Source organism: Pararge aegeria, chromosome 14, assembly GCF_905163445.1.
Source record: "Pararge aegeria chromosome 14, ilParAegt1.1, whole genome shotgun sequence".
Taxonomy (NCBI): Eukaryota; Metazoa; Arthropoda; class Insecta; order Lepidoptera; family Nymphalidae; genus Pararge; species Pararge aegeria.
Window position 1 is genome coordinate 14,377,690 of NC_053193.1, and position 144,179 is coordinate 14,521,868.

The 144,179-nt window shown below is 36.0% G+C and overlaps 3 protein-coding genes across 5 annotated transcripts; 1 reads left to right on the plus strand and 2 right to left on the minus strand.

The window, feature by feature from the left end:
• Window positions 1-16,864: 16,864 nt before the first annotated feature.
• On the plus strand, window positions 16,865-39,755 carry LOC120629282. 2 transcript variants are annotated; one of them, XM_039898179.1, is made up of 16 exons: window positions 16,865-17,007; window positions 17,088-17,208; window positions 19,384-19,513; window positions 20,780-21,088; window positions 22,222-22,369; window positions 23,481-23,622; window positions 24,372-24,506; window positions 26,580-26,665; window positions 28,254-28,342; window positions 29,406-29,527; window positions 32,027-32,138; window positions 33,474-33,617; window positions 34,496-34,605; window positions 35,519-35,623; window positions 36,389-36,597; window positions 37,683-39,755. In XM_039898179.1, coding segments are annotated over exons 1-16 (2,115 nt in total). In that variant the 5' UTR covers window positions 16,865-17,005; the 3' UTR covers window positions 37,834-39,755. The 2 variants fall into 2 exon arrangements, with proteins under 2 accessions (XP_039754113.1, XP_039754112.1); XM_039898178.1 differs by having other exon boundaries at window positions 16,866-17,007; window positions 29,403-29,527.
• A 4,088-nt stretch (window positions 39,756-43,843) lies between these two features.
• LOC120629196 (protein FAM234A) lies at window positions 43,844-45,467 on the minus strand. Its single transcript, XM_039898046.1, has one exon. The coding sequence runs from the start codon at window positions 45,313-45,315 to the stop codon at window positions 43,978-43,980; it is 1,338 nt and encodes a 445-aa protein (XP_039753980.1). The 5' UTR covers window positions 45,316-45,467; the 3' UTR covers window positions 43,844-43,977.
• A 3,631-nt stretch (window positions 45,468-49,098) lies between these two features.
• LOC120629216 (suppressor of cytokine signaling 2-like) lies at window positions 49,099-108,906 on the minus strand. 2 transcript variants are annotated; one of them, XM_039898083.1, is made up of 4 exons: window positions 108,558-108,906; window positions 56,548-56,843; window positions 55,765-55,910; window positions 49,099-51,313 (listed from the first exon to the last, which is right to left on the minus strand). In XM_039898083.1, exons 1-4 carry the CDS (start codon window positions 108,574-108,576, stop codon window positions 50,986-50,988), a joined length of 789 nt encoding a protein of 262 aa, XP_039754017.1. In that variant the 5' UTR covers window positions 108,577-108,906; the 3' UTR covers window positions 49,099-50,985. The 2 variants fall into 2 exon arrangements, with proteins under 2 accessions (XP_039754017.1, XP_039754016.1); XM_039898082.1 differs by lacking the exon at window positions 108,558-108,906 and adding an exon at window positions 59,543-60,214.
• Window positions 108,907-144,179: the final 35,273 nt, after the last annotated feature.

Sequence of the window (144,179 nt, forward strand, 5' to 3'; positions counted from 1 at the left end):
GTTAGTACCTAGTGCATAGACTAAAGGAATGGAATAGACATTCAAATTAGTCGAAAATGATGCCAGTTTTTATTCCACATTAAGTTAGCCCTTGACTGCAATCTCTTGTGATGGTAAGCGTTGATGCAGTATAAGATGGTAGCGGGCTAACTTAATATACCTAACTATGGCACGCTTCGCGGCACGTCTTTGTCGGAAGGGTGGTAACTAGCCCAGCCAAAGCCTCCCACCAGACAATGTTGAGTGTAGTATATGTAAGAATGTTATTATTATTATTATTAAACCACAACAAAAAGCAATGCACAGCAAGAGATCGCAATGGATCGCTTAACGCTTATTAGCGAAATGTGTAATAAAAATGACAGTATTTTATCATAATAGATATTCATTTGCGTTTAAGCAAATAACCCTTAAAACACAGAATTAAGAACATACAGAACCCTCATTCAGCCATTATTGTATACAGTGCATGTATACCCAAAAACAATGAAAACGCCCCGATGCCTCAATTTTTGTGGGGTACACGGTTTATAAACCAGTTATCGTTATCATAGGCTGATTACTTATTTAGGAAAACTTTATATTTTAGCAAGTAGTGGAAGAGTATTGACCGTTTTAATTATCTGTGATTGGTACCTTCCTGACAAAGCATGTGAGGGGTAATTCTGAAGTGAAACTCGCTGCCATTTCCATACTTCTGTCAAATTCATAAATTGAACATTTCGATACCCAAGTAGATTTCCTGTCTATTTTAAACAAAAATCCTTTTCTCAAAAATTCTAACTGTTAATTTTGTACACAGCCCATTATCTGTCTATCTTTTTCTTATAGTCTGTGACCTAATGATGCTAATAAAGCAATAAGCATAAATAAGATGAGGTGTCATCAGCATCTTATATAGAGTCATTTATACCTGGAGAGTCAAAACAGACGTCAAATCAATTTCATTCACGCGACCGACTCATTAAAGTTGAATTAAAGCTGAATTCGTGAGAACATCCACTCGGTCTTTCGTTCACTCACGATTTGGTAAAGGCACGTGTATATTAATAGCTTAGGATTTGGGCCAACACTAATTGTGTTGTATTTATAACATTACCCGCGATTTCATCCACGAAGAGTGAATCTTTTTCTGTTTGGCACAGTAAAGTACAATTTAGAACATTCCTAGCAAAGTTCTCTCCTTGCATAAGTATTTGAAAGTTATCTCAAAAAAGGTACCACCTTTACTGTGGTAAAGAGAAGGCGCTAGGAAAAAATCATGGGAGGGAAATTATACGATGTAAAGAAATACGCGTGCACAAGGTTACACGATTTTAACAGGATGGAGGTAGTTGCGAAACCGCTCATTCCGGTGATTTAATATATTCGGTAAAATTTTAATGTTCAGTGAAACTTGGTGGTCCGTTAATGAGATAACTAGGTAATGCATTATAATAAAACTCTCAATGTATTAAAAACCTTTTTTAAATTTTTTAGTGTCGCTTAATCTTGTTACGCCAAAGAAGTATAACTTCTAACGCGTGTACATAAGTACACACGCGTTTTTATTTGAGTAAAAACATTTTATTATATTTTATAGACTGCGCGATTTGTGTAGTTACACGAAAATAATAGTTTCAAGAATCGCTTGGCTTTATGTTTTGAAGTTCTGTCACTATCCCTCATGGTGACCACGTATCTGATGCGGAAAAATAAAATAAAAACTTCATATCAAAGATCAAATCAAGTCCATACTAATTTACCTTTATCACTATTCCCTAAATATGGCCCAAATTTGCCCTAAATTGACTTTCGTTAGACAATGTGTGTTTAGATCGATTATATGAATGTTGAAAAAGTCCTTTTGAAATGTTTTAAGCACATAGTATTTTACGAGATTCAAAACATCTCAAATCGGCGTCAGTCTTTATAATAGGGTGTACAAAAATTCATCTTTATTTAGGACTAAGAGCCTTTGCCTCTTCTCTTGCCGTGTCGCGCCTGACGACATAATGACTATTAATTTATTGCAGCGATTTGCACGTAAGTGGCCCACGGGCCCGTTGAATGACCTATAAAATATAGTTTAGCGCTAATAATACGCACAGTGGCAATTTGCATATTTGTATCAAATTAACTTGTTGATTGTGAGTCCTCTTTTTAGTTTTCTATTAATGATAATGTTGCTATTTTTGTTGGACACTTTTTTTTTAAATATATAGAGCTACTAGAGCTTCATTGCAGTCTAGTATGATGTTATCAGGATGCCAACGCTCAGCCGGAAACTCATTGACAGCACCTCCACGCGACGATGAACTTGTTCTGTCTAATAATATATTAGTATTTAGAGAAAATGCCTTATGGTGACGGCATTTTTTTTAGTTTGTGTTAAATGTTAAGCTATTAACTTTATTTTTATTTATTTGATTCATTAATTTGTATAATGTATAAAATTGGGAATAATGAATGTCTCTCAAAGTCATGGCTGCCCTACAACTATTCTTCCGAATGTCAATCGGTACCAAGTTCCCATATTAATTTCGTGTTCCTGACACAACTGACAGCCTGTAATGGGCCGACAATTTGTTTGTCACTCGAAATTGATGAATGAATGAAATTGAGTCGCTTTACAGCCGTTTTACAACTCTATTACGATATGACGCTGAAGTCGTGATGTTTAAGTGATATTATAGAAATATTAATATTACATAATCATTTGCTATTTGGTCTAATGGTAGGCATGTTCGTGTGTTTGTTAGTAGTGTTTTAGTATATTCATTTATTATACCATCTACAGATTTTTCTTATTACGCCTTTGGTTGCCTGGAAGAGATCGCTATGAAGCGATAAGGCCGCCAAATTGTACCTTTTTTCTTTTCTATTTGCATTTTTTTAATGTTTTCTGCGTTGTGTACATTAGAAGTATATCCATTCATTCATTCATGTTCGACTATTGGATTTGACCATCTGATGAAAAAATCTGGCGTGTATGCCCTGCCTAAGAGTACTTACTGCAGGCCGTTCTGTGCCCACGTTCCTGTGACGCGTCAATAAGAAACCGCAAACAGGAGAGCAGACGGGGCGTGGCTTTCACAGCGTTTATTAACATGTCATTGGAGGGCATAAACATGACACGGGTGGACCGGTCCCAGGTTCTAACAAAGGAGGTCTTGGTTATCGCTTTTGTTTCGCGCCTCTTTGCGCTCGTTGTCTATGACCACATTTCACATGAGTTACAGATTTATAGTACGCTTGAGAAAAGGGTGTTAGGATGAAACTCTACATTCCGTGACTGTTCGAATGCAGTTTATTCCGTGATAGGATGTAGAGTTAGTTTATACCGAAATAAAAATAACTACTGCTAACGATTAGAAGCGGTGATAACTCTTTGGGTAGGAGCTCGACTTCACTTTCGGGGGCCCGAGTTCGAAACCCAACAACTCTAACTTTTCTAAGTTATGTGCGTTTTAAATAATACAAATAACACTTGCTTGAGAGTCCTACATAATGTTCTCAAAGGTTTGTGGAGTCCCCCAATCCGCACTGGGCCAGCGTGGTGGCCGTATCCTTAACTCCTTCTCATTGTGGGAGGAACCCCGTGCTCTGTAGTAGCCCGTTCATGGGTTTATGTGATGATGATGATGATGGAGGATTATGAAAATGTTTTATGTAGGGATAACATAAAAATCTTCAATCAGTTTACTTATTAGGCCCATATAAAAAACTCGGACATTACGATACAAAAATTAAAGAATATAACAATTAGACTATATAAATAACTAAACGTTTCTTACGTTTTGACCTCGCTTCCCTAAAGCGATGGTAGACTATATTCTAAGGCAAAAAGTTTATGCCATTAAGGTTAGTTTTACCTTCTAATTTTTTTTTTCTAATGACGCAGTCTAATATAGTAGCGAGATAAACTATTAGGCAGGTATGGTAAACATACCCCTAATCGGAATCGCGTAGAAAACGCGACATCGCAGCGGAACACTTAATCTGCGTCTTTAAATATTAGATCGAAGCGGCATTACTTTGCGGAACTAATTTGCTATAGGTACTTCGCGAAAAACAGGAGAATCTATGGATGAGGAGTGTGGTGTAATTTATAATTTCGTCAATCTTTATACTCCACACCAGACAAATCTTCGGCAATGTACCCTCTACGCACGATTCGCCCCGACACTGGAGCATCATCAGGAGATGTTGACTTTACATTGAATAATTGTTTAACATCTACCCCTACACGACTTTGGGATTCCAGCTCTTGGGATCTCAACGTCGTAAATAGCCTGATGAACGTATTTGTTTACAAAGCCACGAAAGTCTAGCTTTTCTAATAAAATATTTTTTTAGTGATATTTTTTTTTACCTTTTTGTGGAAGCGCCATGTTTATTTCTGCCGCTAAGCAGCATTATTGCAATGCTGTGTTTCGTTCTGAAGTTCCTGATTGCCGGTGTTATTACATGACTATGAATTTAAAATCTACGCGAGCGGCACGTTGCTGGATGTGCTCCTGGCATGTCCCGCGAAGTGTAGCTCTGTTTAAAGACGATGGATTTCCACTTACCATCAGGTGGGATATCTGCTTTGTTCGTCAATTAAAACTATGAGACAGACAGACATATTTAAACACATCCTAACACATTTCTGATTGATTACTAGATTACGATTAATTTTAAACCGTTATACAATGCACCATTGAATACAGGGCGAGTAATCAAAAGATTCTCTCAGTAATAGGGTGACTATACTTGAATGCTAATTAGAGAAAGATTGATACTATTTCTTTTTTTATACTTTTTAACAGTGTTTTTTTATATAGCATATTACGTTGTGAAAAAAAAACAGTTTTCGAACAGTGCGTGTTGCCAGTGATGACTTACGGAAGTGAGACATGGTCGCTAACTATGGGCCTCATAAGAAGGCGCAGAGTCACTCAGCGGGCGATGGAGAGAGCTATGCTAGGAGTGTCTCTACGTGATTAAATCAGAAATGAGGAGATCCATAGAAGAACTAGAGCTACCGACAGCGAGTCGCGTAGCTGCAATGGCGACCCCGCACCGGTAAACGCAGCGTAGGTCTGCCCCCAAAGAGGTGGACAGATGACATCAGGCGAGTCGCTGGGAGCCCCTGGAGGCATGGCCCAGGACCGTGTATTGTGGAACTCCCTACAATAAACCTATGTCCAGCAGGGGACGTCGATTGATTGAGATGATGAATCTACTAATTTGTTTGCATAGATTAGTAGCATAGGCTACTTCATATCCCAGGAAAGCAAACGGTTCCCACGGGATTAGGAACAAAACTTAAAAACGTTGGCAAAGAAAGCGGGCAACAGCTAGTAACTAACAACTAAGTATGGGTGTAAAGACGACCTTATCACTTATATAATGAAGCTATACTTCATTATATAAGTGCACATAGGCTCAGAGTGTACTTAGGAACTATTCGATTCGGTTCCACCCTCACTTTTTTATATCGTATCGTGAAATCAAAAGTCTATGTCCCGTTACACAGTTGATATCCTGGCGATGAGTACGAAGCGTTTCTAAAACGTACAGCAATTTTTTTATTCCACGTTATCTTTTTACTGCAATTTCCCCTATGTGGTCAATTCTGATGCAGTCTAAGATGGAAGCCGGCTAACCTGAGTGTCGGCAGTTATATTAAACCCAAAACCCTAATGTGGCAACGTACCCAAAGGGTAAATCACTTAGCAGCACGTCTTTATCGGTAGTGTGGTAATTAGCCACGGCTGAAGCCTCCCAAAGAAAACTCAGAAATTATCCCTGTATTCATAAACCTCATACGTAGATGCTAAACCTCAAGCGATTATAATAACACTGGCAACGTGCATGTAGAAAACCTTCCTCGAATAAGTTGTCACACACTCTACTACTGTTATTAATACCTCCCATCTTCCTATATTGTGTGCTTTCAAGAAATAAAAAAAAAAGGTAAATATGATCACTCTACAGAGAAGCAACTCTGTCCAGCGGGTAGTTTAAAAACACGATAATGCGTCGTTCCCACCAGAGCAAATAAAATTCATAAATTATCCCTGTGTTCATAAACCTGAGGTGTAGACGATACGTCTCATGCGATTGTAATCACACCGGCAACGTGCATGTAGAAATACTTCCCCGGATAAGTTGTCACACACTCTACTACTGTTATTAAAACCTCCCCAACTTCCTATATTGTGTGCTTTAAAGAAATAAAAACAAAAGGTAAATATCATGACACCGGCAACGAATACACCCCCGGCTGCTGTCATACAAAGCTCTAATGCTACTACTAAAACCTCCCAACTTCCCGTAGTGTGTGCTTTGAAGAAATGAAAACAAAAGGTAAATATGGTCACTCTACAGAGAAACGCCTCGATCCATCAAGCGGGTAGTTTAAAAACGCGATAATGCGTTGTTCTTTATTAATGTAATCAAGTGTTACATTTCTATTAAGGCATTACTCTCGGCGCGCGGTCTAACTATGTTTTAATTACAGGCCCAAGGCAGAACAGCTGAGTGTGACAATAATTACAGGCTCTGGCCCGACTGTGCTGGGTTCTACTTACAAGTAAGTGGCTTGCCTGAATTAAAATTCCCGCTTCATATTGTTCCAGTCACTGGAACATTATTTCCGTTACAAGTCAATATATGTGTGTTTATAAACATTTTATTACTCATAACATTAAATAAAGATAAAATAAGGAAGTGAGTTACAAACTCTGTGGATTAATGTAATCAGGCCCAAGGCAGAACAGCTGAGTTTGGTTTGGATAATTACAGACTCTGGCCCGACTGTGCCCGGTTTATATTGCTCCAGTTGCTAACCCTAGCCAATTAATTTCTGCATTGGCTCTTACATTATTAGTAATAGTAATTTATTTTGCCTTGCATTTGAAAGAGTATCGATGGTGTACGTTTGAAAAAATAAAGAAAATATGAATGAATGAATAAACTTTTATTGCACACCACAAAAAGCACATAAATAAGAAAAGTATAATAAAATAACGTATACAATTTGGCAGCCTTATCGTTTCATAGCGATTTCTTCCAGGCAATCAATGGCGAAGAAAACAAATACAGAAAATAGTTTGGTGGTGCATATATACATATACCCATAAAATAAATAATTCGTTACTTAAATAAATATATATAAAACAATATAAAATATGTAAACATTTTTTTTTTGTAGTCCATATCGTACTTATAAAAGAGCAAGTAAAGTTATTAGGCTTATTTAACAAGTGTTGTGCAAAACAGGCGCATGTTTTCGCACAGCTCTCCCGCTTATGCTTTCTTTCTCGAAAAAGGTGTCTTTGAAACGAAACAACGCCTCCTTATTAACGTAATCAAGTGTAACATTTCTATTAAGACATCAATCTAAGGCGTCTGAGCTCTAACTATATTTTAATTATAAGCCACGGGCGGACCAGGTTAATGTGGTCAGTAATTACTGTTCAAAACCGACTGTGCTGCGTTTAGCGTACTGGTAACTTGTAGATGTGTATGTTTGAAAATAAATATGTAGCTAACTTTGGCCTTCACGTTATCTTTTTAACATTTCTAATTATTCTGTTACGTTTGTTTGTCTTCTAATTCTTCCTAAACGTCGGGGCAGATTCTGATGAAATTAGTGTTTCTATTTCAATCAAATTCAATCAAAGCATTCCCGGATGGTTTGAAAGTCTTTGAGTATTCCCTATATTCCCTGCTAGTCTTTTGTATGTTGTTAGCGGATACGCGTGACTTTGCTTGCGAAAATTTTCTGTTTTCCTGTTATTTAAAAAAAATTCTATCTGTCTATGCCCACTCCCTATTCAATAATATAAAATATATAAAATAATAATATAAAGATGAGAGGGACAAAAAGGATATTTATTTCAGCATAATTCATGCAATCATTGTGACGAAAAGGCATAACAAACATTTTCTTTTCCATTCCATCCATACAAGTTAGCCCTTGACTGCAATCTGGTAGTTAGTGTTGTCGCATTCTTAGATGATAGTGAGCTAATCTGTTAGGGCATGGCAGGTTTTCTAAACCCGGTAAATATGGTTTCTACACAGCATCGTACAGGAACGCTCAATCGTATTTGTTGTAGAGCCAAAATTTAATCTCGAAATCTATTTTAATTCTTTGAAATTATAATCTCGTAAAATAAACAAATAATAAAACTACTATATGAACCGTAATATGTAAAAAGTTTAAAATTTTACAGATTTTGTACTTTTAACGCCGCTATAAAAGCCAATATTATTTTAGGGAACTTTCCCTGAAATAACCAGAAACGTGTTTTATTGGTGTTTTTAATATTAATATTGTTAATGGCATATTGCACATTGGTATGGCACCCTTCGTTTTCAAGTCCAACACGCACTTAGCTTGGTTTTTACTTTTACATTTGGAAAATTAGAACAGCAAAATGCAAGTACACTAGCTCGTGCAAATGCTACATAAAGGTGGATTGACGCCTCTGTTCTATCCCATACGATTTTGAGTCCGTTATAACAGTGATTATAGCTGAAGAATTAGTTTTCTTGTAATGATTAAATAAATAAATAAATATACTACGACAATAAACACATCGCCACCTAGCCCCAAAGTAAGCGTAGCTTGTGTTATGGGTACTAGAAAACGATGCTGGTGTACAAGCACATGAGTATTAAAACCTACGTTGATGGACATCGGGCGGCTCTTTGTGAGATGTGTTGCTCCGTTTATAGGCGATAGTTTTCCACTTAGACGGCCGATTGGCGCAGTTTGCAGCGAACCTGCTTTCTGAGTCCAAGGCCGTGGGTTCGATTCTCACAACTGGAAAATGTTTGTGTGATGAGCATGAATGTTTTTCAGTGTCTGGGTATTTATATGTATATTCTAAGTATTTATGTATATTATTCATAAAGATATTCATCAGTCATCTTAGTACCTATAACACAACCTACGCTTACTTTGGGTCTAGGTGGCGTTGTGTGTATTGTCGTAGTATATTCATATTTATTTATTATTTACTTACCATAAAGTGCCAGCTGATTGGTCCGTCAATTATGGCCTTTAAAAAAGAATTAAAACCCAAGCACACAGAGACTGCAGACTATCAAAATATTGATTTGAGAATGAAACGGATTTATTACGAATTCTATGGGAACTTTTTTTCTGGGATAAAAAATAGCCTATATTACTCTTCGTCCTAACTCCTAACTTTATACTTTTAAGTGACAATGTGAGATGGTGATAACAAAAAAATAATAAAAACAACCGGCTAAGTTTGTTTTGGGCTTCTTCTTAGACCAGGGCGCGTTTTGAACCCTCCTAGCTTAAGTTGACGAATTTAGTTATCGCCATCACCTCGCTTCTATGTTATATTTTACATTTAATATACGCATCAAAGTGCCATATAATATGTGCCAATTTTAATAAAAAAATAATTGACTTTGACTTTAACTAACAAATAACTGTATCAAAAAATCAAGTATAAGGAAGGACAAATACACTTCGTGAAGGAAGGACAAAAACACACGTACACTAAACGTCATCAACGCCGCGTTGGGCCGTTTTACATAACATTTCAAGTAAAAAAAATCTCTTATTACGTTTGACTTATCTACAGTAAATAGTCATGACGTATCCGATAACTCGAAACGGTTACATAATAACAGAAATACTTATACAATATTAAGTATTTGAACAGCAAAAAAACGTGCACGTCGTTTTTGTTCTTTTGATAAATGTGTGCGTCACATTTTACGGACAAATTGTATTAAATATTCTATGACAAGATTTGAATTGTTGCCACGTTTACACCAGACGCGATAGATGCACAACAACGTTTCATTTCATGCCAAAGTAATGGCTGCTCTAATACCTCAAAACGGTTATATAACAACGGAAAAAAATAATTGTGTTTGAATTTGCTTTATCTTTATTGCCATCAACCCACATTAAAGTGGCGTGGTGGGTCTATGCTCTAGAACCGTCTGTCCTATGAGAGAAGAGGTCCGTGCCAGTGGGACGTTAATAGACAAACAAAACAATGCGATTGAGCGACCGATAGTTAAGCGACGGAAACGTTGCACTAAAGACTTTAAATACTTCATTTTAAGTTTCGACTTCGGTAAAATCAAAGCTATTTTATGTGCATTGAAAAATAAATTGTAGTTCAGCTCTTTGCTGTATAACAAGATTAGAATTAATGGCATACTTACACTCGACGCGATAAACGCACCACCGCGAGTTACATTTCATGCAAAAATATATCATTACGCATGACTTCTCTACGGTAAATGGCCATGAATTATCAGATAACTCAAAACGGTAACAACCAGCAATTTGAGGATCCCACGAGCGCGTGAAATAGAGATATTAAAGCAATTTACGAGCCCTAACTACTACAGCTAGTAAACCATAACTAGGCTATATCAATAAAAGCTATTAGCATCGATCAACTTGAAGTATATGTCCGAGGAATTATCTCAAATTGAGTTAAACGCGGCCCCGGTAATGATAGTTGAGGGACGCCGGGAGCGCGAAACACGGGAATTATAAAGATGGCCGCCAGTTCCATTGGGCCTATGAGAAATAATCACAGATATGAATACAGTAGAATATTAATGTTAACATAACTACTGTGTTCTTTAGATTGATTATTAAATTTATCATCATCATAATAAATTAACAGACGCTGTGGAAGACCCAAACGAACGTCAAAACCGCTCAAATTGACATTTCAACGACCCAAAACAGAATAAACTGGCGAACTAAGGTTTGGTAACCAGGTTATTCTGTTGCGCCAAGCCCAATTAATATGAGAATAGACTAGGTGATCATGATCGCGAACAGTCTCAACCAGAGAAAAGAGATCACTAGTTATAACTTACATCGCTGTAATATATTGAGTGTTATAATGAAACTTTAAAGATAAAGATTTATTTTTAAACGGTCATTAAGTAGTGAATAATGTTAGATTGACCGCAAAATAAAACCTACCTAAACCTTCCGACAAATATATAATTAGGTATAAAAGTTTTGTGTCCTTAACGCTGTCCTAGTAGAGTTAAACATATAGCCATGTTTTACTCTACTGAGACTATTGACACAGTAAACCTTTAACATAAATATAGATTTTATTTATTTTTATGTTTTTATTTTATAAGTTATTAGGTGTTTATATTAATATATTAATATCATAATGTGTTTAGTTTATTTACTCATTAGCATGTATGTTTATATTATAAACCATCTACCCGTCTGTCCATACTTCAAAATGGGAGATATTAAGCCTAAAGGTTGTCTGGAAGAGATCGCTCGTAGCGATAAGACCGCCTTCTTGTACATATCTAGATTTAAGTTAAGTATTATTATGTCATAATTATAATTTTCAAGGTCAAAGTCAAATATTTCTTTATTCAAAAAGAAATAAATGTGACATGGGAGTTAGTTGATGGCGATAACTAAATTTGTCAACTTAAAACTAAAGCTACGAGAGTTCTAAACGCGAACTGGTCTAAGAAGAAGCCTACAACAAATTTAGCCAGTTGTTATTTTTTTGTTATCACCATCTCACATTATCTTTTGAAACTATTAAGAAGCAACCTGGTTAGAGCAATAATTTACACCCAAGCAGTTTATTTTTGTTGACTTTGTACTTAATACTATAATATCTGTGGTGTAATAAAATATTTAGGTGCATAAATACTTACATACTTAATAGATCAAATAGATGCTCTAAAAACCTACACACCTCATACCTAACTCAAAAATTTGGTCGATGTACCTACTACTATTATTTAATTAAACTTTAGTGCTAAAGGGTAAAGCAGGGGGAACACGACATGTTTACTAACAATACAGATGCTCATCTTGTTAGTAGGTATAAAGGTTCTATTATTATTCTTTAGGTACTTTTGTACAGTATATGTCTTACAAAAAAACGTGGAATAACCTCCGAATAGTCACTCAGTTTTTTACCACCTTTCAAATGTCAGAGCGTGTAAGGCTAACTGCCTTATAACACAGCAAATAAGGAGGATGTGGAACCAGATGAAGAAGCCAGATGTGATGAGGAACTTCTTCGGAAGGGCTCTGAGAAATAATCAGCAACCGCATGACCCAACTCATGCGGTTGCTGAAGAGAACGATTCGATTCAAAAGGAATTAAGTAGGTACAACCCGAAAGCTGGCAGTTGCACCACAGACAAAAAAACCCACGAAGTATGTCATTATTCTTAATGAAGACATGTTGTGCCGACTTCACATATACACAGAGTAGTAGTAGACTTTTTTATGACAGCCTCCAAGCAGCATAACTATGTTCCGGTCTAAAGGGCGTGTTTGCGAGTCTGTGTGCACATAAGGCTTAAGAACTACGCCTCAGCACGGCTAACATGGGCAAGAGACAATTTTCTTTCCGGGAAAAGGATAAAAATATACCTTCTCCCACAGCCTTATCAACTCTCAGAGCACTGGCGCACTGGCGCACTAGGTGAAATATCATCCGGGGTATCAACGGGGTAGATAGAGTCACTCAGCGAGCCATAGAAAGAGCTATGTTAGGAGTATCTCTACGTGATCAAATCAGAAACGAGAAGATCCGTAGAAGAACTAAATACCGACTAAGCTCAACGAGTCGCGAAGCTGAAGTGGTGAAGGGCACATAGCTCGGAGAACCTATGGACGTTGGGGTCCCAAGGTGTTGAGGTGGCAACCCCGCACCGGTAAACACAGCGTTGGTCAGCAACCAGGTGGACAGGACATCAAACGAGTCGCAGTGAGCCGCTGGATACAGGCGGCCCAGAATCGTGGAGTTTTGAACGCCCTTCAAAAGACCTATATCCAGCAGTGGACGTCAATTGGTTGATTTGATTATGATGATGAATAAACGGGGTAAAACTTCTCCTATTCCCTGTTCCCATGCTTTCGCAGGTGTACACGTTAATTATATCCCTTGTCTGGGGATATAAAAGGGGGATATAATTTTTGTCTCCTGTCTGTGCTAGCCCTGCTGGTTGATAAACATAGAGCAGCATTTTTAAGGATGTGATCCTTGCATGCCCTGCGAACTCCTTAATTTATAGGCGACCTGCTTAGTCCGTCAGTCTTAACTACTCTTAATATTATTAAAGCGAAAGTGTGTTTCTTTGTTTGTCCTTCTTCAACGCTCTAACTAAGCAACCAATCAAATAGATTTTTGGTAAAGATTTAATTGAGAAAATAGAGAATAACATAGGCTACTTTTTATTCCAGGATACCACGGGTTATGTAAAAAACGTAACAAGCGCTGGCAACAGCTAGGTATTACTTTAAAAAAAAACAGTGGGACTGCACATAGAAGTGAAAACTGAATTTATGTAGGTACATATACACAGTATACTTAAATATGGCTCATGGGAAGCGTAAACGGTGACACGGAGTCATGGAGTTTCACTCTTTTTGTTCTCCCAAAAAATAGGACATAAAACATAGGTCGTAACGTAGGGAGCCTTTACCGCAGAATTAGCGTAACCGACAAATAAAACTCATTCCAAAAGATGGTGGATCGGTTACATGTTGTATAAATGAAACTATACAACATGTAACCGAATTATGAAATACTTTTGAAGGATGCATAAGGATATTTCATAAGGGTTTTATACTTTTACAGGGTGTTTACCCTGTAAAAATATTGAATCAAAAAAAATAATAGTTTTCTGTACAAACTATTTCAAGATAATAAACCCTATTGAAGATAAAAGACCGACACGCGCATAGTAACTACCTACGCTACGCGACGCGTACCTAATAAAGTGACAGGAGTCACTTGATTAGAATTTTGGATGTGATGTTAGGGCTGTATCTGATTTCTCTCCGTAAAATCTATGGCAGTGGTTTACTCAAAAACTCTTAGAGACAGTAAATAATATAACGCTCAAGCATGTAAAGTAATATTTGCTGTATCTGATTTCTTTCAGTAAAAACTATGGCAGTGGTTAACTCAAAAACTCTTAGAGACAGTAAATAACTTACCTCTAGAGCATGTGAAGTAATATTTCGGATTTCAGCGCTGCATATAAACCTACATTTCTCGAAAGGCTAGATATACACTGTATACGTATAGCTCATGGAAAGCGTCCAGTGGCGATGACACGAGTTCGATGGTTCGTTACCTAAAGAGGATTTCACTTCAAAAATAACGTGATAAGGGCTTGAAGAAGTTGTTCGCGTACTATGATCTCGCAACTCTATTAATATGAAAACAAAATAGAACCTGCATTGCAATTAAAGGCTTGCTAACAACAACAAAATATTATTACCCAGTCCCTCACTAATTGGTTGCTCTGGCCTCTGAATCCAATTAGAAACGCGCGAAACGGGCCTCCCTGAATTTATTATGCGGCTCTTGTTTAGTTTGCTGGCCGTTTTAATTGAAACGTAGTACGTTAGTTGTATGTACTGTCTAAAACTCTGTGGCTTAATGAGTAGCTTTCAAACATGTTGCTTAGACGCTTTTATTTTGGTATGTCCTATTAGGTTAGGCCTCTGAGGAATGCGTTTACTCATCCCAACGGACAAGTGGGTATGTGGGACACCTACGTAATACCCACAAAACCCTCTTACGGTGTACTCTGGGGTATAACATTAAGTATTACATACCAAAGTGGCGTTTTGTCTAAGTGGCTAGCACTTTGATCTCAAATATCTCTTCTTTGGTTAGGAATTCCAATTTCAAATTTATAAAGCTATTGACTCATGCTTTTTTTTTAAACCATAATTAATTTGTTTTTTTTTCTCTTTTAGTTACTCTTTGCGCCACTCAGTTTAGAAACAAAAAACTTTAAACACCGCGTTATTTACGAGTACGAGTTCCATCACACCACACGAGATGTATATGACGACGGTGTCGCAAAAGAAAACACAGTGCGTTTTTGATTCCAACGTTCTCGTTCTGGAAATTTCGGCAAAACAAGCCCCATGGCCGGAGACAGAAATTGATAATGAAGAAATTATTCATTGTAAAGTCAACATCTCCTGAGGATGCTCCGAGCTTTGAGTGCAGCAAATCGAATAACGCTGTGTTACATTACTCAACCAGCACAATAATCTCATCAACCCGTTACCTGCCCAATACAGAGCACAGGTCTCCTCCCACACATAGAAAATTCAGCACAATAATGAAGGAATTTTAAATCGAATCATTGGAACCCTGTGATGAAAATGGATCCTGTACGAAACCCGGAAACGCTCATCGCAATGGCTAAACTCTGACGAGCCAAAAAAATTCTACCCAAGCGAAAATTGACTCAAAATTACATGTAAGCTTTTGTCGAACTAGTGACAGTGTCGTTCACTACAGCTTTCTTAAATCTGGCCAGACGATTACGGCGGATGGCTTTTATCAACAGCTGCAAACCATGCTGCAACCATAGCTGTTGCTGACTGCTCCTTAAAGGCAACGCTAGACGACGCACTACACAAGATTACCAAATTAGAGGAGCTTCAATTGTAATGTCTTAGAAATCCACCATATTTGTTCCAACAGATTACAATTCTTTTCGAAATTCGTATAACTTCGTGCAAGTGGAAAAGTTCAAACTCGATGGGGCAGTCCAAAGCCTTCAAAGATTTTATTGATTCCCCACCTGTTTATTAAGTAAGGGGATCGATTAACATGCATACCAATGGAATATCATCATCATATCAACCTAGTATAGCAATTAAAATATCACTTACTTCAACGGTGAAGAAAAACATCGTGAGGAAACCTGCACACCTGAGAGTTCTCTGTATCAAAATGGGCCTCCCGTGAATTTGTATGCAGCTCTCCTTAAGTTTAAGGCCGCTTTAATTAAATTTTATATTTAGGAAATTTCGGCCGTGGCTAGTTCCGTACCAACTAGATAAGAAGTGCTACCATGCGATTCAAATTTCCCATAAGAAAAAGTAAGCCCATAGATATATTTGTAGCACTATATACTTGTAATATAAGTCAGGAAGAAACTCTGAAACATTTTCATACGAATGTTATGACTTAGAACCTACTGAGTATTATGAATGAATGAATAATACACATTTATTGTAGGTACACCACATAAAAAAAGCAGAAAAATTCTAATTTATATTTTTTTTCTCAAAGTATACAACTTAGTGGCCTTATTTGCCGGCTATGCCGGCTGCATAACGATCTCTTCTTGGCAACGACTTAGATTTATACCGATATTTCTAGGCAACCAATAAATTATCAAATAAGCAAAGAAAAATTAAAAATATATATGATTTAATATTATGTTAAAATCTACCTATTAAGTGTTAATAAGCTCACACGGTATTACGAGTTTAGTCCTATTAATATTTATTTATTTATTCCCATCTTACATTTTTGTCATTACATAACAATATTATTTGTTACGTTATATTAAGTGACATTATACGCAATCTAAATCATCGAAAAATATGAATCAGCCTTAAAGATAAAATAATTAGGTATTTGTTAAAGATAATTGAACTGATAACGACATCTTGTAATCAGTAGACTCTTTTTGTCATAAGTAGCCAGCGCCATCTAGCGATGAATAGTCTTAATACTAAACATTAAGTTAATTTGATTCAAATAGTCTAAAAGCAGAAATATGATATCTGTGTGAAAAAGTACTTATAATGTTGCCACGACATAATATTTTTCTTTTTAATTATTTATCTAATATGATGGCATTTTCAAATCAGAGAATTATAAAACACTTATTTTACTAAGAGGATAAAAGCATTCTACAAAATTATTTAGATTTTTATGTCTTTTACTTTTTTAATTTGTTAAGTTTGCTGTACACCACAGATTGTAGTCTTTGAAGCCAAGGCCAATTAAAACTGGTCAGAATCCAGAGCCGTAAAGCAAGTTTAAGAAAAAAACAAATAAACAATTTTACTTACAAATAAAAGTGCCAATTCCGAAAAACTACAAAGTTTAATTACTTATGTACCCTCATTGGGGTACACATTTAAAACATCGCCTCACAAATTTAGAGACAAAAAGCTAACACAATAATCATGTAAGTAAAATACGTCTATTCAAGATACTATTGTTATTTAAAAAAGTTCCTAGCTTTTAACATGTTTTATGCTTTTTCAGGAGTTTTGTGGACCTTGCCACTTTGGCAATGCATCGACGGCAAGAAATGGAGGCTCGCCTCAACGTGTTCTTGGGAAAATGCGATCGTGCTGTAATGGACATAAAAAAATTACAACACCAAGTATTTATCAGTTTTCCAAACACTTTTATAATAAAGCCTTTAGTCCTCCTAAGAATACAATTTTCATATTAAACATTTCAAGTTAGCTATCTTATAATTTGCAAATGCTTAGAGTATTATTATTTTTATTATTATTTAACTCTTTATTTGTACACAACTATGAAGTTAGGGAAATAAATGAGGAATAGAAATACAAAGAAGGAAGTAGAATAACAAAGGCGGCCTTATAGCTTAGTAGTGATCTCTGCCAGGCAACCTTAGGATTAGGACAACATGAGCGAGAATGTATCTCGTGTTCCGGGTATAAACTTTCCTCAAAGCTCGCCTATAGCTTGATGTTAGTGGATTTATATGCCCACTGTAGACCACCACTAAATTATCGGACCACAGCTTAAGTAGGCGGCCCTTTGGATTGTCCATACTGTGATCAAGGGGCATCTCAGCTTATCTGTCATTCATCTCCTGCCAGATCTGCCATATGCATACAGTGACCCCAAAACCATTTTGTTTGTCTTACATATAGCTATGAACATATTTGATTGGTCTCTGTCCGTGATATTTACCACCCTACTGAAAAAAGAGAACTGCTGCCAAGCAATTAAGCCTCCCAGTACAACTATACATTGTTAAGAATAGCTATAAAATACTCTTATGCCTAACATAAGAGTATTTTATAGCTGATGTGTCCCTAAAAGGTGCCTAATTTGCTACCATGTGCAAGATTTCATGAAGAAGCTATAAGTGTAGCAAGATCCTGTTCATGGATTGTTGGCAATGAGTAACCTAAACCCTTGATCTTTCAAGTTTCATTTCAAGGTCCATTACCAAGCCACATATAAGGAGGTTATAGACCTCCTTATAGGAGAGTCTCTAAAGCTTGGATCCACTGTGCTGCTCCAATTTATTTGCAATTACTTTGCTACTCCAATGTAGGTTGGTTACAATAATCTTTATGAGTGGTGATGACAGAGGACAGATAAGTTATAATGCTCTATGTGAAGTGGAAAATGAAATGCTGATTTGAGACCTCTGGAATGAAATGTAAAGCTCATTACTATATCTTCATTTTTATTGTATTTGAATTAACAGTTAACTAATAATAAACAAAATAGGTTAATTTTTTGTAGACCCATGTTTGAGACACAAGTTCTACTGGTGTTCCAGCAGCATACCCCCCTGAAAGCACCAAATGGTTTTCCTACCTAACTGTGTATATCCTCTGTAGACAGTTTTTTGAAGTAATCTTCACATATTCTTACTTTGCAGTACCCATCTAACCAGCATTTAATAAAGTGAATGCTGGTTGGTTCCTTCCCCACCAACTTCTGAACAGAATGGATCTACAATTCTCATTATTGCGGAGATACCTATGAATTAAATGAAATACACTTTATTGTAAACCAAACACAATGAAAATATAAAAACAACAATACATATAACAGACAGGTACAATCGGCGACTCTATTGCTAAAAAGCGATCTCTCCAAGGCAACCCAACAAAGGAAAAGAAAAAAAAACATTTGGGTTAAATAATTAGGTTTTACACAAGAAAAGTAATATAAAATACACTAATAACAATTATAATAGTTATGTCATATAATGTTTATGCTAACAATGCAAAATAAATTGACATATAACCATTATAAACAATAGAAAGAAACAAAAAAGCAACAAACCAAATTAGGGTGGCTTAAAATGCTTTTTAAAGAAGTCTCTCTAATGTTCTTAGTGACTGCACCCTAAATTGAAGGGGAGAGAATTCTATAGCAAACAGTTTCAACAAAAAATTATTTAGTAAAGAATGAAGTAGTATGAAAAGTTATGAAAATTTAGCTTAATTATATTATGGATTTCCGCAAAGTAACGCCTGCTTCTATCTAATACTATGGAAAGGAACTTTCAGGATCAGGTTATATGTATATTATGACAATACACACATCGCCATCTAGTCCCAAATGTTATGGGTACTAAGTACTAAGATAACTGATGAATAATTTTATGAATAATATATCTACATAAATACTTATAACATATAGATAAACTCCCAGACACTGAAAAACATTCATGTTCATCACACAAACATTGTCCAGTTAGTGTGATATAGATTTAAAAAACTATTATGATATTAGTTTTTTAAATCTATATTACACTAAGTACCGTTTTGTTTCTTTTCAGGCCAAAGGTTTCGTTGAGCAGTTGAACTGTGAGCCTTCAGAGTTAAGAGACAAGTTCCTGAGCTGTATGAAGCAACTTGATGAATATACCTACCTCATAACAGACTTCAACCTTGCATTGGATAACCTTGGTAAAATATGTTGTTGTTTTTTTGTCTAATTTAATTGTTGCATGGCTAGCTGTCCTGCTAAGTAAAAACATAAATTACCTTTTTTATTTAAATTGAATAGTACCAGTTATATGTATCTATTCATTGCTAATTCATTGATTATAATACAGTGGAACACAGTTTGGATTTTTTGTACCTTTTTTTATTAAATTGAGAAGTATATAACTATTACTGAAATTAAGTAAATTGTTACTGAATACATAATAATCTGGTTATTATGTATTCAGTAATAATTCATTGATTATAATGCAGTGGAACCCAGTTAGGTTTTTTTTTTTAGAATGAGTACTTTGTAATCTGACAAATTACAAATCCAATTACTAGATTCTATAAGTTACATTCTGTAATACAAATCATACTTTAACAAAAATAGACATATTCGATGACAGAGGAGTGCCGGGTGTCTGCTGTATTTTTGAAAATGTGCTTAATATCAAACAAACTTTACTTTTCTCAGATATATATTCTTGTGAATCAAAAAACCATTGTTCTGTTGATGGTTTGTGGGTAGGAATTTTACTGATGAACCTTGAGTCTTACACAGACATTTAAGCAAAGATAGATCTTTATCTTCAATCCATTAATGGCCACCTACAGGGCACGGGCTTCCTTCCACTGTGATGTTTTTAGGCTGTAGTACACCACAGTGGCCCAGTTGCAGATTGGTGGACTTAACACACCTTTGGGAACATTACGGAGAACTCTGGCATGCAGGTTTTGTTATTAAATAAATAAACAGCAAATGATATTTTAATTGCTTTAAACACACATAACTTAGATGTGCATAGATGTGCACAGAAAGGTTAGAGGTGCATTCTGGGATTCGAACTTGGCTGAAAGTGAAGCCAATGTCCTTACGACTAAGCTAAATTCAAATTTCCAATTCAAAAATATTTTATTCAAGTAGACCTTATTAGAGGCACATATGAAGTTTTCATACAATTAACATGTTACACTAATGTTAGTGATGGTGATAACTGTATTCGTTAACTTAAAACTAAAGCTAGGAGGGTTCCAAACGCCCCCTGGTCTAAGAAGAGCCCACAACAAACTTAGCCAGGTTTTTTTTGTTACCACCATCTCACAGTCTAGTTAATGTTGAGCTATGAAGTTAGAGAAATTCATACCCAAGTTTTTTTATCATACATGTAATCCTTAATATTATAATAGGAAGCTATTACAACTTACTAGCCTGTCATTTCATATATGTATCTATATTGTCAACAGATCGTCCAGTCAATAAAAGTACATATTACATGCCCGTCCATGACAATCCTGGACGAATTTTGAAGCCCCTTCCGCCAACTGCTTTGAATTTGATTGATGCACTGAGCGAACCAACACCATCTACATCAAAGGCTTGTGCCAACCACTGTCCTTCGGAGAAAATTAAAAAGAAGAAGATACCCAAGGAAGACCAGATTTTGATTGCATTCTCCAGTACATCATGCTCATCAGAAAGTGTGCCATCTTCAAAGATGGAAAAAGGAGTTCAGTGCAATTTGAAGAATGAAGTTGAAAAATTGAGTTTAACTGGTAAACACTTATTTATGCTAGATATCGGACTTCGGAAAAGTTTTATGCACAAGGGAATGCCTGTTTTTTCTTTAATATGTTCTGCATTTATATTAAAATAACAATGTTGACTTCTGCTGCTGAAAGCTTGGCTGTGTCTGGTACTACCTCAAACCAGTTGCGCCCTAACCTAGGTCCTTTAATAAATTCCCTTAGCAAGCGTTGGAAAAAGGTATCACATCACGATTCAAAGCTAGCCATTGAAATTCGCTGCGCCGACGTTACTTGAACATGATGCTATACGGTCGTTTGTTACTTGGCAAACATACTATGGCTTACGTAACAACTATTTACAAATATTTTAACGGATAAATAACAGTTACAATGATGTTGAATGATCTTCCAGGTGACATTTGTTACCAACAACTTAATAACAAATATTTTTGAGAGTCATGTTAATAGTTATTATGGAAATTATGTAACATTGTATCTTATATCTTTAAACAAGCAAGTCTTGTATATATATAATTGGAATCTCGGAATCGGCTCCGAAGATTTTCATGAAATTTAGTATACAGAGGGTTTCGGGGGCGATAAATCGATCTAGCTAGGATTCATTTTTACAAAATGTCATTTTATTTGTGTTTTCCGGCAATAACCGATTTGATGCAACAAAGTTGCACGGGTCAGCTAGTGATTATTTTATCCCACATATACATGTTCACTACATATTACGATATGTATTAGTTTAATTATTTATATACCTATATGTACCGTTTTTTTTTATCTATGCACACAAGTTAGTACACCCTACTAAATAATAAATAAAATAATAAAGTCAAAGTCAAAAGTCAAAAATATCTTTATTCAAGTAGGCCCCGCCCATATGTAGCATATATGATGCGTTTATTACATGAGAATTACACGGTAGAGAGATGATGGCGATAACCATATTCGTAAAATTAGAACTAAAGCTACGAGGGTATTTACATATATTATAATAAATACATATATTTTTATAAGTCCATTTCTCAAAATGCCTAGAAGAGATCACTGTAAGTGATAAAGCCTGCTTTGTAACACAAATTTAAATTACTCATACCACCTTTTTTTTTTTTGTGTGTGCAACAAAGTATTTTCTTATTTTTTAACAGACTCTCAACCATCAGCTCCAACAATGGAAGAACGTAATTTGCCAGCTCAAAAGATCTTGCAACTTGACTTCATGTACCAGGCAACAATCACACACGTCGATGGACTTTCCTTTTGGATCATAACTGAAGACTTTCAGGATGCACACAAGTTAGTACTACCCTACTAATATTTTAATTGCAAAAGTTTGGATGGATGGTTGGATTGATGGATTTTTGTTTGTTACTCTTTCAAGCAAAAACTACGAAACCTATTTGACTGAAAATTAAAATGGAGATAGATTATACACTGGTTAACTCATAGGCTACTTTTTACTCCCGCGGGATTGATGGAAAAACCAAAAATGCGGACGTAGCCGCGGGCAACAGCGAGTTGCAGGAAGTTACAATATTTGAAGACCACCCTGGCGCAGTGGTGAATGAGCTCTCTTGAGTGGAGGTCCTGGGTTTAAAACCCGATAGGGGAAATTGCTATTTACCACCCTAGTGATAAAGACGGGCCGGCAAGCGATTATGCTTTCCGGTACGTTGTCGCGAAGAAACTGATCCAGCTAGCTTGTTATCTTCTTAAAAATCATCATCACTTACCACCAGGCGAGATTGTAGTTAAGGGCTAACTAGTGGAATTTAAAAAAATAAGCATAATTTTGTTATCATGTAGAGCACACACAGTGGCGTGCATAGAGGGTATGCACAGGGTATGCAGATGATATAAAATGAAGAAAATCTCTTGTACAACTCATAAATACTTATAGGCTTTTAATAACTGTTACAATGTCTATTCTTAAGTTTTTTATAACTGAAACAGGAGATTTTCATCATTTTATATCATCTGCATACCCTGTGCATACCCTCTATGCACGCCACTGAGTACACAATACTTCATATCAAAATGACGCCCGCCCCTTCAGGGCATTTTTTTTTTTTTATTATAGGAGTTTAAAATAGGAGTGTACAATAATTTCGATTAACAATTTTAATTTTTTTTATGCTCCATTGTATTTTATTTAAGTTTCTATTTGTTTTTAACCTGTCATGTATATTGTCAAATTGTGCTTCCAATTTTGTAATTTAATATGTATTAAATACGGTTTAATTAAATATTAAGAAGAAGAAGAAGAAACACTTTATTGCACGTAGGTGTAACATACAGGAAAAGAAACAGTAAGGAGTATACAGTACACAATGTAGACATGCAAAGGCGGCCTTATTGCTGCAAGCAATCTTTTAATATAATTATTATGCCTGAAATATATTTTCAGCTTGATGCGCGATATGAACGAATACTACAGGGAGAACACACAAGATCTCAGTTTGGACGAGATGATGTCCCTAACGTACTGCGCGTTTTACGAGGTGGACAGCGACTGCTTTTACAGAGCGTTCTTCATCAGACTCACCGAGGTATACACACCTTATTACAGTGACCAAATATAAAGTAGGCTTACAGGCTAACCCTTCCATTGGGAGAGACAGACCAGCAGTAATAAATAAATAATAAATAAATATACTTCGACAATACACACTTCGCCATCTAGCCCCAAAGTAAGCGTAGCTTGTGCGATGGGCACTAAGATGCCTGATGAATATTTTTATGAATAATATACATAAATACTTAGAATGTAAATATAAACACCCAGAAACTGATAAAATTTGTTACATGTCTGATTTACATCTTATATATTTCAAGGGTAAGAAAAAGAAGCTAATTTTAAACTGTAAACACTAAAAAAATTTGAAAAATTTTGAGTGTCAAATTACCACTTCTTTATTAAACTTAAAAAATTAAAAAGTAACAATAGAATTAGTGTTTATTTGAAAAAGATTTTTTAAATAAACACTTCAAAAGTATCAAATACCTATTATTATATTAATCTTCATTTGTGTGTGATATAAATCAACTAAGTTAAACTAATCAATCAATTAGGTTAAGGGTATTTCCCGAACTTTAAAAACCGACTGTAATAAGCAACACAACTATCACAACCCCAAATTTACCATCTACGTAAATATCAACCCTCGCCTTCAGCTTGAGTGCTAATCTGGGATAAAAAGGATTGTTTTATGCACTTGTTGGACAATCTTGTATTTTTGACTTGTGTGACAATCTTGTATTTTTGACTTGTGTAATAAATACAGCATGTTGTCACCAGGAGGACATGAGCATTGCAGAGGTGTTCCTAGTTGATATCGGTGAAACTTGTTGCGCGCCCACGACCACAATACAACCGTTGGATCTGAGGTTCTGCACGAATCCGCCCTTTGCCCGATGCTGCCATCTCGCTGGGGTATGTATATTATTTAAATAAGTGTAAAACGTTCAATTGTTGACACTTTAAGGGTTGCTTTGGACAGTTTAAACTAAATATCTGTAATACAATTACTAGCAAAAGTATAGGCATGATGGTTTAATCGCATAGCCGTTTCGATAGTTATTATGCAAGTTAAGTACGTCTTGTATACATGTTGCAAGTGTCTTTTATGCAAGTTTAGTATGTCTTCTTTATAGGTCGCCAGTGACTTTTATGCAAGTTTAGTACGTCTTGTATACAGGTCGCAATTATCTTTTACGCAAGTTTAGTACGTTTTGTATAAAGAACGCAAACGTCTTTTATGCAAGTTTATTATGTCTCCTATAAAATGTCTTTTATGCAAGTTTCGTATACCTCGTATAAGTTTTGCAAGTGTCATTTATGCAAGTTTAGTACGTATCGTACAAAGATCACAAGTGCCTTTGATGCAAGTTTAGTACTCCTTGTACATAGGTCGCAAGTGTCTTTTATGCAAGTTTAGTATATCTCGTATACAGCTAGAAAGTGTCGTTTATGCTAGTTTAGTACGTCTCGCATATAGGTCTCAAGTATCTTACATACAGCTAGAGTACATAAAGTATACGGTGCCAAAGTCTTTTATGCAAGTTTAGTTCATCTTGTACATGGGTCGCAAGTGTCTTTTATGCTAGTTAAGTATGTCTTTTATACAGGACGCAAGAGTCTTTAATGCAAGTTAAGTACGTCTCGTACATCGATCGCAAGTGTCTTTTATGCAAGTTTAGTACGTCTCGTACATAGGTCGCAAGTGTCCTTTATGCAAGTTTAGTACTTCTTGTACGTAGGTTGCAAGTGTCTTCTATGCAAGTTTAGTACATCTCGTATACGGCTCGAAAGTGTCTTTTAAGCTATTTTAGAACGTCTTGCATAGATATTGCAAGAGTCTATATGCTAGTTAAGTATGTCTCGTATACAGGTCGCAAGTGTACTTTACGCAAGTTTATTACGTCTTTTAAATGGGTTGCAAGTGTATTTAAGCTATTTTAGAACGTCTTGTATAGATATTGCAAGAGTCTTTATGCTAGTTAAGTAGGTCTCGTATACAGGTCGCAAGACGTGTCCTTTATACAAGTTTAGTACATCTTGTACATGGGTCGCAAGCGATTTTAAGCTATTTTAGAACGTCTTGCATAGAGATTGCAAGAGTCTTTATGCTAGTTAAGTATGTCTCATATACAGGACGCAAATGTATTTTATGCAAGTTTAGTACGTCTCGTACATATGTCGCAAGTGTTCATTATGCAAGATTATTACGTATCGTATAAAGGTCGCAAGTGGATTTTATGCAAGTTTCGCATGTCTTGTAAACTAGTATTTTTTTGTGTAAGTTTAGTACTTCTTGTACATCAGTCGCAAGTGTCTTTTATGCAAGTTAAGTACATCTCTTATACGGCTTGAAATTGTCCTATATGCAAGTTTAGTACGTCTCGTAGACGGTCCGGAAGTGTCTTTTATGCAAGTTAAGTATGTCTCCTATACAGGAGGCAAGTGTCTTTTATGCAAGTTAAGTACGTCTCGTATACAGGTCGCAAGTGTCTTTTATGCAAGTTTTACACATCTCGTATACGGTTTGAAAGTGTATTTTATACAAGCTTAGTACGTCTCGTATATAGGTCGTAAGTGTCTTTTATGCAAGTTTAGTAAGTTCTGTACATAGGTCGCAAGTGTCTTTTATTCAAGTTTAGTACGTCTCGTATACAGCTCGCAAGTGTAGTTCAGGCAAGTAAACAACATCTCGTATACGATTCGAAAGTGTCTTTTATGCAAGTTTAGTACATCTCGTATAAAGGTCGCAAGTGTCTTTGTCGCACGATAGTCGTAGTTAAAATATAATGAAAATATACTGTATTTGCATCATACGTAAAGTAGCAAGAAATATGCATAAAAAAAACAATATTAAAATGTTTTCATGAACATTTCGGGGTGGATTTTAACCCTAAAATAACCCTGCCTATCACCCTTAGGTGTTATAAAGTTTGCTAACAATAATGCTTAAGTTATTTTTTTCAATATTTCCTCGTTCTTTTACAGGTAGAGCTACTGGGGCAACCGACAGCTGCGCAAGAATACCTAAAAGACTTCGTTAACAAGCCATGCAAAATAAAAATAGACGACAAGTATGTCAATTTACCTCTCACTGTATCATCATATTGCGTTAAACTCCCTAGCACAGTGGTGGGAGGTCCCGGATTCGATTCTCGGCAATTTTGGAAATTTCAATTGCTTAATCATCATCACATTACCGGCCCACTACAGAGCACGGGTCTCCTCACAATGAGAAGGGGTTAAGGCCGTAGTCCACCACGCTGGCCCAGTGCGGATTGGTGGACTCCACACACCATTGAGAACATTATGTAGAACTCTCAGGCATGCCGGTTTCCTCACGATGTTTTCCATCACCGTTGAACCAAGTGATATATTAATTACTTAAAACGCGCATAACTTCGAAAAGTTAGAGATGCGTGCTGGGATTCAAACTCGGCCCTCAGAAAGTGCAGTCGAGCTACTACCCAATGGGCTACATAAATATAATTATCTCTGTACTAATTTCCACCTAACCGACATAGATTTTGGCCGCCAAGCTATTTTGCGTTCCGGTACGATACCGCGTAGAACCCGATTAGGGGTTTCATATCACTGCTATACTCTTGTCTTGTTACTTAGGCTTCCTCATTACGTAACAACAACAAAATTATACAACACACGTCTTTAGGGCTTCTTTTTTATAATTTTATACAATACATATCTAAAAATTAAGGAACCGACAGGATTTTAATCTGTGACTCTGGCGATCGCGGCCTGAGCGTTTTGACCACTAAGCTACGGCTCTCCTACCGTGTGTGTCAAGTTAGTATATGCATTCTTATATCAGTCTTATAGCGACTGTAACATTGTCGTTTCGATGTACTTTTCAAAGGTCCATATTACTGGTTTAGGACTTCTGTATCAAATTCCGAATTCCACTGTGTTGTGCCGATTTAGCGGCTGCGGTTTCACCTAGTAAGGGGGTGTACCAACGGTGCAGGTACACCATACCAGCACCTTGATACCCAATTGTCCTTCGGTTCCCTGAGCTATGTGCCCCACCCATTGCCACTTCAACCTTGTGACTCGTTTCTTGGTATAAGTGAAGGAGAGTCCAAGTCAGCCTCTCAAACGTTTTATTATCTTTCGTATATATCCAAGGCTGATAGAAAGAAGTCGGCTGTAAAAAGGATTGAACTACTTGAAGACCTGTCAATTTTAATGACAATGTGAGATGGTGATAACAAAAAGAACACCCGGCTAAGTTTGTTGTGGGCTTCTTCTTAGACCAGGGCGCGATTGGAACCCTCGTAGCTTTAGTTTTAAGTTTACGATTGTAGTTATCGCCATCACTACTCACTGCTATGTACACATTTTGTATATAATAACGCATCAAAAGTGCCATCTATGTGCCTATTTGAATAAAGATATATTTGACTTTGACTTTGACTTTGATTCAGTTAAGAGATTTGTGTACAACGGTATTGGTGCCAATTCTTGTTGCAAAGGATTTTTTTTTTTTTTACTTTAATAATAAATGCAACAATGTGAACACAGCATTGAAACAGTGCTGCTTGGCCGCAGAAATTAGTATGACAGTAGGACATTCCCGGAAGAGCTTTGTTACTAAAAGCTAATACTACCAATAATGCGTTAAATTCATCAGAAATATTGTTTCAGTTCATCGGAATCTCTTGGCGCTTACATATTTTACCCGTCAGGGGAATCCTTAAGCGATTTGTTGGTGCAACGCGGATTGGCGCGTAGAAGTAAGTAAAGGTTTCTTTACTTGATTAATATTAATGCGTCGAAAATAGCGATTTTTTAAGAAGCATTATTAATAAATTATAAGCATATAAATTCGTTATTTTCAAGTAGTAAAAATATAAGTATTTTTACAACGTCCAGTCGGTCTTTTCGTAATTCTACCGAAGCCGGCAGGAAACTCAGCAATTGCTCTTTTCAAAATCACAATTTTTACAATAATTATTTCTTTAGCAACCTTGTTTTTAAGAAATTCATCAATTTTATAGTAATTATCCTCGGTGTCATACTAACTGTGTTTAACACATTTTTTTAGACATGCAATGTGAGGTCCTGATTTATTTATTATTTTAATAAAATATTATAATAATTAAAAACGGAGAAATATATATATATATTATAGTGTTTTACAGTGTCTGTAAAAATTAAAAGCAAAAGGCGACCTTATCACTAAAAGTGATCTCTGCCAGGTAACCTTACCGATAGTACACAACAGAACATGAGAGACGGGAAATCGCAATTAAAATAAACAATACATAAATTTACACACTTAAGTACATACTACTAATAACTAATATAATAAATAATTAAAAGAGATAAATAAAATAAGATATAAATAAATATATATATATATATATATATATATATATTAACAAATATTTACATTTACTATAGATACATAAGTACACATATACGAACAACAAAATTATAATGACAAATAGTGATGTCTAACACGGCTTTTGAAAATAGCTAGGGATTTAGAGCGACGAATATCGTCAGGGAGTGCATTCCACAGCGTTGCAGCTTTTATTGTGAAGGATTTCGATTTTTATTTATGTATATGATTCATAAAAATATTTATCAGTTATCTTAGTACCCATATCACAAGCTACGCTTACTTTAGGACTGGATGGCGATGTGTGAATTGTCGTTGTATATTAATTATTTTTTTAAGTTATAATTACTAAAATTATCTTTGGAAAGTAACTTATTAAAACATATACTTGCGCCTAAAAATTATTATCATCACACCGTTAAATCTAAATTTATAAATATTATTTTCAGTAGATAAAACAACATCAGCGACGGAAACATCATCATCGGCTGCGAAAGGTATACCAGAACTGGACGAGTGCAACTTCAGAATAGACGACTGTCCCGAGTACGACGACCCACTTCTTGCTGTTACGGTAAGCAAAAGATCTGGTCAAAATGACGAGTTAGTTAAGCTTTTACTGACAGCTCGTCTGAGGAAGTACTACTAAAAGCAGCATTGCGGTGTATATTTATTTAGTTATTTAATCAGCAACGCACTCCGTGAAGACATTACAATAGCCCAATTCGTATCCCCGGGGCTGTTAAAACAATTCAACAACAAGAAGTAATAACAAAAATTTAAATTAAATTAAAACATAAAATTAAGAATTATAAAAAAACAATAATAGTTCATTTATTTATTTGGTATCTATGACCCATCACTACACACTACACTATAACATAAATAGATTAATTAAAAACTAAACTAAATAAAAAAAAACTTACATTAAATATTAATATGCAATATAAAAAAAGTTACAAATTAAAATTTCTGCGCCCAGTCAGCCCTACGTGGAGTTTAATATACAACTTGTAAATTGGAGTGTCGTATCGTTTTATTAGTGCTTTCAGAATGCCGTTACTGCTTACCCACGTTCTTTTCATCAAGGATGCTATTCGTTTTCTTCTGATGGCAAAAAAACTTCCACCCTCCGCTTGCGGGGCTTTTGAATGCCCAAGCAACCGGTGGTCAGGGCTCCAGAGTGAGAAACCTCCTCACAATACGCGCCGTTTCAAGGACTACTGCCTTCTGTATCCAACCCTTGATCCAACAACCAAGCGAAAGCTTCTTGAGATGTTGGTCGAAGCTTTACGCGAGAATTATTATTAGTGAGTTAATACATGATCTTTAGGGCTAATATCCATATCGTCTCACATGATATTAACAATAACCAAAAATTCAATAATAATAAAAACAAAACATTCAAACATATAATTAACTTAGAACTCCTACTCTCTGATAACATTTTAATTTGTTTTTGTGTTCTCCAATAAATTCCCTGATTTGCCTCATACGTCACTCGCGAGAACAGCAAGTTTGGTGAAAACTGTTCTTCCATCACAACATAGCACATGTAAAAGGCCTTAAAAGACAGTCTCTGTTTTCTTACCCACTTATGATTTTTATAAATCTTTCTTTATCTTTATATTTTAGGATATAGGATTTGACGGCCGATTGGCGCAGTTTGCAGCGACCCTGCTTTCTGAGTCCAAGGCCGTGGGTTCGATTCCCACAACTGGAAAATGTTTGCGTGACGAGCATAAATATTTTCAGTGGCTGGGTGTTTATTATTCTAAGTATTTATGTATAGAATAGAATAGAATAGAAAAACTTTATTGCAACACAACAAAAAAAAGGAAAATACAAGGAAAACAGTAATAGTACTTAGTGCTAGGGTGCAAAGGCGGCCTTATCACTAAAAGTGATCTTTTAAAGGCAACCTGAGCGTACGAAGCCGATAAAAGAGTGGAAAATGGATGGTGCATAAAGTAAGTTACAAAAAAAAAACAAAAAAAAAAGAAATGTAATATAAACTTACATGTATATTATTCATAAAAATATTCATTAGTCATCATTGTACCCATAACACAAGCTACGCTTACTTTGGGGCTAGATGGCGATGTGTGCGTTGTCGTAATATATTTATTATTTATTATTATATTTATAGTTTTAAATAAGATTGTGTGTTAATATTAAAATATATTTATAGTATCTGCCTAATTTAACCGATGTACGTACCATTTAATATTGAGGGAATTTTTACTTATATGGAATATCTTGATTCATGAAGTGAGTAGATTGGTGCCACTATTGTTAATTAATTCCCTTAGAAGTTACCTATTACCGTCCACTGCTGGACATAGGTCTTTTGTTGGGAGTTCCATAATCCACGGTACCGGGCCGCTTGCCTCCAGCGGCTCCCAGCGACTTGCCTGATGTCATCTGTCCACCACGTTGGGGACAGACCTACGCTGCGTTTACCGGTGCGGGGTCGCAATTCCAGCACCTTAAGACCCAAACGTCCATCGGTTCTCCGAACTATGCGCCCTGCCCATTGTCACTTCAGCTTCGCGACTCGCTGAGCTATGTCGGCAACTCTACTTCTCCTACGGATCTCCTCATTTCCTGGATTTGATCACGTAGAGACACTCGTAGCATAGCTCTCTCCATCGCCCGCTGAGTAACTCTGAGCCTTCTTCTGAGGCCCATAGTTAGCGACCCCGTTTCAGGTTCGTGCCATTGTTTGTGGAAGCAAAAACTAACCACAGCCCCTACTACGGTACAATGAGTAAGAATTTATGGTTAAACCATAATAGTATTAAGGCATAAATAAAATAAAATAAAAACCCAAACTGGGTTATTTCTTTTTTATTTATTTATACTCTTTATTTGTACACCACTCAGAAAAACGAGACAAAAAAAGAACAAACAAATGAAGAATGAAGCAGGATACAAAAGGCGGCCTTATCGCTAAGTAGCGATCTCTGCCAGGCAACCTTAGGATTAGGAAAACTAAAAAGAAAACGAATAGGTGGTGGTGGGGTTAGCAAATTAATTAAATAATTAACTATTAAAGTTTTTTTTTGTTAAGGGCTATCACAATCGGGACGAAATGGACATCTGCAAACATTACAAGGGTGGTCCGGAGAAAACCTGCTTCAAAGGCAGGCGCTGCACCAAAAGACACGTTTTGATCAATCCAGGCAAGTAATCAGGTTTTTGACACTCTTTGTTATTGCGGCTGGACATAATCATGTAAACTATATTTGCAGTAGGTACCCGGTTGCTATAAAACAGGACTTATTTACTTATTTATACTTTATTTGCACACAAAAAAAAATACAGAAGAAGAAAATTAAAAAAAGATCACAGACAGAAGCAGAACAAAAGGCGGCCTTATCGCTTCGTAGCGATCTCTTCCAGGCAACCTTAAGATAAGGAAAACAAAAGGATAACAGACTGCAGGATGTGCATATTAAAAATACATACTATTAACTACATACTAATACTTGAACTAGATTACACAAATAAAATAATAATAATAATCATTTAATTCAGACGTTTCCATCCATAGATTCTTAGTATATTAGTAACAATTTTTCCTTAACCACTAAGTTAGTATTGATTAGTTTTAATAATAAAAATAAATAAAAAATAAACAACATTACACTCGCCCGATTGCTACTCTCACACAGTGACACAGTATAGGGCAGTCGAATCTGTCTGAATACATAATATAATAAATATAAAAAAAAATTAGTCTAGTTTTGATTTTGAATTATGTAATCACGACCACATTCAGGGGTTTATATCTAAGCTTCAACTTTGGTCTCATAGGGTTATTGCCGGAAATGTACTATCTTTTTCTTGACTACAGGAGACAATTATAAATCAAGAACTGGACGAAGTTATGAAAACTGATATATAAAACCATTTGGAAGCGTTGCAAACCGAATTTCACTTATATAACAGAGATGTTAATTCAGAATCACCAAAATGGCACATGACTAGATGTTCTGCAATCGGCAGAAGATGTCCAACAAGAATTTCTGAAAATGAAGGCAAATTCGACTATGAAAGATGACTTTCACCTCTTGACTTTGAACGCTGTCTCCTTAATCCAAAAGTTGCTACTCTTGCGTTGCGAATACTTCTGTCATTTTCCTCTTGTTATGTGAAACTGGATTTTCAGCATCAATTAAGACTAAGCAGCAAAATAGCCTTGCAGTCGATAATGATTTTGATGGTATACCTTTCGCTCCCACTCTTCTACTGCATATAAAGAGTAACTGCATAGCCATTTATAAATTGGTTTTTGGTAGCTCTTAAATTTATTTTCATATATGCAGCTTATATAATTTATAAAACATAGGATGGTTAAAAGTATTGAAACGTACAATCTTCTATCTCTGAAGATCTCTTAAATTTTGTTAGGCACATTTGCTTTAACACCCAAGCCAGGCTTGGCCCATCAGAAAATAAATAGACGGTACCTTTTTTTGAGTTTCTCAATATATGTTATCATTTCTTTTTGCCAGATGGATGGACGTTAGACCGTGTGCCAGTGGTGGCCAAGTGCAATCCCCTACCCCTTCCCGCGCCCGATACGTACCTCCGCGTGTACGTCACGCACGTGGCACACTTCAACCGCTTCTTCGTGCAGCTTAAAGAGAATATTACGAGTGAGTATTTTCACTCTTACACAGTGGCGTGCATAGAGGCTATGCATAGGGTATGCAGATGATATAAAATGAAGAAAATCTCCAGTACGAGTTATAAAAAACTTAAGGATAGGCATTGTAAGAGTTATAAAAAGCCTACCCTTAAGTATTTGTAACTGTTTGTACTGCTCTTACACATCATTGCATCTAGACCAGTGTCAGCGATAGCTTTGTGTGTCCGCTGCCTGGACCCGACACGTACGTCCGCGTGTGCGTATCACACGTTGCGCACTTCTTCCGCTTCTCGTAGCTCGAAGACGTACCAGTGAGTATTGGCACTCTTAAAGAGCTTTGCCGCTATACCAGTGTCAGTGGTGGCTAAATACACCCCCTCCCGTATCCTGCACCCGAGACGTACCTCCACACAGTAGACGTCGCACACGTGCTCTTCAACCATTTCTTCATGCAGCTTGAAGACAATACTGCCAGTAAGTATGAACATTCATAAAAAAACATTGCCTCTAGTGTCAACGGTGGCTACCCTGCTGCCCGCACCCAACACCTACAACCTCGTTTTACAGCATTGCTGCAGATAGTTCAGTTCAGTGAACTCCTTTGTTAAGATCGGTGCAAACGTTCCGCTGAACTCAGGTCCACAGGTAACTTAATACTTTGTTTTTGGATAATGTAAAGAGCAAAAATTCACTGTTAATATAGCGTAATAGCGTTATTTCTATAGAAATTAATAAGTTTAGAACGAAACCACACTTAACTAGCTACAAAAAAAAAATGGTTTGCATTTGGTTTCGTTCAAAACCTCACCTTTTCTTTAGTAACATTCAAAAATATTATATCGTAAGGGAAATAAAAGACATTAATTTTGAATTAATTTGTTATAGAAAACGAACCTGTTCCTGATTTTGGGGTCGTTTTACCTCCAACCTCATTGAACAGCCTGGTGCTCGATATGAACAGCCCGGCCACTAGAATGGCCTACAAACCTCTAAAGGTAACGTTACAAAGATCTATTTTTTTTTTTTTATCTTTTATATCAAATTTTCCAGATAATACCGTTAAAAAATATGATAATAATCTTATCCAGTATTGTAACTAGATGCCAATATTCTCTTAGGATATTGCATACCTGTTCGATGGGTTAAGGCCCCTAAAAGTTAGTCCAGATGATGTCGTTTACACGCGTTACATTATTTTATTCCTAAGGCAATATGTGTATGGTAACAAGACCCTATGAAACCTCATGTTCAGCGACACATTCATTAATTCTATCATATTATATCTAGTTCAAGTATTAGTATATTGATATTCGTGTGTTTTTTTTTTTTAATTATGCGCAACCTGCTGTCTTTTATCCTCATGTTTTCCTTATCCAAAGGTTGCCTGGAAGAGATCTCTACTCAGGTATAAGGCCGCCTTTTGTACACTGCTTCTGTCTGCTTTTTTTTATTCTTCTGTTCTTTTTTAAATTGTAGTGTGGAAATAAAATTAATTATCGTATATAGTTTATTCCTAAACAATTGTGGTTAATGTTATCGTATTATATGAATAACTAAGTTGTGGAAACTTCATTGGTTTATGTGATATAAAAATACGGCATTACTTTTATGTGTAACAGTACTGTTTGTTTCCCTTGAAAAGCTAATAAATAAATAGTATAGTATGATTAAATTAATTAATTCATATCGACGCTCATTAATAGTGACTAATTATTCAGACATACACACATATATATATATATATATATATATATATATAAATGTATGTATATATATATATTTATTTCTACTAACACTAATTGGAATCCTAAGACAGAAATCTTCAAACTGTTTTTTATTGCAACGACCTGACAGGGCCCCATGACTATGTTAAGGCATGGATGGAAGTAAATAAATATATCTTATTAGTTGGTGCCAGCGCCCGGTGAACTCGTAGCCGCCCTTTACCCACCAGACGAGCAGTGGTACCGCGCCAGAGTTATTTCCTCCACGAGGGCAGACCAGAACGTTGAGGTGTGTATGATATATCTATACCCTTTAATCTCTAAAGTTACGTTATGAAAATAGCTTGGTATGCTCAATAGAGCGGTACTGTACGCCACGGGAGCCTCCTGCATAGCCATTTTTTTTCGAGAAACATAGCAAATTAGCTGTTGCCCGCGTTTATTACGGGTTTTACAAATGATTACGGTTCTTCGTCCGCGTTTATTACGGTTGTTTACAATCTGTTACGGTCCATCGTCCGTGTTTATTACGGTTTTTTACAAACGGTTAGGGTTCTTCGTCCGCGTTTATTACGGTTGTTTACAATCGGTTACGGTTCCTCATCCGCGTTTATTACGGTTGTTTACAACGGTTGCGGTCCATCGTCCGCTTTTATTACGGTTTTTGACAAATCCCGCGCAAACCGTTTGTTTTTCTGGGATAAAAAGTACCCAATTTTACTCTCCGTTTTTCAACTAGCTCTATGCCAAAAATAGTTAATTGGTTGCTTAGGTACGACGTAAACGAACGACTAAGAAACATATTCACATTTGTAATATTAGTAAGGATATAAAAGATACAACTTAACATTGTATAACAAAGCCTGACAGAGATCGCTTTTCAGCGATAAGGCCGCCCATTGTACCTGTGTGTTTTATTTAGTGTTTTTTTTTTAATATAATTTCATTTCTGTTAAGTGTACAATAAAGTGTATTTTCATTTCTTTTCATTTTCATTTCAAAGCTAAGTCTATATGTGCGACTGGTTAACCACAATGGAATTATACGTTTCAAGGTCATGTACATAGACTACGGCAACGTGGTGTGGGTAAAGGAGAACGAAGTGCGAGAGCTCGAGTCGCGCTTCTGGCCGCTGCCGGCGCAGGCGGTGAGGTGTGCACTCGCCGGCGTCTCGGCGCTGACTGGAGACTCGCGCCAGTGGGCGGCGGCGAAAGATGCGCTCAACAAGATGATACACGAACGGGTGTTGCAGGCGCATGTCATGTAGGTAGCTCTATAGACGCGGACAGAGCCAAAAAGTATTCTTTATCATCATCATCATTATATCATTATCATTATCATCATCATCATCATCATCATCATCATCATCATCATCATCACATCAACCCATTACCGACCAGACAGGCATAGTGAATATACAACGTGTAACGGAATGACGTAAAACTGTTGAAGGGTGCATAAGTATATTTCATAAGGAATCACCCTGTAACAATATTAAATCAAAAGAAGCATATTTATTTTTCCATACAAACTAATTCTATGTATTTACTTATGACAACCCTATTGAAGATAAAAGACCGACACGTGTATAGTACGTACGCTACGCGACGCGCACGTAATAAAGTGACAGGAGTCATTTGATTTTACTTTTGCCTGTGCTGGGGGCTGCATCAGGTAAAATTTTGGCAATGGTTTACTCAAAAACGATTAGCGTTTCGTTTTCACAGATATGTTTCAGATACAGTAAATAATGTACCTATAAAGCCTCTGAACTATCATTTCGGTTTTTATTTATACGTTGTATCAGCTAAAGCAGTATGAAAACTAGACCCGATTGGTAAAAAAATTACATCAACGCCACGCGACCTACCCTACAGAAGATGAGCGTCCGCTCGACACAGTAACCCCGAATAAGTACTTCGATAATAGCTTTGGGGCCCTCGTAAAGGCGTGTATCTGTCTGCGTGTGTTGTTTCGCACGTTTGTACGTAGTTTTCCATACTGCTTTAAGATATTACCTGTTCTACAGGGCACGGGTCTCCTACAATAATAAATAAATAAATATACTACGACAATACACACATCGCCATATAGCCCCAAAGTGAGCGTAGATTGTGTTATGGGTACTAAGATGACTGATGAATAATTTTATGAATAATATACCTAAATATTTATAAAATACAGATAAACATCCAGTAACTGAAAAACATTCATGTTCATCACAGAAACGTTTTCCAGTTGTGGGAATCGAACCGACGGCCTTGGACTCAGAAAACAGAGTCATGCCCACTGCGCACATTGGGCGTCAAGGGAGTGAGAAATAAACAGAATAATGTAATTGTCTACAGCGCACGCGACTACGACGAAATAACAGTGGAACTGTTCGATGAGCACGGTTTCAGCATAGCTGAGCAACTGGCCGCAGGACTGTTCGTCAATCTGGAGGAGTACGAGATATCGTACGATACCAATGATACGCAAAAAGTGATCGTCCCTTAGTTATATAAACATTGCAAGCACAGGCATATAAGCAACACATCGTTACATATCACGAGATACCACCCCACCCCACGCCATGCGACGCCACCCAATCCATGTGACGTCATTCGATCTATTTGACGCCACCCAAACTGTGTCGCCACTCAATCTATGCGACGCCACTAAATCCATGCGACGCCATTCAACCCATGTAATGCCACTCAATCCATGCGATGCCATTCAAACCTAATCTTCTTACCAGCACCCAATAAACGCGTCACGTGATGTCAGGTGTTTTCCGTGGTGTGTGGGTGGGTCGTGTTGTCTGTTTTTTTTTTAGTACGTAATCTAGTGTATTGTAAGCGTTATAAACGTTGTATAGCTGTTACATGATTACGCAATGTTTTGCCTCTCAAATGTATATAATGTATATGTATGCCAATACATTTGACTTGCATTCGACAGAGTAAGTGTATAGAAAACCACAGTTCCATTTTCATCCGCATTATGGCGAGGTTTCATATTTTCCTGGTCAGGTTTTTATAGAAACGTTACCTGTGATTTAAGAGTACTTTAAAGTATTACTTCATTAAATACAGAATGAGACTGGATCATTATTCACACACACGCTCTTGAAAATGTTACGAAGAACTCTTAAGTCGTGAAGGTGTCTTCACGATATTTTCGACCACCGTTCATGTTATTGATAATTAAAATGCACAAAATTAAAAACGCACATAACTGACAAAGTTAGACGTGAGTGCCGGGGATCGAATGGGTTACTCCCCCCAAAGGGATGAAGCCCTGACCGCATTGATACCACCGCTTCTAAGACTGGCTTTGTGCACTAAAACCCTCCTAGTCGTGGGATTATGGAGTACAGGGTATTGGAGAAGTAAGTTATCGGAATAAAGCCAGAAATGTTTGATGACTTCTGTGGCGCAGTGGCGAGAGCTGTGGATTTAAGGGAGGTCCCGGGTTCAATCCCCGGTAGGGTAAAATTTTGGAATATATAATTTCTGAATTTCTCTTTTCTGGTCTGGTGGGAAGCTTCTACCGTGGCTAGTAACCAACGTACCGATAAAGACGTGCAATTTAGCATTGCGGTACGATGTCGTGTGGAAACCGATTAGGCGCATGGGTACCCCTAACAGAGTAGCCTGTTACCATCTGAGACTACATTATCACTCACCAGTAGGTGAGACTGCAGTCGAGGGGTAACTTTCAGTGAAATAAAAAAAATATTTTCTGACATAAACTGATGTAGTTGCAAATGAACTATGAACGTTTAGTTTTTACGTTAATTGGTTAGTTAGTCAAAATTATCTTTAATCTGTATTATTGTTATAAAGTAGAGAAAGCATAAAATGTTTCTCCTTTCTAATAATATAAATGAGAAAGTTTGTGTTGTTTGTTTGCCGGCAACAACTAGTAGTTTCTGACAGTTAACAGTTATAGCCAAAGAGGATATAAACACTGCGTTGGATGGGCATGAATATTTAATATTATTAAAGTCATAAATATTTGAGAAATGTATCTTTTCGGACAGATTGACAACTTATATTTAATAGAATTGGTTGTGTACTCCGAAGTTTCGTATGAAGTAGGTTACAAACTGTCAGAAAAGTTCAACCGAAAGATCAATCAATAAGAATGTTTATTCACATACGCCTTGTACATACGAGCTACTTGATGGTTGTTATATTTTTTAGGTATCTAATACCTATTAGAATTTCACTAAGCTTATTTGTTTAATGCACCTATTAATAGTCATTACACAGCACAATACTCAATTTGACTACTTCCTTTTTCATGGGTCGATAATATGGTCAATATTATGGAGGGTAGAGGTAAGGAGAGTCATCTGTGTATATGAAAAAGTGTCGTCAAAATGTATTAAATTAGGATGGCGCCACATTTGCATCAGGGTAACTCTTAAAAGAAGCGCCAAATATAAATATTGTTAGAGTAGGCTTGAAAAATAAACAAGGAAGTATGGAGATACAAGGAAGTAAGGTTATATTTACCACAATATTTTGTATAACGTTAGTTGTTGAAATTCTCAATAATTAACTACTTTAGTCGATAATGACATTAAATTTTTTAACTCGGCATACTTCAATTCATCTACGATTGCTACATTCATACCATACCCTGTGCATCCACCAGCGCCATTGTGGAGGATTTTTGAACTGTTATTTAGCGCATACACTGGACACTTTTCAACTTTTCTCCCATATAAGATGACTCTCCTTACCTCTACCCTCCATAGTCAATATGCATGCGGGGAAATCCCCGCGGCGGAAATAAAAAAAGTGGTGTATTGACCCGATTACAAATTAAATCACTATGTATAATGTTTATACGCAAAGTGGGTGGTTTAGGAAATTTCTGTAGTGTCGATTTTAATATAAAATTTTTAGATTCAAAGCTCAATTCCGGCCAAGTAGAAAACTTCGACCGTAGATACCTACCGACAAAAACCATCCTGCCAAGCGTTGTGAATTTCGTATAATTCATTTGGCATTTTTCGTTATTATGAGGCGAATTAAAAAAAAATGTGATTTTCATTTAAACTATGAGTTAATTTATTTATTTTTAAATTGTTTTAATTTAGATAAATTTAATATCTTGTATTGATAAATTATGAAAACAGCTAGTAAATAAAATAGACAGAATGAAAAATACTGTAGAAACAAAAAAAAAATAGCGAAGCAAGTCATGTATCTCTACAAAAAAAAATCAAAAACCCTGTAAAAAAAACTATATGGATTAGACCTCTACTTCAAGGTTATTTGTTAGTTACTTGAACTTTGAACTCTGGAAGGTCACTGGGCCCTGGGACACATTGTATAATTGTTAGTGATTAATAATGGTGCAGTTAACACATCATCGTTACTGCACTTTATCCAGACACGCTACATTTTTAAATTTAATTTATTAAAATAATAAATTAAAATATATCGCATCAGAGTTTAAAGCCTATGTAAGTTCCTTACTACTGAGGCCAGTAAGGGCTCGTTCCCATAGAACATCCGATTTTACAGGATCCATTTTAACTGATCCGTCGCTACGGGTGGTAATATTCGCACAGCATTTACAGGACCGTATTTAACAGATCCAACGGTACTGGACTTTCGTTCTTCACTCTTCAGTCTATCGTCTTAATTTCTACGAGAATGGACGTTGTTAATGGCAGCTGTGTGCAGCACACCGCACCTCGCGCAACCCCGTGCCACTGCCATGCCTCGCGCGGTTTCGATCCAATAAAACGGATCAGTATTTCTGTTGTTAATGGATCCGGAATACTGTATTGTGTGAACTCGCTCATACAACTACATACGCTAGTGACATATACGTTTAAACGGGCCTGTAAAACGGACGTTCCATGTGAACGCGCCCTAAGGGTCCTTTCCTGGATAATTTGCTTTTTTATTTTAAACTGTAGTCATCTAGCTTGATAGTGTCCAATTACCCAGTATCTAGCTTAATAACCGGTTTTACCGGTTAATGTTTTGTGGAAAAATATAATATTATATTGTTGTGATGACTTTAGGATACACTATATATCCATTTAGACATCCAAAGTTTCAAAAATTCCGATTTAGTTAAAAATTGGTAGAAAAATATTCAATACACTAATAATAGCGTATTGAACAATTTATCTTTTCACGATGAGGACTTTTCTTTTTCTTTTATAAAAAAGTAGTCATCCATCGGGCACGTGCAAAAAATTACTCTGGGTCAAAGGTCACAAAACGGTTTCGTGATTTTCAGCAAAATTTTATCAGAAAAGTATCCCAGACAAAAATTGTAGATTAGACAATTATCTATAAAAAAATGTCTGAATACTTTTGTACCTAAGAGCCATTTCTGCCCTATAACGATTCAAAACATTGAAAGAGTTGTAATCGTCATAATCGTAGTAATGAAAACCGCCGCCTTTGAATCGTTATATAGCGTTAGTCGCCAGTAGTATCGACTGCATACTTTAGGTAGGCATGCTTATTTCGTAGTTATAAATGGTCCTCTACCTCCCTAGTCATAGTACAGATGTCTATCGAAGCTGTCTAGACTCTAGACCGCCCCATGGCATAATAACACCATCATCCTTGTATACGATTCTGAGCTTACCAGATTAGCATAATACTCGCAAAAAAAAACAGACTTTGTACAGTAATTTTCGTTGGACCTTTGACTATGACTATCCTTTGCTTAAGTATTTGCACAAACAGACTCAAAAATGCCTGGACCAACCATGCAAAGTGTTTTTTAATGATTAGTTACTCTGTTAACACAGTGTACATTTTTAATTAATTAAGAAGAAAAAAATTGTTACTACTTATTTTAAGGAGATGAATAAAGAACAATTTTTCCCATTATAGTTTTATTTGTTATAAATGGATACATTTAGTTGAATATATTTGATTTAAAATGTTTAAAAAACAAACACTCAGCCCTTTTAAGGCACATCTAAACTTATTTGATTTATGAAAGCCTAAGCAATATATTTGCTAGTACCATAATAAACATTTAAGAATAATTATTAAAAAATAGAAGTAAATACATGAAAATAAATTTATTATCATCTCATTGATATCAAGACATAATTTGATTACTTTTTTATACATAAAATATTAATTTCAGTACCTTCTATATAAATATTTTAATAGAACAATCATTAACACATGTTGTAACACTATCGCTTTAGTAACAAAGCTTATTAAGACCTTCCAGAAGGCTGATTTTTTGAACTTACGTGCTAGTATACACGTAGTTGAATCGAAAAGGATACAGTCCACAAAAACATCAAAATTGAATTGTCTACACACTCACACTTGTTGAAATAGTATATGTGTAATAATAAACAGGGATAAATTTCTCCTACTCACAGTTGCCGTGCTTTGGCAAATGGGCACGTTAATTTTATCCTTTGTTGGGAGATAGAATCGAGGGATACAATTTTTATCGAGATTCAATTTTGACAATAAATATCTTACGGTTTAATGATATTAACATTTGAACACATAGATGAAACTTTATCTATTACTAGCATTAGTTAACAGAGAAGTTATAAGTTATTTAATAAAAACGGTTTACATAAATATTGATTAAATAGTCAATAGAATATACTTGCTAGAATATGTTTCACACAATGTTTCATATAAATACTACTTAACATTAATGATATTAAATGGATATGGGTACAAAATAGCTTATGTACACTTGTGCACATGTTTGAATAGACAAATAGGATGACTAGAAATGTTAAATGTAGCTAAAGTGCACCCTGTGTAGCTGTAAAGTTCCAGGTTGTAGCATAAAAGTTGAGCTGTTACCTCTGTACTCTGAACAACATCTGGTTCACAGAAGGTTGACAACTTTTAAAAATATTAATCATAGGGGCTTACCCAGATCTTGTAGTATTTTTTTCATACTAAGCCAGAGTATGTTTCTAACAAAACAAGTTGTATTGTGAAGGATTTTCTCCAACAGAAAATCGAATATCTCTTGAACCACTAACAGTATTGTAGCTAGGCTGGGTACACTACTAATAAGCTACATACAGCAAGCATAGCAACATTTTGGCATAATGTTACTTAAATTAAATACATTCACACTGACCTCATAAAATAACATTATATTTTAATTATCAGAGATAAATAACTTTGGCAATTCTGATTCAAGTCTGATAACTCTCACAATAGAAGTCAAATGCCAGTTGTCGTAAGGATTTGACTTCTTTGAAGGTGCAGATTCTGGTGGAAGGAATGTGCTATAATAGGATATTAATTCGTGAGACTGGTCTCCATCCAAGTCTGCAATCATCAATGACCTTTCTTGGTAGTTCAAGTCAGGCTGGCAGGTAGGCAATGGTGCCAAAGATTCTTCTGTACCTCTTACGCATATCTGAACAATATCCGTCTGACTTACATTAACATGCACATACGTTTGGATACTATCAAATGACACTAATACTATCCTCTCAGAAATATCATGAGCAGTGAAATTTGGATACTTTATGAATGATGATATAGAAGCTACATTTATTGTTGGTTGATAGTAAAAGATGTCATACATATTTTTAGGACTCTGATTCTGTATATTGTATCTCACCTCATCAATTTTCAGTGCACCCTTTGCCAGGTGTGCACTGTTCCACTGTCATAATTTTAAAACAAAACCACGTATGGAGTTTGCAAAAGCAAAGGAGCTGGGCCTCATTGCATATACATAGTCAGCAGAATATTCCCAACTAACATTAGTGGTACCATTTCTCTCAAGTAATAATTTTAAATTAACTCTACATGAATTTGGACACTCTCCAAAATTCTCCACAATAAGTTTCCCAGGACCATTGGTGAATATTTCCCTTGTGTTACCAATATTCTTTCTCAAGCTTAAGTTGACTCTTTTTGAGATGGTTGATATAGGCACAGAGTGGTTCACAGATGGATCTAATTTCAACAGTTTCCTGTATAAATCATTGTATGATATCTGCCGCACAGCCTCAGAAGTGCCATTCTTACAAATATAAGGAATCTCATCAGACTCTGTTGTTAACAGTTTGACTGAGCTGCAATCTAACGTCATGGGGTCACCAATAATGTTGCCCGTAGCTCCAGATATAATCAGCAAAGAATTGTGATTATTATTTGGATACACAGTTGCCACAGTGAGGAGATCACTAACTTTATCTTTATCCATGTCTTTCATTACTATGGGAAAATCTATAGCTGCAATATTACTGAATATCTTACCTTGTTTATGAATGTACCAATAATATGTACCTGATAAAGGATTCAGAGCTGCCAGCAACCCTTCTGAACCTGATACTATGCAATCCTTCTGCTTGTCTCTATTGACATCAATGAGGTGACAATTGATTTCCGTTGGAATTCTGGTTTCTCTTGTGTACCAGCCAACTTTGCCAGTATTGCCCACAATCAAGAGCACTCCATTAACATTATCATTCGTATTTTTCTCCTCTTTCATGTGATTGCCTCGGTATATGAATATAAGATTCTTCGTATTGCGGATCGCGCCATCAACTATCTGAACAGCTCCGGACAATTCGATTTCATTGTATGGAAATTCCCAATTGGTTGTTTTGTCCTGCCAGTCGTTGTTACTAGCACAGCCGCCGACGTCCGAGCAAGGTATGCCCCAAAGGAATATGATAACAGTAAAGATACACACAAATATTGAAGCTATGAAAGCACAGCGTCGCGGGAATGACATCTTATTCGAGACATCGGACTGTAGAAAACTGACATTGTCCATAGTGCTTTCTACAGTTTTATCGTTGGTATTAAAGTCATCCATGTCGCTCATACTGTAATTCTTCGACGACTGTAGCCCGCTGTTGTAATCCAAATTGTTACAACTGTCGGAAGCCTTGATATGAAGATCATTTTCTAGTTTGTGATCGTCCTCGGATTCAGAGTCTGATAGTATTTGTTTAAGTGGTGCATAGTTACCGCCGTTACCATTTGCTGACATGACTCTATGTATATAATTTGATTTTACACCTTACATATTTTCTTTTAAGTCGATTTTTACGTCAAAATCAATAATCTGCCGAACGCTTGACATTTGACTACTACAGTACCTAACTAACGTAAGTGCTTCTTGGCATCTTATCGATAACTGACTGCTGAACCATAGATAAAACACTAATATTACTACTGAAAAAACAGAAATTATAAAGATATGAAATATAAAAAAAGTAACGCTAAGAAAATACACCTTGCTCAGAGTAAGTAGGTATTGTTAATTGTTCCTAGAAAACTTCCTGGATTGAAATTAGTTAAGCAAATTTGAAAACCAATACATTTTTTTTTATAAGGAAACTACGCACTAACCAAACGTCCTAAAAATTTTTCTTTTTCGCAGTAAAAAAAATCTCAAAATTATCAAATATTAGACAGTCTGATCCTTTTGAAAAAAAAGATGTCTTTTGTCTTTCGTTACTTTGGTCTATACATACATGTCCATAGTAAATGAAAAGTACGACCTTTCATTTGCAATGTTCAAAAATTCAGTATTATGAGATTTTATAGATGTTTGAGAGGTTTACGGATCTTTCCATCCTTTCTCCTTTGATGAGCCGATCAAAAAAATTTGACTCTGTTAAAAGTAATTATTGATTTTGAAGGTTTTTGACTACATAAAAATGATATCACGGAGCTTATCCAAACCAAAATATTCGTTTCCTTTTACACATGTGTAAATTTCAATGATGCCGATTTCTAATCTCTGATTGCACCTGAGAATCATGGGATAAATGAAACTAGAAATATGACCGAAATTGTATATTTTTATATAAATTACTTGCAGTTCTTTTCATACATTAGTCTACAAACAAACATTTTAGCTATTATGTCACACTTAATTTATTAGTGTTTTACTCTAACAATAATTTTATATTAGTTTTATGACAAAATAAAACAAATGCATACATTTGAAGCTGACATCATTTCAGTTCAAAAACCTTAGACCTTGGTCAAATAAAAATTGCCCTATTACTATTTATTCATTTTACCCAAACAAAAAAAAGTATTTGTGAAGCTTAAAATAAATCTAATTGAGATTATTCAAGGTACATTATTCATTATATATTAGTGAACATCACTAGCCAAACCCCTATAGACTGCACTACCATTAAATGGTAAAAAAAACTTGCCCAATTCAGTATTTTTTTTCTCTAAACTAAATTACGATTACAAATAAATAGATAAAACAAACTATATACATACTCAGCCTCAAAAATACTTTCATTACGGTGGGCCCACACACTTTATAACATAATATTTTGTAATACAGGTTAAATAAAAAAATACCAGAATGATAAAAACTACAAGGCTGGGCCTTGTAGTTTTTATCATTGAAACTAACAACTTTTTTTCTACGACTTATTAAAATTCAGTATTAATTTAGATCGTACAGAAAAATTAATAAATCACGTTATTTCTGTAAAGAGACATTACACTGTGAAACGTATCGGGTATCTTTATAAAATATTGAATATTTCATAAATTATAAGACTTTAAAATAGACGTAGAACAAATCTTGGTACTTTTAAGTTCTTTAATGTAAACAAACTACTACAGCCTGAGAGCTTTCTGGCATTTTTTATTGAATCTGTATAGTTGTATAACAGTGTCTATAATATGTGGAATTAAGAACACTATAGAACAGTTACAGGCTGGTTATATTGTGCTTTTATGCTATACTTCTGTTATGTTACAATGTTATATAGCTAAGTGGACTAACTGTTACACAATCTGGACTCGGCTTAATACAGTTCATTGTGTTGTTAGTGGCCTTTTACATATTCTAATTTCCCGAGTGCTAGCTAAGGATGAATTAAGTACTTATAGCATTACTTTATCAAGTCAAAATTATCACGCAAATTAAACAATACCTCTATAATATCGGATGGCACATTTTGACAGTATATCCATATTCAAGTTTATAGCCAAAAGCCGATATTTTATACTTTTATAGACTGTACGGCAATTAACAAAAAAAAGGGTTTTCATACCAATTCGATAGTACACAAATTCTAAACTATAAAAGCTATTTTAAATCATATCATCTTCTTCCATAGGAACCTTGGTTATCATTTTGGTTTGTTATGTAATCAGCTGTAATGAATACATGTCTAGTTATGCGATTTTGTGTACAATCGAATAACAGCATTGTTTCTCAGACAACACTTCTAAATATTAACAAAGTGGGGTCAATATTATCTTTTCTAAAAAGGCCTTTAATACCGTAATATGTAAAATATTGTTAGATTTAGGTCTATTGAAAAAAACCCCTCTCAGGTTAAGTAATTTTAAAGAATTCTCTACTCTCCGAAATAAGATTAGAATCGATTGGAATCTGAAGGCGTAGGGCATCACTTATAACGATATATCTTAAAACTAATTAAGAATATTTTTTTAATAAGTTACCTTTAAAACTGAAAATTAATAAGATTCATTTTCTATTGCAACAATAGTATTAACTTTTTTTAAGATAGGAACAAAATAAAATAAAATTGTAGTATGTTAAGCCTATTTATTTATATTAGTTGAGAAATAAATAAAATATAACTCTATACAAAATAGTGTGATGTTTCTCTTAAAATAATAATGGACAAGATTAGGCATTTATGAAACGAGGCAGTGTTATATAAATAAACAGTCGTAAATTCAAATATGTATAACATATTACTACACTCTTGGATCTAGATGAAGCTTGAATCTACACCAGAATCTATGCAGTACCAACATCAAATTTTGTTAATTTAATTTATTATTTTGTTAATTGTGAACATGAAAAACTGGAGTGTAATCAGTTTTATAATTTATGTTTTTGCTATGTAAATATATTTCTTCAGCCTCATATTCTGATAATTTAGAAAGAAAGTCCTTTTTTCCGGAAACTCAGTACAATGAAACAATTGTTTAAGTCACTAGTAAACCCGAAAAAAAATTAATTTATTTAACCGTATTAAATCGAATTTAGAGGAACGGTTTTGTATGTAAAAAAACACGTAGCTTATATAGTCCAAGAGCTAGTAGTTGCTTTATATGATGTAATGATGTTATGAGTAAACAGAGGTAGACAATTTCTATAATTTCTATAAGCTGTTTAGCTAACCAGAGCTATTGTTTCTATATAAACGCGTACAATATTCTCTCCATCTTTTATATTCAAATCAAATCTCACTTCTTTTCAAAATACAAACATGTTTGAACTCGTGTCTAAGTTTGCGTGAAGTCAAAATACATACATGTTTGCACTAGGGTCTAAGTTTGCGTGAAGTCAAAATACATACATGTTTGCACTAGGGTCTAAGTTTGCGTGAAGTCAAAATACATACATGTTTGCACTAGGGTCTAAGTTTGCGTGAAGTCAAAATACATACATGTTTGCACTAGGGTCTAAGTTTGCGTGAAGTCAAAATACATACATGTTTGCACTAGGGTCTAAGTTTGCGTGAAGTCAAAATACATACATGTTTGCACTAGGGTCTAAGTTTGCGTGAAGTCAAAATACATACATGTTTGCATTCGTGTCTTAGTTTGCGTTAAGTTACGTGACCATCACTTATAATTAGCAGGCCAATCCGCTCTCATCTCTCACAAAACAGAAAAATTCTAAAGATTGTAAAACTTTAAAATGATTTTGGATAGAGCAATCTGCTGAGTTTCTTGCTGGCTCTTTTTAGTGGAATCTGCCTTCCGAACCGGTGGTAGAGTCACTACAAATAGACTGACTTGACGTTTCAAAAGTGCTTATTAATTAGGCCTACTTGAAATAAATAAATTTTGCATTTTTTTAAATTTTGAATAATTTTCGTTATACTACTCTAAGCTTAGCCCTTATCTTCAAGTAGGGCTCTACTGAGCAATTGGCAATGCAGACTTAGATGGAAGTTGAATGCCCGATTCTCGGACCATAATCCTAATCTGTTACTTTAGTACCGGAACGCTTAATCACTAAGCGGTACGTATTTGCGAGCCGGACTATCTAACTAACCGCGGCTACAACCTCTTACGACACAAGGAAAATTATTATTAATGAATGGGAAAATCACGCTATGACACGTGTTATCAAGTGATGCAATTCCAACTTTTAAAGCATTAAATATTGTAGGTCAACTTTTGCCGTAAAACAGAGCAAATTAAAAAAAAAATCAAAGCCATAAATCGAACATTGGTGCTTGAAAAACCATTGCACAAGTTTTCAAACCCATTTTTCTACCTCTTGATACTTATAACAACAATGGATTAAAACATTTTCTAATTTATTTATTTGTTTATGTTGGTTTCATTAAGCGCTCTATAGAATTACATTCCATTAGACATCCGTTTTCTATATATACAGACAGTGTGTTCACATTTAACCATACGTTAAGTTTTTTAACATTTTACTAAATACCATTTAGTTGAGTCCCATATTCAATACTTACAAATAATACAGTGGTTATAATTTAACTATTACGAATTAAATGATTGTTAGTAACTTAAAAAGGATCCTGCCCTTTGTATACTAGCATCCGGTACTAGTTTTATAATATAAAGTACATAATATATTTGTACAGTCACACAGTCAGGGTGCCTTCACACATTTTCGGTTCGGATAATTAGATCACGCCGCACATGACTTTTTATAATAAAATACTTTTTATATTATTGTAGTCAATAAGCGATAGTCTAACTGCAATCTCAAAGGAAAATGACAATGCAGTTAAGTGAAATGATGAAAACTCGCTACTCTGAAATGTATAGCAGTTAAATAAATCTAATGCATTAATCGTTTTATACGACATTTCAGCGGAACGTTAAATCGCTTGCCGATGGCGTGGAGTTCCGTTATAGGAAGGGTAATCAATGAATTATGGCTGAAGCCAGCTAGACCTGAGCAACTTTAGAAATTCTTATATTAAATACTGACGCTCTGACTTAATCAAATTAGGAATCTTTCACGCAACGAGCTAATCCGAAAAAGTGTGGAAGCACCCTAGTTAGTGAGATACCATGCCCAGCCTTAAAATTTTTGTATTTTCGAATGCAATTCCATACCTAAATTGGTTACATAGAAGGCTAAATATTTTACCTAATACCCTAATATCTTCACTATGCGTCTTTTACACCTATTTTGGCGGAGGTATGACAGGGATGACAGATAAACTGACAGACTGTACTGTCTTGACAGACACTGAAGCTTTAATTGCACAATACAGTAAATTTACCGTACTTGTTAAATTGAAGTGTTTTTACTGTTAAAAAAACGCTTTGGTTACGCTTGGAACCAAATGCAGGTTGTCGATTTAACGACCACAGGTTTGTGATAATAACCGGGGTCAACGACGTAACATGCTCAGCGAGGCACGGGTAAGGCTAACGCTAACTTAAAACCTCTGCCGGATCCGACCCCTGCGAATGACTTGATCTTGACAAAACCTTTGGCACGACCCAAGAATCGAATCCGGTACCTCATAAGTCATGATCCTTATTAAAACATGCTTGCAACTTTGCCAACGCGGCATTTAGAAACTATATTATGCGTAATTTAAATGCATTTCTGTCTCCTGTCTCCCTAGAATTCTTACGTCAAATATAGGTTCCAAGACACGTTTGGTCTACATTAACAACTAAAATACAGATCTTAATGTTAGATCGAGTACGGGTACTCCCCAAGATAGTCTATAAGAGTTGAGGGTAAAGGCAGTAACCTGTGTTTAGGGGCGCACCAGAGTTTCGGAGTCAAAGGGTTCGAGTCCAAAGCTTTATGGACTGCGAGACGAGCTGTGTGTAGGAGGGTAGGCGGAGATTTCCTTAGCGGGGTTTTGAGGAGGACTGGGGAGTGTGGGCAACCTTCCCGGTCGACCCACACCGTGCCAGCTGGCCCTCGTTCACCCACTCGGGTGTAGTGTTGTACCAACTCTACCACGCAACGAAAGCGCGGCATGTACCTTGCGAGCGGCCTGTCGCAGTCAAACCTGAAAAGACGGAAATAAATCGTTAAATTTCGTTCTATAACAAAAAAACGTACGGTGGAGGAAAATATGTGAGAAATATGATCCAAACTAGACCAATATTCACCGAAGAAAAAAACATACTTATATTATAAATGCGATAGTGTTTGTTTGTTTGTATGTCATCGCTTAACGCCCTAAGCAATCAATAAACTAAATTTTTTAGCGTAGAGTTAGTAAAGAAGAAAAGAAGAGAGTAACGTATGCTCCTTTTTATTCCACGACAGCAAACGGTTCCCACGGGATTTGTAAATAAACCGTCATAAACTCGGACGATGAACGCTGTCAGCAGTAGTAAAAAATAATCGTAATCGGTTACGTACATATTTTTTAAGTGGGTTTATTTTTTATTAGAATAGAAAATAAAGTGTAGTGATTTTGTAAAGGTTAGGTATAAGATCACCAATAAACTATGACGCTTACTATTAGAAAGTGTAATTATTATGACGGACTTGCGTTTAAAATATTTTTATTGTTACTTATTATTTGACGGCCGACTGGCGCAGTCGGCAGCGACCCTGCTTTCTGAGTCCAATGCCGTGGGTTCGATTCCCACTATTGCAAAATGTTTATGTGATGAACATGAATGTTTTTCAGTGTCTGGGTGTTTATCTGTATATTATAAGTATGTATTTATGTGTATTATTCATATTAGCACCCATAGCACAAGCAACGCTTACTTTGGGGCTAGATGGTGATGTGTGTATTGACGTAGTATATTTATTTTATTTATTTTATTTTTTTTAAAAGTCGATGTTTACAAAATTCGTTAAAATAAAAACAATAATGATGGCTAATATAATTAACTGATTAATAATTATAATTGCAAATAAACGAAGACGTTAAAAAAAGACGAGTAAAAATAACACGTTACGTTAAGAAATAGTAAAACTTTTTTGTCTATTTTTTTTACATTTTATATATTCTATTATATTTCACCCAATATTCGCACTACACTTTAGCCGGGGACTTTAAAATGAAACAGAAAAACCTAGCTGTAATTTATTTGCAAAATCGGCAACCCGTTAAAGTGGATAAATTTACAAATTTATCCACTTTAACGGTTAGTTTTAAACATGACACAAACGTGATAGGTATAACATGTGCGCGTGTGGTTTTATTATACCGAGTATTTCAGCGTAGAAAAACCGCGTACTAGTAAGAATCATGACACACCTCCACTGCATTTTATTTCGAGTACATTTAGAGTACATTTGCCCCGCCCATCGCCAGTTGCGACATTAGCTTTGTAATACATTCAACTATTACATTTATTTGTTTTTATCCTCACATACTTTTGAATAAAAGAAGTTCTGAATAAGTTTGACACAAAAAATCATGTAAAACTGAACTTGCTGCTTCCAGCAAGTTCATTATGCTAGCCTAACTTTGTATACTAAAATGAACTTTGTATATATATACCCGATGAACCTCAAGTGACTAAAAAGCTGTCCTAACGCTGGCTTTAACGCTGATATAGTTTTTGCATTTATTTGTTTATATCCTCACATACTTTTGAATAAAAGAAGTTCTGACAAAGTTTGCCACAACAAATCATGTAAAACTAAACTTGCTGGAAGGCATTTCAATTATGCTAGCCTAACTTTGTATAATAAAATGAACTTTGTATATATATACCCGATGAACTTCAAGTGACTTAAAAAGCTGTCCAAACGCTGGCTAACGCTGATATAGTTTTTGCATTCAATAGCCCAATTTTTTGATGAATGTTATAAGCTATTAAATATCAAGCTATGAAGCTAAGGAGCCCAGCAAACAAAATGTTAATAAAGGCGGGCGACGCGACGCAGTGGATCAAGGTATATTGTGTAGGATAGCGAACGTAAGTTTGTATAGACTTATTGGAAGTTTTACGCGGCGCAATCAGGGGGAGCCACTATATTAAATTATTTCTTTATTATTCTTCATGGTGTACAATAAGTGTATTAACTAATTCATTCATTGATACGTGTCACTTATTTCCATATATAACTAATACTTAGAAACCCAAGCTTTTAGTTATTAACGTCCAATCCTTATAATATCTAGGGGTTTTATTGTATAACAATGAGTCATTTGCTTTGCTTTATTGAGCAAACACATTTACTGAAAATTTCAATGTATTCATAAGATTCACATAGCGAACTCGCCTTGGTTACGTACGCCTGGTTTTAAGATTACAATATGAAATTGAAATCAAAATTTATATATTTCAATACCAACCTATTTGCATATTTGACTTATTGATTTTATATTCACCATCACTTCACAAGAATGAAATATATGCATAGTTTTTAGGGTTCCGTACCTAAAGGGTAAAACGGGCTCCTATTACTAATCGTGATAGTCAAAATGTTCACAGATATATTTCTGTTACCATCACAGAAAGAAATACTAAATATCTAAATAAAATAAATATATAAGTGGGCTCCTAGAAAACAGACTTGATTTTTTTGGCGTTTTTATAAATAATGGTACTTACGTTCATGCGCGAGCCCGATTCGCACTTGGCCGGTTTTATTTTTTTACAATTATGAGGCGACGAAAACAACTACGCACGGTATAACGAACGACGCTGTTTATTTGCTTAATTTTTCGAGTGAATAATTACTTCAATATTTAGAAAATGTATGAAAAGATTAACCGGTAAAAACTATCTTAAACTGTACATTTTACATTAACATATGACTGTTTAAATCCTCTGAAAAATACGATAAGTGAAAAAGTGCTATTCTGAGGGTAATAAATAATGCTAAATACCAATAATGTTTTTCTAATCGTCAAACAAATATTGCTAAATATAATTAGTGTTATTTTGAGAGCCCCAACAGTAGCGAAAATATATTTGAGGGCGCCAAGATAGTTTATCGTTGCGAGGTGTATCATTAATGATAAGATAACAAATATGTATAAACTGAACAAAAGATAACCTATCCTAATAAAGCACGTACCGAAGGTTAATAAAAAATGCCAAAGATTAACAATGGTAACATGGGAAATTCCTAAGTTCGTAAAACTTAGGTATTTTCTATATCTATTTTAGAATAACCATTGAAGTTGAATATTTGTGTAAAAAAAAAAGATGTTTAGGCAGTAAGTAGTAAGTAGTATATAATTTCCGCATAGATTTAGCTTTTGCATTTTTATTGTTGAAATTTATTTTATAGCTTACATATAAGGCTCTAATTAGGTTGCTCTTCTCATCATTTTAAATGAAAATATGAGATGGTGATAAAAATTAAGAACATCCAGCAAAGTTTGTTGTGGGCTTCTTAGAATGCCGCGTTTGGCACCTACGAGGGTTAAGTTTAAGTTTACGAATATGTTTATCACAAACATGTATACCTACCTACTTGAGTAAAGATATTTTTGACTTTGACTTTTGATATTTGCTTTTTAACTCAGGTTACAAGCGCTTAAAGCTCACTTATCGGGTATGTTCAAAGTTTGTTTTAGAATCCATATTATTAAGATGTCAAGGTTTTTCAGATAAAGTATCTTTTTAAAAATAATACTGTTTCAAGTTATGGCTCTCCTCTATAGCTGCCTTTGAATCGCGATGCAGTTAGTATAATTTTTACTTGTAAAAATGCGAATTGTTGCTGATATGTGTGAATTCACCCTCAACTTTACATCGCATAAAAAAATCTTACGACCTTAGGAACCTGTTGATTTTATATATTTATCTAATTCGCCGCGCGCAACATATTATGTATAATTTTATCTTGAATATTTAAACAGTTACAGGGAAATCGAAGGCTAACATTTTTTCTAATAACTATTCATCGCCTATCATTTTTTTAGAACTAACGAGGTAATAACATATTCTTGGAACTTGAAAGAGTGTAATAACTTATTACAATATTAATTGATGAAAGTATACCTATTGTTCTTAAACCAATATTTAGAACTTAGTTTTTTCCCGGAATATAACGTAACGGATGCAGTCTATCTCTTTGCATAATTTGAACAAGATGCAATTGTTAAGCAGTACATAGGTAACAAACAAACACACAAATGCATTTGTAATATTAATTTGGATTAACTAAAAGTCGGAGTAGGCTATGTTAGCTATATCCCACTCTCTTTTGAGAAATAAGATAATGTTGGGCAATGAATTTGTCAGTCCACCAATCCGCATCGGGCCAGCGTGGTGGACTTAACCCCTTCTCATTGTGGGAGGATCATCTTGCCTTGCATTGGGCAGGTAATGGGTTAATATTATGAATGGATTTTTTCACTATGTGAATGTAATTTTAATAAAGATGAATTCTTTATGAAAATTACAATTAGCCTTAAAGACTAATTACTAGCATTATTTTAGCTAACATAATATCGAAGACACTTAGTTCTTGTGATCTTACGAAAGTGGGTTGATGACTAAGATAATATTATAGATAAAATATATTCCTCACCTAAAGAAGCCCTGCTCGTAATGTAATCTGACAGATGTTGGTCCCTTGTCTGTCTGCACTGACAGTGAGAATATGAAGTTCCTGTCACCAGAGTCTCTGATCACAAAGGCTCCCATACTTGCATCTTTGAGTAAACTCCGAGCACCCTGTAAAATGTGACAAAGGTTTTATAAAAATGAGATGAGAGTGGAAGCAAACTCACATTAATTAGAAATTTCCAATTATCTCAATTCTTTATTCTAGAACAAGGATTATTACCTTATTTGGTAATGCTCCTTGTTCTTGAATAAATGTTTAACGTATTTTATATATATATATATATATATATATATATACTCCAGAAACACTGGAGTAATCTTTAAAGATTTTTTGCCTCAAAGATTTATATTTTATAATTTTAAAGCTAAACAAACTAGTTTCGAACTAGAAAGGTGCCTTGACTAGCATAGGCAGGAGACAGAAATTATATTACTCCTTTCCCCAGCAGGGCTAGTACGGACGGGAGATAAAAATTATATCCCCTGACAAGGGATATAACAAACGTACCCACCTGCAAAATCACTGGAACATGGAATAGGAGTTTACCCCCGTTTATTAATACACATATATTATTTCTGAGAGTTGATAACGCTGTGGGAAAAGATAAATTTATATCCTTTCCCGAGTGATATAATTGTCTCCTGCTCATGCAAGCTGTGCAGGGAGAGAATATCCCCTTGCTGACCTGACAAGAAGCCCACAACACACTCTTAAAATCAACTATAAAGAAGGAAGTTTACGAACCTGCCAATCCAAATTTCCATAGTACCACCCGGATAGCCTCAATGCTCTAAGTGTATCTGCTAACCTCCTCAGTTCGTCATTATAAGGAGACGGTATTAAAGGTGATGGAGGGGATGCATATGGTGATTGTGGCAAGTATGTGGGCTGGATGGTGAATGGGGGTGTTGCCGGGGTCATAGACTGATTATGCGCCTTTGCACATGCCAACGATACTCTCAACTCATGCCTGCAGTTTGGGCAGCAAGCGACACCTGAAGACCAGTTGTTGAGCGGTACACCCACTTCCATACACGCATCTGTAAAGAAAGAAACATGACATTAAGTTCAATAGTCCTAGAGTTCAAGCGGTACATTTATAATTAAATAGCTTTCTGTTCTGTAATATTAGTTCAACATATGGTGTAACAAAAAGTACAAGAATGTAAATCATTATATAAATGTAATTTTTGCTATTTCCATAACTACATGTAAGAATAACAGGTAATTATGTTATATTATGTAAGTTCTGATCGTCAATTGGTGCAGTGGGCAGCAACCCTGCTTTCTGAGTCCAAGGGTGGGGAACGTTTGTGTGATGAACAATATTTATGTATATATTATTAGTATTTATGTATATTTTTATTCTATTCATAAAAATGTCCATCACTTATCTAGTATATGTATGTATATATTTTATCGACCATGAATATGAGCAATAATGAATAAAGAGCCCATTTATCAAGTTTAACAGATAGCTATTACAAATAAGATATAACAAATGCAAAGTTTGTTGGTACACCTTTCTTCTACCCATTAATGTAGTATCAGTTCAAAGTTGTGTTTTGCAAAATTAAAGGCAGTAGTACCACTATTTCTGCAGGCATGCTCTTTAAGCAAACCTTGGCGAGAATAGTGTAAAATTTGTAAAAAGAAATTTTATTTCAAATGAGTAAAAATGCTAGTTGAATATTTATAGGTATTAAGGTTTCTTGTAATAATAGCTCTGCAAAGTTTTTTTTGTTCCACCACATTTTTCTCTTAAACTATTAGTCAACAGGGGGACTAGACCCCTGTTGACTAATAGTTGACTTATGGTAGTAGTAATAGAAACATAATATAATATTAGGATAATGAAAATGATTTATGTATAGCCTGAGGGGCTACCTTTACCATCATAACTCCTTGTCAGACCAACTGTGACTTTAACTTAGCTATATGTATAGTAATTATTTTCTAGGTAGTTCATTGGATTGAGATCATTGAAATAGGAGCAGGCAAGTAATAGCATCTTCTAAGTTTAAACAAAATAAGTTAAATAATATTTGTGTTACATAAAAAATCTGTTAGATTTACTTCATTTCAGAGCAAAAACTGGTTAACTATTATACCCAAACCAGAATAATAACCCTAGTTAAATGTCCAAAGCTTAATATTATGTTGAAGAAGTAGTTTTACATAACAATACTCAACACTTTTTACTGAACTGTAAAAATATTTGCAATGATAAGTAAAAAATAAACAATACAAATGGTACAAAAGGTGGCCTTATCGCTAAAAGAAATCTCTTCTAGAAAAACCTCTACTGATTAATTTGGTAAAAAACATCTTTCGTGATGGTACTTTAGAGAAAGCACTATGTAAATAAAAACAAGTTTTAACTAAGATAAAATAAATATATAAGATAACAACATCACAATACTTTATGGTAATATTTGACTAGGAATCATTTCTATACTCATTTGATAAAAATTATGGATTGTGATTGTGTCAATCTTAACAATACTTCTAAAGAAACCGCTTTCAAAATCAGCCTGTTAATGTATTTAATAAGGAGACATTTTTATGGTGCAATGGGTTAGACAAATTAACAATCTACTGCCCCAATGAGATTTATTAATAAATTATTACCACACTTTAGTAGTATTAATAGAAGCTTAAGTCAGCTCCTAGTTAAGGGTTGAAAACAGTCAATTTCTTAAATCTGTACTGGTATAGAGAACTTTTGGAATCTTATAGAAGATATCATATTATTGTTATTATGCTTGTGCAAGTTTGGATGGCTGTTTGTTACTCAATCACGCCATAACTGCTACCCAGATCTGGATGAAAATTTGCACAATAAAAGGTTAAAGTTTGGAATAGCACATAAGCTACTTTTCCTGTGTAAATCCTGATCTAAGTTTGTGAAAACTTAGATCAGGATTTGTTCAAAACTGTAATAAACGTGGACAAATTTGTGGGCTAAAAGCTAGTAATCTAATTAAAATTAATTGTTTAAAATATCATGTTTAAAATTAAACCAAATAAATTGCTGTAAGAAGCATATTACTTAACTTCTATAATTATTTATTATGTAAATATCTGAGAAACACTACCAATTGGTAAAAACTATGAACTGTAATATAAAAATAGTTTTTAGTTAAGCAACATCATAGGTAATGTAAAAAGAATTGTTAATATTACTAGTGTCATTATGTTATCAAAATTAATTCCATATTTTTTTTTTCTTTTTCATCCTTTTTTCTTTTTAATTCTCATAAATTTGCAAGACATTAGACTGCAATATGATTTGTTTTCCACACTCCTAATTGGCGGGCTCTTTGAAAACATTTAAGTTAGTTTGTGTTAAGATTAATATTAAATTATTCTCTATACATCTTTGGTGCAGATAATAGTAAAATGGTTACATGCATCATAGTCATTTTAATTCAATTAATTTAAACAGATCAAGATCATAAATTTCATCATCCGCTTCATCTATAACTTTTTATGTACCACCATAACCCTAAAATGTCTACACAATTTTTCCGATGTACTGCGAATTTTATACATGATAAACACCAACCAGATTTCCAAATATAATAAAACTATAATTTATTTTACATAACCCTGAAAGTAGCTATTACAATTAGCTATTCACGTAGCTCCCTAAAACTATACAAAGTCCAAACTAGTGATATTCCTATTCTGAGAGATATGATTAAGTTACTGTCATTTTAGAATTGCGAGAACTCACTTTGCGTTGGTAAAGGTACTCTCGTTGCTATAGTCATGTTTAGAGGAGACAGCTTTGTTTCCCGTCGCTCTATCAAGCACATTTGGCGTTCACTTTTCGGTGGACTTTTACGTGTACCACCCGCCTCGTCTCCGGAGGCCACGGTTTGGTTGATTCACCAAAAACAGCAACGCAAAACCTTATTCAATAACGAATATACAACATTGTATTTTATCACTGTTGCTTAGAACACCATATAAACTGTATTCACTGCGTTAAATCCAATCCAAGTTAGGTAAGAACTCACTAAGTCTTTTTCTACACAACACAATATCCAAATCCATCTGCGTCCGTGGCAGACATACAAAATTTTATGGCAAAAGTGTAGTGTTGGGACACAGGACACTTTCACATTACCGAAAAGCCAAAGACAATATAGTTTCTGTTTTTAGTTAAACTAAAGTCGTAGACGAAATGTGGATTAAATTGAACGAAATATATTTAACACAGAAACGACAACCGATCGCACCGACGCTCTGTGACGATTTGATGAATACTATAAGCTGAGCCGCGAACGAAAAGTGGGGATCTGCGTTGGAGGACGTTGCTGCCTTGCCGAGCGACAACCGAGTGATACAAAACTTGAACGTTCACTACTTCCGAGAATTCATTCACCAACTAACAACAATTATCCAGTTATCTAGTCGTTTGCTTGCTATCTTCATTGCATTGTATTATTTGTACGTAGCGCACGATTCTGCGTAATCTTCATGTCTATTCTACTCAATTCATTCTAGTAAATAATGAATAATGGCAATAGCAAGAAGGAGAAAATGAATAGAAACTAATCATTAAAAACATAACTGGTAAGTACTTACTGATGGAAAAATTTAAAATGATAGGTCATTGACTCAACTTCAGTTTAAAGGGCATACTGCATCATAGGTTCGGGCCACCTTATATGTAGATACAATATACAATAAGGTAGGTACTTATTTATTCTTCCATAAATCAATATTCTCGTAAATGCCAGCATTTACGACTTTATGCCGTCATAAAATGGCGAACAACATTGTTGGCAAATTCAACAAATATCTAAAGTAAGTTAAATATCAATAGCAGTACCGACCGAAAAACATTAAGTAAACCAAAAAAAAGTAATGCGTGACCTGGTTGCTGAGTTCACTCCACTGTAACCGTGGTGCGTGCACCTCTAGTCACGAATACTTCTATGAATAGCTATAATTTTTATGATAATCATTTTAAATACGTAATGTTTAAAGGAAAAAGATAACGTCAAGTTTTAATTATACTCCATGAAAAGTTTCACGGGGTAACTGAAATATTTGACTGGGGGGGGACTGATAATATATGGCGATTTAAAAGGTTATATATTAATACTTTATTTAAGCCGTGCAGCTGTGTTTTGGAAAAATCTCGTGTATTAATTGATAAATATATTGTATTACTTTTTCCACAAAATTTTATTTATTTCGTACTGTGTACACGGAGCAAATAGGCAGGTGTTCGATTCGCATTCGAAATTTAAACGTGCCATAGAGAGCGAGTTCCTCGTAGCTCGATTATATTTGGCGTTCTCGGAATCCCCTACCTGCGTTGCTTTCACGACTCGAGCCATCTGCCGCTTGCGCAGTTGTACACATTCGATACACAGCTGCTCAATCTATACAAAGATTTTTATTATTATTAAAATTTATTCATTCTTCACAAAAGAAACTGCGCATTCTATTTATATTATATGATTGTCCTACATCATTTATAAATAACTGGATTCGAAACCAGCAGATGTAGGTAGGTATTTTTGTAAATAAATTTTCATACTAACATAATATTAATTAAGAGATAAGTAAGACGAATCATATAGTGTTATTGGTGTTATTTATAAAAACCATAGAGTGCATCTAGATTTAAGTCTAATAATAAAGGTACATCACTATTAGAACATAGAGGTCACTCATTAGCATAGGGTCACTTGGGGTCAGTAGGGCAAAAATTCCAATATAAAAAAAATTAAGTTAAGGGCTCCTCCTCTACTTTTTTTTTGGTTTTCAAAACGTTTCGAACGATTTTTGTTAATTTTATCCGGTTTTCAAAATTTTTCAGAAGTTAAGTAGGTACGTTGCTTACGTACTTAACTTTAAAATTTGCGAATATACAATTATTATCACTATCAATTTTGGTATAATTAAATATCATAAAATCACGAGGCACCATGTAAACATTTTTTACTTCTTCTTTTGATTTATGGCTTAATTAGAAAACATTTTAAGGTATGTAGGTTTGCATCAAAAGTACCTTAAAAGGCAAAATTGATTATAGAAATGACTTTAGTTATAATTTCGGAGTTTTCTGACGTAAAACGTAAAATATGTAAGTAAAGGAGTTATAGACAATGTAAGGATTTATAATATAACGAATATTGATTCATTCATTAATACTCGAAAATAGGTAAAAGATTAGAATTTTCTTTGAACCCCGTTATCATAAAGATAAAAGGTTTATCTCGTGGTTCAAAACGCGGAAATCTTGATTAGCAATCATGATATCAAAACTTATTGTGGGTAGGTAGGCAGACATTTACCTACTTAACTGTTAGTTCTTATTGTTTGGTGTTATTTAGGTACTCAAAAACTTAGTAAAAACCTCACCTATGTAACCTAACCTAACCTACTAAGTTACATGCACAATTTCACTACGAGAAATAGTACCTGTGCAACTAAATTCGCCTTTGGCATTCAGAATCCTGTCGAAAGAGGAATACCTACTGTACAATAAAAGTTTCTTGTTTTTTTTTTATTCCACTATATAGCGCTTTCCTGTCGAAAGAAGTAGGTTTATCCTAAAATTTAACATCTTTACCGGTACGGTGGTAACGTCTGAGGCTTCCTACCAGATAAAAGGCACTAAAATAATAATCTTTTAAGTTTACACCAGCAAAAGTAATATTTTTTACTCAGACAAATACAGTAAAGAAGCATACTGAAATCGAATCCGGTCGTGCTCGTTGACCGACGCAACTTCGAAAACTTACGAAATAATAACGCGAATTTCACCAACTTCCTTAGCACAACACAGACACGATGACCACTTTTAGGAGGTCACCTCGGTTCACAGAACTCGACACACTCCGATTTCAGTTTCTCAGAGCATACCGTTGTTCTTGGTAGGTGCCTCTTTATTTAAACGAGAGAGTTGACGATGAGTATACACTACTTATTCTGAGAAGCCATTCCGATAATGTTTTCTAAGTCCGCATAGAGTCGAGACGGATCTAAGTGGGTACCGTGCGCTTTTGTTTCGAAAGAACGAACGAACTTACGAAAGCTGTTCTAAAGGTTCCGCAGTTACACAACGGAACTAATTGTTTCGTAGTTTCTGTCTGTCCATATATATGGACATACAGAAACTACGAAATATAGTTTATACTACACATGAGTGAACACATTGATAGCCTAGTGTTTAAAGCTTCGGCTTAGCTTACGAATCCTCGCTACCGAATCCCCTATAACTTTTCGGAGTTAAGGGCGTTTTATACATCACTTGCAATTGAGAAAAATATCTTGGAACCTGCATACCTGAGTGTTCTCCATCTCAAAGGCATCTAACTTTAAGGAGCACGTGGCGAGCGTTTTGAACTACGGATTAAACCCATTGGCAACCCATTAACCACCGGCCCATTACAGAGCCGTACCCATAACACAAGCTACGCTTACTTTGGGGCTAGATGGCGATGTGTGTATTGTCGTAGTATATTTATTTATTTATTTATCATTTTGAGGCGTTTGAATTCTCGTGTAAGTGTAATTGCATCAGCAACCACGCTTGTTCAAGCGCGTTCGCACGCCAACACAAAAATGATACTCAAATATTGAGCTTCTAGTACTACGAAAAGCTCAATATAAAACCTAATTCCCTAAGCAGTGGCGTGCACTTCATACATGCACAAAAGCACTGCATACCCAAATTATTTTATACAACCCGTATTAGAGGGGAATTTTTCCATTTTACGCCATGTACCTGCTTTATGCATACCCTGGTCACAAACCTTGTGCACGCCACTGTCCCTAAGGTATAGTCTACTATTTGATACTTGGCGTAAATTTATATTCAATAGTGTCCGTGTACATGATGATTTCGTGCCATAATGGGAGGTTCTAGGAAGGCAAAGCACTAGCGCGGCCGAGGTGCTTGAACCGGCGCGGTCGGTAAATACAAATAAACACGATACGCCTTTTATGGCACTGTCCGATATTAATTGTGTAATTGCCGTTGGAGGTACCTACCTTTGACGACCTCACTGGCGCAGGGTGCACGCTTTTTCAATGTAGAGGTCTCGCGTTCGATTCCGGACAGGGGCAATTTGGGGTAGTTTTAGTGACTCTACCACCGGTTCGGAAGGCAGAATCCACTGAGAAGAGCCGGAAAGAAACTCAGCAGATGGCTCTTTTCCAACATCATTATAGTAACATTATAGCATGACAATCTTTAAATGTTTTCTTTATTGTGAGAGATGAGATACGCCTTTAATGGCGACTGTCCGATATTAATTGTGTAATTGCAGATGGAGGTAGTTACCTTTGACGACCTCCCAGCGCAGGGGTGCTTGCTGTTTCAATGTAGAGGTCTCGCGTTCGATTCCGGACAGGGGCAATTTGGTGATTAGTGTGGCCTATTCTGGTGGGAAGCCTCTGTCGTGGCTATTGAACCTACATCTTTGTCGGGACGTCTTCTTCGTCCCGATAAGCAATTTAGCGTTCCGGAACGATGTAGCGTAGAAACCGAGTACGGATATGGGTGTAATATTTAGCTAAACCTACTATACTCGGCGAAAAGGAGTACAGCAAATTAATTATTTCCTATGTAGATATGCTAGATAAGTTGATAACCTTACGATATTATACTTCACAATTTTTTTATTGAATAAATGTACGCAACAAATGACGTAATTTCGGACAAAATGATAAGATTTAAAAGTTTTCCCCTATTAATGAAACTAGATAAGTGAATAACAGGAATGATGTCATATTTATTATTATGAATAAATTAAAAATGCCATACAAGCTCTCGCATGATTTCGTAATGCGAGACGACTATTAACTAACATATTTATTACTCATCAATTTATACGCACACTGAGGTATTTAAGTAATCTAAATCTTAGTGCCTACTGCCAAAGGATTTTTACATCGTTCCGTGCAAAAGTTACTTATATAACGTGTAAATGAAAACGGTAATAATACTTCAGAGGCTTTAGACGTACATTACTGTCCTCTAAGACTTTTCTGTGATACCGAAACGCTAATAATTTTTGAGTAAACCGTTGCCATAGTTTTTACTGATACAGCCCTAATATGTCAGTAAAATAAAGTGACTCCTGTCAATTTATTAGGTACGCGTCGTGTAGTGTAGGTACTATGCACGTATCATGCTTTTATCTTCAATAGGGTTGTCATGAGTAAAAACTTAGAATGTTTTGAATTAGTTTGTATGGAAATATAAATGCTTCTTTTGATTTAATATTTTGACAGGATGACTCTTCTCTTGAATATACTTTTGCACCCTTCAACTAGTATTTCGTAATTCCGTTACACGTTGTATAGACGTTTAACTACCTCGCACTAGGTCGTTTGATTCTCGGCCGGCCGAAATGCTCAAATCAAAGAGGTCAAATATTCTAAGAGCTACCGGAGATGTGAGATTTCTGCCTACCTTAACTTATTCGATTGCGTGAAAGTTAGCTACGAATTATATGGTATCAAAAGAGCCATCTAGTGACAATACTTGGAAACAGGCTGCTCACTCGATCCACAATCCATTGCAAGGAGGTAGCCGGTTGGATTCTACTTGCACGAGCTTTCTGTGATGCAAACGATGGATAGCGAACTATTACATGTCGGTGGCAGGTTTGAATCGATGGACTTCTGCGATGGGTTGCCGGTATACACTCTATTTTTTCTGACTTGTCTTTTTATGTAAGTAGGCCCCTACTTAAAAATCTTTCCTCTACTTTTTTGTTTAAAGTATGTTTTAAAAATAGAAGAAAATAGAATGTACTGAAATAAATTAAAACAAATAAAATAAAAACCGATATTCTTTATGAATGTATGCTTTTATTATATTTTTCTGTCTCTAATGTAGTGTACATATAGAAACATTAATAGCCCTTGCAATGTTAGGTCGGTATCAAATTCAAATTCAAAATTCATTTATTCCAAGTAGGCCTTGTAGCACTTTTGAAACGTCAAGTCAGTCTGTTTGTGGTGACTCTACCACCGGTTCGGAAGGCAGATTCCACTGAGACGACATAATTTTATCGTTTAACGATCTTTATAATTTTTCTGTTTTGTGAGAGATGAGAGCGGCCTACTTCCAAGCAGTCTTGTCGTTAAGGAATTCATTCATCAATTGTGTAATAACCACGATAGGTAAAATGTGTTTTAATATATTGTTTAAAACACATTTTACCTATCGTGGTTACTATCTTGTGTATCTTCATACTATCTATGTTGTGTTGTGTGTATCACTGAAGAGTCCTATTTAAAAGACTCATAACCTTTCAAACCTTTCATAAATAAATGAAAACCTGTATATAAAAATTAAAAATTGTTTTAATTTTTATAACTAAGTTTTAAGTAATAAATTAAAAGTTTATTTCATCTTAATAAATATAATAGCAAGATAGTTTTACTCATACATAAGACACACCCACTTTGTTGCTATTAAGCAATATCGAAGGCCCTTTTGTCATCGCTGAGATGTTTTCTTGAAAGTGTCGAGTGACGATATTTTACTAAGAATTCCTTTGTCGCTATTTGCTTTCTTATAACCGGAGTCCGGACAGAGTGGTTAAAAGGTGTTAATTTTACGCATTCGACCAAGCTACGGGGAAAAATGATTAATATTTTTGTTGGGTAGGCATGACAAACGCCGATTGTCCCCAGAATCGACAGCGAACGACTTTATTTAGTAAGGAACTTTGTATTTGCAAGTTCTACGAATGAATTTTAATAAAGTTTATAAACTCTTTCACTTAAAAAGAACACTTACTTAGTCTAACTTTGCATCACGATTATTATTATAATAATAAGTACGTCTACATCTCTAATAGGTGGTCACTGGTCGACCTTCGGGAACTAAGCTCAGAATAGTTACGTGGTCAAAACAGAAATGAGAATTTGCATAAAAGCAAAGTTTTTATTATTTTCTGATTCTCAAACCTCAACGAGTTAGTTCTGACGATGCTAATTTGGTAAAAACGCCTGGCGTTTTTAAACAATAATGCATTGTTTATAAAAATATACAGTCACTAGGATATAGTCTTATAAACTTCCTCGGCTTTTCTAACTCAAAAATATTGTCTAAAAACAAATATAAGTAATAGCTAAGTTTATCTGTTAAAGATATACCAAAGATCAATGTTTTTGTACTTTATTATTGCACGCATTTGCATATTATTATTAAATGTAAGTACCTATAAGTAAACAGCAGGGATAGTCAAGCGTCTGCTGCCAGCGCTCTATTTACGTGACACGTACTTATACCTAAAATAGCCATAAAGCGTAGGTAGGCGCCTAATAATAGATAATATTTAGTTTTCAGTAACAATAGATGTTTGAGTCATATTACATATAATTTTATAAAAAGCCTTTGAAAAGTATTATTTATTTTTAAACAAAAGTAAACAAGAAGTTAATTTATTTTAAAAATAAATCAGGATTAAACAGTGAAAACTAAGCTTAAGTTAACTCTTCGAGCTACGAAGAAGAAGTTAAGCTAAATTAAGATAGCAAAAGATCAAGCAAAACAACGTCATTCAGCCTGCGCAATGGATTCTTCGCTTTCGCAAATAAGTCATCAACATCAACAATAATTGAAATCATTTGTAATGCATCTTACTATTGCTTAATAATCGCGGACTCACGTGTCACGGTCAAGAAGATCAGATTTCTTCAGTAATAATGATTCGCAATGATTAACATGCACCGTATCGCTTAATCATGTTTAATATTCCGCCTGAACGCCTAGTTGTATTCCAAATAAAGACTGTGTAATCATGGTCTGGTTAAGTCATGATTAAGGATTAGTAAATAGAGGTGGCCTAACATTAGTCCGAGCCATTGTCTTGTATTTCTCCCTGTGTGGTCTTCGTTGCATATAAAATAAATAAAATCGTGCAAAGAATAAAATAATTTTAAAAGCGTTCCATAAAAAATGAGTAGCTACAAATTCTTTGGAAGGTAAAAACACAACAAATAACTTATACTGCTTCCAAAACTGGATTATCTGTAAAATAAAGATGCTAAATAAGAGTTATTGAATCGTGATAGCAGTATAGAAAAGAACCTACACATGATTATTAAATACCTACTACTCCTTCTCCTGGGGGGAATGAGTTCGACACTTGTAACTTTTCGAAGTTATGCATTATTGCAATTTAATATCGCTGTCTCACTGGCTTTTACGTTAAAGGCAAAGTAAATTATGAAAATTAAGCTTAATTGCTATACTTCGTAAAAAGCAGGAGGATCTGTATGGTGTAATTAATAATTTCTTAAATCCTTATACTCCACACCAAACCGCTCTTCGGCAATGTACTCTCTACACACGTTGTACTCTCTACACACGTTGTACTCTCTACACACGTTTCGCTCCGAAACCGGAGCATCCTCAGGACAGGTTGACTTTACAATGAATAATTTTTAAGTGTACTTAGCAATTATTCATTGTAAAGTTTTCACACTCCTTAACATAATGTTCTCGAAGGAGTGTGAAAACTACCAATCTGCACTTGGCCAGCGTGGTATAGCTTAAATCCATGTCATGCTAAGAGAAGACCTGTGCCCCGTAGTGGGTCGGTTTTGGGTTAATGTGGTTGAATGCGGACGAACTCGCGGGGAACCACAAGTCATGCTATTAAAGCGTAAACTCAAAGCGTACATTAACAAGAAAGGAATGCGGGCCCATTTGTAATTTCACTTCGCATCAATTTGAAGAGCATTGTGTAAGAAGCCGTATTACTGATTGTATTAATTATACTATGACAATACTAGGAAGGAGCGAGTCATGGCACGCGGACCGCGGCTCGGTTATCGCCGTTTCTCATGAAGTGCCGTTCCTACCATTTTATACTTAAACCTGACTCACCGGAGGCGAAGGCAACCTTAGCCTTTGTTTTATTTTTTATTGAGGCGGCCTTGTAACATGAGGGGTACACGAACATAATTATATAACAAGTAAAGACTTTAAAAAACGAACTTCTACCGAGCTTCTGGTTTCCTGGTAGCTTGGGCTGGAGACATACTACGGGGAAAGGACAAGATGTTTAGGTATGAGTGATGTTTAGAGCAAATCTAACTGACAAGATTTGAAATTTATTTATTAAATCAAAAACAAAAGTTACCAATAACTAGTTACTTACGAGTTAACCAATTAAAGTGGACGTGAAAAGGGCATCTAGAGTTATGTAGCATAAAAATGTATAAAATGGTGATAATCTGTTATCCCAAGACTGCCAATTGAAAGAGAAGAAGGTATATAGCAAGGACAAGAATAGCAACAGAGTCAAATGGCGTCAGATGGAGAAGCCATTTGTATTGCAAAAATCGTATCATTTTAGACATAGCCCGAGAGTATAACGTAGCCTAGCTCATTAGAATAAAGCTGTCAGCACTATTTCATAGTCTCAAGAACTACTATTTTCTGCCAAATTATTGAGAATTTTTATAGACTAATAGCTGTTGCCAGCGACTTCGACTGCGTTTGATTTTGTTTTTGATGTGGCATTAAATTTAGTAGTAGTAGTTTAGGGGTTTGCTGCAGTCCGCTGAGGAGTTCTGTCCTCTATCTTCAACCACAGTTTGGACAAAATTAAAAACATATTATAACCTTGATAGTACAGAAATAATTATTTAAATCAGTTATAATTTGTCGGCGTTATGATATAAATCGTCAAACACTCTCATCCCCTCTCCCAAAGGAACTTCTAACACTTCCAAGAATATGAGTACATAGTTTCATGAGGATCAGTTAAGTAGTTTTTGCGTGAAAGCGTAACAAACATTCACATTTATAATATTAGTAGGGATTGGTTTTACCCGGCTTAGATTGTTTTGGGCTTTTCTAAGACCAGGGCGCGTTTGAAACCCTCGTAGTTTTAGGTTTAGGTCGGCGAGCGTAATTATCACCATCACTTCATAATTTTATTAACATATATGCACGAACGCTTCATAAGTGCCTACAAGAATCAGATATAGGTGATAGGCTAACGTGAATAATATAATGAATATTTGAATTTTGAATTTGTTATATTTTTTTTTTGACTCGTAGAACAGCGAATACGTTTGTAAAGTCTTAACTTTTCCGCCTACAAAAATAATATGCCGTCAGCTCTTCTTTGTTCACAAGATGTCCTTTATTGAAGGTCGGTGGGCGATCGAAGTTATTTATAGTATACAGGATTATTAAGAAAGCGTACCGATGTCTCGGCACTACAAATTGTCATGCAATGTAATAAAAAAATACAAATGAAAATAACTGAAGATATGAACATTTCAAAAGTTATAAAGTAAGAAAAGAAAGCTTTAACTACCCTTTTTAATATTAAAGGTTTTTAATATTAACCTTTATACTCCAATATCTAGGTTCGATCCGAGAACTTAAAATAGTTGGTGATTTTAAAACGTACAATAGTAGAGATTTCTCAGTTCTAAGTGTCATAATATAACCTGTGGATGTGTTAGAATCCAAAGTTATAGCAAAGCGAGTGTACAAAACGTTTGGACGGTTTAGTGATGCTGGTTGCGTACAAAATACCAAATAAAAAACAAAATTGAATTACTTAGCTTTTGTCTATGATTTTGACCGCGTTTGCTTCGTCGTCCCGCAGGAACAGTTGTTTGCCGAGGGGCACAAAATATTTAATGTCCACCCTTACCACGCGTGCCGCGAGGTGAGTGTGTCTACCATTTTCTCGTATTATTTCTATGAAAAGGGACGATTTTTTATTGCGGTATTTAAAAATGCATAAGTAATAATAGTTTATTAAAAGTAAATAACCCCGAGTTAAAATTTCTTAGGTGTTATTCGGATAAATAAATTACAGTGTCGATCTCCAGGATACAAGCTTTATTATGCCTTTTAGAATTTCATAGGAAATGTACAAACAGACACCTTTTCGCATTTATAATATTAGTATTTATACCACACTGATGATTCTTGTTGTCGCAAATTAAGCGTGATGTTTAATGTCGTGTTACTATAAAACCAATTTCATCCATATTGGTCCATATAATTAAGATGTCCTTTAGTCATTTCAGTTATTGAAAAGACTAAAGGACATCTTAATTATATGGACCAATAAACAAACTTGCCAGATTAACGTAACTTCATGAAGTAGCGTCAAATAATACTAAGTGGATTTCGGACGACGGTTTCGAAACAAAATAATAACATCGTTTATTCGTAGAAGCAAATTCAGATGTTCCGCGAATAATCATGCAAGAGCCATCTTGCAACTGGTTGTATTATAAAAAGGTGTTTTTATATCGGCTGAGACAGGATTTCTTGGAAGGACGCCTAATAAAAATTTGAGCAGCTTTCAATAAAACGTAATTAGTTGCCTGAATCGATCGGATTCATAAAATTGGATGTTATAGGTAGGTACCCAATTATTTTTATATTACTCGGGGCTAATTGGAAATGTATCGCTGCCTCGAAGGTTTTTTGTTATCTTGTCCTTGAGTCGGTTTGCAAAAAAAATACGGCGAGTATCTATGTTATGAGTACTAGTCTAATTTTGGTGTGAAAACTCTTTTTAAAAAACCTCTTCTTTAGTAAAACCATGTCGTGGCTTTTTTGGAATTGCTTTATTGGAAATTGCCTTCAGAACAGGTATAGAGTCACTACAAAACAGAGAGATTTGACGTTTCAAAAGTGATTGTATTATGCCTTCTTGAAGTTTCCTAGAGTTAGCCTTAACACAGAGAGACTTGACGTTTCAAAAGTGCTTGTATTATGCCTTCCTGAAATCTCCTAGATTTTAGGTAGGCTTAATCAGTTTTAAATTTCGAATCTGACTTTTGTTGTTTACAATCTGGTGCCCGCGTTCGTCGTCCGTGTACGGTACTTTACATATCCTGTGGGTACCAGTAGCCAATAATACTCTCCGTCCTTTCTACTAACTCTATGCAAAAGTTTAAGTTGATTGGTAGCTTGGTTTGGGCGTAAAAGAAGGACAAACAAACATACTTTCGAAATAGAAAAAAAACCTCGAATGTTTTCGTGGTTATAAAAGTTTAGTTGAAGTAAGTAAGTTAAAGAGTTTTAGTATTACGCCTTGAGAACGTTAATAATTAAAAAATAATATCACTAGGCTTTCTGTCAGAGGATATAGAGAAAACATGCACTGTGTGGTTCGCTCAGCAATTCGGATCATGTCGTTACAAGTTGTGGACACTTCGAACCCCGTCGCCATAAACTGGAATCGGTTAGGGCGGTTTGTTCACGATATTCTTATTTTTCTCAGAAATTCGTGACCGTGCTTCGTAGAGAAAAATTATAACAGAAACGTACGTAAACGGAAAGGAAATTACGTGACAAAAATAACATAAATGTTTTTGCTTTCTAGGTCATCGATGCTAAAGGCTAATAGGTCTCGAAATAGCTTTCTCAAATATTTGCACCCACTTCACCCGTGTGTTTCTTAAAGTGATTTTATTCAATTTAAACCTTGACTACTTTAACATATGGTAGAGAATATTATCACGATACGGATAAGATGCTTTGATATCGTCAGGAAATGCGTTTCTAGTTGGTAGTCTGTTCAAGGAAGGTCTGAAATACAAACTAACTGTTGATTCTAACATAATATAGTTTTCTTATAATATTTCTAACATAACATGTTTCGATCAATGTTCAATAATACAGAGGGAGGGAATCTTATGAAGGCCGATTGGCGCTTTGGACAGTGACCCTGCTTTCTGAGTCCAAGGCTGTGGGTTCGATTCCCACTACTGAAAAATGTTTGTGTGATGAACATGAATTTTTGTCAGAGTCTTTGTTTTTATCTGATTATAATAAGTATTTATGCATATTTTTATAAAAATATTCATCATTTATTTAAGTACCCATAGGACAATGGAGTGCTCATGGTCTCCCCTCCAATACGAGTTATATAAAATAATTTAGCTAGGCAGTGCTTTTGTGCCTGTATGAAGTGCACGCTACTGCCATAAATCAAGCTTCGCTTACTATGGCCGCTTTACGCTAAATACCAGCGATGTGTGTATTGCCGTAGTATATATTTTTTATGTATATTTATATAAATTCAGAAGTGTGTGTGATTATTTGTTTGATTTTCCTTCACGTCCTAACTGAGAAACTAACCAACTTGATTTGGCATAGAGGTAGTTAAAAGAGTAACAAAGGCAACTTTTTATTCTAGGAAAACTAGCGGTTCCCACGGGGTATTTATAAAACGGTATTAGGCGCGGCCGTAGGGACACTTACAACATCTAGTAGGCTAATAAAATGAAAATGAGTTGTGATAATATTAATAATTAGGTACAGAGCGCTACATTGGAGCATCCGGAAGATCTAAGTTACATCCCTCTCTCCTAAAATAGAGTAGGACATTTTAAATAAAGCTAGGAATCGCCTTAAATGCCTAGTGGTTTGTGATTGCCAGGTGATTCCTGGAGAAGAAAAACATATCACGAACTATTATGTGATGCCTAAGGACGTTAGGCGCCGTCTAAAGTTACGGACAATGATTCGATGGATCGTTAAGTTTAGAGTACTCGTAAACTGACACTGGACGGATGAAAAATATTGAATTTCCGTTTCATTTTTAATTACCTTAAATCCATAGGAAAAATATGATAATACAAACATAGTTATAGTATATGTTGATAGGTGCATCAGAATCTACGCTAGTGCATTAGGAAAATTCCTGCAAATAAATAAATTACAAATAAATAATTAAAATATCACACCTTGCGGCAAGAACCATAGACAAGTTTGGTTATAGAGTTGCCTAGTGAAAATCGGCTGTTGGAAGTTAAATATACCTATGCCTAGCAATCTTCTTTGATTAGGCGTTACTTAAACATTGCATTGTCCGTCGTTAGAGAAAATTGACCTAATAATTTATGAGCCTATTAAGCCCATGAATTATGACTATCTGATTATCCTCATCATTTTAAACCCAATACCAGCCAACTATAAGGTCTCCTTTAGACTGAGAAGGTTTTATGTCGACTGGGCTAATGTGGACTGATTGACTTCACAAGACTTAAAGAACATTATGGATTACTTACGATACTAACATATTAAATCAATGATTATTTCCAACAAAATCCTATCAGACGCCATGACCTACTGACATTTAATACATACCGAAAGTCGGTAGTGAACGGAAAATAACTGCTATTTTTAATATGGGTCAATGGGCAAGGGTGGTAACTGGTAGGGTGGTAGCTGTTTATGGTTCAGTGCTCTGCTCATTTACATGTTCACATAATTATTTGAATTTCGAATTCGTTAACCGCTTGCTTTATTAGCAAGAACGAATTAAAAGGTTGAATATTTTAGCTATTGAATTGAATGCAGATGAATGAGAATGAGATGAGATTTTTGGTTGTTTGTTTGTTTACTTGAACGCGGTGATCTCTAGAACTACCGGTCCGATTTGAGAAATTCTTTCAGTGTTGGATAGCCCATTTATCGAGCAATGCTATAGAGTATATATCGGCACGCTCAAATCAAAAGGAGCATTGAACATAGCACCAATGAAGAATGTTTCAAAATCGATTGTTTTTTGTCCTATTGAGAGCGTCCGCTGCGTGCGCTGCGTAAACGGTTAAGGTTTCGATAAAATCATGTATGACAAAGTTGTTCACCTTTAAATGCTCTAAATAGTCTGCGACAGCGTATGTCTATCTTATAAAATTGATTAACGCGGATGAAGTCGCAAGGAACCGCTAGTATCAGTATAAGATCTTTACCAAAATCAAATGGAACCAGCTTTCACAGTACATCTTTTAAATGGAACCGTTTGACGAGTATATGTATACCAACATGGCGGAAAAACACGCGTTTATTACCTATTCCGAAAAGTAAAAGCACTATAAGTTCGTTTGAACAAAAAAAAAATCTAGTTTGACATAATATTGTTGCTCGAAACAGCGAAAGCAACATTTCCTGACACAAAAACAAGTCGTTTTTCACTTCAACAGCCGACGCGCCGCCTTTCAAAGCGAGTGTCGGAAACGCAAGAGAAACGACGTTCGTTTAAATGGCTTTTATCTCTGGGTTTATTATACTGCAAACTATTCACTGCTCGGTCTAGTGGTTAGCATTTTTAACTAAAGACCACGAGATCCCGGGTCATGCCCAGAAATTGTTACGTTTTGTTTCTGGTTAAAATAATTGCTCTTACTTAATAATAGTAGTATAACCACTAACTCACCAACCGCATTTTTTTTTTATCTGTGTGCTTTGCACTAAGTGAGTATCGTTTGGTAGTGCAGACATTTTTATCATAGAAAGTTTATTTACAACTGGTATTATAGTGTGATAAAATATTATTAACACTGCAGTCATAAAAAAAACTTTCTTTAGAAGCGAAAGTTCGGTCATTGCTTATTATGTAATTGACGGCTCCTATGCAATATTACTTGTTTGATTTTAAGCTAGGTAGTTACATTTGAAAAAAGAATTTAACTTCTAGATGTAATAGTTTTAATCTGGTAAAGTTTGGTGTCTTTTTAGCATCATTGCAAATAGACAAAAGTGTCTATTGACTATTGACCTATATGCAGTGGAGATAACAGAAACCAAACTAAATTATTAATGACAGATCTAACAGTTATGCCATACTTTTAAAACAACCTGTATCACGGGGTTTCTTACCAGGGTATGCATACAGCAGGGAAATTGAATACAACGGCAAAAAAACCTCCTCTGATACGAGCTATATATAAATTTTCGGGTAGGCAGTGCATTTGTGCTTGTATGAGGTGCACGCCACTGACCTGTATATTAAATAGATTAGATTTAAAAAAAATCCTATCGTTGTGTTTGTATATATAGGCAGGAGCCAAAAGATTTATCTCACAATTATCCACTGACAAGGGATAAAATTTACGTGTCCATTGCCCAAAACATGGAAACAGGTAAGAGATGTTCACCCCAGTTAGTCAATACAGGTATATAATTTTGGCATCACTTCCGCCCATGCGCCCATGTTCGGAGAATGGACAAAAATGTGGGATAATAGCCGGTTAATAGTCGGATAATAGTGATAAGATGCGGTTCAAATGCAGTTTGGAGGGCTTTAACCAAATAACCACATGTTAGTGATATTACATATTTACGACAAGATGACTACCTCGTAGGTAAAATCTCAGACGCGCTTCACATACCTATCACCTTAGAGTGAAATGAAAATAACTCTGGACTCTGAATATAAATAGCGGCAGAAGCTTCCTGGAATCCACGCAATAACTCCCGCACGTTTGTATATGGGATCGGAATAAAATTTGGATACAAAATGGTGTCTCTGAGCAAAACTCATGCATTAGATATTGAATGTAATTAAAAAATTTGCAGAGTATCAAATTCAAAATTCATTTATTTCAAGTAGGCCTTATTAATAAGCACTTTTGTAACGTCAAGTCAGTCTGTGTGTAGTGACTCTACCACCGGTTCGGAAGGCAGATTCCAGTGAGAAGAGCCGGCAAGAAACTCAGCAGATTGCTCTTTTCCAACATCATTTTAAAGTTTAACAATCTTTAGATTTTTTCTGTTTTATATAAGCGGAGTGGCCTGCTTCCAAGCAGCCTTGTCGTTAAGGAATTCGTCAATCGTTTAGTAACCACGATTTGTTAAATGTGTTTTAATATATTGTTTAAACTTAGATAAAGGCAGATCTAATATTACCTTCATGTTATAAGAGCATATACCCATCCCCACAAAGGATTTCTATACTTTTCTCAGACGACATGCAGATATCACTAATTTATGTCCGTTTCTAGTTAGTCGACTGTTTATATCGCCTTTTTGTTTATAATTACTTATATTTTGTATAATACAGATTATATTATTATAAATATATTGCGAGGCTACTGCTACTGTAAGTATACCTATTTCTTTAAATTTGGTACGAAGGGTGATCCAAGTTTATATATCGATCGCACAGCTCTTTTCTGTATCTGTATCTGTATCTACATTTATAGGTACATATAAACTAACTCGTTAGTTTGGTAGTGGTGAGCGTGTTTAAATTGCAGATTGCGAGGCTCTGGGTTTTATCCCCGGGTCGGGTCAACGAATAGTATGTGTTTTTCTGTTAAAAAAATCTTTGGTCGAGTTCGGAGTTTAGACATTGTCGGTGATTCTTCCGCGCAAAGCACGCTTTCCAGTCATGTCGGAGCTGCCCTCCCCTCTGACTATCGAAGAAGCGTAAGGATCGTCGACCTGAGGGCGATGCTTCTGCGAGCCCTAGGGTTCAAATTCTTCCTGGCAGAGCCCCATTGTACGCTTTAAAAACATCAGCTTACACACAAGCCGAAAAACCGAAATAAAAAAAACATTAGATTATTAGATTGAGGGAATAGAGAGATCTGGGTCAGGTAAATAATTTAAAATATAAATTAATTAAATTGGAAAAAGTAAGTGCACATTTTTTGGTCATGGCAAAAAAGTTTTTTGTTTTTCACTTTTTGCAAGATTGAATGAACGCTGTCAACGAAAACAATTTGGTTTTTTATTTTTTTTTTATAGTCTCTACCTACCACGTTGAGAAGCAATTAAGCTAATCAACAATTCTGCACGGTTTTAACGTCCTCGTTTTCGAAACTTACAATCGCCTATTACGTAGCGGCTCTATTTCCATCGATTGGATACGGTACTTTGTATAGTCATGAACAAAAGATACGATGCCCATAGATACAATAATTCTATTTGAATTTTAGTTCTTTTGTTTTTTTTTTGCTTTCGGCACTCTTTACACTAAGAAGGTTTGCTATCCCGCCAACCCATTTTGGGGCAGCGTGGTAGGTCTTATATGTAGGCCACTCCATCCTTATGAGAGAAAAGGTGTTACCGTAGTAGTGCATCATTTATGGCATAATTAATTATACATACTTACCCGTGCAATAAAAGCATCGTTTTTTATTTGATTTGTCTTTCTATTCTGCGGTTTTGATTATTTTTTGTTCCTCGGCAATAGTTACACTAAGAATACCCACTCACACCAAATCCTAAATGCCATAGATTTTAAGAGTGCGACATACAATTTGTGCAGATGATGCACCTTATGATATAATCTTATGTTATCTTATCTTATCTATTCTACTTCGCACCAAAATTGAACACCTACTGAAAATCACGATACCTTAAAATAAAGAAATAGATGACAGCAAAAAGAAAAGCACAATAGGCTAACCATTTACGTAAATATACTAGGTTAGGTTTGGAAAGTCTGAGTTCTTGTAGTCTTAAGAGGCAGTGTCCCCTACATCTGCAATTTACTGCCATCGATATAGAGACGTGCCCAGTAGTGGGGTATAAATAGGCTAGGGATAACATCACTACTCAGATTAACAATACATTGGCCTAGGACGGGGACGCGAACGGATGAACGCAAAAGATACGCCAGTTCCCAGAAACCGGTCTAGTTTAAATTTCAATGGCGGCGTACTCCGAAGTCGGTCGGTTTCGCCTAACGAGCTGATTGAAATACTGCTTTGATCCGAATATTTCGCGAAACTAATCCTTATTCTTTAACCCGCTGGGCACTGTTTAGAACGCCCTTTTGTACTCCGCCGATTTTCCTTTCGAAACTTGTTTTAAAATGGAGGTAGACTCCGGTGATACCTGGAAGATCTTTATATAGTTAAGAAAAAAGGTCAGTTAGGTCTGCATTTAGTTTTTATAAGTCGTAGGTATTAGGCAAGGTATTTTATGCCTTTTGGATATTCCAGATTCAATTTTGGGTTGCACTCTTTGATTTCATGGTTTTTAAAGCGAATACAGGGCTCTTTTTATCTGCTTCTCTGGCAAGGTCAACTATGGGACATGAGATCAGGTCAGGCTTAAAATACAGCTATTGGATTTTCTGTCAAGAAATACTCAGTACATACGAAGTACGGGAATATGTATTCTCGACCTCCGTACCGCGGAAATGCAGATTAGTGATCTTACCACAGAACTAAGCACATACGGAAATAATTTTCCCTATTGAATTTCGCTGGAACTGGAAACTGTAATTATCCGATTCAAGCGAAAAAATATTGAGTTATGTGAAATAACATGTGATGGAAACCACATTTTGCGGGTAGTGCTCAATTTGAAACACGTTGCAATTTAAATTTTAGATATCATAGGTATAAGTAGACGAAGGTTAATTACCATTTGAGTATTTTGAAAAACCCTGTAAAATGTTTCCTTTTCATTACTAAAAGCCATGATGTAATTTACCATGAACAATAAGAATAATTATCATCATCATCTGACGAACGGACTGGACGTAGGTCTTTTGTGGTGAGCACAGAATTTAGAACATACAGAAACCGACGAGTTTAACAATATAACAATATGATTTGACGGCCGAGTGGCGCAGTGGGCAGCGACCCTGCTTTCTGAGTCCAAGGCCGTGGGTTCGATTCCCACAACTGGAAAATGTTGGTGTGATGAACATGAATGTTTTTCAGTGTCTGGGTGTTTATCTGTATATTATAAGTATTTATGTGTATTATATTCATAAAAAATAAATATTCATCAGCTATCTCAGTACCCATAACACAAGCTACGCTTACTTTGGGGCTAGATGGCGATGTGTGTTTTGTCGTAGTTTATTTATTTATTTATTTATATTAGTCGTGTACGATACAGTACACGACTAATATTGAAGAATCAAAAACCACTCCACTTTAGTAGAGTTTCTCAAAGGTTTCTCGGCACTTCATTCCACTTAGCAGTTGACAGTAATTATTTAACCTCTAATGTTCTAAACGTTTACCAAATAAAATGGGGCAAATGGAATAAATGTGAGCTAGCAACATTTCGCGGGTGTAAAGTAAGACATGTGCTTTTTCAGTGTTTTGGACACAATGCACTGCATGCAATAATGGCTAAGGATTCGGTATGTTCTTAATTCTGTGGATCTGGCATGTGATCATCAACGTTTAAGCCCGCCACCTCTAATTAAAACACTATGGTGGAACTGTAAGTTCTCTCTCCTTCGAAAGCCTAGTCTGTGCCTAGGAGGACATTATTATCCTTATGAGCATAAAATGCACCGCCAATTCTGGTCTTAGAGTAAGATTGGGATCCGCTTAGTCAGAACGTCTGAGCATCCGCATGATACCATTCCAAACTTAGTCAAAGAAGTTTCTTTTCACATCTGAATTTGCTGATAAATAATGGAATACCCGGCTAAGTTTGTTGTGGGTAATATAATATATTAATATTATTAATTACTATATCATATCAACTCGGCCCACTACAGGATTCAGGTCTCCTTCCATAATGAGAGAGGCGTTGTCGCCACGTTAGCCTGGTGCGGATTGGTGGTCTCCACATACCTTTGAGAGAAGAAGAGAACATTATGGAGAACTCTCAGGCATGCAGATTTCCTCATGATGTTTTTCTGCACAGTTGAAGCAAGTGATATTTTAATTGATTGAACGCATTAGAAAAGTTAGAGGTGCGTGGGTTATTACCGTTTCGTGGGATATTTGATAATAAAAAAAGTTATTTTTCTCGGATAGAGACACTCTTATCTCCTAGTCGTTTGAAAAACGACGATTTATTCTCGTACATACAAAGTATACACAAAAAAAAACATAATCGGAGGAGTACAACCGCAAGCAGCGTGACACGTGATTTTTATATTTGAATAGCGAAAGTTCCGACTTTGATAAGGAGCAACACGAGACTTGTAGTCATGTTTACTGACTTAGTAATTATTCAGTTATGAGGACAGCATGCGGTGTCTCTCGAGCCATTGCTAACCGTCTGGTGCTGACGTCACGGCGCGTCACGGCGCAGCACCGTCAGACGGGTTGACCGTCAGGTGATCTAATACTTACCTAACCTTCGCCATACCTACTTATTTAATAAACGGTCTTTATTACAGACAGCTGTGGGTCTATAGCCGTCACTGACCTTGTGGACGAGCTGCTGGCATTTTTTTGTCTCAAATTGATTGACGCCAATTCATCATGTAATAAGAGAGTCCAAGGACAATTACTAAAACATTAATATTATTTCAAGAGACACTCTTGTGTTTGGCGCTACAAATGGTGACACTTAAGCTCTCGTTTTTAGGTTTCCATTCCATACCATTTAATACAATGGTAAAAGTGAAACAAATCAACGCTTCCAATCCTCATCCACCGTGGCGTGCAAATCAACCAATCACAGGACACGTTCAGTCACAGGAGCCTTGAAATGAAAATACACTTTATTGTACACCTAACAGAAATTAAATTATAAACAAAAACAACACAATGAACACAGGTACAATGGGCGGCCTTATCGCTAAAAAGCGATCTCTGCCAGGCAACCCAAGCAAGGAAAGGAAAAAAAACACAGACTTAAGGGTTAGTAGGTTGTACACAGGAGAAGAGCAGTTAACAAATTAAAAATAAATATATATATCAATTACTATATCATACAAATTACAAGCCAACAACACAAAGAAAAGTGACTCCGAAGCAAAAAAAAAAAAAAAAAACGACGAATTAGGGTGGCATAAAATGTTTTTTAAGGAGTCTTTTAAAAATCGGTAGTGACTGCGCGCGCCTAATTTGAAAGGGGAGAGAGTTCCATAGCCGAACAGCTTCAACTGAAAAGGATTTAGAATAGAAAGAAGTACTATGGGAAGGAATTTTTAGTATAAGATTATCTTCAGAACGGAGAGAGCGACAGTGAGAATCACTGAGAAACTCAAACCGTTCTTTAAGATATGGAGGAGTAGCTGGATTGAACAGAACACAGTATAAGAGAGAAAGAATATGAATATTCCTGCGAAGGCGAATTGGAAGCCACTCGAGTTTGTCGCGAAATTCTGAAATGTGGTCATATTTACGAAGGCCAAATATGAACCGTATGCAAAGATTTTGAATGCCAAGCCTTGTGATTGGTTGCGAGATGAACGCAAGTTGCGCGCTACCAAACACGCGAACTGGACGTGTTAGTATAAACCCTGCCTTAACAAAGAATTGCACGTAAAATAAAAACCCTGAATGGAGGCAAATTTGTAATCCAATAACCAGTCGGACGAGTCCCCAGAAGGAAATCCCTTTCACTCGGAAGCGGCGCCGTATAAAAATAGACTCTTATACAGATTACATCGTCTAATTGACTGGACATAAATCGGAGCTTTAACGCTCGTTTTTGTGTTTACAAAACACTGGCGCCATTTTTACAGTACCTCCACAAATATCGATTCTAAACTAAATTGATAAGTCAAAAATAGTGTTAATATTTTTAATTTTTTTTATCGAATGGTTATGTGTCTTATAATCTATGCTCTATGTATGTATTTATCATTGATTTAATGTGTTACTAATTTGTAATTTCACTGGTTTTATACCTGAATCTTTGACTTTTGTAAAGCATTTATGGTACGTCAAACATTGTAAAAAGGCTGTTAATTTAGCTTGCTTTAGAGTTGCGCTCAATGAAATTGCACAGTTATCTACTTTAACGTTACAGTCATAATCATCAGCAGAATAGTTAATATCCTATACTAAATGTATCCTCTCTCAAAGGAGAAAAGGATAAGGAGATCCGACCAACCACTTCTCAAATACAATCTGCAATCCTCCAGTGCACCGGTCATGATTTAAAATATAGCTATTAATAATAAAGACCTCCTCCTTCGGTTAGTTTTTAAGAGTTGCTTGTCGTCGTTGTCAAAAATATCATTGCCATTCAAAATTTTCTATGAGTATACAACTGTGAATGCCATAGTATGCGTTTTGTATGAAGGCTACCGGTTGGCAACTCGTTGGAAATTTTACTGAATCAGTCGGCTGAACCGAAGGCCTAGCGTTTCAAATAGAAAATGGCTAAATAAGAATCTACAAACTCATTAAGATTAAATTTGCTCAACTAACACAAACGGGCGCGTCTAAGACATTCTTAACGATTATTAACGATGACAGTTCGAAATTTGAAAATCATATTTATGTTATGGTAAGCAGGAATGTTCTTTTCGCACTTATTCGCACATCGCACTAGAAAAATTCGTGTGAAAACGCATTCAAAGTGCGGCTGGCCTAACGGAACGCGTTTATTTTAAAAATCGAAACGACCACGACTACGTTCCGAGAAACGCGGCAACAGCGAACTACCAACCGGTCGGCGAGGTTCTGGGAACGCGCGAAGGTTGCTCAGCTAAACTCTGCACGCAGACTAAAGGTAGGAAATCGACGACGCCCTGGTTTACCTGCAAGCCCGTTGAACAGGTCGGAATAGTTGCAACAGCGGTCGGAATAATTGCAGGTATTGACGGCCGATTGGCGCAGTGTTCTATTCCCACAATTAGAAAATGTTTGTGTGACGAAAAGTTTTTCATTGTCTGTGTGTATCAGTATATTATAAGTATTTATGTATATTGTTCATAAACATAATCAGTCATCTTAGTACACACAAGCAGTGGCGTGCACAGGGTATATGACCAGGGTATGCATAAAGCAGGTGGAGGAGGAGGCAATTCCCCTCCAATACGAGTTATATAAAATAATTTGGGTATGCAGTGCTTTTGTGCATGTATGAAGTGCACGCCACTGCATACAAGCTACGCTTACTTTGGGGCTAGATGGCGGTGGAAACTACATAACAATACCTTTGCGTAGGTGTTAAGCCTCATGTGCTTGTTTTATACCGGCAACCACACAATTCAGGCCGGAAATAAGCATGGCGTTAGTCCAAACTACGAGTTCTATTCCAATATCCTAAACTACGGCGTCTGTGTTTTTCTCTAAGTCTGGGATAGGTACTGCATTGGAACGGGGCGTTTATTACCGATTTCGTACCGAGCCGCACTATACACGACTTTTTATTGCCAGTTTGCTTATCCGATAGTCGCCGTATTCAGGTCACGACCCTGCCGTGTCCATTTGATGCTAAAACAATGTTCTGAATGCATTGTAACTAACTTTAAACACTCATGATTGGTTAGACTCTTAATACGTACTGCCGGCATCAATCAACAGCCTGTCCACAGCTGGTCTATAGGGTTCTCCCGAAGATAGGGAGTCCCTATACATCACGCTGGGCAGACGGGTTCGTGATCGCAGTAGATCCTAGTAATAACACAGAGGACCCGGCTGCGTGGCGACTGGGTCGAACGAAGCGTTAATTTTTGAACGAAGCGAAGTAACCGTCACTTACTAAATGTCAACAAGCAGATTGTCACTAGGATTGACATATTGGATTGTCACTTTGGTTCAAGGATTTTTATTACCTATTACAACGTGTAACTAAGATTGTAACGTGATTCTAATTTCCGTCCTGTTAATCTTTGTAGCCAACTATTAAACTAAGTATTCCGCGACTACATTAAATTTTTGCACATCCTGTATTTTAAATCGGATGAGTTAAAATTGCATGCCAAAAATTAACTAAAATATCTTATCCTTGCGATGTTTTGTACCTCAATTTGAAAGGAATTTTTCTCGGAAAATTAGTTAACGATAATCATTTTAGTAGGTAGGTAATAATTACCGGAGTCTGGAGGCTTATTGAGACACGAACGCAGGTGGTTTTGTTCGGTTTCGCAAAAACGACTGGGGGTTGTAAGTTTAAGGTGTCTGTGTATGTGTGGTTTGTTTGTGTCATGTCTGTGGCATCGTGGCCCAGAGCGGATGAACCAATTTTGATTCTGTTGTTTTGTTTGAAAGATGAATTAGTCGGGAGTGTTCTTATGTTTCTACAACTCCTACAGTATGTGTATCAAATGGGCTTGACTAGAATAATATCTTAAATTACATTACATACAATTAACCAATCATACATCATAATATAATTACACTGCACCAATCGGCCGTCAAAAAGTTGATCCCAGAAGAAGCCGCAAAAAATGTAACCCAACGTGTACGTCGATGAAATGCTGATGGCCTTGCGCTTCCAGTGCCGCAACTTATTCTGCTAGGCTAGCGATGTTTGCATCTTTTTAAATGCGTTGCTTTGTCCTTTTTTTAATATCTCCTGTACCCATTTGAAACTCTTGCACTCCTTTTGTCTTTTGCAACTCCTTTGTCCATTAAAACTTTTGCAACTCTTATACTCCTTGCAACTTTTGCAACTCTTCTGACTTTTGCAGCCCGTCTTTTGTACCTACGCATTGCAACTTTGCAACTCTAGCACTCCTTGCGACTCTTGCGACTCCTTTACTCATAGCAACTTTTGTAACTCCTTTATACTCCTTGCGACTTCTGCAACACTTCCGATTTTTGCAGCCCTTCCGACTTTGGCAACTCATTTACACATTGCAACTTTTACAACTTTAGCACTCTTTGCGACCTTTGCAACTCTTTTATCCATTGCAACTCGTGCAACTCCTTTACCCATTGCGACTTTTGCACTCGTTGCGGCTTTTGCAAGATTCTTGTGGTTTTGGTACTACCACGCTTTTTGTGGCGTGTCTTCTTTTGCTGTTTTTTTATGGTTAAATTTAACGAACCAAGCAGACTGCCCAACTTATGGTAAGTGGACAACAATCGCCTATAAACTAAGCAACACTTCGCATGGCATACAAAGAACACGTCCTAGAAAGTGCCCTGTGTCCATCAACCTGAGGCGTAGGCCTCTTGTGACACTGGTTACACCGGCAACCGCACCCTTCAGAGCTACTTATACTTTAGCTAGATTGTTGATACTGTTGATGATTATACTATGTATTTATTTCAGGATGAAAACCTTGAGTTCTACCAACCCACTCTGAAATTACGAAATACTTCTTCTAACACATTATAGTTGTATTGTATTTATAGTTACTATAGCATGTTGCAATCTAAGAACATCCACATACCTATTCTGTAGTAAGTGTTCAGTACGTTTTAAATTATTTTATTTCGTAGTCTTTGTTTTATTTTTAGAGTACCGTACCACATATTGAAAAACAGTCTTTCTTATCTATTCCTTTGTCATGGCTTATTATTTCAAAAGCAGTTTCTGAGATAAAATCTTGTTATTTTAAATGTCTATTGATAGTTTTAAATGTAGGCAATAAACAGCCTTGCATAGCGTTTTTTCTAGGTTTTTTCCTACTAAAATACCGCTCTTTCCTAGCTTTGGGTTAAAGTTAACGAACGTAGTTATCACCATCACCTCGCAATTATGTAAACACGCATATAACCGCTTCATAAGTGCCTGTCACGGGCACTAATAAATATTTTTTTGAATTTTAGTTAGCTCACTGACACATTATCAAAATCTAAAGGGCGATTACCCTATATGATTTAAACGGAGGTTACAACTTTTTAATTATTTTTGTAACAGCTACTATAATATTATATTACTATAATATTATATTACTATAATACTGAAACCTTACTGGCTTTTCATAACTTAAGGGATTATTATAAGCGATGATTTAATCGCTAAAAATAAAAATGTATATATCGCTTACGTGGAACTAAAAATGCCGTAACATGGGATTGTGATTTTAAAGTTGGCCAAGTAGGCCAAATGCGATTAAAAGCGCTTAGTAAATTATATAATATACAACGTGTAAATGAAAACCGGAACAAATCAGCGGCTTCGGCTGCTTTATCGGCGGCTTATCTGTGATACCTAAACGCTAATAGTTTTTGAGTTAACCATTGTCATAGTTTTCACTGAAAGACATCAGATACAGCCTTAACATCATATGCAAAAAAATGTGACTCCTGTCACTTTATTAGGTACGCGTCCCGTTGCGTAGTCCACGTATCAATCTTTTATCTTAAAATATACTTATGCACCCTTCAACAATATTTCATAATTCCGTTACACGTTGTATAAATTATAAATTCAAAACCCTCGGCTTTCAGTACAGTGAACAGTTATTCTACTAGTCAAGCCCTTTTATTCGATCCCAAAATTGTGTAAGTTGAAAAAAAAATTTGAAATATGTCGTGGTGGTATTCTACTATTTGATCCAGTTCATTTAATACCTATATTGAAGAAGTTTCCTATCAAAGCACCTACGGAACCCTCTGTGCGATTTGTGAATCTAACTCGCACATGGACGTTTTTTTAACTTGTTCGACGAAATAAATTCATATCATATTACCGATCATTCGAGAGTGTCTATTAGATACGTGTTTAGTCCACTCTGAGGTTTTTAATAAACAAGGTTTTAGTTTTAGTTCCTAAACATTTTAGTATCAATAAGTAATTTGGAAAAAAAGCATTTTTTGGTATGTTTACGTAGTAATAAAACTTTTTAACCAAAGACACACACCCTCCATTACGAACGCCTTAATTTGGAATACTAAGATTTATAAAAAGTATTGTGCTTGTATTTATATAATGTTTATTTTTTGACAGTCACCTTTGTGGAACTTCCAAGTATATGTGAAATTGGCGAAATACAACGAGCTGATTTGGCACACCTAAAAGCTAAAAAAAGCAAAAGAAGAAGAAGAAAGATTTTTATGATGGACCTTGACTGGGGAAGCTCCTTGGGGTACCTATGAGTAGCAGTGGACGTTTAAAGTGTAAATGATGGCGGCATAAATATCTTGAGAGAGACCTTTATAAGCGAAAAGTATTCGATAATAGCATCCTGCATCCCGTATGTACGAGTGAAATTAGACTAATTGGCAAGTAATTTTAAAACTCTTCGAAACCTAAAGCAACTTCCAACTTTTCACGACAAAATCCAAACCTAACCACTTATTAGAGATATCAAGACTCCATTAAAGCTACTATGTTACGAAATTTCCCGTGACGCTTCCGCTATTAAAACTTAATGATGACCAAATAAATTGAAAACATATTAATGATATTTTGTTACGAGTCAGTTGCCAATTAAATAAATTCTATAAATGGATTTGTTAGTCTGAAACGTGTAGTCGTTATTATTCAATATACATAGCTACCTATTTATCCGTGCAACCAATTAAGGCTTTCGAACGGACACTAGGAAATAACCGACTATGAGAGGATTACAATCAATACTAATAGTATAGGTGTGAAAAATGTTTGTTTGTTTGTCCTCACTTTACGCCCTAAGTAAGCAACCAATCGATTTGATTTTCGGCATAGAGTTAGTTTTTGTTTGAGGCGTGGGTTGTATAGTTCAAAGAACGGAGAGTAACATAGTCTTTCACATACTTTTATCCCAGAAAACAAACGGGTCTCAAGGGATTTGTAAAAAAAACCGTAATAACCGCGGACGAAGCAGTCGGACAACAGTTTGTCTTCTATATATGAAAAATATTTTTTCTGTTCGTTAGTCTCACTAAAGCTTAGTATATACCATGTAGTAGAAATTTTTATTGCCGCACCAACCCGTTCCTTATAGGAACTACTTTCGCCAAAGGTTGTCTGGGAGAGATCGCTTTAGCGATAAGACCGCCTTTGCACACCTAAACTAGTTTTTTATTACTTTTTATTTGTAAATGTGTTTCTCTTTGTATTTTGTTTTTGTGTGTGTAACAAGGAATTTAATAATAATAATAAAGGTCGAGTAGGTGCGGCTGGAATGATTTGGCTAATTTAGTCTGTAGGTAAGTTATATTTTAATTCCTTAAAACGCACTTAACTTAGAATACTTAGAGTCTGCATGCCTCTGAGTACTCCGTACTTGTTTAAGCTAAATAATTAAAAATGATCTAATCATAAAAAGAAGTAAATAATAATAGAAACAACGTATTTATTTGTTAGAATCAATGAACACAAATACATTGTTAGCTCAATCTATAATTAACTTGCTGCTATAACTAATCAGCTTTTGTTGTTATGTTTATTATCATAATTGTTATAATTTATATAAAGTCAACTAAGAGAAAATCTCTCTTAGTTGGCTTTCTTTTTTTAGAGTGTATATTTACCGCTAATCGGTTTCTACGCGGCATCGTAACGGAATGCTAAGTCGCTTGGTATGTCTTTGTCGTTAGGGTGGTAACTAGCCACTGCCGAAGCCTCCCACCCGACTGACATATTTGTATGCAACATTGTACTAGAACCTCGAGGAACATCAAGATTTAGGGGTGTCAAAAACCATGTAATTTTTTTTAGTCTCTTGTTTGTAAAAAAAGATTAATAGATGGAAAAATTTAAGATGTCGAAGAAAAACTTACTTTATTGTATCTTCTTCTATGTATAAAAAAAGAAAGTTGTGTTATTTAGACCATTTATAACTCAAGAACTGCTGGACCAATTTTAATGATATTTAACTTTTTACATTCCTCTTAGACCGGAATAGGATAATAAGTATTAAAATATAAAATTCATTAAAAAAAAATGACCCGCGGTACGAAGTTCGCCGGGACAGCTGTTTTTTTTAAGTATATACTCTAAAAAACAGCTACTTCCTATTAGAGACAAGCTGTAAGCAATTATGGCATAAAACTAATGCGATATTCTAGTAAACCTTCATGCGCTGATGATTTCTCAATATAGTTGCATAAGTGGATTACCGGGTCACAGGTAACGAGGTGTCAGTTATGGCTTCATAGTTCTCATTATGTAATCTGTCATTAACTGCCTGGTTGGTCTGGAGGTTAGCATGTTTAATTACGGATCACGAGGTCCTACGTTCGAATCCCGGACCGGACAAAATATTAGGTATCCGTATGATTTATTAACTAAAATGTGTATTTCACAGATATAGATAAAAAATAATCCTTAGCCAGCCATTATTGCATGCAGTGCATCGTGTCCAAAAACAGAGAAAACGTTTCGAGCACGTTTCATTTCCGGTATTATAAAGTACGTACCTAAGTAATATTGATTTGATTTATCTAAGTCGTTAAAGACGTTTCCGTGAACCACAAAATATCTAAAAGGTTTCTTTGCATATTCGGTAGGTTTGAGAATGGGTCGGAATCGAGTTATGCAACCCCTAAATGTTTTTTTTTTATTTTGATATAGCTTCCCAAAATATCATTAAAAACCCAAAATAAGCGGGGACGAAGTCGGAGGCATGAACTAATTACATGAAACTCGTTTCTTTTCCTATCGACTGTCAATGCGTGCTGATTATCCGGATTGCATACAGTATGAATAATCCGTCCGCAATAAATAATTCATAGTATTATTTGCTTTTAGCATTTAAAATATCACTTTCTTCAACGGTGAAGGAAACCTGCATGCCTGAGAGTTCTCCATAATGTTCTCAAAAGTGTGTGGAACCCACCAATCCGCACAGGGCCAGGTGGACTACGGCTTCAACCCCTTGTCATTGTGGGAGGAGACCCGAGCCCCGTAATGGGTAGATGTGATGATGATGATTATTTACTGTGTTGTGATGGCAGATCAAAATACAGTTGTCACTTTTCGTCCTCTTCTCACAAATTCTGTAAGAAGCGACTAGGGAAATCTTTCCGATGGTGTCGTACGAGCAATGGGAATACAGTGGAAAACGGGCAGCAAACCTACAAAAGACATAGTCCAGCAGTGGTTGAATTGATGATGATGAATCCTACTCTTGGAAGAGGCCTTTAGTCCATCAGTGGACTGTAACAGGCTTTTGATGATGATTCAACAACATCAAATAGCGTCGCAGTAACATAGAAGCCATCAATTAAAAAAAAAGTCATTAGTCATGCCTATCGTATCACAGGCACTGATTTCCTCATATAAATCTTTGAAAGAATTCCAGCGAACAGTTACTTGACTATTCCGTGAACCACAAACAACTAAATAGTCGATACGATGAGAAGGTCAATTCTGTATCTAAATTAAAATACGAAAAACAGAATTTAAGGGCCCTCGATTTTAATTATGCGACTTTTTTCAAACCCTTAAGTGAAAACTGATAACAATGGATATGTATATGAAGGGATATCATTATCTAAAAAAAAAATCAGGGTACCTTGCTGGTCAATGTGAATTGATAACAATTTTTTCTGTGATTTAACTTTAAACTTACTGTTTATAATAAAAATAAATTTACTGTTTAAGGTTTTTTTATCTAAGCTTCGCTACAGGAAAGAGGGGTGACCTAAGCCCGCACAGACAGCTCAAATTTGGGATTGGACGATTATTTTAAGGATCGATGGTTGATCGAGTCCTGCGAGACATGGGGTTGTATTGCGCCTATTTCTTGTTACTGTTGTGGTGGAACAGATTACTCCACCAGATCTCGGGAGTGTTATTAAAATTGTTTTGTTTGGTTTTGCCTAACACAAAAGTGAATAAAGCCATATGGTATTTATAAGGCAGGCCCTTAAAACAGATTTCCTGATATCTTATCTCCGGATTGCTCGGAACATGTATACCAAACGAATACAAAAGGTCAAAGGCGAACGTTACAATTCAATTCTTTTGTCCCGGAGAGGATAAAAAATCTGATTTCTTACAACAACCCTCTGGAGGTTTCCAAGGATTAATTACGCGTTCCGAGTAGCCCCGCCACCGGGCCACTCGGTTCTCGGTAAACTCGAATCGAAAAAGGAGCAAAAACGGACGGTGGGTTCCGAGAATACGCGTACCTGCGCCCGCGCAACCATCCCACCTCTCTTTGCCCACCATGCCTCTCGGTTTTGGAAGGATTTTCCCGATTTTATTTCAATCCAATTTTTTTTTTAATAAATTTATTGCATAAAATCGGGCAAAAAAGTGAAAACAAAATAATTATTTTTTCAAACAAAAGGCGATTTTATCACTCAAAGTAATATCTTCCAGGTTACTTTTGCGAATCAAAATAAATTAATAAGAATAATTTTTTACGAAATTATTGGTGTGAAACATTAAATGCAGTGGGTCAGATTGGCTTTTGAAGTGGCTGTGCACAGTGGGCGTAATATAGAGCTTATAATTCATAGGACTTCTTTTTAAGAAATCGGTACATTTGTTTGCTTAAGACATATGTGTTTTCTTCATTAAACCTTTACTTTATGCATATCGATTCCCACGTCGAGCTATCTACCAAGACCAGCCAAGCTGACATCCGGTTAACCGGCTACCAACGAATTCTCGGTACCGATTCAGATTAGAAAGTTGGTGCTGTCCAGGCCTCGTAACTTTATGAGCATACTGAACGGTGAATCCCGGTCTTCATGTAAGAAGTATATGTTTTAAAAATGATCTCTTTCTTTAAATTACATTGTAGTATTATGCGATGGAAAAGTAAGTTTGTTGTGAGCCGCGGGCCGTGGGCCTAAAAAATTACTTTCGTTACCACTGCACTTCCAACCGACGAAATTCAAAGCTTTGCTGCTCAACCGATCTTGACGAATTATTGCATAGAGATAGCTTGTGTCCTGGATACGGATGTAAATATTTTATAACCCGGAAAAATAAACGATGGGGATGGTTTTTTTGGTCGATATTATAATTTCAATTATTTTATCCCATTTCTACATTTTTATATTGTGGTTAACCTACTCAACTCCGTTTCGATCCATCGCACATTTTCCTAGTGGTTGCACTTCTAGTGAATGTCTTTTCGTATTATTTGCTATGATTTTGTGTTGTTGCCTTCAGTGTGATGGAAGTTTTTTTTTTAATTCACACGTTGCCCTTAAGAAATCTTTCTTATTCCGTGGAAGTGATGACATAAAACCTTAAGTTAATTAAAACAGTTAAATACCGAATACTACTATGAACTTACTTAATAGTAAGTGATGATGCCATCCATACTTTTACAAGAGCGAGGTGGGTCGAAGCTCAATTAAAATTCACAAAAATACAAATAAGTTTAAGCTGTGGGACTCCATAAATAACTAGGACTGCAGCGATTATTGTAGTTATTATATATTGTTATGTTTGCGTTTTTAAAGTTTATTTAACGAATTAGATAATATTTACTAAAAATTATATCCACGACACAGGAAACCTAGTGTGGAAATCACAGAATTTGTATTCTGTGGTTACTTTTTTTTGAAATAAATGGGAATTGAAAAAGGAATTATACGAAACACAGGTATGACCGTGTTGAAATGATAATGCATATTGTATAGACAAAGCGAAATCCTGGAAACGCTTCGTGGATCGTGCATTGGCATTATGCGCACCTTCGATCGCATAGTATGCTTATGAGATAAACCCATAGTAGCATTCAGAGTCAGTCCATGTCGATAACAGTTCTGGGAAGAACTGTCTACATTATGCAAGCGCGGTTGCCATAAAAGCACAGCGGTGTAAAGTTATGACGAATACACGGTGCTTTATTAGAATTAACAACGGTTAAGGTACGTTTTCGTGAGGCAGTCTTGCACGACTGTCGCGATACAAGTCCTTAAGACTTTTTTTAAAATAATAATTGTCGGTCAAAGCCGGTTGTCTATCTGATGGTAAGTAAATAATAAATAGACACACTACGACGACGCACTACTATATTTTTGTAGCATTTCTTAGTTAGTGTCTAAAGTTTAAAATTTTAGGGTTTATAGTAATTTGTAATAAAAACTCTGAATATGTAAGAAAATTGCACGCCAGAAAGAGCCCACTTACAACACCAAAAAAATATACACAGTTAAAGCAATAAAAAAATATTGTATTCTATTCTATTCTACGACAATACACCTATCGCTATCTAGGCTCAAAGTAAGCGTAGCTTGTGTTATGGGTACTAAGTTAGCTAATGAATATGTTTATGAATATAATATTCATAAATGCTTATACAGATATACACCCAGACACTCAAAAACATTCATGTTTTCACACAAACATTTTCCGGTTGTGGGAATATAACCCACAGCCACTCAGAACGCAGGCTGCCCACTGCGCCAATCACCCGTCGGCGATCGAACTGGAAACCCATTGCCTATAAACAGAGCTATACTTCGCAGGGTATACGAGGGGCATGTTCTGTAACGTGCCGTCCTGTATCCAACAATCTGGAGTGAGTGTTTAGTCTCATGTGCCTGTAATTACGCCGGCAACCACATTTAAATCGGAACACAACAAAAATACTTGGCAGTTTATCCGGTGTAGCACATTGCGGATGACAAATATACAGTGTACACCTTTCATTCGTTTTTTTTTATTCTACCCTTAAAGCCCTGAAGGTACTTATAGGCACGTGCGTATTTCCGAGTTTATTTATTCCCAAATATACTTCAAGGTTTTTTTCAAATATCTAGAACAAATTACTTGATCATAACACTACGCATGCGTGTGTCGCGTCGTATTCGGAAGCGGTGAATATTTCGTGATATTGTCGTACACGGCGCACAGCTGTCGTATTAGAGGCAACCTAAGTTTACCTTAAATTTTAGTTGTATAATTGTTACAAAGCTTATAGTTTTAGATGTTTTTTTTTATATTTCCTTTGGGGCACCGCAAACTGCTTCCTTTGAAGTTCCTTCGAGCCGAGTAGATCCATAATAATCGTGTGCTTTACGAGAAACCTCAGACCGCTCAAAATAGAGCAAACATTCGTCATAATAATCTTTTATTAGAGCTCTAAGTAGAGCGTGTTGCATGAGTTCATTTATGTGACCAGAATATTTAGTAGTATTAATAGTTCTTAGAAAAATAAATGCAGTATGGTAAGTGGCAATCGAAATTGTTTTTAAAGTTATTCAGCAAGAATAAGACAAAACAGCTTATGTATGCCACAGAGCAGAACCAACATAGGACCTGCAGTAGAACGACTGGACATTTAATAATGTGAATTGTGTAGGATCAACCCTGTCCAGGGAGTGGTGAGGTGGAAACCAGCTTTCACTTCATTGCTGAATGCCCCATGTACGCGCTGATAAGATGGTAACTACTAGGTATGAACAAGAAGCCCTACCCAACCTGACGGCCGACTGGCGCAGTGGGCAGCGACCCTGCTTTCTGAGTCCAAGGCCGTGGGTACGATTCCCACGACTGAAAAATGTTTGTGTGATGAACGTAAATGTTTTTCAGTGTCTGGGTGTATATCTGTATATTATAAGTATTTATGTATATAATTCATAAAAATATTCTCTAGTCATCTTAGTACCCATAACATAACAAGCTACGATTACTTTGGGGATAGATGGCTATGTGTGTATTGCCGTAGTAAATTAATTTATTTATATATAGTAAATAGGAATATTGTTAGGTTCACAAAAGTGACTCGAATGTTTCAGGGGATGGAAGCTGCCGGGATACCAGTCAAATCTGCGTCATGGGGAATAGAGTGAGTGGGTCCTTATTTAGCACAGGTCAATAAATGGAAAAAGGTCAAAAAAAAAGGAAAATACACTTATATATATGATGACAAGTTTTTTTATGCCACATAAACCAACTTCCCCAGCCATAAAACATTTAGCGCTATTTTCCCCAGCCTCTCTGGCGAGCTCAAAGTCGTAGGCAGTTTGATTGGGCCTACTTTCGCTTTTAGTATACTGGTGGGAATGGAATACTTCGGCTGTGGCTATTTGCCACCCTACCAACAAACTTCCAACAACCTTCTCCTGAAAACCTCTAACAGGTAAGCCCGCTACCGTCCTAGGCTGCATCATTACAATTACCACCAGGTAAGATTGCAGTCGAATAAAAAATATCTACCTAAGTATTATTTATAATAATAGTGTTACATGATACATTGACATCATAAGGAAAGTGACAGTAGTAGGTAAACCATTAAACCGTTTAATTTTATTAGTATTATTAAGTTTTTTTTTCAAATTATGTTCTAGCGGTTCACGTTTTTTAGAACTTTTAAACAGTAAAATTTGTGCAATATTTTTGTTTATGATCCACTGACAGCTCTTTTATAATATATTGATTGTGGTTACGTAGCCTATAGTCTTCCTAAATAAATGGACTATTTAATACAAAAAGATTTTTCCAATTCAAGCCTGTGGTTTCTGTGATTAGCACGTTCAACCAAACAAACTCTTTGGCTTCAACATTAGTAAAGATTACCACAATTACTAGATAGACAAGCGATTTCGAACCTCACGTTTTGCAAGTTGGATGGTACTTATTATATGGTATCTTATTATGTACCTACCTATCTACTGATTGAAAATGTATTTTATATCGATTCTAAAATTAGGTACAGAGTTTATAAAAATGTTTATATATAATAGTCTTTTATCCTTTTAAAATAATTAGTGTTGGAAATAGAAAAAAGATTCTTCATTTATTTTAACTATAGAGCACTCGCCCACCACATTTCTTTTAATTACAGTTCGAAATAGAGATTAAATGACGAAGATATAAGCAAATAAAGGACTTCGATCACCACTACATTCCTATGAAATTGTTATGGTCGAAGTAAGTACCTACCTATTATGTGGAAGTAATTATAAAAATACAATTAGAAATACAAACACATTTGTCATGGTTAATAAGTGCTTAAAGGCCATTCACGTGTGCCGAGTAACAATTAAAAAGTAATTAAAAAAAAGAAACAAATAATAATTAAACTTTTTGAATCAATTTTCTTGGCACTCTGATAATATTTTGTTCTTGGAAACAATAATGTGAATTGGATTTGTTTTTTTTGTACGCTAGCGCTTGCCCATGATCTCACCTGCCGCCCCTCGGCCGTCCTGTTCTTTTACATTCGTGCATAATCTATGGTTAGATCTATGGTCTTTTGCCTAGAATGTGACGAATCTCAATGATTTACCATTGGCTGACCTTTGTACATTGCCTAAAATAAGCAATACATGTGAAAGAAGTACAAAAATCCGATAGGAGGGTCCAAATAAAAAAAAAAAGAAAACTTTTTGAAAAAGAAAAGGACAGCACTACTTTAAGACATGTCAATTTAATTTAGTTTACAGTAACATTCGTAACTACCGTTGTGTTACTATTTCGGAAAATAAGAACGTTTTAAAATACTGTCACTGACGTCTAAAACGATAACATTTGAGTAAAACTGATTCCAATTATTTTTATGGGTGCATTCAAAATTGACTTTCCTTTATTTTCACCGACCAATCTTCGTCGTGCTTTCTCCATTTTACGACATTGGCGAAGTACCTTGTGGCCAGATGGAACACAAAGCAATAGACAAGAATTGAATTGTAAAGCCAGAAGGAATGGAAAAAAAACAAAATTGAATTGAAGAAAGGAAGAGAGGCATACCTGACCTCTGTACCAGACCTCTGTATATTATAAGTATTTATTTTTATTTTATTTTATTTAAACATCTTTATTGCGTAATAAAGGACACAAAAAAACAAATATAGTTAAACAAAAAATTAAAAGCAAAAGGCGACCTTATCACTAAAAGTGATCTCTGCCAGGTTACCTTACCGATAGTACACAACAAAACATGAGAGACGGGAAATCGCAATTAAAATTATCAATACATAAATTTACACACTTAAGTACATACTACTAATAACTAATATAATAAATTATTAAAAGAGATAAATAAAATAAGATATAAATAAATATATATATACATATATATAAATATATACAATAACAAATATTTATATATATTTACTATAGATACATAAGTACACATATACGAACAACAAAATTATAATGACAAATAGTGATGTCTAACACGGCTTTTGAAAATAGCTAGGGATTTTATGTGCATTATATTCATAAAAAAATATTCATCAGCTATCTCAGTACCCATAACACAAGCTACGCTTACTTTGGGGCTAGATGGCGATGTGTGTGTATTGTCGATGTTTATTTATTTATTTATTTATTTATACACATTACACACGTGTTGAATTTATGATCTCTTTTTCTGTATATCTGAAAAAATAACGTATAAGTACCTACTTAACTATAATAAAAAGAAGTACAAATGAACGATAATTAAACTTTCAACACTAATTTCCTTGGCACAATTAAAAGAAAATCATTTGTTCTCGGAAACAAAAATTACAAGACATAGAAATAATAAGGCTGACAATAGAATGAGTCGAGAGGCTCTTAGAAGCTTAAAAATAGCTGGTAAAAAACGCCATTGTGTCTTGTAGTGAAACAAATGCTGGTTCCCGGTAGTCGCTTCGCCTCCGTTCCCGGTAAATTGAACAATGCGCGATTGTTCGCGGTAAGGCCGGTAACCAGTAACTACTCGGCCTTCGGGTACTGGTGGGGTGGTAGCATAGGTGCGCCTAATGTTTAACCGGATTTGAATGCCATTTCAGTATTTTTTTATTGCATTGTAATTAGGTTCTAATGATTTAAATAATCGAATAGCAATCTATTCGATTCTAGTAGATGACTATTTCAACGAGTTGAGATCTGGTAAGACGCATAATTTGATATTATGTATGCGAATTATGTATGCAGGTGACCGGTCACTACCGGTTATCAACTGTCAGAAAAGTCACTGAATAGGGTGTGTCACTTATGAGTGTACAAATCAATAGTTAATAACACATATAACCATTCACCTCACATCGGCTAATCTAAAGCCAGAAGAAAAAAAAACAGCCAGACATAAAAAAGGAATTTCAAAAACCGAACTCCTTTTAGGAATTAGTTGAAGTTGAGTTTATTTGCAGTTTAAAACCGGCCACTAATAAATCGCTTATAATAAGGTTTTGAAACAAATGGTCACTAAGATTCAGGATAATGTTGGATGAGTCTTTTATGGGTTTTCATTATAAATAGATTTTAAAAGATACATACAATTACAGTTCACCACCGAATACCTCTTCATCACAATGCATAGCAAGCATAGGAATGTATCTGTAGATATTGCCTATGATTCCTTCCATTTGATACGTTTTTTTTTAAATCCAGCGGGAATTGTTTGTTGGTTTAATTCTCGTCTTCGATATTTTTCATGACGATATTAAAAGGCCGGACATACTTAGGCAAGTTTTAATGTCTTAAAATGTACGGTTTACTTAAAGATAACTAGATTTTAGAAACTACGAACAAGGCAGTTGGCCCATCTAATGGTAAGTGGTCAAGCATCACCACCATCACATAGCAATACTTGCCAAGTCATGCGAGGAACACGACTTACAAAAGTGCCGCTGTGCATCCATCAACCTGATACGGAAACCACATCCTTTATATTTCCTCTTCTTCATTGTTGTAATGTTGTGTTCAGAACACAACATAACAACAATGCTGTTTTGTTGCAAAAATAAGCATGGACAACTTCCCCGGACAAGCTATGTTACAAAAAGCTCTAACTATGTACTTAGTTTCAGTTTCAATTCGGTAACATCAGAGGTAGTGTAACAGTAGAGGTAGTGTTGGTGTTAGTGGTAGGTAATAAGTGTTCTTATTTCAAAAGTATTTTTTATTTCATCTAGTTATCATCTCAGGAATTCGATTCTTTTGCGGAATTGCATTCCAAATTGTTTATTGTCACGATCCACGATCTATAATACGATAATTGGTTGAAAATTCTCGGAATGTCGTTTTTTGTAGAGCTATTAGCGCTTTGTTACGACCGTCTGACGACAGACATCTGTTGTTCGCATTATTGGCAAGACAGTGCGAGACGGAATGTGGATTTTTTGGGTAACCTTTTATTATTAGTTATTACAGTAGGTAAAGTCCGATACATGATGAGAAAATTCAGAGACAGTTAATTCAGAGCTTGGAGAGAGAATCATTTAAAAAAATATATTACTTGTATTTTAACGTTATTTGTAGCGCACTTGTGAGAGCTGGATATCTTATAAATGGGAGGTCTCTGACGAGGAAAATTTGGGGATCTATAATTTCTTAATTTCTGAAGACATGCTAAGGGCCTAAGGTAGGACTGTTATAACTGCTTTTTAACTTACGAACACTTGTATGAATTATAATGCTTATAACAGTTAAGCGATAGATAAATAATTGATTAATAGATCTGAATATTTTCTATGATCTGGTCATGAGAGAGGCTTTGGCACTGTTTGATACCACCCGACAGACAAAGACGTGCCGCCAAACGATTTAGCGTTATGGTACGATGCCGCGTTGAAACCGATTACGGGTATGGGTCTAATATAACTGTCCCTAACTACACGGATAGCCCGCTACCATCTAAACTGCATTTTAGCAGCACACTAGGTAAAATTTCAGTCAGGGGCTAACTTGTAGTGTATTAAAGTAAAACGAAAATGAATGAATGAATGAATACACTTTTATTAAATATAAATAAATATAAGAGAGAAGTGGAATCAAAATCAAAATTTATTGGTTTCAAGTAGGACTAGTTTATAAGCACTTGAAACGTCTAGTCAGTCTGTTTGTAGTGACTCTACCACTAGTTCGGCAAGAAACTCAGCAGATTGCTCTATTTCAACATAATTTTACAGTTTATAATCTTTAGAATTTTCCTATTTTGTTAGAGACATCAAATAAGAATCATTGAAGCCTTATTTATCCTTACATAAACAACATATTATTGCAAAAATTCAAACATGCATTTTAGAGTCTTTGCACCATTGCACTTAACTTTTACATTATTATTTACACTTCCTATATGTTGAAATCCAGAATTTGTAAACTCGTAAAAAACATTTACATTTAATTCTTCTCGCGCTCACTTTTTTTCAATTAGTAAATAATTACTAATTGAAAAAAAGTGAGCGCGAGAAGAATTGCAACGCGTTATGCTATTTTTAATCATACTTTTCTTTAAGGACAAACACTGCTTGGAAATATATAGTAAAGGTATGTTTAGATTTTTTTTTATGCTACAAAAGTACTTAAATCGTGTTTTGATCCGCGAGATGAACTAATTAAAAATATAAGGTCTTAAAAATATCATATATTTTTTTCCTAGCGCAAATATGTCACCACTTCAAAGATAAATTTATTTTAAAAACCACCTTTTTTAGCACATCTGTACTCAGACTGGGCCTTAAGGCTATATTTTGTAATATGGCTATCCGACAATAAGGATCGTACGGAATAAGAAGATGACGTTCTCTTTTGTTCGACATACCTTGCGTTCGTAGGAGAATGTCTTGTAATCAGGAGCAATACTCGGGATGGAATTCCAAAAGGGCCGAAGAGAGGGAGGGAGGGAGGCATTATATGCAATTCATAGTCACAAAAAGCTCTACTATTATTAACATATAATGTATTACATTATGCACTGTCATATTCACAGTAATTCCAAGCAATATTCAAAATTTTTAAAGTTTATTCATTTATTTTTATTTATACTCTTTATTTGCACACGAATAAAAATACAGAAGAAGAATAAAAAAACACAGCAGAAGAAATATACAAACGGCGGCCTTATTGCTTTGTAGCGGTCCCTTCTAGGCAACCTTAGGATAAGGAAAACAAAAGGATAAAATACTGCAGGTTGTCCATATTAAAAAAAAAAAAACATACTAATAACTACATACTAATACTTAAACTAGATTACACAAATAAATTATACATATACATATAGTTTACTACACCAGTCATCAAAAATTACCAATAATTTCTGCGTTTAGACATTTTGAAGCAGCACTTTTCTTTTATTGCATGAAACGATCGCAATTGATTGAATTGTTACCGCTACCGCACCGCGCCGCTCGCACTCGATATAGGATGCTTCTTACACACCAAATTATTGTATATATTTTTTAAGCGATAAATAGTTAGTCTGGTTAGACAGATGAACTGAGGCACTATTGTACGACAAAAGTCACCTTGTATACTTAGTTTACATGAGTGACACTCCATAAGTGATATGCTCAGTAAATGATATGTGGTGGGCTTACACGTTTACACTTACGTTAGTGATAAATGATAACTGCGGGACTGAAGGTTCTCGTATTCATTACGTCGATAACGTTATCTCTATCTCGTGACCTCAGACAATTCAATATCTCGTGACGACGTAAATAAAAAAGTGTGGAATCTCAGTTCTATTTAAAATTAAAGCTTATGTTTAACTTTTTTTTTAATGTGGGTCACACTTATACTTTGCATTTATATAAAAAGGGTAATGAAAGTCTGTCAGATTGTATTTAAAAGGTAAACTTATAATGCGATTTCTAAAATACTTTCAACAACATTTAATAGACTTTAAGGGCTTAAAAATAGTGTTGTAAAGTCGTAGAGGAGTGTTTAAAGAGCTACAAAAATAGTGAAGATATGACAATACTTTTAGATATGTGTTACAGTAATTTAATAATTGGCATTTAATTTAGTTGTAGTTCTAAAAAAAATTAAAGTACTCAGTATCGCTAAGCCTTGAATGAATGTCCGCTAGGGAGTTCTGACCTCTATCTCCAACCACAGTTTGGGCAAAATTAAACACATATTATAACCTCTATTCATTTAAAGTTTCATGATGATCGGTTAAGTAGTTTTTGCGTGAAAGCGTAAGAAACAAACTACATTCACATTTATAATATTAGTAGGGATGTTCCGAAGAAGCAGTGATAGCCAAGTGGTTAGGACTCAAGCTCCCTTCTGAGGGGCAGAGTTCGACCCCCGGCATGTACCTTTAATTTTTGGAGTTATAATATATGCGATTGTATTTTTTTGACGGAAGACATCATGAGGGATCCTGGATACCTGAGAGTATCATAATCTTCTCAAAGGCACTTGAAACGTCAAGTCAGTCTGTTTGTAGTGACTACTACTCAGTGACGTGCATAGAGGGTATGCATAGGGTATGCAGATGATATAAAATGAAGAAAATCTCCAGTACGAGTTACAAATACATAAAGGTAGGCTTTTTATAACTCTTACAATGCCTATCCTTAAGTTTTTTATAACTTGTAATGAAGATTTTCTTCATTTTATATCATCTGCATACTTTTTGCATACCCTCTAGGCACGCCACTGGTACTTCTGCACTGGTTCGTAAGGCAGATTCTGCCGAGAAGAGAAACTCAGTAGATTGCTCATTTTCACACAATCCGATCTTGAATACGGCGTACCAGCGTGGTAGATTACGACCTGAACCTTAGAGGAGAACCACGCCCGGCCGGGTAACGGGCTCAGAATTATGATGACAATTGGAACAGCAGTTCATTATTTAAATAAATTAAAAATACCGAGAATATGCTAACTGTTTAAACGTATCATTAAAGGAATGTTGTAACCTTTTGTTTGTATGTAAATTAACTGGTATTGTTTCAATCTTTGTTGTAATTATCGTGGCCTTCCAATTCAGTACCTACATTCCGATACTCAATTTAAATTTTTATGTTTAAATCACTTTATTGCATACATACGGATAAAAGTAGAGGATAAAATAAACCTAATTAACAAGGAAAGGCGTCCTTATCACTCTATCCTTTTGCCTGGTTAACTTTATGGGGTATTTCGATAATTTTCCCTATACGTTAAATCAAAGTGATTGCCGTGTGGTGATGGCAGATCACATACAGTTGTCACCTCCCCTTTTTTACCCAAGAACGGGTTCGTACACACGGGTAGCAGCGTCGCTAGCCCCCCCAGAGAGGGTGTGCCCAGAATCACCAGCAGTTGTCTGATAAAGGCTGTTTTAAGAATAAAAAGTTACCAAAGTCTCACCTACTAGGCTATCATAAAAAGGCCTACATAAATTAAAGATTTTAATATAACCTACGCAGTCCCGTCGTGATCACGATCCATGCAACTGGTTCGAAATATCGACAAATCCAAAAATATTATCGTAGTATGTACCCGTTGAACTATATTTAAGAAACGGCCCACATAAATTTCTTTATACAAAGAAGACAATTAACTTATATATTAACGTTCATCATCATAGCAACCCATTACCGTAAGGCCGTAATCCACCACGCTGGCCCAGTACGGATTGGTGGACCTCACACGCCTTTGAGAACAGTATGGAGAGCTCTCATGCAGGTTTCCTCGCGATGTTTTCCTGCACCTTTAAAGTAAGAGATATTTTAATTGCTTAGAACGCATATTATTTGGAAAAATTAGAGGTACGCACCTCTAACGTTTCTAAGTAATGTGCGTTTTAAGTGCGCGTTGGGATTCGAACACGATTTCACGAAAGTGAAATCGAAGTGCTAGCCACTGGGCTATCACCGCTTCATATAAGTATAATTAATAAGTAATGATTGTTAGTAATAAACCTAATGCTTTGACTGAACATTTTCCTGTGAATATTTTTTTTAATACAAAAACATGTTTAATAACAACTGCCGCTACTATTGAACCGTAAAGCAATTCGCATTATAAACTCATTTGTAATGGTTACCTACAATGTAAGTGGGTAGTTAGGTATATAATCTCATTAAAATTCCTCAGATTACCATGTTAACGAGATTGGAAGAAATATTATTGCGTGATACGACGCAAATGCATCCTTTCGTTGTTTATGCAGTTATTGCATAAATACCTTGGCAATACGAAGCAAATAAAACGACCTACATCTCATATAAGACTAGTTCAGTATTGGTCATACGAAATCCTCGGTGTTTAAGGCTCCCTGCACGGATAGCATGAGCAGTAGACATTTATATTGACAATTTCTTAATGACAAGGTTGCTTGGAAGCTTCCGGCTGCGTTTTCATCTCTCACAAGATAGAAAAATGAATGTTAAAATGTAAATTTTTGATTTTGGAAAGGAGCAACTGCTGAGTTTCTTGCCAGCTTCTTCACGGTAGAATCTGCCTTCCGAACCGCTGGTAGAGTCACTGCACACGGACAGACTTGACGTTTCAAAAGTGCTTGTATTAGGCCTACTTGAAATGAATGAATTTTGATTTTTGAATATCCCCGGGGGAAGGACGAAAATTTGTTTTCTCCCACAGCTTTAGTAACTCTCAGAGCACTAGCGCAATAATGGAAATAATTTCCAAATAATAGATGTGTAATAATAAACGGGGGTTAACTTCTCCTATTCCATGTTCCCGTGCTTTAACAGGTGGACACGTTAATTATATCCTTTGGCAGGGGGTATAGTCCGGTGATATATTTTTTGTCTCCTGCCTGTGTTAGCCCTGCAGTACGGATAGCATACGCCGGATATAATGTTTGCCACATTATATCCCCCGAATATCTCCCATGACAAGGGAGGAAATTGAGTGTCTACTGGCAACAACACGGCAACAGGGCATATGAGAAATCAACCCGCGTTTATTATCACTCGTAAAATATTTGGATGTTATTTCCACTCGTGCGCCAATTGTCGGAAAGTTGAAGCTTTCGGAAAAAATAAAATGTTTGCTGCCCATGCTAGCTGTGCTGTTAGGGGTATGTTATTTATATTTAACTCGTACCTCTAACCTACGAGTATGTTTTGTTTTGAAGTACTTCATCACCAGATTAAAAAGGAACTACAAAGGAAATACATACAACCTTTTTTTATATAAACACAGTGATAAATTTCTTTCGGTAAAGTGCTGCATCGCTGGTTTCCATTCAGGTCCCCGACTTCTGACGTCATCCGGACGTGGGCTCACACCACGGCCTCGGGAGCTTGCAAATGAATTACCATCCGTAATCCTTTCACTCCAATTGTCGCCTAAGCCGAGGTTCGGCCTTACATGAGCCGCCCCCAGGCCGAATATCCCTTCGCTTCCTCGAGCCTTCGGGTTCAAACTCTTTTTGGCTGAGCCCCATTCCGAGGCACGCTAACAAGCCCGCGTTACGCTGTTAAAATCATTAGGGTTAAACAGTTACACACAATCCGAAAAAAAAGCTGGTTTTTATAGGTATTTAATTACGCAATTTCCCGCCTTATCCGTTCGGTCCTTGTTTAATTTCGCACACGTAACTTTTCGATATTAATTCAGGCTGGGTAGGAACCAGGTTCCATTGAAATCCTCTTTAGAGATTTTTTGCCACGTCCAAACGAGTCGACGTGAATTCTAAACAACACGTTGTCTTTATTTGGTGCAGACAGAAAGCGAAACTCGTTGAAATAACAATGGCAGACAGAAAAATTTTGGCTTTTCCGTTTAGCTATTATTCTTAGGTCCATTGTATGGTAAGAATCTGGACATGATATGGAAGCTTTAAGTCACTCACCGGACGATCGGTTAGTTTTGACAGCTGGGATTTTGAATAGGAGGTCCCAGGTTCGCCTCCCGGCAGGGGCAATATAGAATATTAAAGTTTCAGAATTTTCTCAGCTTTGGTCTGGTGAGAGGCTTTGGCCGTGGCTAGTTCCCACCCTTCGAAGCTGCTTACAATGCTTCCTATCCTCAACACACTTATCCCTTGACTGCAATCTCACCTGCTAGTAAGTGATGGTGCTGTCTAAGATGTTAGCGGGCTAACCTGTTAGGGAGCTTGGTAGTTATACCCCTAATTAGTTTCTACGCGACATCGCAACGGAACACTAAATCGCTTAGCGGCACGTCGATACGTGCGACACTTAGATACACAAAAAGTATCACGAAGAAACGCCTCCTTCTATTCAATAACGCAGTATTTCACAAATCGCCATCGACTGCAGGGCAATCCGACATTTGTTTCTTGTGTTGTAATCAATTGCTGTTTGTATTTTCTTATGTAATAGGCTGGCTGGGTCGGTGAACGAAAATCATGGAACTCGCGTCATCGACCCCGAAAGCTTTCCATGAGCTAAGTACCTATATTGTTGTTTTGAATTATTTTTGGTTTGTAAAGAAGCGTTATTGACGAATTGAAACATGAATCCTTGAAGATGAACACTTATTTTGCCCATTTTCACTGTTCTATGAAGAAGGCAATGCCTAAATAAGTAAAGTGTATTTTAAGGAGATTCCTAAGCATTCAACAGCTTTTCACCTATAGTTATTGCCTAGGAGTTAGTGAAACGTTTTTTTATATAGACAACGCTTAAATCATTAGTCATTAATTTTAGTGAAAACGAGCATAAATCTAATTACCTACTAAGTAGTGCCGCGCATGTTTTTTTTTTCTTACTTCTTTGCACACATATCACCGTATCATCTTCGTCATGTCAACCAATGGACCTCCCCACTGGTCATAGGTCTTTTGTAGGGAGTTTCGAATCCACGGTCTTGTACCGCTCGGGTCCAGGCTCTACTAACTGCGATTCGCCTGATGTCACGTCAAATCCAACTGTCACAGACGTCGGTAAACGCTGCGTTTAATGGTGCGGGGTTGCCATTCAAGCACCTTTGAACCCCAACGTTCATCGGTACTAAGAACATGTTCTCTACTCATTGCCAATTTGGCTTTGGTTTTCAGTAACACTGATTCTTCCGCTTAACTTGTCATTCCTGATTTGATCACGTAGAGACTCCAAAACTAGCTTTCTCCATCGCCCGCTGAGTGACCTTGAGCCTTCTTATGATTCCCATAGTTAGTAGTAGACCACGTTTTAGAGCCATAAGTCAACACTGGCAACACGCATTGTTCGTTATATATATAGTATCGTTTTTTGTAATTTTTATGTTTCGTTTGATATTGCACAGTGCTGCAAAGTAGGTATCTTCTATATATATATATATATATATAAGTAAAAGAGAAAAATATATATATATAAAAGAGAAACTGTGTGGGTATGTTCCGTATAGGCTCCGAAACGGCTGGACCGATTTCAATGAAACTTTCAGGGAATCTCCGGATTGACCTGGCGAGTAATCCTATAAAGTTTGGTGGCGATCAGAGCACTCCTATTTTTGAACTGTCAAACTGTAAAATACAGATATTATTTACTATGATGATATTCTATTTATGGGTGAACATGGGTGTAGATAATGATGACTCTTCTCTTCACCCGCTCGAGAAGAGTCTCGAGCGGGTGAAGAGAAGAGAATGAACACAGAGAAATAAATGATTTAATATATTATGTGACTTAAATTAAAAATTTAATGATGTAAGTTTATTGTTTTAATAAAATAAAGCAAAACGTAGCCCGGCGAAGCGGGCTGGGTACGCTAGTTCTAAATAAAAATAAATAAGAGACTATATAACGATGCATGCTGATGACCCCAAGACCTTAGCGATATGGTTTGGCGCCGCCTGTTGAGTTAACGATACCATTTAGACTACGATGACTTTCATCTGACACGATGCTATTCGTAAATTAAGATGTTATTAATAACTATCGTTTTCGAGCACGAAATTACTTGATCATTGGAAAATGGTTCGTATTTACAAGATTTTAAAGCTCAAATTTACCAACAATTATTTAGCTTGGTCTTTTGACAAGATGTTTGTTAAACAAAAATCAGAAATACTGGATTTGCGTCTCAAGTCGAGTGACATTAAGTCGCTTTTGCTTTAACGGTACAATTTTTAATACTCGAAAACGACTCCTCGATTGCGAGCAAACAAATCTTGTATCAAGGAACCGCAAGCAGTTATTGCTTACGGTTCCTCCTCTCTGTCACAGTTGTTTAAAGTTGTAGTTCCCGGGTGCAATTCCCTGCAGGGGCAGTTTTAGGGGGTACGGTTTAGTATAACTGCCATATCCCTAACAGATCAGCTCGTTACCATCTTATACTGCATCTTCACTTACCAGTCAGACAATCCTTAAAACTCCCTGACTTCGGTTACAGGCTAACTTGTAGTGGTCGTGGCTACTGTTATAAAAGTTGTACAAATTTTTGATGAAATTTTGTGTAAATTTTTCTTTTAATATTTGTAGTGTAGGAGTCTTATGAAATCTATTAAGAATAATAAATGCGAAAGTGAGTTTACTAGTTGACCCATTCACACATCTTCTTTCGCATTGTTAACTTTACTGGGGAAGTAGGCTACAAGCGAGAAGACCCAGTGATTATCAGTGCCTGATTAAGCAAGCGCGGGCCCGTAGCGAATTCTTTAAAAGGGTCCTTGATCTGCTATGGGTTCTTAAGTCTAAAGTGGTAAAAATACTATTCAATACTCAATATATCTTAAATATAATACGTATTTGCTATTTATAGGTTACAATTTAGTGGGTAATTAATAGTTTAGTAAAATTACTATAGGCGATGTCTGTGTTACGTGTCTGTCTGTCTGTCAGGGAGAGATGAGCGGTATTAAATATACGGGGCCCCTTTCGCGCGGGGCCCGTAGCAATTGCTACTTTCGCTATGTGGTTAATCCGGCACTGGTATACTTAAATGAGGTTCTCACCTGGCAGTTTAACCACCATTGAAGGTGCGCCCGGGTCGGGATCCAATGTAAACGCCGGCACACACACCAGAACACGGAAACACAGTACACTTATAATTGGCGATAATATTTCCTCAAAGCCACTTTATTGCCGTTTCTCCGTAAACTCTTTACGGCCGGTTTTCGTGGAAGCGAAGAAATTAATTTGCAGAAATCGACGTCGCCGGCGACCGTGGCAGAAAACCTCTTCCAAGAAAGCGCACATTCAATTTCACTGACGCCCGGTCCGGATCGCGTATCACAGTTGAACGTACGTGTCGCGGAGGAGAAAGTTTGGCGTTGTGAGCCGCCGGGGCGTAATCCCTCTGTCATGCACGATAGTCGACTGGCTCGCTCCGCTGTGTCGCTGGACGCTCAGCTCTGTAGCACCGGTAGCGTTGGCGGTATTGGATTAGGGTTGGCAACTGACTAATAAATATATTTTGCGTTGTTTCCCACATAGTTGACAACCCTAGCTATCAATGCGGCCAACTATCGTGCAACTCGCGCCGTGCAAGTCGATCATGCAAGACACACTTGCGTTCGCCTTCTACACGTAATACAGTGTGGCTAGCGATCCCAAACGCACTAACCTTGGCTCTTTTTAGAACCACGTCAAATCATTTTTACTAATTTATACCATATAATAAAATAGAAAGCATTGGGATAGGTCAACGAAATGCATGCTATTGCAGGTTATTGACTGGTTTATCTTCTAATCCAAAAATTTGACAATCTGAATCAAAACTGAGGTCAATTAGTTAATATGCGATATTTTTTTCATATAGTTGGCCACCTAGCTTAAGCTTTGCATGAGAACTTTAAAAAAAAACCCAAAATATTGTCATAAATTTAATTTCATCGAGAAGGGTTAAATTTTAAAATTGATAAATATGTTTTTTTTTGCATAGATGACCAGCCTGGTTTTCAATACCGACTGCCGTGTAACTTGCGCCGCGCCGTGCCGTGCGAACACGCGGAGCTTACGCTCGCATTCGCCGTCCACATAAACGCGACGCGCCCTTAATTCCCTGAACCACCAATCTCAGAGCTTTTAAAAACAAAATCAAGGATTTTCATATATTTAAACTATAAAATAAAAGAAGTGAGCTTTAGGATAGGTCATCGAGATGCTTAACGCATTGCTTAGGTTTTTAAATAGTATTTTCGAATTATATCCACAATGTTGCCAACCTAATCTAATAAAACAAGTTAATTATATTACGAAGTTTTATTTTAATAGGTCAACCCTAATCTGTGACAACTTTTAAATATGCATTTTTTTTTGCATAATTGGCAACCCTGGCTCTCAATACCGACTGCCGTGCAACTCGCACCGTGCGAGGTAAACACGCGGGACACACGCTCGCGTTCGCCGTCCACACGTAACGCGCCGCGCCCGCAGTTCCCAGAACCACCAACCTTGGCGCTTCTCAGAACCGACTCAAGGCATTGTCATTAATTTATACTATAAAATAAAATAGATAGGTACATTGCGAGCCGTGCAGCTGGCTCTTACGAAATATATAGGTTTGAGTGCTTTAACAGGTTATGAAAATTAAGCTTAATTTGCTATACTCCGCGAACAGCAGGAGAATCTGTATGGTGCAATTTATAATTACTTCAATCCGTATATTCCACACCAAACAGATCCTCGGCAATGTACCCTCTACGCACGTTTTGCTCCGAAACCGGTGCATCCTCACGAGATGTTGACTTTATAATGAATACTGTTTGGTGTGGAGTATACTGATTGAAGTAATTATAAATTACACCATACAGATTCCCCTGCTGTTCGTGGAGTAGGCAAATTAAGCTTAAGTTTCATAATAAATTATGGATTTCTGCAAAGTAACGCCTGCTTCTATCCAATACAAGCTTTAACAGGTTTCGGGTTAATAAAAGTGGTATAACGTTGGAATATTTCATCATCATATCAACCCATCCCCACCACGCTGGTTCATTGCCGATTAGTGGATTATTGGAATATTTACAACGTGTTTTTCAACGTTCTGACTATTCTAAGGGGCTGCCAGTTGAAATGTGTGAGAACGCTGCCTTAATATTCTGAAACGCTACGTTTATTAATAAAGGAGTAAGGGCCTTATTAATAATGGCGGCATGTTGGAATTGTTACGAAGCTCTTACGCAGTGTTTTTTCACGCTGTGGCGTTTGAAAGCTGCTGTCAGTAAAAGTATGACATAACACTTTAGTATGGTAGTAGGCATTGATTTTCTATGTTCCTACTGATAGTATGGTATCCTTAGGAAATGAGAGCAATTTAAAGCCAAAAACTATATACCCAGAATGCTTAGAATGAAGATGAATGGGTCATAGATGCTAAGTAAATAAAATACATAATAAAATCTAAGATCACTTAAACCTAATAAAACAGCTTTTTTTTTTCTTATTGGGTCATTAAACTGGTAACAATCAATAACTTATCATGAGAATAACATAAATAAAGGAGAAAGAGAGGAGAAACCTTCTAGAAATGACTTTGATTGAACTCTTACTTACTTTTCGGTATTACAACACTAAGGTATAGTGTTGTAATACCGAAAAGTACTACAGTAGTAGTACTAAGTAGTCGAGGATAGGGGAGATTTTTGGTCCGCAGATCACTTCATGAATATAGTGGTGGAGTAGGGCGTGCCAGTTGTCGGTATTCATGAGGATACAAAAGGTATACAAAATAATAAAAAAAAATTATATACATAGGTAGGTATATGGTAGGTACCTATGGAATTATATCCGCGGGACGTGTGATGTCGGCAGACTCTCCCTCTTGTCCTTCGTGCTTCTATATCATCATCTGCGATTACCAACCTGTCCGCCCAGCATGACGATTATGGGCAAACCATCCCGTTGGGAAAGACCAGTAGTGGACCTTTTTCCTTTCTCACAAACATCAAAGAAATGAGGTTTTTTAAAAGTCGATAAAAACTACATTCCGAACTGTAGTCAACAAAAAACGATATACCAATTCAGTCTTATTACGAAATACCGTTTGATAATAATCGTTAGTTTGAAATATTATCTGTATCTGGCTTGAATTGCCGCCATCAATCATAGAGGCGGCCGCGGCACCCGCCTTCCGATCTGACGTGGTGGAAGCTATAAAAGCGGCAAGTTCATTCACTTCGTCTATTTTATACTGCGTTTACCCCGCACGATCATCTACAATACACCTATAGTCCATTCTTTCTAACTTGTCTTACTAGGTAGACAATCCTGACTCTTACAAATGCGAAAGTGTTTATGTATGTTTGTCCTTACTTCACGCCCTAACTTGGCAACTAATCGACTTGATTTTTGGCATACAGATCGTTGAAAGGACGGAGAGTACCTACCATAGGTTACTTTTGGTCCTGATAAAACATCTAAATTCCCGTTGGTTGTTTGCAGAAAAGATCGTATTTATGCACGAAAAATCATCTTTCATTAATAAAATCTATATATATGTAGATATAATCTAGATATTATAGATATAATCATTGATTTATCCTAACAAACCAATCAATCGACTTGATTTTTGGCATACAGTTAGTTAAAAGAAATGGAGAGGTTCCTTAGGTTAATTTTGGTCAAAAAAAACACAAAATTTTCGTCAGCGGTTTGCAGAAAAATTCTTATTCTTGAACGAAAAGTCATCTTTTATTCATATTCTAACAAAACATTCAATCAACCTGATTTTTGGGATACAGTTAGTTAAAAGGACGGAGATTACAATAGGTTACTTTTGGTCCTGAAAAAAATCTAAATTCCCGTGGGTGGTTTGCAAAATAATTTGTATTTAAGCACGAAAAATCATCTTTCATCGATATATATCCTAACAAAACAATCAATCGACCTGACTTTTGGCATACAGTTAGTTGAAAGGACGGAGAGTACCATATGTTCCTTTTGGTCCAGAAAAAACATCAAATTTCCGTTAGTGGTTTGCAGAGAAATTCTTATTTTTGTACGAAAAGTCATCTTTTATTCATATCCCAACAAAACAATCAATCGACTTGATTTTTGGCATACAGTTAGTTAAAAGGACGGAGGGTAACAGATACTACTTTTCGTCCTGACAATCATTTTTTTTTATTGATATTAGTTACGTGTATAGACTAATTTAACGCGGGTAACATTAATGAATGAATGAATGAATACACTTTTATTCTATCTACACCATAAAATTATACAGAAAATTTTAACACAAAGGATACAATTTGGCGGCCATATCGCTACATAGCGATCTCTTCGTGGCAATGGCGTAAAACACAGCTCAAGAAGGAAGTAGCACGGACAATTTTTGGAACCGGCATATATTACATTGTTGATGGGCTAAAAATAATTAATATTTAATCATTAAGTACCTACATAATTTGCTTTCATTGCAATATGAATTATATTTAAAAAGAAAAAAAACTAACTAACTATTTTTTAAAAAGAAAAAAAATCTTATGTTAGCATATAAAATTTCTTAAAGAGATCTCTTTATAGTGTATGTTTTTCATACATTTAAAACATTATCTTTTGCCTTTGGTTGCTTGGAAGAGATAACAATAAAAGTGTATTCATTCATTCATTCATACCTACGGATGTTACCTTTACAAATAAGTTGTGAAAATATTGTTTTAACTACAGAACAGAATTTGTATTCATAACATTCAGCCGCCGGCGACTTGTCTCTGTTATATTTCAGATTTCCCGTGAGATCAGAAATGTTTCCTATTTCTTAAATGTTTCCTGAGTTTCTTGCCGGCTCTTATCGGTGAAATCTGTGGTAGAATCATCTTAAAAATCTGTCTTTCGAATCGGTGGTAGAGTCACTACAAACAGACTGACTTGACGTTTCAAAAGTGATTACAAACTGGGCCTACTTGAAAAAAATTAATTTTTAATTTTATTCATGATAATACGTATTTAATATTTTTAAAACAGTCACTAAGGTGTAATGGAAAGACTTTGCTATCCCCACAGCAAAGAATATAATGAAAATATCGATCGCCAGAAACCAGTCTGCGTAAAATTTCCTATTTCCCGTGACAATAAGTAATTTTCTCGCAATAACCTCCATCTATCTCCCTCGAGAAAGCAAGCTCAATTACCAGGCAAATATCAATAAGTATTCTTCAAGATCATCTTTTTACACGACTACATAAACACAGAAAGATAGTGCCTATTTTTTTATTGTTCTCTATCGAAACTTAACATGCTAAATGTGCTACAGTAGCGTGCACTTCATACATGCACAAAAGCACTGCCTACCCTAAAATTGATATTGTAGAGGAGCATTTTATAAAATTTATATTTATTTATAAAATTTTCCTGCTGTATGCATGCCCAAGAAACCCAGTGCACTGCCACTGATGTGATATATGTATTTACTTCTATATCCAATAAAATAATAATAAAAATAATCAGTAATCCATTAAAATATTTATATTTTATCCCAAAATTTGAATAAATAATTAGGAAAACCTGAAATTTTGCTTTAGAGTTGACTTGGTATTACTTTCTATAGAGAAAATTTTACTTAACATTAATGTCATGGTTAACATTAAGTATATCTTTTTTTGCTTCAAAATATCTATATATATATAAAAGAGAAAGTGTGTGGGTATGTTCCGTATAGATTCCGAAACGGCTGGACCGATTTCAATGAAACTTTCAGGAAATCTCCGGATTGACCTGGCGAGTAATCCTGTAAATTTTGGTGACGATCGGAGCACTCCTATTTTTGAACTGTCAACTTTTATTTACTATGATGATATTCTATTGTTGGGTGTACATGGGTGTAGATAATGATCTTCACCCACTCGAGAAGAGAATAGAAGAGAATGAATACGGAGAGAAATAAGAGATAATAAGATTTACTATATTTTATGAGACTTAAATTAAAAATTTAATGATGTAAGTTTATTGTTTAAATAAAATAAAGTAAAATCTAGCCCGGCGAAGCGGGTTGGGTACGCTAGTATTAAATATATTAATAAAATAATAGTATATTATGGTGTTTGTTTCAGTTACGAAATTGTGTGTGTTTTTAATTTAAGCAATTATATATAATATCCTGAATTTTAACTACTTACTTGCATCAGAGCACCTGCTCGCACCCACAACTTTTCATACCTCACATTAAGCAATTTAATATAACTTAACTTGCTTTAACGGTGAAGGATAAAACCGTAACATCGTGATTGAACCTGCATTTTTGACGACTTCCTCGGCGCAGTCAAGAGCTGTGAATTTAAGTAGGAGGTCCCGGTTTCGATTCCCGGAAGGGCAATTAGGGAATTTATAATTTTGGATTTTCTCTGGTCTGGTCTGGTGGGAGGCTTTGGCCATGGCTAGTTACAAAGCTACCGACAAAGACCATTAAGTGTTCCGGTGTGATGTCTTATGTGTGGTAGTAATGAGTAATCTATTAGTTAATCATATCATACTTATAATATACAAATAAACACCCAGACACTGAAAAACATTCATGTTAATCACAACATCTTCCAGTTCTGGGAATCGAACCCACAGCCATGACTCAGAAAGCAGGGTCGCTGCCCACTGCGCCAATCGGCCGTCTTGTGAAGTTTATACCGATCCTCACTTGCCCAGCTAGGTGGACTACGGCCTAAGGGAGACCCGTGCTCTGCAGGAACAGTGTTGCTGGTAATGCGTTGATAATAATGATGGTGATTACATGTTGCTCATTTCGGAATACTCAGTATCTTAACAATGGATATGCCGATCTCTCCAGGGGCGAGGACAACAATCAATAAGAGCAGATAATCGTGCTAACAGCTTCCACGAACGGCGATGCGTGTGACATGCGCCACGCTTCCTCGAATAAGTATTTCTTTATACATCAAGTTGGTACAGTTGCGACGATAAAGCCTTATAGCTCTAGTACGACTAGCATGGGGGCACAAGATATTTCTCCCCGGGAGAAGGGACACAAATTTAATAAAACATTTTTATTGCACACTAAGCAAATACTACAAAAAGTGATAAAACAGAATACAGCGTATATAATTTGGCGGCCTTATCGCTACGTAGCGATCTCTTTCATACAAACAATAGCGTGAAAAACACAAGTTTAGAAAAGAGGTAAGTGGTACATATTTAAAGCTATAAATATAAATTTCATCGTCTGCCACAGTGTTGATGATGATAATGTTTGTACGTGTAATAAACCGGGTAATAATTTCTCCTATTCCCAGTTGCCGTGCTTTGGCCGGTAGTTGCGTTAATTTTATCACTTGGCAGGGGGGATATAATATATTAAGGATTAAATTAATTTTTAGGGAGGTTTTAATTTATAGCTCCTACCCATGCCGTGTAGGAGACAAGTAGGAGAATATTAGTAATAAGAAAATGTGTTTCTTATTACTAATTTTCTCCTACTCGTTAAATATACCTACCGTAAAACCCTATGTTAAAAGATCTTTCCACACACATCACAGGGGATTTATCTGGTCGATCTTTAAACATTAGAATCTGTAGCCTGTAGTAGTATGCGCTGGTCTCTAATAAAATCTTTAAATGTAGTGAAAATAGGCTTGGCAGAAAGCTTCGGCCGTAGCTAATTACCGCCCTACCGACAAAGACACGGTGAAGTGCAAAAGATTTAGTGTTGCGGTACGATGAGTGACCATTTGGCCCGCTTTTTAATCTTGTAATAAAAAGTTATTGCTAATTAGTAAATAGCTGGCTTAAATAATAATATTTGGGAACTGCCAATTGAAGTGAATACTAAATCTATGTACATCTATACACACCTCTATCACAATACATATAGCTCATAGAAATCGATAGGTGACGATTACGAGAGTCTCATGATCTTTTTTCACCCAAAAAGTGCTCAACGCACAACGTAAGAAGTTTATTGTACTAAAAATAAAAATAAAGAATAGTAAAAATTTAGCACTTTTGCTCTCGAAAGTACACAGGGACAGATGGCGTACACATGTGTACAACGCCATATTTCGACAATAATGGCTCCAATAATAAAGTAGAGAGTTCTTCGCCGCTGTTGCCTAACGATAGTTATAATTCGGCGCCACGTTACATAACCGTCGCCGTCCCCTTTCACTTTAAAAACAAACAAATGCCTTCGATGATATAAAGCGACACGGCGATAGTCTAGTAGTAAGGGCTTTGGCCTCCCTGTTGGAGGGACCGAGTGCGATCTCCGGCACTCACTAACGGAGGTATGTGTTTTTTTTGGAGTACGTACCCAAAAGGTAAAACGGGATCCTATTACTAAGACTCCGCTGTCCGTCCGTATGTCTGTTTGTCCATCTATGACCAGGCTCATGAACAGCGATAGTTGCCGCTGTAACGACAAAAACTAAAAAAACAGAATAAAACAAATATTTCAACATGGGGCTCAGTAATATTATTTTTGCAGTTTTTATCGGCAAATAAAATTATAGGTTGCCTGGCAGAGATCGCTACTAAGCGATAAGGCCGCCTTTTGTATTCTACTTCTATCTTTATGTTTTTTTTTTCTTGTATAATAATTCTTCATGTGGTGTACAAATAAAGAGTTATAATAAAATAAAATGATATCTGTCTGACTCGCACTTGACCGACTTAATTTATGCAAATAAATATCACTTGCTTAAAGATTTTTTTTTTAATTATTATTTAACGGTGCAGGAAAATATCTTGAGGAAACCTGCATGCCTCAGTGTTCTCCATAATGTATTCAAAAGTTTGTGAAGTTCTCAAATCAGATCTTGGCCAGTGGCGTAGTGGAGTACAGTCTGAGCCCCTCTCATTTAGAGACCTACGCCTACAGTGGGCCGGTAATGGGTTACCTGACAGGGATCGCTACTTAGCGATAATGCCGCTATTTGTATTCTTCTCCAATATTTGTGCTTCCTTTGTTTAACTTACTTGGTAGTAATGCATGAAAAAAACATAAAATAATCATATAAATAAACAGTATAAATAAAATAAATGACCACAGCGGCGGCACCTCCGGCTGCAAACGAGGCATAGAGATCTATCGCCCGAGTGAGGAGAGCAGTTTCGAAGCTATGGATCGCTGCGATTTGCGGGTAAGCGATCGCTGCGATTTGCGTGTGCACGATCGCTGCGGTTTTCGTGTGCACGATCGCTGCGATTTTCGTGTAAACGATCGCTGGGATTAATTCATAGAGATCGTCGCATTTCGCGCTGAATCATGTTTGTTATTATGAGATCGGAACATAACAATACAATTGTAAACAATACAATACAATTCTAGGTACGCTAGCGATTGTTTCACTAGAAATGCCGCGCACGATATTAGCAATTCCTTGAACAAAACATAATATATAATATTTTTTTTAATTAACTACTTCTTACATACTCTTTATGTAAGTAGGTATGAATTAAAAACGCACATAACTCTGAATATTTAGACATACTGGGGATCGAACTCTGTCACCTCGAAAGGGAAGGCGGAGCCATAACACCTAGGCTATCGCTGCTTTAAAAAAAAATAAGCAAATTACTAAAGATAAATGAATTCAAAAGTTTAATCTCGCGTATGAATCGGCACTGGAACACGTAAACAAGAGAAACTTTTCGCTGAAGAATCCAGTTTATCTTTAGACTTCCACCGAGCTTCATTATAACCTGCCCACGAAACTGCGAAGTTTTAAAATTGATGTATTACTCATTGTTTTGTTCAGCGGCCTTTATTTAACTTCTATTGCCTACTACGTAATTGAAGCGGTCATAGCCCAGTGCTAAGGACTTCGGCTTCAATTACGTGGGACCGAGTTCGTTTTCTAAGTTATGTGCATTTTAAGTTCTCAATAAGTTCAAAGTTTATATAAAACTAGCTTACAAAAAAAAACCTTTTATAATATTAAGGACAACTTAAACGATAAAAAAGTATGATGTTGTTCTAAATTCATAGCTTCTTATAAATGTACTGTGAGATGGTAATAACAAAAATATTGCCCGGCTTGTGGGCTTTTCTTAGACCAAGGCGCGTTTGGAACGCTTGTAGTTTTAGGTTTAAGTTGGCAAACGAAGTAATACCACCATACCCTTTCAATTAAATAAACATATGTGTACATATGAACGATTCATAAGTGCCTGGCATAGGCCTACATGCATTAAGAATTTTTGAATTTGAATTTTGAATTTGAGTAATTAACTTGCTTCAACGGTGAAGGAAAACATTAGGAAACCTGCATGCCAAAAAGTTCTCCATAAAGTTTTTCAAAAGGGTTTAAAGTCCACCAATCCGCACTGGGCCGATTCATAAGCGGCTGGCATAGGCCTACATGCATAAAGAATTTTAGAATTTGAATTTTGAATTTGAGTAATTAACTTGCTTCAACGGTGAAGGAAAACATTATTAGGAAACCTGCATGCCATAAAGTTCTCCATAAAGTTTTCAAAAGTGTGTAAAGTCCACCAATCCGCACTGGGCCAGCGGGGTGGACTACGGCCTAAACCGTTCTCATTATCGGAGGAGACCCGTGCCCTGTACTTTGAATAAGTATTGTAAGTTCATCGACCGATATACGTCCTCTACTGGATATAGAATGCTGGACATAAATCAAATGCCTAATGATTTAGGCAATGTCTATAGAAAACATAAGTTTCACTAATTCTTAGGTGATTACTAATGGGCAAATGTAGGTGTATGACTAGGAATATCCTTAGATTAGGCGTTACTTATTTATGCATTGCCTTGTTTGTCATTAGTGAAAACGAGCATATATCTATTTTCGAAAGAGAAGGTTAAAATAAATAAATAAATAAATATACTACGACAATGCACACATCGCCATCTAGCCCCAAAGTAAGCGTAGCTTGTGTTATAGGTACTAGTACAGTACAGTCATCTACTGTTGAATATTTGTATAAATTATAATATACAGATAAACACCCAGACACTGAAAAAACATTTATGTTCATCACATAAAAAAATTCCAGTTGTGGGAATCGAACCCACGGCCTTGGACTCAGAAAGCGGAATCGCTGCCCACTGCGCCAGTCGCCTCTCGGCCGTCGGTTGAACCTTCTCTTTATTTTTCTTTTTGTTTAGCCGCTAATAACGAGCGCTTTCAGAGAACTTTTATCCGGCTAGCAGCACTCGATGGAGTTGATGACTTTCTGACGTGCAATGGACGTCCGCTTCGCCGAATTGCGTACAGTTATAATAAATTGTGTTGGCCCGGCCCGCATCTAGCGCGGGGTAATGGATTAGACAGCTAATAGTATCTTTTCCTTGAATTCTGCAAGACTATCCCACTTTTTGTTAGTACTCAGAGTTAACGATATCCGCCTTTCGAATAGAGCGGATAATGACCAAAGAAGACTTTCTCAATTCATGCTTGAGTCACGATTCTAAAATCACACTTCTGTATTTTGATAAGATTTTTTTTTGTGCTAATAGCCTGTTGTCATCAGTAGATGTAATCCGCCATATGTGGAAGCGACCATCTTGGATTTGAAATTGTTTCATGTTGTGATATATGTTGTCATTTGGTATCGATATTGAGAGGGAAATAATGTTTGTTACACAAATACAATACAAAATACTTTAATTTAACAATATATAATACTTATGTTCTCGTACAAAACCTTTGAATATCTTTGTGAAGAATCCATTTTCGCGGTGCTTACAAATCTCTTCTCGTTCGCGTAAACATTAGTTTTTATCTTTGTCAGTTTTTAAACGCAATTGATGAATGGACGAAAACATTTTTTATGCTTTAGACAATTTTTAGCGTAAACAGGAAAATTTTGTAGTAAGTGGAATGATGACTTTTTACTACGTTGTTTTTTCTTTACGTTACTTTAAAAGCAAGAACTAATGAATCTCCACAAATGTCAGTAAAACCTCATTTTCATTATCTCGACTAATTGACATTTACGAGGGTGGAGTGGAAGGTCTACGCTATAATTCTATCTCTCAATTCAGCAAGAATTCCATCAGGGGGACATAAATAGTCTCGAGGTGATCTGTTGATGAAAATCTTTATACTTTTCTTATCACCAATGGTTATTTTTCTTCGAAATCAAAATTATTGTTAACAAAATAATTAGGTTTATAATTGAATTATTTATAAATAGAAAACATTCTGATATCATCACCTGCTTCAATAACCTAATAACTAATGCGTTTCGAATATATTACGAGAAACCTGATTGCTTATTAGGTATACGTGGAAAACTATTAAAATATCTGACCAACATATCATCATTATATATAATTTGTACTTTTATTTAGATACGTACGAACGATACGAACCTACCTAGCTACAGATAATACATTAATTATTAATATTACTTACAATAATTATTGTAAAACTAACTTTTCAAGTGAGTGTCCGTAATATGCATTTTCTGACGGTTGGCAGCACAGTGATTATGGGCAAACCCTCCTGGAATGACCTTAATGCTACTGATGTTTATAAGAAATAATGTTGTTATTTCGGTTAAATGTACTCTCTAAGTGTCTAGAGATTGTTCGAACTAGAAGCTCTGTTTGGCTGGAATCTAACTTAATATATCAATGACTATTTACTTTGTGTAAGTCACGCAATAACTCTATTTTTATTGATTGTCGTTGTCCTCATTTATGCCTGTCTTTACTTCAAAATATCTCAATAAGGTGACAGTTTGGGGTGCTATGTTGCTTTAATTTTATGTACGTCTATGTTCACTCTACCTTACAACTGTCATGGCGTCCCGTAATTTCAAAAAATAATTAATTAAAATTGTCGCGGGTTATTACGCAAGATAGGTTCAATCCTCTTTTAACCAGTATACGCGGCACCTCTGAATTAATTATTACTGAATTTTCTCTGGTCTGGTATGGTGGGAGGCTTTGGCCGTGCTTCGTTACCACCCTACCGACAATGACGTGCCCTACCGAAAGTGATTTAGCGTTCCGGTGCGCTTTCGTGTAGAAACCGATTAGGGAATTTGACAACCATACTCCCCAATAGGTTAGCCAGCTACCATCTTAGACTGCAAGAATTGCAAGGACTAACCTATTGTGAATTAAGAAAAAAAAAAACCTCCTGTGCTAGAATTCGGTTCAAACCTGTTGCATATAAAAGCCTGTTTTACTCAGAAGTGTTGTAGTGGTTTTGACCGTGACCCCAATAACCTGGATACCTTCCAACACCTATTACGGCTACACGTGTCAACATGGCGCACTAATCCTCAAATAATCCGCTTGTTCCTTGAATAGGCCACTTCGGAGAAAAATCTAATTCTGCTACCACTGACGTGGGAATAATCTGAATGACTGATGGTAATATAAAATTAATTATAAATTTATGATTTAAAACCCCGGACATAAAATCATTCCTATTCAATATAGTGTAGGTACATTATTCTACTAGTCATTTGATACTCAATAGGGTATCTTGGACTGATTTTCATCGAACATAACTTTGAACAGTCCTGACTTTTTCACCCTTCGAAAAACAAAATCAAAATTCGTTCAGCCCTTTGGGAGCTACGATGCCACAGACAGAAACACACACTCACACACACACGCGTCAAACTTATAACACCCCGTAGTTCTTACGTTTTTTGCGCCGGGGGTAGAAAATAAACGATATTTAGTATTTCAAACAGTATTTTCTAATATATAATATGTTGTGCTTAAGAACTTTTTAAGTCTTCTACTTTGATCTAGTACACGAAACGGTTTCCGCAGGATATTCACCTCTCAAAAGATAGAAAATTTATTATATACTTTCATTGTAAACTGTATTATTAAATGATGTTGAAAAAGAGAAATCTGGCGAGTTTCTTGCCGGCTCTTCTTGGTGGAAACTGCTTCTGAACCGTTTGAAGAGTCACTACAAACAGACTGACTTCCCGTTTCATAAATGATTATACACTGGGGCCCTACTTTCAAGTAGGGCCCCAGTTTATAATATATAAAATAATTAATGAATTTTGAATTTAAATATTTAAAATACAGCAATTTCTAAATTCAGCATCACGACTCGGAAGGCCACAATAATTACATCGAAAATATATTAGCTAGCACATAAATGGCAAAGGTGTTTTAGACTCCGTATCTGAAATGTCGCATTTTTTAGAACTCGTCTGGGAAATCGAATATAGAAAATCGTTGTCCGTTTTCAAACATTCTAACTAATATAACAATGGGGCCTGTTTTCGCATCTTTTTAACGTTTTGTATGAAATATTCTCTAATAATATTTGAATATTGTTGAATATCCTTAATTAAGTATAAGTAAGGACGGCTTCGGCTTCGGCATATGCGTTCAAAATATCACTCGTTTTAACGTTGAAAGAAAACATCGCCAAGAAACCTGATAGTTCTCTATACTATGATCTAATAGATAAAGAATCTCGCACTCGTGTAATGTCTCGCAATATTTTTACACTTAGAGTCCATGACCCCAGGGTCTCCAGTGTCTTCGGCAAACGGAACAAATGTGTATAAGAAAGACATACATACGTACTGTGCTTCACTTTATTTAATTATTGTTATTTATTAATTAAATTTGCCGTATAGTCACTCGGGTCTCAGCTGAAAATCGGCGGAATGCATGCAAATGCATGGCAAATGCTCAGCTGTACACCCTTTCTGTCTGGTATAACACACAGATATTGTTATTACTATACTATTGTAAGATATACTGTTTATAACACTTAACATGAATATATTTTCTTTCTTTCTTTCTATACGCTTTTTGCCGTTTTCAGCCATCTCAGCTTTGGCTCCCGGTATCGATGCTGTCTCCCTGATATGAGATGAGGACAATGTGTCAACGCATGTTGCGTCCAACAAAAGCACCCGTCCCCTTTACCAGGGAACCAGGGAAAGGAGTCCATCAGGTCTCTAACCATCATTATTATCAACCCAACAATTACCGGCCCACTACAAAGCACTGGTCTCCTCCTACAATGAGAAGGGTTAACCATCTCTAACCATCATCCCAGCGTATTTCTATTAGCTCAATAAGAGCAAGAATATCTATGATGGCAAGAGCCTTTTTATCGTGTAATTTAGAGATTCAGGTTAAACTAATTTACTTAAACTATATTAATATCAAAAGCCTTTGTAATTTAAAAATAAGTAAGTTTTATCTCAACATATTGAAATCTATATATAATATATACAACAAACCATAATTTTAAATTTGTAGACAAAAAAGAAAAATATATGTTTAAATACGACATACTTACTACTTATAAGTAAACAATAAAACGTTCCAGTCCACTTTACGGCCCGTAAACAAAACCTTATTTGCAAGTTTAAATTGGCCCTGATACTTGATAGGTTTGTTTTCTTACAACGTAGGCTGACCTCCATAGTGTAATTTGTTTGTTACATTTCCAAGATTTGCTTCTATTCACCGTAAATGTTGTCTCCATGCTTCGCAGAAATGCCCTATTAAGTTTATTGCATGAGGTATAAGAGATTCATCTAAGGGTAGAACGGCTATTTGGGAATATTGTTAGGGTGTTGTAAATACGAAACCGTTTTGTTTTCTGCGATTGTACAATCGTTATTAATTCTCTTGTCACATAGTATTTCATGTCGATTCCTGAATTTTTACGGCATTGAAATCTGTCATTGCGAGCTTTTTTTACCGTAGTAGGATTCCGTAGATCAACAAGGAAACTTACAGTTTTACCATATCCGCCCGCCCGTCTGTTAGAGGCTTAGCTCAAAGACTTTTAGAACAGAAAACTCTAATATAGCTGGATTTACATACCTACCACTAAGCCACTACCACTAGTCTTGTAAAAAGGGTTTCTGTCTATTTCAGGATAAGTTTTTCAATAATAATGCGAAGGTGTACGATTTTTCGATTCACGAATAGGTTTACGAAATGTTAAGCTTTTTTGTTCGAGTATAACGGCGCATAGAGTGTATCTAGAACGTATTTTAGAGGAGCTAGGCGGGCCAGGAGGTGTTGCTACGTCTTCCCGTACCTAACCCATGCACAAAATCATGAAAGTACGGGGGTATGTGACCGAGAGAAACTGATGACTGCACACTTGTGTTGTTAAATTGTAGGTAATTGACTCTGCTCCCCATCAAAACTCTCTCTACGTCCTTTTGCAGCCTTGCGCAGTCTTATCGTCAACCGCCACAGAGAGGTCGTCTGCGAACAACAAGCACTTAAGAAACATACATGTTAAAAAATACTTATTATCATAGAAAATGATCAAGGTTTTATTATTTTGAATTTTCGTAGCTAAATTTTGATGACGTTTTTATCACTCCCGTCGCAAAAGTTCAAACCACAAAGTTGTAAATACGTGTCAGAGGCCAGATGAAGGACCCATCTTTCATGACATTTATTATAGACATCCGTAAAATTTACCGCACGTACTTTCTTTAAAAAATATTAAAACTTGGAAAAATCGAGCACTGGCACAAAAATAAACAGTTCCTGTATAAAGAGGTACCAGAATAAACAAGATAAGATAGGAGATTAAGATTTCAATACCATAAATCCACTTCATTTCTTATTCGCTATTTCTAGCCCAACTGCTTCATTTTCTTTACTTTTTTGTTTTGTCCTCTCTATCGCTAATATACCTACGTTCAAATATCTCCGTAAGAACCGCGACTCGCATACAAACAGATCGTTAATTAACACAAAAAACATTAAATTTATCTTATCTCTAATCTTGCTGTGCGCTGAATGCAACATTACGCCTTTTGCGCTCGTTTCATAATGATGTAATGGAGATTCATGGTTTCAAGAAAATCTCCTTATCATTAAACCCTGGTCCTGTTCTAATGGAGACTAACTGAGAACTATAGAGTGTACTTTGATTATTTTGGCGACCTCCGAGGCGGAGTGGTAAACGTGGTCTTGTGATTCGAGGTCTCGTATACGATCGCCGGCAGAGGCAATTTGGGAATTTATAATTGCTAAATTTTCTCTGGTTTGGTCTTGTATGCTGCCTCAGCCAACAATGTCATGCCGATCAGCGATTTAGCGTTACAGTACGATGACGCATAGAAACCGATTAGGGGTATGGTTGTTATATAGCTGCCATATAAGGTAAAACTTATATCCCCCAAAAAGGGATATAATTAACGTGTCCACCTGCTAAAGCACGGGAACATAGAATAGGAAAAGTTTATCTCCGTTTTTTTTTACAAATATATTATTTCCACTTTCTCTCAGTGCTCTGGGAGAAAGTGGAAATAATACGGCTAGCATGGGCAGAAGACAATTATTTCCCCGGGGAAAGGATAAAAATTAATTTTCTCCCACAGCTTTATCAACTCTCAGAGCCGCCAGGTGAAAATAATTTTTGTTTACAAAAAACACGATAACTGGGAATTGGAGAAGTTTACCGTTTTTAATTACACTCATACTTCTATTATTTGAAAATTATTTCCACACGTGCGCTTATGCTTTTAGACTTAATAAAACTATGTGAGAGGACAAAATTTTGTCCTTTCTCCGGGGACAAAATCCCATGCTAAGGATTTTAAAACTACGCGGGAGATATTACAAGTGTGTGCGCAAACACAGATGCACTTTCTATTCCCTCACTCTCATAGTCCGATTCCAAACTCCGCGCTTTTAATAAAAATGTCGTCATAGAAAAACCGAATTCTATTAATTCTATTCATCAGTTAAAACCGGGCCTCGTGAATTGCATTAGCACATGTTCACCACTAGACCAGCGAGACAGTAGTAAAAATAAAATAATTATTCTCCATTGGCAAACACCCATTAGATATATAATAAGGTACCTATTACTTCTAATGTTTTCTAGAAACTAATTATCGTGCCACCCGTCCACAATTTTATTAAAATGCCGTATCATTACAAGTATTCTGTGAAACTGTTTCACTGCGTTTCCTGTAACCTGCCTCAGTCCTGTCCCCAATCGCAGTAATTGTGGAGTGATTAAAAGTGCATTAACTAAATTATCTCGTACCTCCAGCTAACCAGCTGCCGCTAAAATGGAGGCGTAATGATAGGTTATTATAAAAATCGAAGTATGATACCTACTGGACCGATGAGTGGCGCAATGGGCAGCGACCCTGCTTTCTGAGTCCAAGGTTGTGGGTTCGATTCCCACAACTTGAAAATGTTTGTGTGATTAACATGAATGTTTTTCAGTGTCTGTATAAACTAACTTTTGTAGGTAAGTATGTACGGAAATAAAATAAATGGAATATAAACTAAATAAATAAATATAAACAAGTATTTTACTATCGTTTGCATTTCTCAGAACAACTTAAATAATACCACATTTGTTAGATAAGTATCTCTTCCGTAATTTAAAATATATTATTATAACTATATATAAGTATACTAAAGTAGGTAAGCACAACATGAACACAACATTAGGTTTCCAAAATAATATAAAACCGCTTTGAACAATAAAATTGTTATAGGTGAAACAGTTAGTGTTATCGTTGTACTGTAGATATGAAAAATAATGACCACCTACGTAATTAAAAACACTGATTATCACTGTAGTAGTGAAGCTGTTTATAGAAAAGTCCTATTATAGTATGAAGGACTACGCAATCGATAAAAAAGCTTAGGTGTGAACTATAAATCTAACCAGGTTTTTCTTCTAATAATTTGAAATGACAATGTGAGATAGTGATAACAAAAAAAAATAAGTCTGTTGTGGGCTTCTTCTTAGACCAGGACGCGTTTGGAAACCTCGTAGCTTCAGTTTTAAGTTTACGAATATGGTTATTGCTATCACCTCACTACCGTGTGATTCTCATCGAAAGTGCCACCTATGGAGCTACTTGAAGGAAGATATTTTTGACTTTGACTTTGACTTTGTTTTAGTAGTAGTAATACTTTTTGTGACAGATAAAGAATGAGGGTTCTTTATGTTTTTATTCAGGCATTATTGTATGCAGTGCATTGTGTCCAAAAACAGTGAAAAGACACCGGGCACGGCTCACTGCTCCTTTTTTCGCATTTTATGGTAAACGTTCAGAACGTTATTGTCAAGTGCTAAACGGTTCATGTATTTAATTTCATGGTATGAGAGTTGATGAAGTCTTGCATAACACTAAACTAAGCTCTTGACTAGATTCTCCAAGAGAGCATTTTGCAAACACTTCTCACTTCCCACTAGCTTAATGTTGCTAGCTTACAAACTTTTTCCTATTTTTCCAATTGATGGTAAACGTACAGAACATTAGAGGCACAATCATTACTGTCAAGTGCTAAATTGTATGAAGTGACGGTTAGTCACTTCGTACTTGTTTGAGAAACACTACTAAAGTGGAGTGGTTTTTTAAACTTCATTATTAGTCGTGTACACGGTTTCTGTGTGCTCTTAATTCTGTGACTAACACCTACGCCTCGGTTTAATGGACACAGGGCGGTTTATAAGACGTGGGATATCTGTTTAAGGATTTCTGAAGTTATGGTATCTGACAATGGCAATCTGACATAGCCATGTTTACATGGTCCCTGAACACATAACACTTCTTTTTTGGGTAGTCGCGTGATTAAATGGTAGCCATTAGTAAGCGGTAATTATAGCACTTGAGAACAGATGAAGTTGAGAACATTGCCTGGTAAATCGGAAATGCAGAAAAACTAATATACCCGTTTTCCATTAATATTAAAATAAGACAACGTGCATCTATCTGGTAGTGTAGGAATATAACAGGAAATAAAAGGAAAACGTAAAAGGAAACTGCTGGTAAAAAACGTTTATAAAGTTGAACGTAATTTTTTTGTGAAACTGAGCTCATACTTCTGAGTACTGGCGGATATTATGTAAAACTACGATTGTGCAGAGGTAATTAATCAAACTGATATTTTAAAATAATTTACTTGTTACAAAGCTGTTTTTTGTTTTTTTTAAACTAAGTGTAATTATAAAAAGTAGTTAGTAGTAATTTTATTCGCGAGATAGCGCTCTATATATCATATTAAAATAAATAAATACTACGACAATACACACATCTCCATTCTAGCCCCAAAGTAAGCGTAGCTTGTGTTATGGGTACTAAGATGCCTGATGAATATTTTTATGAATTATATATATAAATACTTACAAAATACATATGAACACCCAGATACTGAAAAACATTCATGCTCATCACACAAACATTTTCCAGTAGTGGGAATCGAACCCACGGCTTTGGGCTCAGAAAGCAGGGTCGCTGCAAACTGCGCCAATCGGCCGTCAAATTAAAATGTAATTGTTATTACATTTGCGCTGATGTTGAAAGCTGGAGGTTCCGGGTTCGATTCCCGACGGGGGAATTTCAGCCGTGGCTTGTTAACACCCCACCGATATAGATGTGACCCCAGCGATTTAGCGCTCCGCTACGATTTGCGTAGGGCCCGCTACCATCTCAGACTTCATCATCACTTACCATCGGATGAGATTGCAGTTAAAAGCCCACTTGTAATGGAATAAAAGAAAAAAATTTGCTATGCATATGATACGCTAGTGGTACGAACTTCGGCCTTCCTTTCTTGGGAATCGATTTGGACCCATGACCGGCGTACTACAGACTACAGACCATCTCGTCTTAGAACGAGATTTAGAACGTTGTCCTCAACGCTGGCCAAGGGCGGATTGCTAGACTTTTCAGTATTTATTATAACTGCCACAGGTTAGTGTTAGGTTACTCCCTGTACGGAAGCTAAGGTAATGTGCTAGGCTAGGCCGTACCTACCATTAGGAAGATCTTCCCTCCGAGCGGGTGTTCTGCGCTCGGGAACGAAGTCCGATTTGTTCGGTTTCATCTTTAGAAGTTATATTGTAAATTTTTGTGAAAACTTCGTTAGCGCGACGCAAGATCTTTGTGTCGCCATCTAGTTTGGTAATGTGGAGACTTGAACAGGCCTTATAGAAATCTCAATAACACGACACTTAAGAGTCAAACTAACGTCGAAGCGAGCCGAGGTCCGAGTCCTCGCAGGAGGAATCCTCGGGTCGACGTCTCCCACCTTCCCCCGATGTCGTCGAGTCCTGGGGCTCTTCTCATGGCGAGCTCTCGCGCTCGCCCCACTCCCCCGGTGTCAATCCGAAAAAGAAAAACACTTCACGGCCGATTGGCGCAGTTTGCAGCGACCCTGCTTTCGGAGCCCAAGGCCGTGTCGATTCCCACTACGGGAAAATGTTTGTGTGATGAGCATGAATGTTTTTCAGTGTCTGGGTGTTTATATGTATTTTTTAGGTATTTATGTATATATAATTCATAAAAATATTCATCAGTCATCTTAGTACCCATAACACAAGCTACGCTTACTTTGAGGCTAGGTGGAGATGTGTGTATTGACGTAGTATATTTATTTTTTATTTATTTTATTTTACTTAAGATTTCTATGGTTATTCCGCACGAGACTGCAAAGAAGTTTTAACTTGCAGGGCTAAAACAAAGCAAGAAAAAAGTTACATTATACCGCTTTAACAATAAAGTTGTAACACACGAATGCAATTACGATTTACAATTGTTTTATTCAGTGTATTCGCGAAACATAAAAGGAAATTTACAGGTATAAACACGTTGTAAAACGTTGAACGTGGTTTTTTTTTTGTGAAACGTATATCATACTTCTGAGTACGGGCGGTAATTATGACGGTTCGCGGTAAAGAGCGGCCTGTCTGTGTGCCGGTAATTGGCTAATTACAACATTCGAATGTGCTTCGGCGAACCATACGGTTATATGACGGCCGACTGGCGCAGTGGGCAGCGACCCTGCTTTCTGAGTCCAAGGCCGTGGGTTCGATTCCCACAACTGGAAAATGTTTGTGTGATGAGCATTAAGTGTTTTTCAGTGTCTGGGTGTTTATATGTATTTTCTAAGTATTTATATATATATAATTCATAAAAATATTCATCAGTCATCTCAGTACTCATAACACAAGCTACGCTTACTTTGGGGCTAGGTGCCGATGTGTGTATTGTCGTAGTATATTTGACTTTGACTTTGAATATAGGATACTTTTTATCACGACATTAAGCTCGGTTTCTTTGAGGGAGGGGATGGAAGTGTTTGACGATTTTACACCATAACTCCGACAAATTATAACCGATTTAAATAATTATTTTTGTACTATGAGGTTATAATATGTACCTATTTAATTTTGCCCAAACTTTGTGTAGATCTGATGAATTTGATTGGAGATAGAGGACAGATCTCCTCAGCGGACAGTAGCAAACCCCTCCAGGCTTAGCGATACTGAATACTTAAAAATTTTTTAGAACTAAAACTAAATTGAATGCCACATCAAATAACAAAATCAAACGCAGACGAACTCGCGGGCAACAGCTAGTTGTTATATAAATTAATACAAATGGCAAAGTTGCATACTGAAATCGAATCCGGTCATGTCACGATCTTAACATAGAATTATCTCAGATGATGGACAGTAAAAATTGACAACAATTAAGGCCTTCCGAGGATGATGACGTGCTACTTTTCAATGGACGCCAATAAATACAGAATGAATTGCCAAGTTGTAATGCGGTATCAAAGATATTTAAATGGTATTGGTATCAGATAGAATAAAGCTGTTCTAGTTTTGTCTGGTGGGTAATGCTTTTTTTTTATTGTAATAATTGACGGTGCTTCTTCTTTCTTCTTTGTCTGGGCAGTTTCTGAACGTCGCTTGTTTTGCTCCAAAATTTCCCGCTGCTGCTCACTACTCCAGCTATCCGAGCTCATTCCAGAAGCTTGGCTTGGCTATGACTTGTTAGTGCCATTACCATAACAGGATAGCCCGCTAAAATCTTAGACAGCATTATTGTTTATATATTTTTTTATGAAGCAATAGCGTACCCAGGCCGCTTCGCCGGGCTAGATTTTGCTTTATTTTATTTAAACAATAAACTTTCATTATTAAATTTTTAATTTAAGTCTCATAATATATTAAATCATTTATTCCTCTCCGTATTCATTCTGTTCTATTCTCTTCTCGAGCGGGTAGAGATCATTATCTACACCCATATCATAAAAACTGTATATGACAGTTTGTCAGTTCAAAAATAGGAGTGCTCCGATCGTCACCAAATTTAACAGGATTACTCGTCAGGTCGCTTCCGGAAATTCCCTAAAAGTTTAATTGAAATCGGTCCAGCCGTTTCGGAGCCTATACGGAACATACCCACACACTTTCTCTTTTATATATATAGAGAGATGTATATTTTTGTAATTTATGTTTATTATTTAAGTATTACTTTGTGTACACCCTAACTTCTTCTTAACTTCATGTACCTACTCAATTTGATTTCGCAGGTTGCCTGGTAGAGATTAAGCGATAAGGCCGCCCATTGTACCTTTTCTCCTTTATTTTAATTGTTTTTTTACCAATGCTTGTTTTTTTTAATTTGGTGTACAATAAAGTGTATTTCATTCATTAATTCCGCATCTTCACAGCACCAGGTGAGATTGCAGTCAAGGGCTAACTTGTAGTGTAATAATGAAAGCGACGATGACTGAACTTATAGTCTGATAACTTTACGAAAACCTACCATAAAACCTGGGACGCGCCAATCCCCTACAAGAAGCGTCTGTTTTTTTCATGACTCTTCATGTTTAAGTTTATTTTTCTTTAACATTTGTTAATTTTGAAATAATTGTTCTCCAATTTTATATACCTACCTACTTAGATAGATGTTTCCTAAATTCCACCAGTTCACTTCCGCTTGCAAATTACTGTCTGTACTGTAATAGAAATACCTACACCGGAATACGCAGCTTTAGTCGACGCCTCACAATACGTAGACAGATAACATAGAGTAGTTACGTTGTGAAGAATCGCTGGATATGGCACAGGACTGTGGAATGTGGAAATTTTTGAGACAAAAAATAACCGACTTTGTTGGATAACCTAAAACCACAACACGAACCAACTACAATCAGCAATGTGGTGGGTATATCTCTAAAACCGTCTCCCTTTTGAGAGATCAGGACTGTGCAGTAGGTTTGACGACCTCCCTAGCTCAATGGTGTGCGCTGTGAATTTAAGTGGGAGGTCCCTGCAGGAACAATTTGGGAATTTATAATTTCCTAAATTGTCTATTGTCCGGTGGAAGGCTTCGGCGTAGTCACCACCCTACCGACAAAGGCGTGCGATGTCGCGTATTAGAGGTATGATTAGCATACTCCCTAACCGGTAAGCCCGTTACAATCTTAGACTGAATCTCCACTTACCATCAGTTGAGATTGCAGTCAAGGGCTGAATTGTAGTAAAATTAAAAAAAAGTATTTAGAAAATTCAAAAAATTCAAATTCAAAATTCATTTATTTCAAGTAGGCCTAATATAAGCACTTTTGAAACGTGAAGTCTGTCTGTGTGTAGTGACTCTACCACCGGTTCGGAAGGCAGATTCTACCGAGAAGAACTACTAAGACTAGAGTAGGTAATAGATGGAGTCCTGGATTATATAGGAGCTCGACCACACTTTCGGGGGGCCGAGTTTGAATCCCAGCACGCACCTCTTACTTTTATAATGGTGATGGAAAACATCGAAAGGAAACTTGCATGACTGAGAGTTCGAGATAATGTTCTCAAAGGTGTGTGGAGTCCACCAATCCGCACTGGGCCAGCGTGGTGGACTACGCCTTATCCCTTTCTCATTGTGGGAGGAGACCCGTTCTCTGTACTAGGCCGGTAATGGGTTGATATGATAATGATGTAAGATGACTAGATGAATGAAGGGTCCATTTAACTAAGAGGCGCTGATGAGGCTCCCTGCTGGGTCACTCTATCCATCATAGCTCCAACCGAAGGTCCAACATGTAGGCGACCTTAAAAAAACTGATAACGCTTTCAAGGAAACTATACGCACAATCGTTTATATTTTACAATGTGATATTATCGCGTTCTTTGAATAAAAGATAATAATACCGAGAACGAGGGCGATTAGTATGTAAAACAAATTAATTATAGTTACAGTATCGAGGCGGCCTTATCACGTGTATGACACAATTTAATGTTTCCTACTACGAAGAAATTGTGGGTCAATGACCTAGTCATAAGTGTTATATGAATATGCAATGTGATACTAATGTTGCATAAAAAAGTAAATAATCATCAGTAGCCCATAGCAGACTACTGCACTGGTGCTTTTATAAAATTAGTTTAAAAATTTGTTATTAAACAAATAAATAATAAACTATAGTTTTTAGGGTAATAAGATAACTGTTGAATATTTTTATGGATAAAATACATAAATACTTATACAATACATATAGACATTTATCTGTATGTTATAAGTATTTATGTGTATTATATTCATAAAAAAATACTCATCGGCTATCTTAGTACCCATAAAACAAGCTACGCTTACTTTGGGGCTAGATGGCGATATGTGTATTGTCGTAGTTTATTTATTATTTTATTTATAAACCCCCATATACTGGAAAACATTTATGTTCATCGCACAAACATTTTTCGGTTGTGGGCATCGAACCCACGCCCTTTGAATGAGAAAGCAGGGTCACTGCCCCTGCAACAGTCGGCCGTCGTATTAGCACCAATGTTAAACCATTTTGCGTTGAACTGTCCAAACATAAGTTATAGCAGCATCCCAAATGATCGATGTCTCCCCAGTTCCCAGAATTGGCGTCGGAAGTTTTCCTTAAGGATATTCCTTATAGTATCTCTGATGGGGTGAATAACTTTTCATCGAATTGAGCAAGAAGATTCGCAAAATAAGATAGCGGAAAAAATCACAATAGGTAAAATACCGGACCTACTGGATGACCGATAACCCTGTGAATTTCGTACTACCTAAATATTATTTGGTTGTAACTATTCATATCCATACGAACCCTGGCGGAGCGATTGGCGCTGTTTACAGAATTACGGTAGGAGTTCCCGGGTTCGATTCCCGGCGGGCAATTTGGGAATTTATAATATCTGAATTTTCTCTGCTATGGTCTTGTGGGAGGCTGGCGTCGTGTCACAAAAAACAAACACCGTGAAGTTAGTATTATATTATGTATAAGTTGTTGTAGAAGTAATTAACATGAAAGAGCTTTATTTAACCAGATAATGCGTTATAATAAAACTTTCAATGTATAAAATACCCTTTTGTTAGTGTAGTTTTTTCTACAAACGTAGATAGTATAAGGCGAAAGATAAAATTTTTGTCTTGTCACGCCAATGAAGTATAACTACTAACGTGTGTACATAAGTACACACAAGTTTTTATGTAGTATTCGAGAGATTACTCTTTATTATATATATCGTGAGATTGTTAATTATTTTCAATAAATAAAACAGCAAAATCTAGCGATCCGCCATAAAGCTCTGTTTTGGCTATGACGGTACGAGTGCGACCGTGACACCCGGCGAGCGGATTGCTACAGCATTATGGAGATGCAGGTTTCCTTGCAATGTTTTCTCTCACATTAAAAGCAAGTGATATGTTAATTGCTTATATAAAAAACGCAAAAAAACTCAGCTCTCCGAAAGAAAAGCCGAAATCCTAACCATATAACCATTCATGGGGTGAGCAGCCAAAATTATCATGCTCGAGTAAATAGTTAACATTTCAAACGTACACTAGAATCAAACCCGGAAAACTTCACTAGCTTACAAAACACAGCACCGCTTCGCCGCAGAGATCTTTTTCCCACTAAAGCTATAAAAAACCTCGAATAATTTATTACCGTGATAACGTTATCAATTCGCACAATAACCAATACGAGTTCCAGGTAGGTCTTATCACGACATTACACTATCTGGACATTATGTTAAGGCACTTCTATTAGTATATTATAAAAGTTGTCCAAAGTGTGTCTGTTCGTTTATTTTTTAACCGACTTTCTTCAAAAAGAAGGAGGTTAACAATTAGGTTTTTTTTTTGTAAACAGTTCCATTCCAGTGTTACTGTGCCAGTGTAACGGTCCTGAGCAGAGAGAGATGAGTAAAAGATAGAACAGGACATAACAGAATTAATTTAAAAGTAAAAAGGTCAGAGGTCGTGGGTGAAAGGAGCCCGTCTATTAAATTGCTTCCCAATACTGTAGTGGGCGAGTACTGCCCTGCCTTATGGCCGATGATTGCGCGATCCAGAAGAAGCAGGCGGAGACACGAGGTGGTCTTCACTCTGCTCCAGGAACGCGCACGTAGTTGGAACGTTGGAGGTGCATCACTGGTGTTCGTCGTCGGTATAGGAGTGTCAACCTTGGACCCCGATACACGGGGTTTAAATAGCTCACACGTAAGAAGCACTTAAGGTGGAAGCCAAAAAGCAGCGATATTTAATGTCGAGTCGTATAAAGAAATTACGGCGGCCGCGCAGCGTCCAGCTTCAGCTAGTATTATTATATCATATACAACGTGTTACTGAATTACGGAATACTGTTGAAGGGTGTATAAGTATATTTCATAAGAAATCACCTAGTAAAGATATTAAATCAAAAGCAGTATTTTTATTTTTATTTTCAAACGAATTCAAAACATTCTAAGTATTTACTTGTGACAACCCTATTGAAGATAAAAGACCGACACTTGCATAGCACATACGCTGCGTGACGCGTACCTAATAAAGTGACAGGGGTCATTTAATTTTACATGTGACGTTACGGCTGTATCTGTTTTCTTTCAGTAAAAACTATTGCAGTGGTTAATTCAAAAACTATTAGCGTTTCGGTTTCACAGACAAGTCTAAGTATAAAAGGCCTCTAAAGCCTCTTAACTAATATTTGGGTTTTCATTTACACGTTGTACAAAGACGGATTTGCAAAATTACTCGTTGTTCTAAATGGGTTCATTGCCAAATAGTCCTATTTAAATTTAATATATATTTGACGAAGAGTTTCGAAACCAGACAAGGGACAATCTTTTTTTTAATCAAAAATCAAAAATTATTTTTTTACGATTAGATTACATTAGATCAATAACCACAAATACGATGGCGTCAGGAAAACAGTAAAACTGCGTTCCAGCCGCCACGCCCACCTTCGAAACTTATGGTAATATTATGTTTCAAACCAAGTTGTTGTATGTATAAAGTATATAAATGTATAGTAAAGTTAAATATCCGCGACAGCCAAACAATTATTATTATTATTATTATTATTATACACCACATGAAGAATTATACAAGAAAAAAAGAAACATAAAAATAGAAGCAGAATACAAAAGGCGGCCTTATCGCTTGGTAGCGATCTCAGCCAGGCAACCTTAGTATTAGAAAAAAAAAGAAAAGTGTGGGATGAGTTTTTTTATTTTATGTTCCTTCACATAGATTCTACAAAAAAACTAGTGTGGAGGCTTCTACTACTAAAGCTAGTATTTCATAAGAAAAAAGTCGACCTTATAGTAGGTATGATCGTACACCGTGATTTAAATATGTTCTTCATTTTATTCCAATACAAGTTAGCTCTTGACTGCAATCTCACCCGGTAGTAAGTGATGATGTAATCTAAGATGGACGCGGGCTAACCTGCTTGTGAGTATGGTAGTCATAGCCCTAAACGGTTTCTACGCGACATCGCACCAGAACGATAAATCGCTTAGCGGCACGTCGGTAGCGTAGTAACTAGCCACGGCCAAAGCCTCCCACCAGAGAACGTCAACACGTTTCTCGTATTTTTACATAAGAATAACGCTTTCGTAGAGCGCATGCATACAGCTCACTGAAACACATGAAGGTTCTTGAATGTCACCGACAGAGTTCGTTACCCGTTCACGGAACGCGTTATCATTGGAATCGATATTATTTGAGCAGTTGGCCACTCGAACGGTCGGCCTTCCCCGAAACGTCAAGCAAACTATCGCGAGTTAGATGAGACGAGACGGCGACATGCATTGTTTGCGATGGTAACATGCCCGATTCATCATTTGCCAACTGTCAAATTTGTTGACAGCATACATTTATAATCTAGATTTGTATCGCTTTCGCGGAACCTGGAGTGTCGCTAGAAATCATGATAGAACTTGGCCCACGGTTATCACGATGCTTTTATGAGCGTGGGATAGAACCCTGGGGTTTACTAGGGAGGACAGTATAGCCGGGATTCTCCATACAAATGTATTTATTACATACAAATACAAATACACTATCCAGGAGCAGGTAACCTCATGGATAGTGCAATGGTATTTGTATGATGTCTTACCATAATGCCTTTAGATCGATCATTTTGTTTCGTTAAATCAAAGCCGTAGTGTCGACATGTTGCTATCATTTATTTTCTTGAAAAGCTCGACCAAAAATTCACCTTGTTTAACTGGACCCTGAAAAATGAAAAAAAATAACACGAATAAATAAAGGGACCCTAGACGTGTTTTTTTTTTTAATTTTCATGACAGAAAGTTATTGAATAAACTCAGCTTTGGATGTGGAAACAGCTTTTCATGAAAAATAAATGTGTATGAGTACACTCGTAAATACGACACAGGTTTTGAGGGAATCGCTAAAATGAACTCACTTTAATATATATATATATATATATATATATATATATATATATATATGTATATATTAAAAGAGTTACCTACTATAACAACAACCAACGAAAGGGTCGGTATATTATGCTACAAGTTTCAATTCAAAGCGTAATTGTTTTTTAGTAAAAATTTACGGACCGAACGTTTGCCTCTAAACACTACGCAGTGCATGCAAGACACTGGTCTGGTAGGTAACTTCGGCTGTGGCTAGTTACCAGCCTACCGACAATTATACCTACAGCTAATTGATAAATCGTTTCGATACGATGCCGCGTAGAAACCGATTAGGGGTATTGGTTTAATATAACTGCTATACTCCTAACAAGTTATCCCGTTACCATCCTAGGCTGCATCATCAAATACCTGCAGGTGAGATTGCAGTCAAGGGCTAACTTTAAAAATAAAAAAAATTGGTTGCCTGTAAAGTCGGTATACGGGCGAAAGTTTTACGTGACAACGACTTTGAGTGGTAAAATAATTTTAATGTGAATATTCATTCGTATAGTAGGAAGAAGGATGAAATAATAGTAACAATTTAAAACATTTATTTATACAAAGAATTATATTTAAAACATTAATTTATACAAAGAATCTCGCACTGAATTTCATATTAACAAAATTTTATTTTTACCTTTACACATACATACGTATTTATATACAAATATACATACAATAACTTGCAATACATTTGCGTACAATGAAACAGCGTTTACTACAAAGGGACGCGTGCCTTTCACTTTTATGTCTGTCTCTCTCGCTCTTAGGCGGGCGCGTGCCTCTCACTCGCTCTCATTGTGAGCGCATAACGTGAGCGGAGCGTAACGCAGTTTCTTGAAGTGTCACCCGGCAAACCAATTTATAAGACGTTGTCACGTCAAAAAAACACTGTGAAACCTATGTCACAAGCTCTACCGTTACTTCTGACGCGTTGTAACCAGTTCTAACAAACTAAGTCTTAAGTTTTACGTAGTTTCCTTGTTTCCTAAAAATAAAATATAATACCTACATTGAAAATAAAATTACCACCGCAAACGTAACGTCACAATGAATCGAGTCATTTATGGGCCAAAGCCAGGAATGAGGTAAAATGAGGTAAATGACGAAACCGTGTCAAAGGGAAATTTGCTACGCCCTCCACAAACGACAGCGGATCTTCTGTTTAGTCACATTATTTCTGACGTAGTGTTAGTATACTCATTGATTTCCTTTTTTTGTCTTATAGGAAAACATGTGTCACTTAGGTCATGGCAAAGGGTAGGAAAAGCACCAAGTTAGCGCGCTTCCTACGTCAGTGTATCGTCACTTACCACCATCAACATTATCATACATATCATTAGGGGGTTTTACCCCCCCACTGCTGAGCAAAAGCCCTCTAACAAGAGGGTTTAGGATCAGATCAGATTAGCACGCTACTCCAATAAGGGTTGGTCACTTGGCGAAGCCAACCCCCGTGCCTGGGAGAGCATATTAAGTCATCGGTCCAGGTTATTATCCCTTTGATAAAAGTGGTTAAAGCCCACCAACCTGAATTGGAGCAGCGTGGTTGGTCTGTGCTCTTAAACCCTCACTCCTATGACAGAGGTGGCCTATGCTCAGCAAAGACTTAAAGATATGTAACTTAGAGGCAGATTAAAAATAGAAAATTCATAATAAGACGCACTTTTTCTCATGAAATCAAGTCTCCAAACGTGTTGCGTTGACATGAGTGGGTGTCGCATGAGCAGAGCGTAGGTGGGAATTTATTACAATAGCTTGTATTGCGAAACTCTTACACTCATAGCACTCACCTTATAACAGTGATGTCAGTTTTATGTCATGGGCATTCAGAAAAGTCAGGTTTTAACCTTTTATGTACCACATTAGCGGTCTTATAAACGTTGTTTATAACACCTGTTGATTACTTAAATAATGCTTTCTCTCTTTCTGTCATCAGTAATTTGGCATTCGAAAGAAGAATACAAACCATTGTATAACAATAAACCCGCTTTGCGTCGTTTACAAATAAAGGTAAGGGTAAAGGGTATGAGGCATAAGCACACAGCCTTGACCGTGATTCTGTATAAACAACCTGCCTAAGAAACTGTTTAGTTTTTATCGTATAGCGCCTGAACTTGATATTATATCGGATTCTTAATTTAGAAACGATTAAAATAGGCATTTTCATACGCACTGATATACACGGGCAAGAGAGATTTTGCAGTAAATAAAATAAATTAGGGTTGTCAATTTATCTATCTATATCTATATACTTATAATAGAACTGTAACTGGAAGATTTCTGTACATTTAATATATTTTGACAATTATGACCGGGGGATGCTTTATAATCGATACCGAAAACAGATGTTTATTTAATTTTTGTCTGTCTGTCCGGGCATCATGTGAAAACTACTGAACCGATTTAAATAAAAGTTGGTATAGTGGTAGCTGATACACCGAGTCAACATATAGGATACTGGAGGAAACTTACTGTTTATCCCGATAAGTTTCCTCCGAGCAATGGGATAAAATTTTTTATCAATTTTACTTCACAGCTTCGTTAAATTTGAACAGATTTTAATAATTATTTTATATTTGAAAGTGAAGCTATTCTCATAATGAAGTATACTTTGCACGCCTATTCTGGAAGTTACCTGCCCTTTTTTCTTAGTAGCCTTATTTTTATAAAGTCAAAGTCAAAGTCAAAAATATCTTTATTCAAGTAGGCCCACAGGTGGCACTTTTGATGCGTACATATATGATAAGTTTACGCCTATATTTGATGATGGACACAGGGCAGTGTGTTGCACGACGTATTCGTTGTATGCCCTGCGAAGTATTGCTCTGTTTATAGGCGATTTCATCTTACCATCGGGTGGGCCATCTGGTTAGTCGGTCAATTATCAGTAAAAAAAAAGGAAGCGAGTTGACTAAATTCTGATAGATATACGATATTAACGTGTCATCTTCTTGGTTCTTCGAGTAACACTAAAAAAAGGAAGTTGGTAGACTGACGATTATAGACGATAATAATTCGTGCGTACAGTCCGTTATATAGGCGACAAGTTATAGTGAATGGACAATAGTTAAGAATTCTTATACCAAAGTCGCAGTCCGTGTATAAAATACCCAAATCTTAATTCAAAACCGGCTTGGTAATAACAGTATGTGAACTTTGTGAAGACAGTTTAGATGTTTAGAGATGGTATCTAAAGAACTCGTCTTTTGGTCAATGAGATGTCGTCAGCACGCGTCACGCAATCAAGATGGAATTGTTCCATTCATTGTTTTCTGGAAGTTGATTTTCCTGTTTTTGTTTTGTCAAAGTGTAACAGGATTTACGTAATATCGTTTCGTGCTTCCATGACAAGCGTTTGCTCATCTTAGGATGGTAAGTAAGTGCTCAAAGGGTATTTGAACGTTGGCTGAACTGGAAATAAACGTGGTAAAGCTTCTTGTGACAGAACTTGCCTGGAGAAGTAGCTACTACCACCATGCATGCATGCCAAGAACCATTGCATATTCTTGTATATGTAAGGCTCCTATAGGTGTTAAATTTACTCTATGAATAAATGCAATATAAATAGAATGTGTAAATGAAAACCAAAATAATAACTCACAGGCTTCAGAGGTACATTATGTACTGTCTCTGAGACTTTATATGTGAAACCGAAGACCTTATAGTTTTGAGTAAAAAACTACCATAATTTTTACTGAAAGAAATCAGATACAGCCCTAACTAACATCACATACAAAGTTAAAATCATGTGACTCCTGTCACTTTATTAGGTACGCGTCGCGTAGCGTAGGTACTATGCGCTTGTCAATCTTTTATCTTCAATAGGGTTGTTAAAGTAAACACTAAGAACGTTTTGAATTCGATTGTATATACCTATTGGGTTTCCAAATAACGAGAAGCATTCCGATATTGATATAAATTGTTTTGCTATGAACAAAAACACAGGAAAAGTCAATCCTGTTTATTTTAGAAATCAAATGTTGTCGATTAATCGATCATATTGTTATTGGGTATTGGGTGATTCTTCGAATAACCTTGTTATATTTTAACTACATGGTTATTTTCGGCTGTTTGTAGTTTTTTAACTTTGGCTGTAGGTTTTGGCAAGAGGTCACTAGTTCGATGTCCCGCTGGCTCAGAGCTGGTAGGAAGATTTGTTGCATTTTCTTTACATTAACAAACCTACTTAATAACTTTTTTTATTCATAGGTAACAAAATCATAGGTACCCAGCTGTTCCACGATTATTTTAACGTTTATTTCGGATTCTTCAGAATCGCGCCGGAACCTTGTTTTTCCTTGACTAAAAAGTATCGTACTTGACTCTAGAATAAAACTATACTTATTGCACGCCTCATAAGCGAAGCGTTGAGGTTGTGCTCTACTCTCGACATTTCAAAAAAAGCAGTTTTCTCGAAACTGAAATAGATTTTTTGTTATTTATATTGCACTTACAGGTTAATTTGAGTACACTAATATCAAGTCAAATAATTTGTCAGGCACATAAAATACATTTCAATAACAATTTTTTTGTTTAACATAGTAAATAATAACATTAAACATAATTTTTTCTGGACGTCCGTGTATGGACGGGTGTATGTGGCATCAAAATTGGTCGAAAAAATGATCGTATCGGAATAATTTTTTTTTAATTATCTAAAATAACACACGACATAATTTCTTAGTTAATATGAGCGTTCAATTCACTGTCGTTAAATTTCCATGTAATTATTCTAGCTAATATTAATTGAAACTTTTAATGTGCAATCATTATGACATTCCCGTGTCTTGTTTACAAAAAATGAATAATAATTAATATGAAAAAAAAAATTGTAATGAGCATTGAAAGTTTCAGTTAAAAAAATTTCAAGTCTTATAAGTGAAGAAATTTACCTAGTATATAAACATATATTTATACATTATTATTATTATTATATAATTTTTCAAATTTTAATGGTTAAGCTAATAAGCCGTTTAAAAAGAACAATGCCTATTTTCAAATCACGATGGTACGTTTGGGGGGTGCTTTGTGGAAACTTTTTAATAAGTATGAAGTTGAAAATATTTCAAGTATAAAGTTAATAAACTTGTTAATGTGAAATAAACTTGGTAATTGCAGGCCAGAATGTGGCAAACACTACTCCCAAAAAAATAAAAATGTAATGTGTAAAATCAAAAAAATTACATAGTTAAAAATGTATTCTATTCTATTCTGTTCTAATGATTATAATTTTATACAAATGAATTACATAAATTGTCTATAGAACTGGAACTTCGGATATTCTTAAACGATACTATGTTACATCATAATGTTTTCCCAGTGGGTTTACTGTTTCACATTTGCATTTTAAAATATAAACTCATGGTATAGGAAAACCCACTATTCCTATTTCTTGTTACGTGTGATGGGATTAGAGCGATGATAACATTCCTCTGATGACGCTGGCGATCTTAGTGACTCTTTTCCTTATGTGGGATAATGCTATAAAGTACATAATGGTATAGTTATTTATTTTGACGGCCGATTGGCGCAGTTTGTAGCGAACCTGCTTTCTGAGTCCAAGGCCGTGGCTTCGAATCCCACAACTGGTAAATGTTTGTGTGATGAGCATGGATGTTTTTCAGTGTCTGGGTGTTTATATGTATATTCTAAGTATTTATGTATATTATTCATAAAAATATTCATCAGTCATCTTAGTAACCATAGCACAAGCTATGCTTACTTTGGGGCTAGGTGGCGATGTGTGCTTTGTAGTAATATATTTATTATTATTATTATTTATGGCTACATATATTATCGTTTTTTCAGCAACAACTACTAAAATTAAGTAATCCTGGACCCCAATCAATCCATATCCCTATCCCTATCCCTATCCCTACTAATGTTATAAATGTCAATGTTAGTTTGTTTGTTACGCTTACACGCAAACGCAACTACTTAACCGATCCTCATGAATCTTTGTACACATAATCTTGGAAGTGTTAGAAGTAATATAGGATACTTTTTATCCCGACATTAAGCTTGGTTCCTTTGGGAGAGGGAATGAGGGAGGGATGAATGTTTGACGATTTTACACCCTAACTCCGACAAATTATAACCGATTTATATAATTATTTATGTACTATAGAGGTTATAATATGTGTTTAATTTAGCCCAAACTGTGGTCGGAGATAGAGGACAGAACTCCTCAGCGGACAGCAGCAAACCCCTCATTTAAGGCTTATC

Bases quoted from the DNA above. Each gene is read 5' to 3' on its own strand.
- LOC120629196 (XM_039898046.1), bottom strand. From the start codon at position 45,315: ATGTCAGCAAATGGTAACGGCGGTAACTATGCACCACTTAAACAAATA.
- LOC120629216 (XM_039898082.1), bottom strand. From the start codon at position 59,624: ATGTGCTTGATAGAGCGACGGGAAACAAAGCTGTCTCCTCTAAACATG. The intron at 56,844-59,542 runs GTGAGTTCTCGC...CTTTCTTTACAG, and splicing joins AGTACCTTTACCAACGCAAA to ATGCGTGTATGGAAGTGGGT. The intron at 55,911-56,547 runs GTTCGTAAACTT...CACATTTTACAG, and splicing joins ATGGAAATTTGGATTGGCAG to GGTGCTCGGAGTTTACTCAA.
- LOC120629282 (XM_039898178.1), top strand. The intron at 22,370-23,480 runs GTTAGTACTACC...ATATATTTTCAG, and splicing joins GACTTTCAGGATGCACACAA to CTTGATGCGCGATATGAACG. The intron at 29,528-32,026 runs GTAAGCAAAAGA...TTTTTTGTTAAG, and splicing joins ACCCACTTCTTGCTGTTACG to GGCTATCACAATCGGGACGA.